At 34.5% G+C, this 137,445-nt stretch overlaps 1 protein-coding gene across 4 annotated transcripts; it reads left to right on the top strand.

Annotated features, from left to right (window-relative positions):
- The first annotated feature begins 15,903 nt into the window (after positions 1–15,903).
- On the top strand, positions 15,904–117,322 carry APLP2 (amyloid beta precursor like protein 2). 4 transcript variants are annotated; one of them, XM_074303795.1, is made up of 18 exons: positions 16,255–16,510; positions 79,442–79,615; positions 81,079–81,208; positions 93,208–93,320; positions 94,524–94,720; positions 95,054–95,295; positions 96,548–96,715; positions 100,732–100,862; positions 101,968–102,042; positions 103,042–103,200; positions 103,978–104,106; positions 107,874–107,973; positions 108,610–108,762; positions 109,643–109,678; positions 112,471–112,553; positions 113,338–113,412; positions 113,842–113,997; positions 115,795–117,322. In XM_074303795.1, the coding sequence occupies exons 1-18, from the start codon at positions 16,409–16,411 to the stop codon at positions 115,894–115,896; spliced, it is 2,325 nt and encodes a 774-aa protein (XP_074159896.1). In that variant the 5' UTR covers positions 16,255–16,408; the 3' UTR covers positions 115,897–117,322. The 4 variants fall into 4 exon arrangements, with proteins under 4 accessions (XP_074159897.1, XP_074159896.1, XP_074159898.1 ...); XM_074303796.1 differs by lacking the exon at positions 109,643–109,678 and having other exon boundaries at positions 15,904–16,510; XM_074303797.1 differs by lacking the exon at positions 113,338–113,412.
- Positions 117,323–137,445: the final 20,123 nt, after the last annotated feature.

The following is a 137,445-nucleotide window of genomic DNA, read 5'->3' as shown; positions in this document are numbered from 1 at the left end:
TAAAAACATCCACCTCTCCCCCAGCATACTTGAAAGCAAAAGGGAACCCTGGAAAAGCTCAGCTCTTCACATTCTCCATGGGATGAGACATATAAGATGAAGGGTGTTTGTTAACAATAGAGCTAACAGAATATTCCAAAAGGAACAATGGAATGAGAAGAAAAAAGATATATGATGAGTCTTCAGTGTTAGGTGTGGTTAGCAGAGGAATTAATCCCTGAGGCCGGCGGGGAGAAAACTCTGAAAGAAATCAGCTTAGTTCCATGGTCCACTTTCTGAGGAAAGCTTCCAGTCTGAAATCTAAGTAATGTCAAACTTCTGAGACCCACCCTCTGTAGAGGTCTTGAGCAGAATTACCTTGCCACGCCCCATCAGAAATCCCAGTCCGGTCACTGTGGCTAAATTTTCCCTGTAAAATCTACTTGTGGGCCATCTCACGGCTGCTGCCCTCCTGTGAGTCACTCTGCCTTATGGTGTCTCTCCCCTTCCCCTTCTCCCACGCCATGTGGTCTCTCCCCTAACCCCACTCTGCTTCCCAGCTCCACTTCTCCTCCTAACAGCTAACTCTTTTAGGAGGCTAAGTCCCTTTCAGGAGTTCAGGGCATGTCCCGGCCTCACGGAGTGCTGGGTAATTGTGAGTTCCACTGAGGACCTTGTCTTTCACATGCTCTCTCACTCTATTTCATATTTACCATGTCTGGTACCTGCTGTATCCCTTCATTTTGTCTATAACCTCCTCCTCTAAATTTGCCAAGGAGAATGGCCACTGTGAATCCTTCACATGACCAAACCCAAATTTGGGGGAATCTAAATCACCCACATCATTTTGGTCCTTGAACCACATCATTTGGTGCCTTTCCTACATTATGGCTCACATTGCTGTGGACCATGATGAGCCAAAGATGACATGAAAAGGGATGAGAGGTTGGGGAGAGATAACAAGGTTAAAGAAATTTGCCTCAACATATGGTGAAGTTGAATCACAGGAATCAGGGATCAGGAAGTTTCCAGTGTGATGAAAGAAACCTACCTCCAGGGTTCCCTAATGACTGAGCACAGCATGACACAAAGGAACTGGGGAAGGGGTGGGGAAATGTAACTAAAGGGAGAGGAATATGAGGGAGGGGATGATACTAGGATAGAAGTAACTGAGTTCTAGTCAGGTATCCAAGCTAGTAAAAACTGTTTCCCTGGGCTAGAATGAACTCACAGTCTGCCAGATGTGACAATTCCCTGAAGGTGTCCTTAAGACAGGCTTAAGAGAGACCCCCAAAATATAGTAAGCGTCTGACTATAGACCTGAGCCCTCCAGAGCAGAGACCCTTCAAAACCTTTGCCCCCCCCATTATAGTTCAGCTTTTGTAAGCGTAAAGAATCCTTTGGCTCAGTGCCCCTTCATTCTGTAGCTCCCTGAGGCTAGGATGTCTTATGATTTACTCATTATGATGATTAAGATGATTTATCATTGCTTTTGAGCAATTGTTCAAGGAACATTTCCTCTTTAGTTTTCTTCTACTCTCTTTCAAACTGTGCACCATTTGGATAGACAGGATATAATTAAAGCAGTCAATTTGCCAGATTTCAACAGTACAAAAAAAGAGTTGTCTCTATGGAACAATCTTCTGAAAGCAGCTATCATAGATCCCATCATCACCATTTTCTTAGACTTTCCAAGTTACCTCATGCATTTGCTTCAGTTGTGTCCAACTTTTCATGACCCCATTTAGGGTTTTCTAGTTTGCTGTTTCTTTCTCCAGCTTTCAGATGAGGAAACTGAGGCAAGTTTGGTTATGTGACTTGCTCATGGTCATATAACTAGTCTGAGGTGACATTGGAACTCAGATCTTCCTTCCTCCCACCCAGCACCTAGCTTTCACTGAGCCCATACATCTATCTCTTAAATTCACCTCTGGGCTTAGTCCCCTTTTCAGCAAAATAAACTGAATGATCTAGGAGTGGCAAATGCTGGAGGAAGACAGATAGTCTAGAAGTCTTTATCTTAAAATTCTCTTTCTAAATTCTCTCTACTCTCCTACAGACCTGTAGTGCTGATAAACCATTCAAACATGATCTGGCTTTCCTTTGCTTGCATCTTACACTGTGGCAATGTTGGATAGCAGAAGCAACTTTGAACTTGAAGTAAAAAAAAACAAACCCCACAAAACTTATGTCTGAGTTTCATGCCTCTGTCTAGTGGTGTAATTCTGGGCAACACCCTTAATCTCTTGGATGCTCGTTTTCCTTATCCATTAAATGAGAAAAAACAATACTGGCCATTAATTAATTACTTCTCAAGGTTATTATGAAAAAAAGTGGATTTACCAGGTTTTTATAAATTTAAGCTCTTATTATGAGTCTTCAGAGAAGAATCCTCCTAACTCCCCTTCTCTCCCAAACATAAATAGTAGAAGTGGATTCACAATTCTGAGGACTTACAATAGGTTGAGGAAAAACAGTATAATTTTGAAAGAAGAAAGAGTTTAGGGTTTGGAGAGACCTAATCCTTCAGTTTAACAGATAATCCACAATTTCATCCTTAAAAATATTTTTAATCAAAGAATCTACCTTACATCATCTCTTGAAAGACAGATTAATTGCTTGCTGGTATATGCAGAATTTAGAACAGTGGGCAATTGGCCAATAAGTGTTAAAAAGCTGGTGAGGTCTTCGAGGGCTCATAACTCAGAATAATTCTTCCCGTGATCCACAGAACATTCATTCTCCTCTGAAATACACAGCACAACAAGTGTATGGGAAAGCTTAGGTCAGCTAAAAATTTGACATCTACTAATGACTGAAGTAGGGGAGAAGTATTAGGAATTAATGAATAATGTTGAGAGAGAAACAAATGGATGAATATACAGACAGGCAAGAACCCATTTATTAAAAATCCCTTTCATAAAAACACTTTGTAAACTTCCTTCTGAACAAACCTTACCTATACATTTATAATAACCAATCTTGAACCCAGGAAAGAGATGAAGAACTGGACTTCCCTTTTTTTCCTGAAGAAGTGGTATATATTGGAATGGAATATGGTATATATTGTCAGATGTTGCTGTGTTCATTCATTTTGCTTAACTATTTCTCTGTTAAAGGTAACTGAGAATGGAGGTGTGTGTGTGTGTGTGTGTGTGTGTGTGTGTGTGTGTGTGTGATTTATAAATAATAAAAAGTCATTTATAAAACTTAAGAATTAAAAAATAAATGTGTGGGCATTAACTTATATAAAACATAAGGAGAAAATTAAATCCTGGGGAGGGGGAATGATCCCCAAATAAATTATTATTTCCAATAATCTTTTCTTCCATTATGGTGGACAAAGTTTAATTACTTTTATATGCTTAATCCTTGTGTTTGAGACTTCCTTCTAGAAGGACCCATGTGTACTTTAGGAATATCCATACTTTTCTGGTTCATTGTATTCTCCTAGGTATATATTCATTAATCTGGGTGGTTTCTCTACTTTCCCAAAGATAGATGAATGTGGAGAAGAGCCAGTTTGGTGGGGTAAAGGTATAGACCTTTTGAGTATTTGGGCCTGCATCAAGGAAGAAGCAAAGCAGATCCCTCTACATATATATATATATATATATTTCCTCTGAGGAGGGAGCTAGACATTGTATAGACATCATAGATTTTTCAAAGTTTTTGAATAAAGAGAATGGGAAACAAGACTAATTTTCAGATAGAATCTGTTTTTATAAAATTGGCAATAGTGAGAGGCTGCAGTAGTATAGGTTTAGAAGATCTCTATGATCTGACTTATTTTACTTTTTTCATTTTTCTTTGTCTTTAATCTCCCACTAAATATTTCAGCCTGGCTCTTATTGATATGACCATTATAAAATGACTCAGTCTACCATTCAATAATCTTTAATCACATATGTCATTAAAATACTTATAAAATATTTATTATTTCAATTTGTGAAATTATGCCCTTTGCAATAATTGCTTTGAGGTATGAGCATAAAGTTAAAAAATATTCAGTAAGTTATATGAAAACATAAAAGCCTTTAGCTCCAAGATAAATATGTGCTTTAAAAATTAAACAATTATTTCAATCATTTTTAAAAGCAATTTGGACAAAATATTCTTTCCTTAAGGGAAGGCTTGTTTAAATAGATGAAGCTCTTACAAAAATCTAAAAGACAGCAAGATGATGCTTTAAATAAACTATATTGGGCAAGGAGTAACATAAACAAAAGCCCTCCATCGTTGATCCCCCTGAAGCCTCCAGTTCCTAGTAGATGGAATTTGGGAATTGTAAGTGGGAGTGCCTAGACTGATCTTAATTGCAGCAACGGTGCACTGGGAAAAAGAAAGACAATCACCAAGGTAACCAAAGCTCAAACCACTTAAGTCTTCTTAGTCAACACTTAGAATTCTTGGAACCAAAAGGCCAGTTAACTCGGGTCCTCCAAGAACCAGTTCAGTTGCATACTTTCAAAGCACAGTGTTTCAGAGAAGACAGAAAAATAGTTTTAAGTTTTAGCTTGATTTTTCAGAACTCCTAAATTCTGTTTCTGTTCTGGACAAATATTTGCACATTGTGCTGCCACCGCTGACTTCATTGAACCCACTAGAGACTAATCATCATTTACTGCTCCTGATCTTTGCCATTTTGCTATAGAGATAATGAGCTTAGAAAGCTCTGAAAAACCTCTTTGGTTTTAATCAGCCACATTGAGTCATGCTTATAATAATTGTGCCTATTGTTCAAGATATAATTTAGGGGATAGAAAAAAATCCAACAACAAGTGCTTTAGAAGCAGGTAGAGGGGAAATGTAAGTTGTTAGATTTTTAACCAAAATTTTAAAAGATGTATCTGAGATCTGAGAAACAATTTTGAAAAGAAATCATAAACATAAAGGAATCTAAACTGACAGATCTCCTAAGGAAAGATTTAGATCAATTCCTAGGCCAAACTGTAGTCACACCACCCAAAATTGGTAGCTGAGTGGAATAGCAACTCCACTCCATTTCAGTCTTTAACAATGGTGTTGACCAAGAAATTTTTCTTTATGTTTAATTTAAAGTTCTCTAGCTAGGAAACATTGTGAATATCTTACTTTAATCAATTCTTTCTAATTCTCAAAAACAATGTCTAATTTAGTCTTTTTTATGTATTAGGTCCACTTCTGTACATACTGAGTGAGTTATGATAAAGCCCAGACAATCCACTCATCTTGATCAGCTTTTTGATAAAATCTGTTGACCACAACTGCATTGATTATAAGCTTTTTCATAAATTGAGGAAGTAGCAGACATGACTAGATTAGCTAAATTGCATTGATTCCTTTTACATTCATAAATAAAATTCAAATCACCCCAATTCCTTTAACTTTTATTTATAGGATAACTGGGGGGTTGGTGAACATTAGCATTATGTTAGGACAATGTAATCCTCGTATGGAAGAGACTAGGGAGCCTGCTTAAGATAAGATAGAGTTTGGAGAAAGAACAGACATTCGGTAACTTGGTTCTGGTAGGTTAGTTATATGTTGAAGAAAATATAGATTTTTGATTGCCAAATAGCCAGAACTAGGATGCATTCAAAGACACTAGAGGACGGTGATCATATCTTGTCTTATTGTGATCAAGAAAGGAAACAAAGATTAACCCCTTGGTGGGAAGAGAAGTTTTAGGCTTTCGTCTTTCCACTGGGTTCCTGGCTGCAATGTCAGCCTGTTGCTCCAATCTCTCATGTCTGTTATTCCTAATTCTAGCTGAAGAAGTATTAGAAATGGATAAAACCTTCTAAGTTTTGAAATGTCAAAATGGTGAGCCATCAGAGGTTTACCTAAGATTTGCTAGAAGACAAATTGTAAGAAGTAAAGTCTTGTGATTTGTTTAACCTGGCATAGGATGAGAGAGTGACAATAATTCTGATCCATTTGGAGATGATGAATTTGGAAGTATATGTAAAAACAGTGTTAAGTTTGAACTTCACTCTCCCTAGAGACCAAGATGATTTAGAATACAGTGTGCCCCAAGGATATGGGACTCTGCCATTGTCTATCTCTAGTTCCTATAAGGGATACATATATTGGTGGACTAATTCAATGAGTTGTCAATTGAACTGTATATTTTAGTCTGAAAAATAGCATCTCTTCATATATTTGTATATTTATGACTTAGAAGAATTTATAATATTTTAGAGTTTGATGCAATTAGTGCCTTGTCTCTTGCAAGCAGAATTAATCAATCAATAAGGACATTTAAAATTTTATATTACCTATAATTTTATTCTTTTCTCAATAGTATTTTATTTTTTCAAATACATATAAAGATAAGTTTTTTCCTTTTTTAAAAACATTTCAATAGTATTTTCTTTTGCAAATAAATATGTGTAAAGATAGTTTTCAGCATTCATTTTTGTAACTTTGTGTTCCAAATTTTTCTCCCTCCCTCCCTTACCTTCTCACTCCCTAAAACAGCAAGCAATCTGATATAGATTAAATATGTGCAGTCTTTTAAAACATATTTCTATGTTTGTCATATGCAAGAAAAAAATCAGACCAAAAGGGAAAAAAAAAACCAAAACAAAACATGAGAAAGAAAACAAACATAAAAAGGTAAAAATACTATACTTCAATCCACATTCAGTCTCCATACCTTGCTTTCTGGATGCAGATGATGTTTTCCAACCCAAGTTTATTGGAATTGTCTTGAATCTCTGTATTATTGAGAAGAGTATTATTAAATATCTTGTTAAATATTTACTATATTCCAGGTATGGTACTAAGTACTAGGGATAAAAATATGAATAATAAAACAATCCTTGTTCTCAAGAAGCTTTTACTTTAATGGAGAAGATGAATATATTGATATAGGAACATAAATATGAAAACAATACATATGGGTAAATTTAAAGAAGTTAAAATATAAGGTAGTTTGGGAACCATGGCATTGCCAGTTGGGCTTGGGGCGGGAATTGGGAAAGCAGGAACATTTGAAGAATTTTACCATTCTACATTATATGGGATCTTTCTTATATTTGAATCCTTCATAGAATATCCTCCACAACAATATTTTATAACTTTGATATTTTATCCTTCGGTGTATACTGATATTTAAAGAACCATTGAACAAAGATACTTCTTTGTGTGTATTTATTTAGTCTTGTATGACATTAACACATGCATGGGAGTTATCTGGAAGGATTGTAACCTTTAAAGTATTGTTCTATTTTACTGAGCCAATTGCTTTTTTTAAAATTGTTTTTTAATTAGTGAGAAATGACAAATATTTTCTATACTTTTTAGTTGTTTATATAATTATGAAGTTGTGGATTACTGTGGAAATTCATTCATTAAAGTCTGCCTGCTCCCTTCCCTTATTTTCTTCTCAGATCTTCCCTTGATAAGAGTTCTGATCATTGTCCTATTTTATAAAAGAGAAAAAAGGCATATAGATCATAGTTACTAAGATTCTTTAATTGCCTTTTGGGAGTGATGATATCATCTGTGTGTTTTTTTTCCCTCCAGGCATTTGATATCTTCCCTTTTTTTAGTTAGCCTGAAAATCACTCCCTCAAGAATTGCATAGTTGTATCACCCCCACCTGGCATAGATTTTTGTCTTTGGTCTAGTTCATACTTCATTTTAGGTGTCATTTTTACTTCTTGATATAACACACTGGCCTCTGTTAGAGTCCAAATATGATAATTTAGCTATAATGATTTTAAAAATTGCTACAGAAATGCTAGCAAATATATATATGCATATATATATTTGTCCTGTTGTCTTCCTTCCAATTTAATTTAAAAATGCTGTTGGAATTATCTGAATTAATTTGTCTTATGCCAGACTTTTTTTTTCTTTTCTTTTTAAAAAAAATTTTTATTGATGTATTTTGCTTTTGTACCACATTCATTTATGAATATATTTCTCCCTAGTTTTCTCTATATTGGACCATCTCTTATAATAAAGATTTTTTTTTACTAGTTCATCTAAACTAACTGGATATGAGAGTATATAATACATATAAAACCAAAGATCTCCATTTCTTTAATGAAAGATAAGAAGTATGTTTTTCTTTTCTTCTTCAGGGTCAAATTTAATCATTATAATTATATAACATTCATTACAATGTAATGCCATTATAGTATATTTCAGAGCAGGATGATTTCAGAAAAGACTGGAAAGATTTATGCAAAATAAAGTGAGCAGAAATAAGAGAACATTGTATATAGTAATAGCAATACTGTATGATGATCAACTGTGAATGATTTAACTATTCTCAGTTATACAATGATCCAAGATAACTTCAAATGACTCAATGAAAAATGTTATCCACCTCCAAAGAAAGATCTGATGGAATATAAATTCAGATTATAACATACTATTTTTCACTTTATTTTGAGAAATTTTTTGGGGGTGTAAGTTTTCTTTCAAATCTAATTAATTTGAAAATATGTTTCACATGACTGACCATATATAACCTGCATTAAATTGCTTACCTTCTCAGGGGCAGAGAAAGGGTGAGAATTTGCAATTCAAAATTTTTAAAGATGAATGTTAAAAGTTGTTTTTGTGTAATTGGAAAAAAATAAAATATACATTTTGCCTTTCAAAAATAATTACATAATGGACAATTTTGTTTTATTGTTCTTTTCATTTACATTGTTGTAATCATTGTGCATATTATTTTCCTAAGTCTGCCTATTTCACTTTGTATCAGTTTATATAAACTTTAACCCGCCTAATTCTCTGAATTTTTCATAGTCATTTTTTTTTGACACAATATTCTATGTATCATACTTTCTTTAGCCATTCTTCAATTGATAGATACCTACCTTGTTTCCAGTTCTTTGCTGTCATAAAAATTGCTGCTAGAATATTAAAATATGTATGGGGACTTTCTTTCTGCTTTTGGCCTTTCTTGGAATAAATGGTATCTCTGAAATAACAGTAATGGACATTTTAGTAATTTAAAAAATATAATTCTAATTATTTCCTAGAAAGATAGGATCAATTCACTCATATCTCAATTCATGCATTCATTTAATGATTTATTCAACAACTTGTTATTAAGTTCCCAGTATATTATTTGACAAACAGTATGCTAGATAAGGGAGATACCAAGGCAAAAATAAAACATTTTACTATCAAGGAACTTTCTTTGTTTTTTTGAAGCATACTCCTTTTCTTTTATTTTTGAGGTTGTTTTGGGGAGTTAGGGTGTTTTTTGTTCATAGCATAATTTTTATAAAATATTTTAAATAACTTTACATGTGCCTTCTTTTTTAATTAAAACTTTTTATTTTCAAAACAAATATATGTATAATTTTCAACATTCACCTTGCAAAATCTTGCATTACAAATTTTTTCCTTTTTTTCCTTCCACCCTTACCCTAGATAGCAAGTATGTTATATATGTTAAACATGTGCAATTCTTCTAGAAAAATCAGATCAAAAAGGAAAAAAATGATTAAAAAAACAAAATGCAAGGAAACAACAACAACAAAAAGTGAAAATAACTATCTTGTGATCCATACTTAGTTCCCACAGTCCACTCTCTGAGTGCAGATGGCTCTCTTCATTACAAGGCCAATGGAACTGTCCTGAATCATCTTGCTGTCTAAAAGAGCCATGTCTATCAGAATGGATCATCATATAATCTTGTTGCTGTGTACAGTGATCTCCTGGTTCTGTTAATTTCACTAGCATCAGTTCATGTATGTCTCTCCAGGCTTTTCTGTAATCATCCTGCTGATTGTTTCTTACAGAATAACAATATTCCATAACATTCATATACCACAGCTTATTCAGCCATTCCCCAACTGATGGGCATCCACTCAGTTTCCAATTGAACAGAATTTCTAAATCTTTCAAAGTTGTTTATCTTTATAATATTGTTATTATTGAATAAATTCTTCTCATTTTGCTCTCTTCATTTAGCATTAGATCATATAATTTTCTCAGGTCAAAAACAAAAGATTCATATATCATGTAATAAATATCATTAATGATATTGATTGATAATAATTATAATATCTCACTTTCTATGGTGCTTTATGGTTTATGAAGTGCTTGTGGGACAACATTCTGTCATAAAAGTTGATTCTTTTTATTTTGATAAAAAACTGTCTATATCCATATTACATAGTCTGACAAAAAATGACAATGAGAGAGAATAGTACAGTCACTAGACTGAAAGATCTATTTGGTTTTAAAATAGCAAATTGATATCTAGAAACAGAGAAAAGCAGAGCTGCTCAGGGTTTCAGGAAGCCACAAAGCTGACCATCTGGTCAAAGAAAAGCCATTTCTAGAAAAAGAGACTGGGTTGAAATCCTGGCTCTCTCTCAATCATGCTAAGAAATCATATGATATTCTTATACCTGTACATTTATTTACCTTACTGAATTCAAATTTATGAATCATAGTAAAAAAGGATTTTGGCTACTTTTTGACATATAAAGTCCTCATAACCTAACCCCTTTACTGTTCAGTCTAGTAACACTAGCTTCCTGAATGCTCTACAAAGCATACATTCCATCTCTTCTCTCAGGCGTTTTCTCTAACTGTCCCCATCCATGGAATGTTCTCCCTTTCTCAATTCCAACTACTGATTTTCCTATCTTCAAGTCATAATGAAAATCTCGCCTTATACAAAAACCTCTCTTAATTCTAGTGCCTTCCCTCTGTTAATTTATTTTTCATTTATCTTGTACATAGCTTGCTTTTTATATATTTGTTTATATGCTGTCTCCCTTACTAAATTGTAAATTCCTTGAGGATAGGAACTGTTTTTTTGACTTTTTTGTATCCTTGGTGCTTAAACAGCATCTGAAAAATAGATATTTATTAAAATGTTTGTTTTCTGATTGGATTCTACTTCAGGAAACTCAAGCCTATTTACTCACAGAGTGAATGGGAAAGTCATACCACATGAAGGCCTTTGGTTTCCTCATCTGTAAAATAGTTTCATAGATTATACAACCTCTTTGATCTTCAGCTTCCTTATTTTTAAAATAATCTTGTAGTATTACGTTACCTTAGAGATCAATACTAATTAATCCCCTCTTTTTACAATTTAGTGAACTGAAGTCCTAAAATTTCAAGTAACTTATCCAAGTAAGTAGTTATGGGAAGAGCCAAAGTATGGACCCAAGTCTTTAGCCACCAAATTCAGGACTCTTTCCATGACAACATCCTGTTTTCTGTGGTGTGGTAGAGCAAAAGGGGGTCATCCAATTATAGTGTCACATTTCAGCATTGTTACTCCTTTATAAAGACTTATGTGAATGAATCCATCAATTTGGCAAGACTCCATATTTGACCTTTGTAGTTTGTGTTTAGAAAAGTTCTTACTTTCTAATCAATGGGCACACTAAAATAAAGAAAATTAATTTTGCTTATTAGCCTAAATGAAATAATCAAGAAATATTCATTAAACCCTTAAATTCTGAGACCACAAATAATATTAATATAAAACCTTTGCCTATAATATAATGGGAAAGATAAGCCATATTATGTCCACGAAAGTGTAAACAATATATTAATTAAATAAGTCAGAAAGACAAACAAAACAAGGAAAATATAATGAGAAAAAAATTAAAATATTAAGTAATTAAATATTTTGGTTTTAAAAGGATTTGTAATGGTTTGGGTTGGGGGAGGGTTGCAGGGAGACATGAGGTAAGGCAGAGAGAATTGACTCACTATTTTTCTTTTTCCTTTACCTAAGTATCAGTTCTGAACAATAGTCTTGGACCTGCCTTGGCTCTCTATCAGGGTGACATAGAAGGAAATGGTGATGGAAGGATAGTATGGAAAGAAGTAGTTGCTTGATATATATATATATATGTGTGTGTGTGTGTGTGTGTGTGTGTGTGTATACATATGCATATATACTCATGTTTTACATACATATATATGCACATATATCATATGTATATAATATTTTTTATAAATCTGGTTAGCATAACCAGCTTAGACACTGGTGCTATATTGAAAGAAATGATATCATGCCTGTTGATATCTTTAAGCAGGCAAGGGAAACATGGTTCAGATTTCAGTTTCAGCTTTTTCTTAATACTAAAAATACTGAAGAAATGCTGTCTGGTCTTCCAGGATCAAGTAAGCTTTAAGAAAAGGAATAGCTCTTTTTTCTGAAAGATTCAAGGATTAGGTGTGGGGTCAAAGAGGCAAAGTCATAAACAATGATAGATTCTCAAAAAAAGAAAACAAAATATAAAATACTTTTGATGTAGTGCAGTTCCTCCCTGCTTGTTTTTCATCAAACAAGATACTCTATCTTTTTTAAAGGGGGGGGGATGTCACCATCTCTGGAATTCTGTCCTTCCTTATCTCTACCTTTTGACTTTAAATCTCAGCTAAAAATGCTACATTCTACAAGAAACCTTTCTCAGTTAACTTAATAATTAGTGCCTTCCCTCTCTCATTGTCTCCAATTTATCTTGTCAATAACTTGTTTGAACATAGTTATTCACAAGTTGCTCCATGATTAGACATTTTTGAGAGTAGGCACTGTTTTTGTTTCTCCCCTCCCATTCTTTTTCTTGTACTTCCAGGGCTCAGCAGAGTGGCCGGCACACATTAGGATGCTTCATAAATGCTTGTTGACATGACTAATGGAAAAATCATTGGACCTGTAGTCCAAAGACTTGAGCCAAACCCTGGACTTCATCCTTTATTAGGTATATGACTTTAGGCAAGTTTCTTCATATTCAAAAGGAAATATACACATAATATTGTACTGCAGTAAGCTCTCAGTGTTATCTTGAGGAATCACTCTATAAACCCTTAAGCATATAATATAGAGATAGGTGCTATTATTATTATTTTTTTTATCAGCATTAGCCTTTCCAGAAATTCTTGCATACACAGAACATAATCTTTTAAAACAAAATTTTCTACATACATATATGTATACATATATAAAAACATATATAGACACAAAATATCTGTGTATAGGAGTATAGATATAAATTTAAGCAGCTATATCTATATCTACGTATCAGATTTTCTCTCATGTCTAAATTTAGCTCCGGAAAAAAAAAATCATCTCAATTAGGTCGTGAAAATTTTTGCTTTGAAGTCCTTATCAGTATTGTCACCTGATCAATTTAATACATCTTTGATACAAAATAGGTTTTTGTTTACTTTTTTTTGGTCCAGCAGGAGTTGAAATAAAAGGCCTTTTAATTAAAAAATTATTTAATTATCTTCCCCATTTCAAGGAAGTGATAATCCACATGAGGTTAAATCCACTTCATTTGTGGGTTTACTTCAGTCAGAAAGGTGATGCTCTTGACTCAGCAACAGAATAGAACAGAGGAGAATCTGATCAAGGGAGAAAGGTGAAGAATATATATAACATTTCAGTTCTTCCTTAGTCAGCTCCATAGTCATAGCAAATTCTGTGATTGCTCAGAACAATAGGTAAAACCAGTTAAAATGTAAGCACAAACATTCCAATGTTAAATTTATTAGCCTTTGTCACACCCCTCATTAGGTCCTAATGAGATTATCTAATCCAAGCTCTATCACCACTCCATTCATGGGGATAATTTATGTGTTTACTGAGTAATCTTCCAGGACAGAAGGGAATCTTTTAAATATCTTTTTAGTAGGCTCTTAGAATGCCAGGAGACTCTTTTAAGTGTAAAGTGAAAACTCTTTAAAGGAGAAGAAAATAGCTGGTTCCATTTAGGGCATTTCACTTTTGACACATGCATTTATAAAACTAAAACATAATGCTCTAAATTCATCAGTCATTGTCGTGAACATATTTGGGGAAGAGAAATTGATGTTTGAGTTTCATAAGATGAGCTATGTTTTAACAGCCTCACTAAATAACAAAAAAGGTAACATGTTTAAGTCAAGAACGCTGATGAATAGAGTAATAATACCTACTGCAATGGTCCCTCAGTGAGCTCAGAGAGGGAATATGCCTTTCAGAACCTAGCTAAATGGTTCCCCAGATTTTTAGATGAAAAGCCCTTAAATTCATTTCTTGTGTTTTTCTAATCCCTTTCCTTGTTTTCCACAATATCAGAGGACAGTTCTGGATGTGCAGCTCCATTCAATTCTATTTGATTATTTTATTTTACTTCTCAGTATTAATGTTGTTAGTCTATTCACACTTGTCAGTCAATAAACATTTATAGAACATCTATATATGTTTGTTATAGAAAAAAAAAAGAAAAGCAAAAGGCAATCCCTGTTTTCAAGAAACTCACGGTCTAATGGGGAAGGAGGATGTCAGCAAACAAATGAACATGTACGAACAAGCTACTTTCAGAAAAAAATGGAGATATTAAATAGAGGGAAGGCAAATTAATGTATATACATACATCTATTTGCACTTACAACTCTGTGTTTTATGTGTATGTTCTTAAGTATGACTTCACATAATAATAATATTTTTAATTAAATGTAGTGCTTTATGTTCAAGAAATTCAACTCAAATTGTGAAGCACTTTGAAAACTTTACAATATAATTGCTATTATTATTATGGGTTGATATATTTTATTTCAATATCATACTCATTCCTGGATATGGAGGCAACTAGGTTGTATTTGGGTCTGAAAGTCCTAAAGGTAGCTAAATTGCATGCACAGTGTTTACACTGGATCTGGAGATGAGACCTGAATCCACATCTGATCTCAGACACTGCCTAGCCCTGTGATTTGAGCAAGTCATGTACCTGAGCCTGTTTCCATTTTTTTTTTTTCAATTATAAAATGGGGATAATGGTATCTCCTTCACAAGGTTGTTGTGAAGATGAAATAAGATAATATTTTTGAGTCATCGCAGTGCCTGGTACACAGTAGGTGCTATATAAATGTTTGCCTTTCCTCCCTTCCTAGTTATATTAGTTATGTAAACCTGCTCAAGTTACTTATCAGCCTCAGTTTCCTTGTTATTATAGGTGATAGTATCACCTACTTCATAGAGTCATGATGAGGATCAAGGGACAATTCTCTAAAGTGCTTTGCAAACCCTTAAGAGCCATAAAAATGCTAGTTGTTGCTGCAGCTGGTGGTGTATTACGTAACCCTGCCCCTTCCTCTGTCAGTGTGTACAAAAGGCTGTTCTTGAAGTCTTCTGTCTTTCTGCTGAGAAGAGGAAGCATGTTTTTCCTTATTTGTTTTCCAGTATCAGCACTGATTTGTCAGTTACTCAGAGCTGGACTTTGTACTAGTTATCTTTTCATTTTTAAAGAGTTACATTTCATGGGAGACGGCAACATCTACACAGGAAAATATACCCATAATTATTTCAAAGGAAGAGAATACTAGACAGTTATATCAGGAAAGCCATTGCTTGCACAGAGTGTGGAAGGAAACTTGCAATCCCCAAAGGGAAAGATGAGGAGGAAGTACATTGCAGAGAGGGACCACCTGCTGTGCAAAGGTATGGAATCGGAATATGGAATGTCCCATGTTTTTCCAACCAGCACAGTACAGTGTTGCACACATGCAAAGCTCTACTGGTAGAGCGAACACATAGGTACTAGATGCTAGGCACTGTGCTAGGCCCTAGGTTTTATGCTTTCCTTTGTACCTTTAGGAAAGTTTTGTGATGTCCTCTAGATAAATTTTTTTTTGGCAAAGTGTGTAGCACATAGTAGGCCCTTAACAAACTAATGGACTATTATATTACTGTATATATTCTGTAGTGCACAAATGTGCACCCAAATATTGCTGGCTAAAGAGACATCTTGAAAATAGCCGGGCCTGGCGAGGGAGCAGTGATCTTTGACCGGGATGGGGGAGGGGAGTGTGCATTGGTGAGGAGGTCCTGAAGTGGTGAAGGCACTCAGGAAAATTCCCCTCTGGGGATGGATCTTGATCTCAGAAAGGCCGTCACAGCGGGTGGGCAGCACATTACTCCAGGAAAAGCCTTAAGTCGCAAGAGAGGTAACGGCGTGCGGGTACAGGTTGGTCACCGTGGGAGGGAGCCGCTTGCCCTGCAGACTGCTGCGGTTTCTCTGCGGTTAGCGCGCCCACACCTTAAACCGCAGCTGGGACACAGACCTCGCGCCTCCCCCACCTCAGGAAGCTGCCCCACCACTACCTAGAAAGGGTTGGCAAGTTGCAGGGCCATCCCTACTTAAAAGAAGCCCGGGGCGGGAGCAGCTTGGAGTTGAGGAGGAGTCGGTTCGGGCCTCCCGGCCTTGCGGTTTTCTGATTGGCTTTTTAGGACAGGAGAGGGGCGGTCCTCGGGCTAAGTCTCTGCTCCGAGCATTGGGCGGCGGGCAGGAGGGCGGGCGTGGTTTTGTGAAGTCAGTTCCGGTTGGTGTAAAACCCCCGGGGCGGCGGCGGACAGGCTTCAGTCGCTTGTGAGTCGCTGAGGTATTAGTTCCTTCGCTGGCTGTCCTTGTGCTGTGGCTGGTCGGACCTGGGAGCGAGGCAACCTCTGCGAAGGATGGCGGCGGCGGTGAGGACGGCCGCCGCGGCGGGCAGGTTTCTGGCTCTGCTGCTGCTCGGTCTCATGGCGCCCTCGGCTGCGCTGGCCGGCTACATTGAGGTGAGTGCTCTCAGTCTGCGTTTACGGGCCTCCTTCCCTTCTCCCCTGCCTCCTTCTGGCCTCCGAGGGTGTGGGGAATGTGTATTCTGTGGGGGATGCCGCGCGCTCGCCCCCGTGGAGGCTGCCCTCCTTTCCACTCCTAAGGGAGGCCTGCGTGTGCGTGGGGGCGGGGACGAGCCCACGCCGATCTCCTCTCCAACCCCCATTCCCCTGGTGATAGATGGAGTCTCTGTGATGGAGAGGGTCGGGTGCTGCAGAGCGGGGCCGGTCCTCCCCCCGCTCGCCTCCCTCCTCCTCCTCCTCCTCCTTGGCGCAGTGCTCGGTGTTGGAGGTCGGTCGGCTACTCCGCTGCAGAGGCCAAATGAAAGGCATCTAGGCGGGGGAAGGGTGTAAAGGGGTGAGGGAGGGGGCGCGCGCAGGGGAAGGCCCCCCCTGTCGCAGGTGAGGAGGTAGGGAGAGGCGCGCGCGCTCCTTCCCTCCCCTGCACCCACCCTTTTTGCCCCCCCTCTTCTCCCCCGGGGATCCCCCGTGGCGCGCTCCCTCTCTTCCCTCCTTCCCGCAGGAGTATGCTGGCCTCTCCCCTGGCGAGTATTTTTGCGGCTTAGCCTTCTTGGCTAAAGAGATTGCTGTTCATCCGAGACTGCAGCTCCCAGATCTTTGTGTGCTGCTCCATCCCTGAGGGGGAGAGGTGCAGTGGGAGACCCTAAGTGAGGTGCCCTTGATGATCCGGCTCCTCCTCCACGTTACCAATAAAGCTTGCACTGGGATAACGCTGGAAGAGAGGACAAGTACCTCCTTTCCCAGGGTCCTCAAAATTCCTACAGTCTTCTGTGTGTCCAGGGTGAGGCAAGGGTATTCCCCACTGAGTGAGTGGAGAGAGCCTCCAGCTTGTCTAGGTGGGTTTCTGATCCGGATTTCCTGGCTTATTGTGTGGGTTTTTTTTTTTTTTTTTTTTTTTTTGTAAGTGTCCTTAATGCCTGGGCGTGAAAGAGACGGGGCTGGGTTGGAGGAAGGCTGGGGCTGCACTTCGGGTGTGCGTGTCAATTCCTTCTGCTTTCCTGCTTCCTATGGACTTCTGTTTAATGAGGGAATGCTTCCCTTCCTTTTTTTTTTTTTTTTTTTTTTTTTTAAATGAACGAAAAGGGAACGCTTCCACTGGCACACTTTGCGGAGATTTTTTCATATTGACCTTTTATCTAAATCTGATAAGCAAGAAAACATCCTTGCTAAAACCGAATGAATGTCTGTGGTCTTCCCCGTGTCCAAACATCTACACGCTGACTCTTGTCTACACAGGGACGTTTTGTTCACTTTAGAGAAATGAGGGACCTGTAATGTAAATGTGTCTACAATTCTCCGCGCAATTTCCCTCAAGTTTACGTACCAGAAGTGAATCTGAGGAGAGTTTAAAATCTCTGCACTTGAAGGTTTTCCCCGTAACTTAATTTCAGGTCACTGGAACATGCAGAGTTTTAGGTTCTTTAAAGACTGCAGTGTGGTCTTGAGTTTGCTAGTTTATGTAAACCTTAGGTTGCCCAGTGAGATGTGGGACTTTATAAATAATCGGGTTCTCGAAATAGTGTTTGAGCTGCTGCACTGGAATGTGTTTTCTTGTGTAGTTGTTGACTTCATGCTTCTGTTCACTGCTTTAAAAAATTTGAATTGACCTTTGTGTTCTTAGGTGAATGTAAGTTTGATTTTGAATGAGTTTAGCATTAGCTTACATTTTCCTTTGAAAAGTTAAAAGTTGTCTTATCCCCAGAAAGAACATTTAATTATTTCCACATTTTAGACAAAATATTTAATTCAGTTGTGTTCCATATTTAAAAAAAAATCATGTCCAGCAATTATTGTGTTAATAAATGTTTTGGGGGGCATCATATTTTCTAGAAACAAAAATACATGTTTGTAATTTTTCGGAATGGGTTATCTGGAAAACAAATTGGGGTGGGGGAATGAGACTGGGGAAAAGGAATCTTGAGTAAATTTGGATTTGGTTTTCTGTGGGGGTTGACGGGTAGAAGAGAAATTAAAAGGTATGAATAGCCAATGACTTTCAAAATCTAATTTATCCCCCCCACCTTTAAATTTGACTTTTTGAAAACATTTGAGGACTTAAAATTCCATTGCTTCTCTTCTGATTCTTAGCATACATTTTAATGCAAATTTTGAACTGTCATGAATTTTAAAAGAAATTTTTAGTCCTTTTAAAAGAGTAAAGAGAAGTTGTGAGAATTAGTTGTCCTCTTATTAAGTTCATCAGTAGCCTAATGATATAAAAGGAGTAATTACCGAAACAAAAACCTCTTTCTGGGCAGTTTAAAAGTTAATCTATTTAGAGAGAAAACCATTAGTATTTGGGACTATCATTTAAATTCTTTTTAGAAAACTATCAAGTTTTCTTTAAAAGAAGTTAGGTTTTTTCTTGTAAGGGTAATGGCATTAATTAAATCCTCATTTAAAGAATTTGATTCTTACATCTGCCTGCATATAAGAGAATTTCTGTACCTTAGAATTTAAAAGTGAAAGGAAATTTAATCGAGAAAGTCTTTGGAAGTTCTGAACATAGTAAGAGCCCTTATTAAGACTTACTGAAGGGATTCTGGCCAAAGCCCCGATCAGGTTGCTTGGCACTGGATTATTGGAAAACTTTTAGCTGTTGCTTGGTGATGCCTGAATTAATCTCTTACACCTGTTGAAAAACTTCTGACTGTAGGTCACTTCCTCTTTTACATCCGATACAAGGTAGTTTTCATCTTCCTATTTGGCAGTCTGGATAGTAGGTTGAAACTATTTGACCTCCCACAGGGCTCACTCTGGAATCATAAAGCAAGAGCTCGTTTGCTTTCTCACATTTGAAAGCAAAACAACTGCCAGGATATTAAAAGTCAAAAAATGAAAACAGTCCTATAGAGAGGTCAGCCTTGTTTTGCAATGTCTAAAAGACATTTTGACTTAGAGAAATCTACATACTACTTAGAAGGTCGTGTTATTCATAATATATAAATATATAATTATATATAAAGTATAATACATATATATGAAAATATACTACATACACAAATAATACATAATTATATATACATAATATAATAATATCTTTTATATACAAATATAATTCAGTGCGGTATCCTCAATTTACAAATACATTTCATTAAAGCGTTATTTTCCTCAAAAGCTTTAAATCAATGTTACACTTTTTTTGTGTGTGTGTGTGATGGTAATTTTCATGGTTTTATATCTTTTGCATTCTTACTTCTTCCCCCCAATCCAATAGATGACTAAAATAATGTTGAGCTAGATGTTTTTTTTTTTTTTATTCATTTTTCCAAATTATCCCCTCCCTCCCTCCACTCCCTCCCCCCATGACAGGTAACCCCATACATTTTATATGTGTTACAATATAACCTAGATACAATATGTGTGTGTAAAAACCATTTTCTTGTTGCACATTAATTATTATGAGCTAGATGTTTTAAAAATTTTAACTATCATTTACTGAACTTTTGGACTACTTGGTAAATGGTGAGTTTTTAAGTTTAAATTTCATTTACATAATATGGTAGTAAGTAATCAGCTGTAGCATTTTGAGTTCAATTAACTTTATAAGCTTTAAATTTTTATTTAAATTTCTTTTAAAATTCATGAGCATTTTAACATTTTTCATAAAATGTTATCAGCTAAAATTGAGTGTAAAAGTTTTACACTCTTGAATACTGATATGAGCAAAGAACAAATTCAAAAGTTTCTTTTGCTGGGGGAGAGGAAGGAAGAAGGTTAATGTATGAAAGACAATGGCTATCACATCCATCTATTTAATTTCTAATATATCACATAGTCATTAAGTTCTTTATCCTTTACCTATTTAGAAAGCTCTAAAAAGTTAGAGAATTGAGTGATAAAGTGAAGACCAGTGCCCCATGCAGAGTTCTTTACATATCATACTGTCTCCTTAGGCTTCTGGCCTTATGTTTTTTTCTGTAAGAACTTTGGAAATACATGAAATTTGGTATAATGAGCTTTCTTTTCAAAAACAACCATTGTTGAAAGCAATTCAGTTTATAAAGGTAGATTTTTAGTGAAATGAGTTATATCATCTTGAGGCTTAAATGTGTTAGTATTTTTTGATTTATGACTTAGATTCAAGGTAACATTCAGATATATTCAGGCTGAAATAGTTTTTATCTATCTTTTGAATCCTCCTAATTTGTACCAAGTACAACAAACATCTGTTCTCATGGAGAATGTTTTTTAATTTCATCAATAAACTAATTTATATTGAATACCTGTTAATAGTTGCTTTTGTTATGCAAGTGATAGAAAATATTTGCCCTGAATAGACTTGCAGTCTAGTAGGGGAGGAACCAGTCTGGTGATACTAGTTTGAACAGTAGGCCCATACTTTTGAAGGTTTTTCTACTTACTGTACTACCTTTCTGAGTAGGAACTACATTTTATCCATGTAAAAACTTTAGGAGGCCTTCTAAATATGGATGATTCTTTATTTAGATGCAATAAATAGAAACCTCAAATACTAGAACGTGATTCACTTTTTTCCAATATTTTATTTTACCAAATACAATTAAATATAGTTTTCAACATTCATTTTTGTAAGATTTTTATGTTCCAAATTTTTTACCTTACTTACCCCCTTCCTACGACAGCATGTTTTCCGTTACGTCATATAATCCTTTTAAACATATTTCCATATTTGTCATGTTGTGCTAGAAAAATCAGACCAAAAGGGGGAAAAACATGAGAAAGAAAAACCAAACAAATAACACCTAAAAAGATGAAAACACTATGCTTTGATCCATATTCAGGCTCCATAGTTTTTCTCTGGGTGAGGATGGCGTTTTCTTTTCTTTTCTTTTTTTTTTTAAATTTTAAAATTAATTTCATAATTATAATTTCTTTTGACAGTACATATGCATGGTTAATTTTTTACAACATTATCCTTGCACTCACTTCTGTTCCAAATTTTCCCCTCCTCCTCTCCACCCCTTCCCCTAGATGGCAGGCAGTCCCATATATGTTAAATGTATTATAGTAAGTATATCCTAGATACAATATATGTGTGCAAATTGCTGAGAAGAGCTATGTCCATAATAGTTGATTACCATATAATCTTGCTATGTACAGTTTTCTCTTGCTCTGCTCATTAATTTAGCATCAGTAAAGTTTTTCTGAAATCAGCATGCTGATCTACTTATGAACTATTTATTCAGCCCCTTTTTTACTTTTGTCAAGAAGAATATACATTAGAATGTGTTTGTGAAAAAGATAGTAGTAAATAGAGTGCTATAATTAGAAGCCAGCAATTTGGTGATTTCTGAGCTAAATAACCTTAGGCCTGTTTTCCATCTGAACATCTTCTTGGTTTAGTAATGATTTGTTTTTTGAATTTTAAGATCTTAAAACTTAAAAAAAAAGTATATATAAGGAAACTGAGGCTTAGAAGATTAATTGATTTGGTCGGGATCAGTCAATATCAAAATCAAAAACTGATTTCAAAGAAAATATATATACCACATATTTACTCAGTTGTATCTACCTATTTTGCATGACACTTTTGAACCATTTAAAAAGTTATATTTTTCTTAGATCCTAGATTCTTTTTTGCCGATACAAAAATGAGTTTGCCTTTTATCTTCTGACATAGAGCCAATGCTTCCTAAGTATTATAATAAGATATACTATATAGGCTTCTGAATAGTGACACCTGATATCACCATAGACTGCCAACTTTACCTTGTACTTGAATTTACTTAAAAATTGATAAATATATTCTCCCTGTAAAATTTCTTTTCTTATAGTGATGCTAGCAGTTAGTATTGTTACGGTGAGAAAGAAGTTTATCACTTAATATGATTGCTTTAGCCTTGAATTCAAAGGTCACATTAGCATTGGGGTAGAAAGAAGGTAATAACCTTTTAACTGTTAAATTCTGGCCAGATACATGGTTCTTCTCAAGGGAATATGGATGATTTAAGAGATTGGTGGATCATCATTAGCTGCTGTTGTTTAGTCATTTTGGTCATAATCCCATTTGGAGTTTTCTTGGCAAAGATACTGGAGTGCTTTGACATTTTCTTCTCCCTCTTATTTTATAAGTGAGGAAAATTGAGACAAAGAGGGTTAAGCATCCAAGTTCACACAAGTAGTAAGTGTCCAAGGTCAGATTTGAACTCAAGGAGATGAATCAATGCACTTGACTTCAGATTGGCACTCCACTGTGTCACTTAGCTGCCCCTGTCATTAGCATCGTTAGTCCCTATAATTGGTAAAATACTATAAAGATATGGTGAGGCTACACATATTAACTAGCTTTGCCGGGACTAAATTCACTATGTTCCCTGTAAAATGGATAATTTGGACTAAGATTAAGAAGTAATCAGAAAGTGAAGTTACATGTGGCAATTAATTGGGAGATAGTTGTATGCCTCTAAAGGTAGATGTTTATTAGACACTTACTGTGTACCAGGCATTGTGCTAATCCTTGAGAATACAAGGGGAAAAACCTTGCCTTCAAGCTCATAATCCAATGGGGAAAGTCAACATTCAAGCAAATACATATAAACAAGAATATAAAAGCAGTTGTGGAAATAATTCTGAGGGGAGTAAAGAGTGTAAGAAATCTGGAGGTTAGAGGAAAGGGACTAAATTTGAAGGAATTTTAAAAATTAGAGGTTTTGACAAGCTTTTGAAGATGTAATGAATGAACAGTAGCTAAAAAGTGAAGGCTATATATTACATGGATATGACTATGATAACTAGCCTTCATTAAGTGATTTGTCAGTTTAATGGATAAAATACCCTCTTTCATACACCTTCATTCTGGTTTGCCAGCCTGTTACTATTTGACTCTTTCACCCTTCTCCCCTCAAAAGCTTAGATATTATCTCCTCTTTTAGAATCCTTATGTTTCCATTATTCCTCCCCTCAAATTATTTAGTATTTAGTTATTTGAATTACACCCAGAGCTCCACATTTCTTGGCTTATTATAAATATCAGGTTATATTACTCTCAACTTTTGGGGGTGGAGTGGGGTAGGTGTTTTTCTTTGGGATCTTCAGAGTTAGGCTCCTCAGTTCTCACCCAGAGCTTTTTTGGGAGTGTTAGAACAAAAGGGTCTCAGTTCTTTGAAAGCATTTAGTGTACACTTGGTAACAATGCCAGTCAGTACTAGACAACTTTATTTCACCCTACAGAAACAAAGCCTAAAAACACAAAGGACTCATAAAAGCCTCTAACAATCTAGATGCTCACCTTTCCTTCTAGTATGCCTGTCTCCCTTCCCTAAAGATCATACAAGCCTTTAGCCTAATTCTTACCACCTAAGTGTTTGGCCTCCCCTAGAGGCATAAATTAGAATTAACCGCTCATATTCCAGAGCACTTTTTTTTTTTTTTTTTTTTTTTTTAAAGTTCCAGGCACTTATCTATAGACCTTCCTCTTCATCCTTTTAAATCTACCCTTAATACTGAAAGGGACTGCACTCTCCTGGGAAGGGAAATGGATTTAGGGATTGATAGACAGTGTCCTTCTGGTTGGATCTGCACCTGCATGATGGCTGGAAAGTGAAAGACAAAAGTCTGAGTTTTAATTATAGCTCTATGCTCTGCTGCTCTTGTTGATTTTGCAATATTGGGACCAATGTTTAATCCTCTGCACAAGAAATCTTATCAGGGCTGCTGTCTTTTGGGTTTCTGCAGAGCTGAACTCTTACTACTGATATTCCAGTAGCTGACATTTCTCAGTCTGAGTTCTATTCCTGCCCCCTGTGGGTGTCTTCTCTTGAGCTATGAAGAAAGGCATTAATTACTTACCTAGAAATCCAAATCTTTGTTCAAATTTCTTTCCCCCCCTCCTCAATTAGAAGTTGGCAGCTCTGTTGGTCATAACCTTTTATACATTCACTATAAAAGTGAATGGAATGTAAAAGTGTGGTTAAAATCCATATTGAAAATCCTCAGTCATTTCAGTGAATCCTATTTTGTCCATTAGTTTACACTTGTTTACCCTAGAAGTGTGCCTTATAGCTCCCAATTTGATATAAGCTCTGAGAACAAGGGTTTTTTCCTTTTTTGGATATATGGTGTTTTCTGTTAAGGTAAATTGAACACTTTATCATGATTGAGATGAAATGTTAGCTTTTTTGAGTTGATAAGAGAAAGCTGTACCTGCTTAAATAAATTAACCATTAGCATTAAATAAATGCTTCCTGCCATTCATTCAGAATTGTGGGAAAAAGTTTGTGTAAAAGTTCAATTTGTGGGTTCTCGTAGTATAAAAGAAAAGTTATAGAAATCAAGAGCAACTTTCTTATTAAAAATAGCTTTTTAAAAAATGGCTTTTTATTTTCAAAATATATGCAAAGATAGTTTTGAACATTTACTCTTTTTTAATGTTAAATTCAATATGCATACTGCACAAGAAAAAAAGAGAAGCAAAATAAAATGCTAGCAAACAACAACAAAAAGAATGAGAATGCTATATTGTGAACGACACTAAGTTCCCACAGTCCTCTTTCTGGGATGGCTCTCTTTATCACTGAACAATTGGAACTGGTTTGAATCATCTCATTGTTGAAGAGAGTCATATCCATCAAGATTGATCATCGTATAATCTTGTTATTGCCGAATATAATGATTTCCTGGTTCTGCTCATTTCACTTAGCATTAATTCATGTAAGTCTCTCCAGACCTTTCTGAAATCATCCTGCTGGTTGTTTCTTACAGAACAATAATATTCCATAGCATTCATATACCATAACTTATTCAGCCATTCTCCAACTGATGTGCATCCACTCAGTTTCCATTTTTTTTGACACTACAAAAAGGATTGCCATAAACATTTTTGCACATACAGGTCCCTTTCCCTCCTTTAAGATTTCTTTGACATATAAGCCCAGTAAAAACATTGCTGGATCAAAGGGTATGCACAGTTTGATAATATTTTTTAGCATAGTTCTAAATTGTTCTCCAGAATGGTTGGATCTGTTCACAATGTAGTAGTGTCCCAATTTTCCCACATCCCCTCCAACATTTATCATTATCTTTTCAATTTTTTCATCTGAAAATTGTCTTGAATATTTGCTCTTGCAAAATCTTATTCCAAATTTCCTTCCCTTCCCCCCACCTCCCCTAGACAGCTAGAAATCCAGTATATGTTAAAGATGTGCAATTCTTTCATACATATTTCTACATTTTTTATGTTGTTACAAGAAAAATCAGATCAAAAAGGAAAACAAGAAAACCGCCCCCAAGCAAACAACAACAAAAAAGGTGAAAATTCTATGTTGTGCTTCACATTCAGTTCCCGTAGTTCTCTCTCTGGGTGCAGATGGCTTTCTTCATCACAAAACCATTGGAACTGGTCTTAATCACCAGAATTGATTATCACATAATCTTGTTGCTGTGTATAGTGTTCTCTTGGTCCTACTCACTTCACTTAGCATCAGTTCATAGAAGGCTTTCCAGGCTTTTCTGAAATCATCCTGCAGATCATTTCTTATGGAGCAGTAATATTCCATAACATTCATTTGCTATAACTTATTCAGCCATTCCCCAGCTGATGGGTGTCTACTCAGTTTCCAGTTACTTGCCACCATAAAAAGGCTATTGTAAACATTTTTTTGCATATGTGGGTCCCTTTCCCTTTTTAAATGATCTCTTGGGGACATAGACCCAGTAAAAGCATTTCTGGATCAAACAATATGCACAGTCTGATAGCCTTTTGAGCATAGTTTCAAAATGAAGAGCAACTTTCAAGAAAATCTTTGAGCTTATCTTTTACCCTTAAATGCTTTTGCCCTTGCTGACATAATTTTTTAGTTTATTATTTTTACATTTGGTGAATACTATCTTTTTTTTTTTTTTTTTTTTTTTTTTTTTTTTTTTTTTTTGGAGGCTGGGGTTAAGTGACTTGCCCAGGGTCACACAGCTAGAAAGTGTTAAGTGTCTGAGACCAAATTTGAACTCGGTCCTCCTGAATTCAAGGGTGGTGCTCTATACACTTCACCACCTAGCTGCCCCCTGAATACTATCTTTTAAAAATTACTTGCCTCTAGAAGCTGAAGGAACTTTGTACCACATTTGTGTAGATTGATTCAGTAGTCATCTTTTCCGTATATCAGTTGAGATTTTTTTTTTCTTTTCTTATATTCATGTTCCGAAATTTACTCCAGGATCCAAATCTAGACTATTTATATTTGTATTTGGAAACAAACTTTTGAAACATAGTTACGTTATGGAATTGAAGAATTTTAATTCTCCTAAGGACTTATGAGAACATTTAGCCAGATTTTTTGGAAAGTTTTGAAGCAATTGATAATGATCATAGACATTTATTGAATAATTGCCTGGGACTCCAGTGCTCTTAGCTACAAAAATACCTGAATTGGTAAAAATACTTTAAAGTTTTTTGTATGATAGACAAAATTTAAAAGATTTTCTGTCTTATTTGCCCTTAGATTATTTCATTTTAACTAGTCTTAGTTACTTTTCTTCGTAGATTTTGATTGAATTTAAAAAGAACTCTGCTAATTTCAAGTTATGGTATTTATTTTAAAAACCCCAAAAACTGTAGACTAGGGCAAATGGTGTAATTCAAACAATTTACATCTTTAAGCTTTTTATGAGATTTAGTCTTTGTAAAATCTAATTGAAAACAAGATTTTTCATTGTACTGAAGCTACTTCACTGTTCTTAGTATATTTTCAGGTGTTTAATATTTTAGGCTATACAGTCCTTTCCATTTAAAGTTGATCAATCCTGCTAATTATGTTGCATCATCTAAAATGACAGTGATAAGAACTTTTAAAAGTACACATCTGTTGTAACAAATATTTTTCATCCAAAACCTCTTTTGGATTGGAAACTTTAATTTCATCCAGTAAGCATTTATTAAATACTAAGGGGCAAAATTATAATGGTTGATAGATAAGACCTATAAATCAATTTACATACTTTTCACCAAAAGCAATAAATAGTTAATATTCCTGTTACACTAGTGAGGAAGTAAAGATTTAATAGTGGTTAAGTGATTTGTCTAATGCCACTCTTCTGCCCATGGTGTCATGGTTAATCTCAAGCTTTGGTGGCTTTATATTTTGAAGGGAAGAATATTAAAATTGAAATGAGCAGACCCAGGTTAGAATGCTAGCTTTGTCTAGGGTATACCTCCATATTTCAACAAAAGACAGTACTCTAGAATGAGAAAGTGATAGCCCTATTTTGCTTAATGAGACCACTGCCTTTAATTAGCACTGCCTTTAATTCTAGATTTTTTTTATGCTTTTAAATCTATTTTCAACTTAAATATGATTTTTAAAAAATGGCAAATTTTTTTTTGCCTTGTACACAGCAGAACAAAAAGGATTCAATGTAAAGCAATAAATTTCTACTTCAAGAAAACCTATATAATAAATACTACACATTGTTTTCAAAGCTATCCCACTTTTCTTTACTTCTTGCTTTGTTGTTGTTGTTGTTGTTGTTGTTGTCTGCTGTGTGCTTTATTCTATCCCCCACTCCCCAATGTTACAATTAAACTTGGATTTGGATATCTATATCTATGTGTATAGATATAGATAGATAGATACGCATATGTAACAACAATGAGATGATTCAGGGCAATTCTAATAAACTTGTAACGAAGAGCCATCTGCATCCAGAGAGAAGACTACAGGGACTGAATTTGGATCACAGCATAGTATTTTCACCATTTTTGTTGTTATTGTTGTTTGCTTGCTTGTTTTTTTTTTTCTCATTTATTTTTCCTTTTTGATCTTGATATTTCTTGTGCAGCATTATAAATGTGGAAATATGTCAAGAAGAATTGCACGTGTTTAGCCTATATTAGGTTACTTGTTGTCTAGGGGAGGAGGGAAGGACAAAAATATAGAACATAAGGTTTTGCAGGGATGAATGTTGAAAACTCTTTTTTATGTATTTTGAAAAAAAAAAAAAAGCTATTATAAAAAACAAATTTATTTTCTTGCCATTGAGTTGCTATATTGTTCCTAAATAGAAGGTTAGTATTTTAGCAACTACAGGATTTAGGGGAATTTGAATAGTTTGTACTCCTTTTAGTATTCTGAGACTTTTCTTTGAATCCATAAGAACACTAGAGATGATGAAAGTGTTTCAGAAGTAAATGCATCTTTGGAATGAATAGCTTATTGTTTAATTGTTAGAAGCAAGTGTTTGCTTTTGCCATCTCTGTTTGTTAAAACAACAGACTTTCCCTCAGTGGGGATCTTATCTTCTTAGATTGCTCACTCTTCTATAACTACTGGAAACATTAGCACACATTAACAGGCAGCAAATCAGCCGATTAGATGCTTCTTCCAAGAGAATGACAATAATGAGACAACATACCAAAACTTTGTGTAATACAGCCAAAGCAGTTCTTAGGAGAAATTTTATATCACAACATACCAAAACTTTGTGGAATACAGCCAAAGCTGTTCTTAGGGGAAATTTTATATCCCTAAATGCTTACATGAATAAAAGAGAAAGACAAGATCAATGAACTGGATGTGCAATTAAAAAAGCTAGAAAAGGAGAAAATTAAATCTCCCCAATCAAATATCAAATTAGAAATTCTGAAAATCAAAGAAGAGATTAATAACATTGAAGTAAAACTATTGTTTTTATGAAAAAACCAACAAAACAGATAAACTATTGGTTAATTTGATTAGAAAAAGGAAAGAAGACCAAATGAACAGCACCAAAAATGAAAAGGGTGAACTTGTCACCAATGAAGAGGATCTATTTTGTATGCAATTGTATGCAAATACATCTGATAATCCAAGTGAAATGGATGAATACACACAAAAATAAATTACTTAAATATTAGTTCCACTTCATTCGTTCATCTATTTATTGAAGCCTTTTATTTTCAAAATATATGCAAGGATAATTTTTCACCATTGACCCTTGAATAACCTTATGTTCCAATCTCCCCTCTCCCTTTCCTTCCACTCTGTCTCCTAGATGGCAAGTAATCCAATATATGTTAAACATGGTAAAAAATATATGTAAAACTAATATAGGCATAAATATTTGTACAATTATCTTGCTTCACAAGAAGAATCAGATCAAAAAAGGAAAAAAAATGAGAAAGAAAATAGAATTCAAGCAAACTACAACAAAAGAAATAAAAATGCTAACATGTTGTGATCCCATAGTCCTCTTTCTGGGTCTAGATGGCTCTCATCATCACAAGATCATTGGAACTGGCCTCAATCGTCTCGTTGTTGAGATCAGAATTGATCATTGTATTATCTTGCCCTTACGGAGTAAAATGAAATCCTGGGTCTCTTCGTTTCACTTAGCACCAGTTTATGCAACTCTCTGAAATCATCCTGCTGATCATTTCTTATAGAACAGTAACATTGCATATCATTCATGTATTGTAACTTATTCAGCTATTCTCCAACTGTTGGGCATTCAATCAGTTTCTAGTTTCTTGCCAAATAGTTCCATTTTAGAAAAAGAAATTGAACCAGCCAATTAATGAACTCCCTAAGAAAAAATCTCCAGGGCCAGATGCATTTACAAGTGAATTCTATCAAAATCTACCAAACATTTAAAGAACAATTACTTCCAGTACTCTATAAACTTTGGGAAAATAGAGGAAGGAGTCTTACCAAATTCCTTCCATGTCATAGATACATGGTGCTGATACCAAAACTAGGAAGGGCCAAAATAAAGAAATTATAGACCAATTTCTCTAATTAATGTTGATGCAAAAATCTTAAATAAAATATTAGCAAAGCAACTTGACACCAGGGTAATATAAATGGGATTTATAACTAGGAATGCAGGGCTGGTTCAGTATCAGGAAAACTATCAGCATAATTGACCATGTCAAAAACAAAAGCTAACAAATCAAGGCATTATATTAATAGATGCAGAAAAAGCATTTGACAAAATACAACACTCATTCTTATTAAAAATACTAGAAAGTATTGGAATAGTTTTCCTTAAAATGATAAGTAGCATGTATCTAAAAGCATCAGCAAGCATTATATGTATTGGGGATAAAGTAGAAGTAGTATTCCCAAGTAAGATCAGGGATGAAACAAAGTTGGCCATTATCATGGAACTAGTCAATATTTTACTAGAAATGTTAGCTTTAGCAATAAGAGAAGAAAAAGAATGGAAGGAAGAGGAGTAGGTAATGAGGAAACAAAACTCATTCTTTACAGATGGTATGAGGGTCTTACTTTATCTTATAATCACAATTTTCCCCCCAAAATATATGCAAAGATATTTTTCAGTATTCACTCTTGCAAAACCTTGTGTTCCAAATTTTTTTCTCCTCCTCCTTCCCTTGTCCTTCTCTAGACAGCAAATAATCGAGTATAGTAACATGAAATTCTTCTAAACATATTTTCACATTTATCATGCTGCACAAGAAAAATAAAATCAAAAGGAGAAAAAAATAAGAGGAAAAAAACAAGCAAGCAAACAAACAACAAAAAAGGTGAAATTACTATGTAATATGTGATGTTCTATTTCTCTAGATTACAATCGTTCTCTGGGAGCAGATCCTTTGGGGTGCTTCTGGAGGCAACCTTAGTTTCAATTCTTTTCAATAATCCCAAATCCAGCCAGGAGTTAAAATCCGGATCCTTTATTGTGTCCTTTAAAGTCTTGAATCTTTTCGTGGGGTCCAGCTAGCTTTAATAGAGGCCTATGTCTTTCCTTGGTTCCCTGATGAGCTCTTGTCAGAATGTCTCCAGCCAGCTTCAGCCTCTAGCTCCCTCTGAATCCAAAGCCTCCAGCCAGCACGAAGGTAGACATGGGATTTGAAATCTTGACTCCTCCTCCCTGAATCCTGGCTCCTTATATCTACTCAGAGAATGGGCTTGTGGGTACTCCCTGGGCTTGTGGGGAGCTCCTTAAAAGTAATGCTCTCTTAAAGGTTTGAAAAGAGGGCAGCTAAATGGCTCAGTGGATAGAGCACAAGCCCTAGAATCAGGAGGACAAGTGTTCAAATCCAACCTCAGACCCTTAATACTTCCTAGCTGTGACCCTAGGCAAGTCGCTTAACCCCAATTGCCTAGCAATTTAAAAAAAAAAAAAGTTTGAAAAGTGAACTCTGAACTAGAGAATTGTTAAGTACCCTGCTAAATTAGATAATTATATCCATTCCAGTGACTTAGCACCTTGTAAGAATCCTAACAGTAATACACATTCAGTCTCCATAGTCTTCTCTCTGGATGCAGATGGCTCTCTCCTTCACAGAGATGTTGAATTACCCTGAATCAACTCATTGCTAAAAAGAGCCAAGTTTATAATGGTCAACTTTAGAGAATCCTAGAGGATCAAAATAGTATTTTTTTTTTTTGCAAATACATATACAAAGTTAGTTTTCTATCTTCTTTATTATAGCTTTTTATTTACAAGACATATGCATGGGTAATTTTTCACCATTGACAATTGCAAAACCTTTTGTTCCACTTTTTCCCCTCCTTTCCCCCACCCCCTCCCTCAGGTGGCAGGTTGACCAATACATATTAAATATGTTAAATACAATATATATATATATATACATGTCCATACAGTTATTTTGCTGTATAAAAAGAATCAGACTTTGAAATAGTGTACAATTAGCCTGTGAAGGAAATCAAACATGCAGGCGGACAAAAATAGAGGGATTGGGAATTCTATGTAGTGGTTCATAGTCATCTCCCAGAGTGCTTTTGCTGGGCTGTAGCTGGTTCAATTCATTACTGCTCTATTGGAACTGATTTGGTTCATCTCATTGTTGAAGAGGGCTACGGCCATCAGAATTGATCATCATATAGTATTGTTGTTGAAGTATATAATGATCTCCTGGTTCTGCTCATTTCATTTACCATCAGTTTATGTAAGTCTCTCCTTCAGACCTTTCTGAAATCATCCTGTTGGTCTTTTCTTACAGAACATTATTAAGAACATTATTCTTACAGAATATTATGTTCCATAATATTCATATGCCACAATTTATTCATCCATTCTCCAATTGATGGGCATCCACTCAGTTTCCAGTTTCTAGCCACTTCAGAGAGGCATGCCACCAATATTTTGGCACATACAGGTCACTTTACCTTCTTTAAGATCTCTTTGGAATATAAGCCCAGTAGTAACACTGTTGGGTCAAAGGGTATGCACAGTTTGATAACTTTTTGAGCATAGTTCCAAATTGCTCTCAAGAATGGCTGGATGTTATTCACAATTCCACCAACAATGTATCAGTATCCCTGTTTTCCCACATCCCCTCCAATATTCCCCATTATCATAAAGTTAGTTTTCATGGAACACTTTTTTTCCCCCTGAGGCAATTGGGGTTAAATGACTTGCCCAGGATCACAGAGTTAGGAAGTGTTAAGTGTCTGAGTTCAGATTTGAACTCAGGTCCTCCTGACTTAAGTCAGGCTGGTACTCTATCCACTGTGCCACCTAGCTGTCCCTCAACGTACACTTTTGCAAAAACCTTGTGTTCCAAATTTTTCTTCCTTCCCTCCCAGACAGCACGTAATCTGATGTAAGTTAAACTTGTGCAATTCTTCTTAAATCGTGTTCATCATGCTGTGCAAGAAAAATCAGGTCAAATTCTGATGAGCGTGGCTCTTTTCAGCAGTGAGATGATTCAGGCCAGTTCCAATGTTTTATGATGAAAAGAGCCCTCTCCACCCAGAGAGAGGACTGTGGAAACAGTGTAAATCACAACATAGCATTTTCACTTTTTTTGTTGTTGTTTGCTTGCATTTTGTTTTCTTTCTCATTTTTGTTTTCTTTTTCATCTGATTTTTCTTATGCAGCATAATTGTAGAAATAGGTATAGAGAATTGCACATGGTTAACATATTGGATTACTTGCCCTCTAGAGGAGGAGGTGAGGAGAAGGGAGGGAAAAAATTTGGAACATAAGGTTTTGCAAGGGTGAATGTTGAAAATTATCCATGCATATGTTTTGAAAATAAAAAAGCTTTACTAAAAAACCCACAAAAAACAAAAAAAAAAAGAAAGAAAAATCAGATCAAAAGGGGAAAAACACAAGAACGAAAAAACAAATGAGATGAAAAATACTATGCTTTGATCCACATTCAATCTCCATACTTCTCTTTCTGGGTAAAAATGGCTCTTTCCTTCACAAGTCTGTTGGAACTGCTTTGAATCACCTCATTGTTGAAAAGAGCCAAGATCATTACAGTTGAACATCGCATAATCTTTGTTATTATGTACAGTATTTTCTTGGTTCTGCTCATTTCACTTAGCATTAGTTCCTGTAAGTTTTTTTTTAGCATTTTCTGAAAAGATCCTGCTCATCATTTCTTATAGAACAATAATATTCCATAACAATCATACCATAGCTTACTGAGCCATTCTCCAACTGGTGGACATCCACTGAATTTCCAAGTTCTTGTCACTACCAAAAAGGCTGCTACTACAAAAATTTTTGCACATGTGGGCTCCTTTTCCCTTTTTGAGATCTCTTCAGGATAGAGACCCAGTAGTGATATTGCTGAATCAAAGTGTATGTAGTGTGAATACTCTTTACAATCTTCTCTGTCTTTTGCTTGGTCAGAAACTCTTCCTTTCTCTATAGATCTGACAGGTAAACTAATCCTTATTCTCTTAATATGCTTTCACCCTTTATGTCTAAATCATATACTCATTTCACCCATATCTTGGTACAGGATGTGAAAGGTTAATTTGTATTATGCTGTTTTCCAGTTTTTCTGGTAGTTTTTGTCAGTGAATTATTATTCCAGAAGCTGGAGATTGGGTTTAACATGTGACTGTTTCTAGTCTTCTCAATTCTCAACTGGGAGTGAGGAAAATGAAGCAAAAACAACCAAGCAGATGGAAGATTCTTGGAAGATGGCAAAATAGGTCAGTAAATTTAAATCTCTCCAGATTTCCCCATAAAAGAACAAATTTGCACCTCAGGGCAAACGTGGACTGATGAAAAATCTAGAAGACTTCCGGAGTCCTCCGGGCACTACCTAAGAATACTGAAGAAAAGACCCCAGGCTAGGGATTAACCAGTATGAAATGCAAACACCTTCTTGCTGGGACCTCAATGTGAATTACTGAAACTTTCACCTCTGGAAAAGATGGAGAAGGGGGGAAGCAGTCTGAATCTGTCTGTTAATTGGAAGGCCAAGTACACTAGGCCCAGCTGTACTGCAGAGAGCAACCCTGGGTGAGAAGGGGAACCAGCATACCACTTGGGTGCAGAAGCCAAAAGGCTGACACTTGCAGGAGGGTGGTTTGGGGTTCCAGGTCAGAGGGGGAGAGAGCTGAAGTGAAGCTCAAGGTACCATCACCTCACAATTAGAGGTTTTACACTAATACTTCTTATTAATGTTAAATGGCTCCCTGCCCTGAGAATTTATAACTTAAAAGCAAATAAAAGACTTTGAGGAGAAACTTTAAAAAAAAAAAAAATCCAAGAAAAATAAGATTATGAAAAACAAGTTAACTGGAAAAGGAGATAGAGTTTTAAAGGTGATAATAATTTTGAAAATTAGAATTGGGCAAAGGGAAGCCAGTGAAGCTAAAAGAGACCAAGAAATAACAAATAAGAATATAAAGAATGAAAAAGTAGAATAGTTTATAAAACATCTTATGAGAGAAACAACAGATCTAGAGAACAGATCAAGAAGAAAAGATACAAATATAATAGAATTACCTGAAAGTTGTGACTAACAAAGGAACTTTGACACAATAATACAAAAACTGCTTCAAGAAAATTGTCCTTGAGTGATAGAAAATGAGAACAAATAAATAGAAAAAATCCACCAATCGCCACCTCAAAGAGATCTTTTTTGAAAAATACACTGGAATATTATTGTCAAATTTTGAAATAACCCCGATCAAGAGAATAATTTTGCAGAAATAAGAAAAAAAAATCCAAATATGTTCAGGACTTATCAGCAGTCTCAATAAAAGACCACAGGTCCTAGAATCATATATACTGGCAATCAAAAGAACCAGATATGTGACCAAAAATATCAAATCAAAGAAATTAACATAGACAAATTGTTTATTTTTTACATGGAAATGTATACCATATGTTTAAAATTGATGTCAGCAATTGTTATTTCAAAAGAAAGATTAGAGTACAGTTGAGTATGATCTGAGTATAAAGCAAAATCACCCTGAAAAGATAAAAATAGTAATTATGTTACACAAATAAGGTGCAGAGAAAGAATGGGCACAGACATTAGAGGGAGAGAAGAGCTCATAATTCTGAAAACCTGCTCACATTGGGAATAGGTTAAAGGGTAAAGCATCTCTAAAATCTAAAATCTAGATGAAGGATAGGCAAAGTGGAAAGCAGAGGATGAGGGAAAGAAGAAAAGAGAGGGATCCATGAATGGGGAGAGTTAAATAATAGGCAATATAAGGAGCAGAATTAAAGCAGAAAAGTTAAAACAGGGTTAGGAAAGAAGAACATACTACAATAAGGATTAGGAATAGAATTTACTATTAAAAGAAAGTACAGCTAGTAATCATTGATCTTGGACAAAGTAAAATTTAGAAGAGTCAATCAAGAGAGGAATCTACATTATACATCAGCCAAACTAATATTGTTTTAGATGCATGTTTACATATAGGTAAATGTGAATATATGTAGGTATGCATGCATGTTGTGTATATATATATATATATATATATATATATATATATATATATATATATATATGAAAAGAGGGTCTCTAGTGGTGAGACTATATATGTGTGTGGGAATGTGCATGATTTTGTGTGTGTGTGTGTGTGTGTGTGTGTGTGTGTGTGTGTGTGTGTCTATGTCTATGTGTGTGTCTATCTGCTTATCTATAGCCTCCTTGGGAGAATTGGGGGGGATAAAAGGAGAAAAGAAAGAATAAAAATGTGTGTAGCAGAGAACCAAAAAAAACAATAAGGAAACAAAGGAAAGTTGGACACCATGAATATAATTTCTTCTATTATATGTCCTTTCTTAAATTGTTAATTTAATGTTATGTAGTTTGACTTCTTGATAATTCTTCCTGATATTCTGTTCACTTCATTCTTTGATCATACAAGTCTTGCCATGTTTCTTTGAAACACATCTTTCATCATTTTTAATGTTTTAATAATATCAAATCCATACTATAATTTATTCAGCCATTCAACTAGTTTTAATTTTTTGCTCCTACAGAAAGTTACTATAAAAGTCTTTTACACATATAAAAGTTCTTTTCCTCTTTTTTGGAGCCTTTTGGGATATATGCTTAATTGTAGTATTGCTGGATCAAAGGATGTTTTCTGTAGTTCATTGATTATGTGCAAAGTTGCAAATTTCTTTTTATTTTATCAGGTTTTGTTTTGAATTTCTAAGTAAAAATCTGTTTGTCCCCTCTGGTCCCATCCTCCCATCCTGTTCCTCCCCCTCTCCCCCCCCCCCCTCTTTCAGCAAATATGCATAGAGAAGAAAAACATTCCTATATTGGTTTTATCTCAGGTGTCTAATGATTACACAATATCAGTCCATCATTTTTTTTCAGGAGGGTAGGCAACATGCTTCATCAGACTTCTGAAATTTTGATCATTCATTGCATTAATCAGAATTTCTAGATATTTTTAAGTTATCTGTCACCACAGTTTTGTTTTTGTATAAATTGTTCTGGTTCTGTTTACTTATCTCTACATTTCATATAAATCTCACTAATTTTCTTTGCAGCAATCCCCTGTCATGTCATGTCATGATATTATTATAATATTCTATTACATTTATGTAGTGGAATTTGTATTAACCTTTTCCCAGTAGGTGAGGAATGCCCTTAATTTTAAAATTTTGAATTAATTTACTTAATTTTTCAGAACAAAAAGAGCTGTTATAAATAATGTCACCTTTTTTTTTCCCCTCCTGAGGCTGGGGTTATTAAGTGATTTGTCCAGGGTCACACAGTTAGGACGTGTTGTTAAGTGTCTGAGATCAGATTTGAACTTGGGTCCTCCTGAATTCAAGGCTGGTGCTCTATCCACTTCCCTGCGTAGCTGCCCTGAGCTGTTAAAAATAATTGCATAGATAGGTCCTTTTTTTCTAGGAACATGCCTAGAGGTAATCATTTTTATTGGGTTAAAATAATATGCAGTTTATTACTTTTTTGAATATAGTTAAAATTTTTTTTCAGAATGCCTTAGATCTTTGATTTTACTATGACTGTGTCTGTTTTTCCACATTTTAAATGTTTTTCAACATTTCTCATTTTTACCAATATAATGAATATGAGATGAAACCTTTGTTGTTTTAAGTTAAGTTTTTCTAATTAGTCATTTGGAACATTTTAAATATTTTTATTGATAGCTTTGATTCTTCCTTCAAAAACTGCCTTTTCATCTCCTTTGATCATTAATCAATTGGGGAATGGTTCTTATCTCTTTGAATCAGTTTCTTTTTTATCTTGGAAATGAAGCATCAGAGATACATGAATTTTTTTCCTACCTACCTTTCTGTTCTAATTAATAAAGAGATAGTCAAAACCTAAGAAGAAAAGTAAGAGCTCACCTGATCGACAAATTGGTTAAATCTTGTTTCAATTAATGTATGTAGATATACTATATGTACTATTTTATGTCAAACAAGATAACAGTTGTGTTGAAGTAAGATATTTGTAAAGTCCTTATTAGTAATACAGTGCCTGCCACATATTAGACAGTAAATGTCACCTTTAATTAAAATTTTTATTATTATGTTAGAAATACAAAATATAAATCATAATACAAATGTATAATTTATGGTCCTTTTCAAGGAGTTTCCAGTCTAGTTGGACTATATGTATGGGACATAAAAATTTTAAGGTTAAGGGCATTTTGGTGGTACAGTGGATTAGCGTACTGGACCTAGATTTAGGAAGACACATGAGTTCAAATCTGGGCTTAGACAATTAATTTTTTTGTGACTCTGGGCAGGTCAAAATCACTTAACCCTGTTTGCCTTATTTTTATTATCTGTAAAATGATCTGGAGGAGAAATAGCAAACCCTTTGCTTGGGAGGAGGGGTCTTGAAGAGTTGGGTACAACTGAAACAACCAAATGACAACCACAAATGGGTATAGAGTGCAGGCAAAATGAAAAAGCATGAGTGATTGAGAGCTATCACTTTCAAGGATCATGGAAAGGAAAGCAATGGATTGTAGAAGAGAAGGATTTCAAGGAGTGGAGATGTAGAGAAAATTGATTTCACTTTTCATTTTGTTTTTAAGCATATTTTGATATTTGTCATGTTGTGTAAGAAAAATCAGATCAAAAGAAAAAAAAACAAAAGAAAGATTCAAAGTTGATCATCACACCAGTTTACTGTTACTATGTATAATGTTCTTCTGGTTCTGCTTACTTTATTCAGCATCAGTTTATTTAAGTCTTTCCAGAAATCAATCTGCTCATCATTACTTAGAGAATAATAATATTCGAAGAAATTGATTTTAAATACTGGGAATGTATTTAACCTGTGAAGATACATAAAAGTAGCAGAAGGGATGATGAGATTAATGGATAAATAACCATTCTTTCAGTTTTTGTGCAAAATAAAAAGTTTGTAAGAAATAATCTCTAAGGTTTTCTAGAATTTATGCTTTTCTTGCATAGATTTTTAGACTTTAGAATCAGACCCTAAAACTTTATTGTAGTAGAGTGCTTCCTAATTGGATTTAACTGTAATTTGCTTCTCTGTAACATTTACTTATTAGAGCAAAGTTCTTATCTCTCTATAATTATATAGAAGTCTAATTTCTTTATAGGATATTCAAATCCTTGAAGATTACAATTGTGTCCCCCTAAATCTTTTTATTTTGAGACTAAACACAAGGAGTTTCTTTAGTAGTTCTTTGTAAATGTAGTTTTTCAGATCTCTTTGAACCCCCAGGAGTCTCCTCCTGGAGATACTCCAGTGTGTCAGCATTTTCCTTAAAACATATCCAAATTGAATATAATATACTAGACATGGCCTCATTAGTGCAGAGTATGATGGGAATACTGGACAATATGTGTCTATTAAGATGTAGTTTAAGATTACATTAGCTGTTTTGGAAGCTAAATTATACTGTTGGCTTTCTCATTTGAATTGTCTAGTCATACTGTACTTCTGCTATTGAATTTTTGAACTTAGTACAGGACTTCATATTTATCCCAATTTTATGTTTTTATAATATATATTTATATCTTTTATTTATATATATAATTTTTTTTTACATTCTGTCCCTATTAAGTTTCATCATATTAAAATTGGCATATTGCCTGCTAGGCTTTTAAACTTTCTGTCATTTTGCATATTATTTTTCATTCTTTACATCTAAGTAGTTATCAAGTTCTGGCTTGTCTTTGAAATTATTTGCTTTAGCTTTTTCAATTCCTACTATCTCCTGATTACTTGAATCATTAAAAATGACTTTTAGGTAGTCTCTGCACAGCTGTCACTTCCCAAAGTTATCATCACTCATTAGAGCTGAAAGGATCTTACAAGATCTGTTTTGTCATTTTATGGATTAGTTAATTTGATTACAGATGGGTATGAAATTTTGTGTCCAAAATTATATAATTGTAGGACTGTGAGTAGGTTAGTTGATTTGCAATTCAATCATTTTTTCCCTCTCTTATTATGCTGTCTAACTTTGTATGTTATTATTGCCAGATTGATCCTCTCACTTTGCTTGGGATCATCCCTTACATCCTAGACTTGATGATAGATCACAATATATATTCAGTCCTAGGGGTGTTTTTTCTGGGTTTAGATGGCTCTCTCCATCGCATGGCCTGAATCACCTCATTGAGCAACATTCATTTTTGTAAAACTTTGTTCCGAATTTTCTGCCCTCTCATTTCTTTCACTCCCTAGGTGGCAAGCGGGCTTATGTAGGTTAAATATGTGCAGTTTTTTAAACATATTTCTATTTTATTATGTCAATTTCCATTTTGTCAGTGGTGCAAGAAAAAATCAAATCAAAAGGGAAAAAACCATGAGTAAGAAATAAAATACCAAGCACACAAACGATGAAAATACTATCCTTTGATTCACATTCAGTCTCCATAGTTTTCTCTTTGTATGCAGATGGCATTTTCCATCCTGAATCTATTGAAATTTCCTTGGATCACTTGATTATCCAGAGTCAAGTCCATCACAGTTAATTATCTCATAATTGTCTTGTTGCTGTGTCCAATATTCTCTTGGTTCTGCTCACTTCACTCAGCATCAGTAAGTCTTTTTAGGCTTTTCTGAAATCATCCTGCTCATCATTTCTTATAGAACAATAATATTCCATTACATAAATATGCCATAATTTATCCAGCTATTCTCCAGCCTTCACTCAATTTCTAATTCCTTGCCATTACATAAAAGGCAACTGCTATAAACATTTTTGCACATATGGGACCTTTTTCTAAATGGTCTTATTTTTATATATTGCTAATTTTAGTCAGCGAATTTTTAGAATCCTCTAGGATATTTTGTCTTTGGGTGGTAACATTGAGAATGACTTTTTTTCTAGGAAAGTGCTTTTATTCTTCTTATTCCTCCCTTCCCCACTCCCATCTCCTTTTAATTGACAAATTTTTTACATTGATACAGCTCACACAAGAAATTTCCCTACCACAGTATAGTTCCTTAGCAAAGTAGTAGAAAAGTTGAGACTTCCACTGATGGTAGATATAACTGCACTTTTGTAATTTACTCTTTGTTAAAGGGAAGGAAAGCTATGTAAGTAAGTACATGAACTCTTGGCCCCCCTTTATTCAGTGAAGAAAGAAGGAAGGAAATAAGGTAGTTCATTTTATTAGTTTTCCTTTACTTTTGTTAACTGGATAAATTCTAGGACCTTAATTGTTTTGAGCAGACGTAGTTAGTTACCTGAAGCTATTGTGTCTCCAGGAAATTCATCATAAAACTACCTGCCTTATGTTTATCTTTAAACAAATCTAACTGTGTTTCCTTATCCTGAAAGGTTGTTTGGGGGCAATTGATTCAATTGTGTGTCATCCTGTGGTTTATGTTGGAGACTAAATCTTTAAATCTCTTTAGTGTGAAAGAGTGATGTCATCTTTAATGATAGTTTACAGACAGATTATTTCAAAAACCAACAGAATTATCAAAAACAAATTAGCAAACATCTTGATATTACTAGAGTAATCTTGGCTCAATTAATCCAGAGGTATGAATTCTTTCTTTGATTAGGCAGAGGAAGAATATGAGCTATCTGTGGAAGACATTCCAGATGTAAATTCATTCCTTCCACGTCTCATTTCTCATTTAAATAAGCAATACATTTTACTTTGCCTTGTTTAGGTGTAGATTTAGGCTTGGAGGAAGTGATGTTAAATTCAAGGTTTTTAAAATACATTTTTAATTTTGAGAAAAATTATGCAGCGAAATAATGTGGAGGAAATGGAAGGCACTTTAGAGTATTATTGATTTATTAAAATTTAGAAATAATAAAATGAGTTATTTTGAAATTGTCAATATTATTTGATGGTTGTCATGCCTGGTCTCTCTCTCTCTTTCTGTGTCTGAGTGGTGCATATTCATTTCTCCACATACAGACTCACCCAAAATCTCCCTTCCAGTTTTAGAACTATTATAAAATCAGAACTTTTCATTTTGGGAAAGGTTGGTAGATGTGTCTACTATGGTGCCACTTATTGATCTTGTAACTCTCATATAGTTATATCTCATATCTCCCTATGATGTTATTTCAATTCTTATTGTTGTGAATTACATTGCAAGGGTCAAATAATAAGTGAGTTTTTTTTCTGGTTTTTTTTTTTTTTAAATCCATGTTTATCTTCTGCTAGTCTCAATTTTTATTGTTATCTTGTCTGTAATTATTGCGCTCTCTCTCTCTCTCTCTCTCTCTCTCTTTTTTTTTTTGATTCAGGCAAAACATATTACATTTTCCCTGAGCTTTTCATTTTTGATCATAAGAATTTTTAAATGTGTTGTATGTAGCAATTTGTTGAATTTTTTTCTTTTTTTTTTTTTTATTAATTTTTAATTATATATTTTTTTGGATGTACATATGCATGAGCAATTTTTTTTTACAACATTATCCCTTGTATTCATTTTTCCAAATTTTCCTCTCCCTCCCTCTCTTCCCTCCCCTATATGACAGACAATCACATACATATTAAATGTGTTACAGTATAACCTAGATAAATCCAATTTTCTTGTTGCACGTTAAGTATTGGATTCCGAAGGTATAAGTAATCTGGGTAGAAAGACCCATAGTGCAAACAGTTTATACTCAATTCCCGGTGTTCCTTCTCTGGGTGTAGCTGTTTCTGTCCATCATTGATCAACTGGAAGTGAATTGGATCTTCTTTATGTGAAGATATTCACTTCAATCAGAATATATCTTCATACAGCATTGATGTTGAAGTGTATAGTGATCTCCTGGTTCTGCTCATTTCACTCAGCATCAGTTCATGCAAGCCTCTCCAAACCTCTCTGTATTCATCCTGTTGGTCATTTCTTACAGAGTAATATTTCATAACCTTCATATACCATAATTTACCCAACCATTCTCCAATTGATGGGCATCCATTCATTTTCCAGTTTCTAGCCACTACAAAAGAAGCTGCCACCAACATTTTGGCACATACAGGTCCCTTTCCCTTCTTTAGTATTTCTTTGGGATATAAGCCCAGTAGTAGCACTGCTGGATCAAAGGGTATGCACAGTTTGATAACTTTTTGGGTGTGGTTCCAAATTGCTATCCAGAATGGCTTGATTCAACTCCACCAACAATACATCAGTGTCCCAGTTTTCCCACAATCCCCTCCAACATTGAATTTTTTTTTTCTAATTCATTTTGTTGCTCTTTCCGTTTGTGAGATAGCCCAGACCATTAATTATAATTAAAGTTCTTTCTTCTGCCATAAAATCCTGCTTAAAAACAAAACTTCCCTGGTACTTGCAGCTTGTTTTACTTAAAAGTTTAATCCTGCTTTACATTTACTATCTTGATTGTAGCAATCTTGAAACTACAGTCATTATTCCCATTGTGTTTTTAAAGTCTATTGTTATCTTTTATTTTTACATTATGTTCGTGCCTGAATTTCTCCTCCACTCAGTGAGCCTTCCATATGTAATTGGAATTTTAAACAGGTAACAAAAAAAGTAGTTTAGCAAAACAAATCAATACATTAGGCATATTTGACAGTATATTCAATGTCTAGTGCCCACCTCTGTTCTCTGAAGTATGAATAAGTTAGGCAAATACACATTCTCAATTCTAAAAAGGTACTAAAAATGATCATAATTATGACATTCATTTTGGGTTATTGTATTGTTCCATTTTCTTTGTTATTTGTAGCCATTATATAGATTTTTTTTTTCTTTTTCAGTTTCATTGGGCATAATTTTCTCTCACACTTTTGAGTTCTTCATATTTGTCATTTCGTTAGTATAGTAATAGTAATTCAGCGTATTCATGTACTACCATTTCTTTAGGCATCTATTTTGTTTTTAGTTATTGGCTTTCACAAAAGTACTGCTATTTTATCTCCATTTTAAACACCTACTATATACAAAGAGAATTGTCCTTGGAATTGTAGATGTAGAGACAAGAGAAATCCTGTTCTTTGAGAAAATTAAAGATATATTTATATTTATGCTATATAAAATGTTTTTATTAATTAGAGAATTGCAAATTAAAACGACTTTGAGAATAACATTTGGCGCCTTTAAAATTGGCTAAAATAATAGAATGGAAAATTATATGTTGGAGGGGATGTGGGAAAATTTTGACACTAATACACTGTTGGTAAAACTGTGAAACTGATCCAAGTATTTTGGAAAGCAATTTGGAATTTTGAGTTTTAGACCTGTGTATATCCTTTGACCTATTCATTATTAGTTGTTTCTCAGGGTGATCAGGAGAAAAGGAAAAGAATGTCAATGTTTTAAAATATTTATAGCAGTTCTCTTTGTGATGGCAGAAAACTAGAAATTGAGGGGGGGATATCTATCAATTGGAATAGGTAAACAAGTTGTGGTATATAAGTATGAAGAAATATTACTGTAGTGTAAGAAATGATGAGCTGGTTGATTTTTGAAAGATAGGGTGAGATTTGCATACAATAATGAAAAAGTGAAATGACCAGAATCAAAAAAACATTGTATACAGTAACAGTAACATTGTTTGAAGAATAATTCTAAATTACCTAGTTATTCTGAGTATTATATTCAAATTTGCTACAAAGGATCCATATAAGAAAGTGCCTATTCATGTCCAGAGAAAATTTGATTTTAAAAATATGCATAGTATGGTTTACATATGTATGCATATGTGCTTGCACTGCATCTCTGTATTTGAGTCAAATGGTGACCTCTAGTATGGGATGAGAAGGGGAGGGAGAAGAGATAAACACTTTAAAATGTAACAATTAAAAAAAAAAAGTCCCCAGTTGAGGATATAGTAGTTGTTGTTTGTTTTTAATTAAAGCTTTTTATTTTCAAAAGCATGGATAGTTTTCAACATTCACCCTTGTAAAACCTTGTGTTCCAAATTTTTTCCCTCCTCTAGATGGCAAGTAACCCAATATATGTCAAACATGTGCAATTCTTCTATACATATATTCACAGTTATTATGCTGCACAAGAAAAAAAATCAGATCAAAAAGGAAAAAAAAATGAGAAAAAACAAAATACACACAAAGAAAAAGAGAAAATATTATGTTGTGATCCACAATCAGTTCTTACAGTCCTTTCTCTGGGTGCAGATGGCTCTCTTTATTACAGGTGCTTTGGAACTGGACTGAAATAAAAGAGTTTTTTTCAAAAAGCATTGGTGTTTTATATCACCTACCTGTCCTACTTTAACTCTCCCTTCTTTCTAATCCTTTCTCAAAGCAATCCATTATAACACAGAAGAAAAAAGAGCCTGAAAAGTAACCATATTTGTGAGATGAGATTTGTAGTATGTCCAACCGTAATCCCCCACTTCTACAAAGAAGCAGAGAGAAGTATCTTCTCATGTTTTTGTTGTGTTTTTTGTGGTCACAGAGACAAATGGGTTTCAGTGGGTTTTTTTCCCCATTTATCTTTTTGTATGAGTCTGTGTGTTTTTCCTGCTTCTCCTTATTTCATTTTGCAATCAGTTAATTTGAGCCTCCATTGTTTTTTTCAAGGAATGGCCATGTATTTATCCCCCCAAATGATGGGCATCTAATTTAATACAAAAGATGCTGTTAAAATGTTTTGTTGTTGTGTTCCCTTCTTTCCCCCCCTCCCCTTTCCCTAATTTTTTGAGCTCATTATGCCTACATTGGAATTTCTGGGTCATAGGGTACAGATATTTTAGTCACTTTCTCCACATAATTTCAAATTGCTTCCAGAATGGTTGGATTAATTTACAGTCCAGTTCACATGGTTGCTAATTCTGCAAATCCTGCAACATTGAATTTCTGTGAGGGGAATTCAGCAAGTAAACAAGGGATGACTACTTATTGAACCATTCTATTGAGTAATTTGGAACTATTTCCAATAAAGCCATGCATACCTTTTGACCTAACAATATTACTATTAAGTCTGTATCAAAAAAGACTAGATCTGTATACCAAAATAGATTTTTTAAAAAGGACCTACATGTTAGGATTACTAAGTGAGAACTGAGGTTGTCTGGACAGTGACAAGGTGAGAATTCAGGTTTTCTGGACAATTACAAGGTGAGAACTCAGGTTGACTTGATAGAGGGGGCAAGCTCATTGGCTGGGGTGGTTCTTCCCAGAAGCCCTTGCATTATCCCACACCCATTCTCTGGGAGAATAAAAGAGAGGACTCTCAGAGAAAGAAGAAGACTCTCTGCATTACATCAGGCCTGACGGGGCTCTCTGCAGGAAGGGAAGTCACTTCTAAGGACAAGAGTTAACAGCAACTGCCTGGAGACAACGGTTCTCTACAGGAAGAAGAATCTGTCGGAGAGATTTGAGTAAAAGACACAGCAGATCTCTTCCCAGAGAGCGATCCAGCAGCTTCTGGAGACGATAGCTCGCTACACTTGGCGCCCAACGTGGGGCAAGGACATTTGCTTATCCTGACAAGAAGAGCTAGACCAGACCTTCGCAATTTGGCGCCCGAACAGGGACAGACACGGTCCTGATTCCAGTGGAAAAGCTTCCGATCTAGATCTCAGTCTCTCTGACCCAGAACCGTGAGTAACGAGGAAACTTTGTTAAAGATTAAGTGAGCGTGCTAATAGATAAATAAGGAACTTAACTTGTTAAGGGCTAAACCAGGGCTAAAACTCTTATAGTGAAATGGGGCAAACACCTTCTGTTCAAGGAAAATGTTTAGAGAGCATCATCAAGGTTATGAAAAGCCAAGGATTGATTATAATTTTAGAGGAGATTACTGAACTTTTAAGAACTGTGAAGGTTATATGTCCTTCTTTTTCTCTGGAAGAAGAATTGGATCCAGATGAGTGGAAATTAGTAGGAGAGCAATTAGGTGAACAGTACAATTACCTTTGTGACATTTTACCCTTTGGTTCCAGACCAAACTCAGTTTCCAAAGATACAATTCATACCTACAATTTAATCCAAATGGCTTTAAAAAATGTTATTCTAAAGGAAGAGATGAAGGAGCAAAATGGGGAAGTGTCAACTAAACTAGGTGAAAAGGATGAATCAGATAACAATGAAGTTAAGTACAATTCTGAGCAACAGCAACAGGAGCACCTCCCATCTCCTCCCTCAATTAACCCTTCATGGGTGGAGCAAGAAGGAGGAGAGGAAGAGGCAGAAACACAAACAGAATTGCCTGTGAAGAAGCCTAAGCCTATGACAAGATTAGAAAAAGCATTGGTTAAAGCTAAGAGAGAAGGACAGGATATAAGTGATTTTATACATGCATATCCTGTGATTGAAAATACTGACTCTGTAGGTAAAAAAAGGAGAAGATATGCACCTTTAGATTTGAATAAAATTAAGGATTTGAAAAAAGGTTGTACCCTTTATGGGGCTACATCAGCTTATGTCAAAATGTTACTAGATGGTTTGTCTTATGAAGTCCTAACCCCGAATGATTGGAAATCCATAGCAAGGACATGTCTGGAACCTGGAGAAAATTTATTATGGCTTGCGGAATTTCATGAATTATGTAAAATTCAAGTCAGATGCAATTTGGAAATAGGAGTTAACACACAATTCACTTTTGAGCACTTAGCTGGTGAAGGTCAGTATGGAGAGAATTCGGAACAGATTAATTATACCATGACAATATATGAGCAAAGAAACATCTGACACTGAAAGAGCATGGATAATAAGAAGATTGTTAAAGAACTTTAAAACCAGCAGGAATCATTGGACTTCCTCACACAAGATGAGACTAATGGACAATGGACTTATGGACATTTATAAATTTTCAATTTATGATTATGTTATATACTTCTAGCATGTGTTATGTTACTATGTTACTATATGCTTATGTAATTTATGTAATTATCTGTAATACTTCCCATATTGATGGATTTATGTTTCAAGGTCATTTATGTAATTATCTGTAATACTTCCCATATTGATGGATTTATGTTTCAAGGTCATGACTGTCTTATGTTCTAAATCAAAAGAAAGGGGGAGATGTTAGGATTACTAAGTGAGAACTGAGGTTGTCTGGACAGTGACAAGGTGAGATTTCAGGTTTTCTGGACAATTACAAGGTGAGAACTCAGGTTGACTTGATAGAGGGGGCAAGCTCATTGGCTGGGGTGGTTCTTCCCAGAAGCCCTTGCATTATCCCACACCCATTCTCTGGGAGAATAAAAGAGAGGACTCTCAGAGAAAGAAGAAGACTCTCTGCATTACATCAGGCCTGACGGGGCTCTCTGCAGGAAGGGAAGTCACTTCTAAGGACAAGAGTTAACAGCAACTGCCTGGAGACAACGGTTCTCTACAGGAAGAAGAATCTGTCGGAGAGATTTGAGTAAAAGACACAGCAAATCTCTTCCCAGAGAGCGATCCAGCAGCTTCTGGAGACGATAGCTCGCTACACCTACATATAAAAAAAATATTTATAGCAGCTCCTTTCTGGGGACAAAAAATTTAAAATTGAGGGGATGCCCATGAATTGGGGAATGGCTGAAAATTGTGGTATGTAATTATGATGGAATTGGTCTCAGAAAAACCTGAAAAAGACTTCCATGAGCTGATACAAAGTGAAATGTATGGTGTACAAAGTAATAGCAGTGTTGTCAGATGATCCAGCTATATATGATAACTATTGTCAGCAATACAATGAACCAAGACGACTCTGAAGGATTTTGGTTGAAAAAATGGTATCCGTACCCAGAAAAAGAACTGATGGTATCTGAATGTAGATTTAAGCATACTTTTTTTTTAAACTTTATTTTTCTTGAGGGTTTTTTTTTTTTTTTCCTTTTGGTCCATGTTTTCTTTCACATCACCATTATGAAAATATTTTGCATGAATTACATATATATAACCTATATTGAATTGCCTGAATTCTCTGGGGAAGAGAGAGTGTGGAGGGAGGAAGGGGAAGAGCAGAATTTTAAAAATGAATGTTAAAATTTAATGTTAAATAACTGAGGTGAAATGATATACTAAAGAAAATTTAAAAATAAAATAAGTTTTAAAAGATGTAACAGTTTTACAAAGTAATTTTAGTAAGGAAAAAGCTTTGACAAATTGGAAGGGAATGAGAAGTTGGAAAGACCTTGTATGGGGGGGAGTACTTGGAAGCTAGGAATTCTAGAAAGTAAGTTCATTCCTAGGAACATAAATTTGCATTGGAAGGGACCTTATTTGACCATCTTAAGTTTTTTTGTAGCTGAGGAATTGAAGCCTAGGGAGGGTAGACGATTTGTCCAAGACTACACAGACAGAAGGCAGTGCAAGATTGTGATAAACTGGGATTTTATCATGCCAGAGAGGCTTTCCTGGTATGGAAAGTAATAGACTGAATATTATAAATAGAAATAGGGAAGATTTGACTGGAGCAGAGAGGGAATAGTAGTAACCTTATTTTATTAGACTTTTATGTGTCAGGTTGAATAGCTTATAATTATTTTAGAGGCAGTTGACATCCACTGAATATGATTTGTTAATGGTCAGTTTTTTTGTTTAAACTAGGCTGCGGTGGATTTGAAAGAAGAGCTTGATTCATTGCAGGGACCAATTTAGGAAACCATTGAAGCAATTTAGAAGAGAAGTGAGATGTCCTTAAACTAGGATAGGAATTGTGTGAATAGAGAAAAACACAGAGATGAAAAATTTTATTAAGGTAGGAGTGGTAAAAGACTAGACATGAAGGATGAGGGAGAATTAAGACTGACTTTCAGGTTGGGGGGAATTGAAGGATTATGGAATTGGGGATTTTGGGGGAAAGGATAGGAGTTGGAAGAAAATATGACTTGTTCTGCATTGTATTTAAATTTAAAATGCCTTTGAGATTACCAGGTAGAGATTGTCAACTGAAAATCTCTAATTAAAAAGAAAGGTTGGAATTAGATATGTTAAGATGTACCTTCAACTTCAACAATCCCTCCAGCATTTATTATTCCCATCTTTTGTTTGTCTATTTTTAAGGGTGTGAGATGAGACCTTATGGTTGTTTTATTTATAATTCTTTCATAATAGTTTGCTGTTTTTCTTTTGAAAATGTTTTGTTCATAATATCATCTTATCCTCACTGTTCTTTTTAAGTTTTCCTTTTTTTTTCTTCTTTTTCTAATGAAGAGAGGAGTGATTGAATGAGAGAAATTATGAAACTGACATGCGTCCCAAACATTTTCTATTATTTATCAAGATTCCATTATAGCATTTTAAGAATGCTTTCTAATCTTTTTGGCATTATTATCTGGGTCCAAATTAGTAGCAAGATGTGATTGGTCACCCCTTGGTTGGACAAATCTTGGGCAGCTTCTTTTTGCATCAGTTCTCTCTTTTTGTTACCTTCTACAAATAACTGTTCCCTTAGTAGGGAGTTGGCAACCACTACTATTAGCTCTTTTGTTTTCTGCCTTCACAATATACATTGTAGAATGGAGAAGAAACATTATTAAACCCTAGTTCCTTTTTTGTCTTAGAACTTATTCTTTGAGAATATGCTAAGTAACAAAGAACAAATAAAAGAAAAATGAATACTTTTATCCATCAGATCCTTGCCTTTTTCTTGGTATTACATCTTCTAGAGAAATGTTGCAAAATGCTTAAAGGGTGAGGGAATTTCCATTATGGAATTGTAACTTTGCTTCTCACACTGTTAGTAGTTCAACAGTCATTTTGCTTGTCTACCAACTTGTGTCTACCATTTTGATTCTTTTGCTTTTCTACCAACTTTTCCTTTGTACCTTTTCTTTTTATTTGAAAAATTTTCAATGGGCAGCTGAATTCAAGAGGACCCAAGTTCAAATCTGGTCTCAGACACTTAACACTTCCTAGCTGTGTGACCCTGTGCAAGTCACTTAACCCCAGCCTCAGGAAAAAAATTTTTTTTTTCCAGAAAAAATTTACATCTTTTAATTACCCTTATAACAAAATGTTACATAAGAGATGCATTGGCTTATGTAAACTTCATTATCTTGAAGGTCTTATGCTTTTCTGATAAGTTGGTAGCATGCTTGAACTTCAGTCCTTAATAATCACAATTGTGCATTGTATAATTATAGCATCCACCTATCCTGGGTCAGCATAAAAATTTTAATGTGGAGTTTTGGGAAAGTCACAGACGATACTCAGGAATGCATGAAATATATGTATAGTGTTAAGTGACATGAACATATCTTAGACTTTAATACTATAATTCAGACTTTTTTGTATGAAGAGAGTGCCAAAATTTTTTTTGTGTGGATTTTCCAGATCCAGGGGTGCTGTGCCTCTTAAGCCCTCTGATTTGTAAGCGATTACTGTATTAATCAGTGCTGTTAAAATCTTTTGTTTTACTCCTACTTTTCTTTTTCCTTTTAGGTGTTGAAAATGTTGTAATGAAACCTTTTTAGGATGCTACTTTATATTCTCTCTATATATATTCTATGTATATTCCTATTTTCTTAGCACTGAAAATGTCTTAAAAAGATACTTTAGCCTGCCTGACCTGCCCAGAAGCAAGAACCTTTTCTAAAAACTTCTTGATTAGGAGCCATCTAGATTCAATTTTGAAGCCTTCTGATGGTATTTTACTATATTCTGAGGCAAGCTTCTTTTACAGCTTTAAACAGCTTTAAAAAAATTAAGAATATTTTTATGTCCATCTTCGTTTTGCCATAACAATTTTCTATCCATTGCTTTAAATTCTGCTGTATGAAACTAAGAAAATTGATCCCCAACTTTGATGGACTTGGCTCTTTTCAGCAATGAGTGATTCAAGGCAATTCCAATGGACTCAGATAAGAAGAGCCATCTGCCTCCAGAGAGAGAATTATGGAGTTGTTGTATGTGGATAAAAGCATAGTATTTTCACTTTTGTTGTTGTTATTGTTGTTTGTGTGGTTGTTTTTTTCTCCTTTTGATAGAATTTTTCTTGTATAGCATGATAAATGCGGAAATATGTTAAGAGGAATTACACATGTTTAACCTAAATTGGATTGTTTGCTGTCTAGGGGAGGGGGAAGAGCCATCTGCCTCCAGAGAGAGAATTATGGAGTTGTTGTATGTGGATAAAAGCATAGTATTTTCACTTTTGTTGTTGTTATTGTTGTTTGTGTGGTTGTTTTTTTCTCCTTTTGATAGAATTTTTCTTGTATAGCATGATAAATGCGGAAATATGTTAAGAGGAATTACACATGTTTAACCTAAATTGGATTGTTTGCTGTCTAGGGGAGGGGGAAGAGAGGGAGAAAAATTTGGAATACAAGGTTTTGTAAGAATGAATATTGAAAATTATGTTTGCATATATTTTGAAAAATTAAAAAAAACACCCAGATCTCAACTTTTTTTTATGCTAAATAATGCATTTATTAATATAAGACCCATATACATTTGATTTCAGTATCACTAACTTTCTCATAGGATCACAAATAGTTAATGTAGAGGTCAAAAACTCAGTAAAATAAGATAAAGATTCAATTATTTAAAAAGAAGTAGAAATAATTAGAAATGATGGGTATAATATCATTTTGAGGAATAACATTAGTAAGTAGTAGCAGCAAAAGCAGCAGCAGCAGCAGTAATGGTAGGTGGTAGAGATTGTGGTAGTGTTGACAACTGTAACATTCACATTTATATAACAATCTAACTTTTTTTTTTCCCAGTGCAGTTTTATTTATTTATTTGTTTGTTTGTTTTTGTTTGTTTGTTTTTTTTATTTTATTTTATAATAACTTTTTTTTGACAGTACATATAATTTTTTACAACATTATCCCTTGCACTTACTTCTGTTCAGATTTTTTCCCTTCCTCCCCCAACCCCCTCCCCCAAATGGCAGGCAGTCTTATACATGTTAAATGTATTATAATATATTCTAGATACAATATATGTGTGTAGAACCGAATTTCTTGTTGCACAGGAAGAATTGGATTCAGAAGGTAAAAATAACAGTTTACACTCATTTCCCAGTGTTCCTTTTCTGGATGTAGCTGATTCTGTCCATCATTGATCATTTGGAATTGGATTAGCTCTTCTCTATGTTGAAGATATCCACTTCCATCAGAATACATCCTCATACAGTATCATTGTTGAAGTGTATAATGACCTCCTGGTTCTGCTCCTTTCACTCAGCATCAGTTGATGTAAGTCTCTCCAAGCCTCTCTGTATTCCTCCTGTTGGTCATTTCTTACAGAACAATAATATTCCATAACATTCATATACCATAATTTACCCAACCATTCTCCAATTGATGGACATCCATTCATTTTCCAGTTTCTAGCCACTATGAAAAGGGCTGCCACAAACATTTTGGCACATACAGGTAGGTCCCTTTCCCTTCTTTAGTATTTCCTTGGGATATAAGCCCAGTAGTAGTATGGCTGGGTCAAAGGGAGATCTCAACTCTTTTAACAGATATCCTTGAGATACATGGAGACTTGGGTTTCTGTTAAATTTCTTCTTTTTCCTCTTCCTCTTCCTCCTCTTCTTTTTTTGCTGAGGCAATTGGGGTTAAGTGACTTGCCCCAGGGTCACACAGCTAGGAAGTGTTAAGTGTCTGAGGTAAAATTTGAACCCAGGTCCTCCTGACTTCAGGGCTGGTGCTCTATCTACTGCACCACCTAGCTCTTTCCTTCCTCCCCACTCCCCACCCCCATTAAATTTCTTTAAGCTAAAGAGGTCCATTTCTTTAAAAAAAAAACCAAAAACAAAAACAAAACTTTTTTGGGGGGTATATCTCTTAAGTATTTAATTTTTCCAATTACATGTGAAGATAGTTTTTCAATATTCATTTTTTTAAATTCTAAATTCTCTCTGCCCTCTCCCCCCCCAAAAAAAAAAAAAAGTTTGTTTTTTTTCAACACAACTTGGTAAAGTATGAATTCTCCTGGTAATTCTAGACACTTAATTTGTCAAGAGTATTCTTTTTTCAAACAATTTTAAATAGTATTTTATTTTTCCATATACATGCAAAGATGTTTTTTAACATTCACTTTTGCACAACTTTGTGTTCCAAATTTTTCTTACTCTCCTCTCTCCCAAGTCAGCTAGGAATCAGCTATAGGTTAAACATGTGCAATTCTTCTAGACATATTATATTTCCATATTTGTCTTGCTGCACAGGAAAAAAATCAAAACTATAACTATGTAACTATATATAACTATAACTATAGAATATAGTTATAGATATTACTATATATAACTATTTTTCTTTGAACATTTTGAAAACAATTTAAAGTTTTTCTAAAATCAGTGATTTTCCATTAAAATAGATTTTATCTGTCTACTTTTATGTATTATGCAGTTTCATTATGTTACATATAATTTATTATAGTATCTTCTAAATATTTCTATACAATATCATTTATAAAATAATTTGTTATTTACAACTAAGTTTTGTTTTCCATGAACAGAAATCGACTTCCTCTACCACCTACCCCTCTTCTTTCCATAGGAGAGAAAAAACAAAGTCCTTATAATAAGCATGTTTTTGTGAAGCAAAACAAATTGCCAGATTGTCAATGTTAAAATAAGATCAGTCACATTTTATTTTCTAAGTCTATCTTTTTGTCAGAAAGTTGTTGATATGCTTTTTTATTTGTTCTCTGGAATTATGGTTAATTACTGCTTTGATTACTTGTTAACAATGGAGACTATATAAATTGTTTTCTAATTATTTTGCATCAGTTCATACATGTCTTTCTAGGTTCTAGGTTTCATCATTTCTCTTGGTATAATAATATTCCATTGGCAGTTGTATTAAACTTTCATTCAGCCATTCCTTAAATCATGGGTTTTTAAAACTGTTCTCAAATTGATGGGCATTGTTAATTTCTAGTTCTTTTCCTCTTACAAAAGGCCTGCTATAAATATTTTTGCACATATTTTTCTTTAATGTCTTTGGGGTATACACCTGTAGTAGTATTTCTAGGCCAAAAGATAAGCACTGTTTAGTAAATTTTGGAGCACAGTTCTATATTGCTTTCCAGAATGTTTGGACCAGTTTATAACTGCATCAAGTGAAAAAAATATGCCTGTTTTCTCACAGTACCTTCAACATTTATCATTTTCTTTTTTTTTTTGTCATCTGATGATCTGATTGGTAAACAGTTATTATTGTTTTTTTTTTTTTTCTCTCTCAAGTTACCTATTTCCCTTATAAATTTAGGTATCTTGGTTTTGTGTGAAAAAAATTATAGAAATTGTCACTTTTATTTTCTATGATTCTCTCTTTCTTTTTGTTTTGAACCTTTTTAGTATCCATAAATCTTTTCTCTACTAACTTGATAATCTGGATGTGGATGGCTCTCTATTTCCAATCTCTATTTTTCAATTCCAAGACTATTAGAATTGGCCTGAATCGCCTCATTGTTGAAAGGAGCCATGTCCATCAAACTTGATCATCACATAATCTTTTTATTTCTGTGTACAATGTTATCTTGGTTCTACTCACTTCACTTAGTATCAGTTCTTGTGAGTCTTTTCACGTGCATCCTTTCCCCTCCTTCTTTTATGAGCTCTTTGGAATTTAGCTACAGTAGCTACATTGCCTGATCAAAGTGGGGTCATGCACAGTTTGATAACCCTTGGAACATACTTCCAAATTGCTCTCCTGTATGGTTGGATCATTTCACAACTGAACAACAATGCATTAGTGTCCAAGTTTTCTCACATCAAGGGGGAAAAATTTGGAACTTAAAAATCTTATAAAAATAAATGTTTAAAAAAATACAAGTTAAAACAGTTCTGGTGTACCATATCACATCTCAGATTGGCTACAATGAAAGGAAAAGATCTTAGCCAATCTGAGATGCTTTGATTGGAATTTTTAAAATTCTCTTCTAATCTTGGTTGCATTGGTTTTTGTTTGTGTAAAACTTCTCAAATTTAATGTAATCAAAATTAACCATTTTGCATTTCATAATATTCTCTATTTCTTGTTTGGTCATAAATTCTTCCCTTTTCCAAAGATCTGAGGTAAATTCTCTCTTGCTCTCCTAATTTTATTATAGTATCCTTTATGTTTAGTCATGAACCCATTTCAACCTTTATCTGATTATTGGGTATCCACATTTACTTTTATAAAATTTTGATTCCCATTTTTTCCCTTTCTTCTTCCCTCCCTGTGGGGGCATTCACTTGTCCTGCAAGGCTATAAACAATCTGCTATAGATTTGATATATACAATCACATTAAACATATTTCCACATTAGTCATTTTGGGAAAGAAGAATCAAAACCAAAGGGAAAAACCATGAGAAAAAAAAATAAAAAGGTGAAAATAGTATGCTTTAATCTGACTCCTCCATAGTTCTTTCTCTGGGTGTGTAGGGCATTTTCCATCTTTAGTCTTCACTTTCCATCTTGAGCCTTTGGGAAAAATAGTGAATTCTAATACTTTGTGTTTATCTAAAACTAGATTGCTATATTAGCATATTATACAACTAATCTGCCCCACATATGTGGCTTCTTTATTTGTTAAGCAATACCAAATCATTGTGAATGATTTCTGCTTAATTTTATATATTGTTTGAGGTCTGATACTGGTATTCTCTTCTTTCCTACCTTATTTTTTTCATTATTTCCTTTGAGATTCTTTTTCCTCCTTATGATTTTCATTATTTTTCTAATTCTATCCTTTGCTAGTTTTGTATGGCACTGAATAAATTAATTTGATAATAGTAATTTTTATTACATTAGCTCAAAATGCACATAAACAATTACTATTTATTAATTTATTTTGAAACCTTAATTTCACAAAAAGTAACAATTTTTTAAATAGAAAAAAATTTAAGCAAAATGAATCAATAGATTGAAAAAGAAGACATATATAGTAATCCTTGTTAACAGACTCACCAGTTCAGAAAACAGAGGCACTCTGAAAAGAAATATGAGATAGAGATGTTTTTAGTTACCTCCTCTTTAGAAAGTCAAGCTTGTCATTTTGCAAGTTATTAAGTCATTGAGTTGGTTGTGTTTTTTTTTCCCTCGAGGCCATTGGGGTTAACTGACAGCTAGGGAGCGTTAAGTGTCTGAGACCACATTTGAACTCAGATCCTTCTGACTTCAGGGCTGGGACTCAATCCACTGCGTCACCTAGCTGCCCCGAGTTGGATTGTGTTTTTGAATGGCTGGTAAAACTATAGTTCCTAAACTAACTCTTTCTTGCTTGTGACCTAATAAAACAAACATTGCCACAAAATTAATAGGAAATCTTTTCTTTGTTTGATAACAACAATCAAGGTTCTAGTAAGTAATCATTAGAATTAGTAGTATTCTTACTAAATTTCAAAATATATAATAATTTTAAAATAAATATTCCAAGAAATTAGTATAGAGTTTTCTTGTAGTTTGACAAGAGTTGTAACATACTATTTGGAAAATTGTTTTTAAAGCATAAATGTTATATGTAAACAAAATTTGTTATAGTTTATAAAGGAACATAATTTTGCATTTGTGCTACATATTTCTTTTCTGCTGTTTGCATTTATTTAGTAGTATGGTGGCTTGAACTAATCAATGTCTGACACAGCAGACAGTAAATCTACAGCAGGGAACAGTTGAGCAGCTCATCTCTAGTTTTATTGCTTTATTTTTTGAAATTGCTGATAATTATGTTCTTGGGCAGAGGTCCAAGACAGGAAAAATTACTGCCTGCAAGTAGATCTGGTGTGAGCTGATAATATTCCCTTGTATTTGTATTTGGCTTTTTATGTTACATAAATCAGAGTAAAAGTTTCTACATACTTTGACCTTAGCAGGTTTAACTTTTTTACTATGGAATAACAAATAACAAAAAATGAGCATTTGACACCAAGAATTTGGCATTTGTATTAATGCTTCCTCTATTTTGGGGTGGGGAAAGTAGTAAACATCTTTTTTTCTTTGCCTCTCAAAAAAGTTAAAAATAAAAAGAGTTGTTGGTGTTTTTTTTTTTGTTTTTTTTTTTTTTTGTTTTTGTAAAATTGGGTATTTGAAAATTGCAATTTGTAGCCTTGAATACAGAAGTTTCAAGTATACTGTTTGAAACTTGACTTTATAAAAATAAAATGCATAATTTGATCACTTTTTACAGTTTAAAAAACCTAGTTAATTCTTGTTTTCCATTGTACATGTTATTTCCTTTAGTTTTAGACTTTTCAGCATGCTTGGATAACATAGTTCTAGACTAGCAGTTCTAGTGGAAATAAACTATTACATTTGAGAAAAGTTCATTTTTAGTTATTTTAAAATGGATAATTTGCTTTAGGTTTGCCATGGCACCCTGATCCAAAGGAAGGCAGCCATGGGATGCCTATAAGTATATTTTATAAGGAAAATTTAGCTTCAGACTGGAATTTCTGACACAGGGCATGGCAAGGTGTGAGACTGCTCAACACCTCTACAGAGGGTGGGTTTCAGGAGTTTGACACAACTTGGATTTCAGACTGGACAACTTTCCCAGAGAATGGGAACACGGAGCTAAACTGATCTCCCTGATTGCCTCCCAGATCCATTCTTTAGTTTCACTCTGACAGAAACACCATTCAAGAAGATCTCACCACTTGGACGAAGGAATTCTTGAAGCCATGTTTCCCATTATATTCTAAATTAGCTTGTACATATGGGGAGAGAGAGATCATCTTATAGTGTTAACTTCACAGAATTTGAGAGTAGGAAGGGAATCTTTATTTAATTCAGTCTATAAGGAAAGAAATATTAATTAAGACATCTCACAATTTTAGGTTTTCAATATATTCCAAGACTTCCAAGCAGGGAAAATTTGCCACTTTTGAGTGTAGCTTATTTCACTCTTTGGCAGCTCTTATTGTAAGGCAGTTTTTTTTTTTTTTTTTTGTTTTGTTTTGTTTTGTTTTTTTTTCTCCTGACAGCATGCAAAAAATTGCTTCCTTGAAACTTTTACTCTTTGTGCTTGATTCTAACTTGTGGGTTTCAGCCAGAAAAGTCTAGTCCCCTTTCACTTTAAATTCCTTCAGATAATAGAAGGTAGATGTCTGTGTCTTTGCCCTTCTCTTTCCTTCTCTCCCCCCTCCAAAAAAAAAAAAAAAAAAAAAAAGTCATCCTTGTCGTTTTAAGCATGACCTTGTGTCTTCAATTCAGTCTACCTTCATTTGACATGGACTTAAGTACCTTTATAGCATGCTGGTTGCCCTTTTCTGAACGTATCCGGGATTGTGAAGTCTTTCTTGAACCCTAAAGACTGAGAACAATACTCCATTCATTGTCTGAGGGCAAAGTAGATAGATAATGTGATTTTTCACCTCCTGAAAGTAAAATTCCCTCTTCCCCCCATACAGTTCAAGATCAAATTATAGTCCATTGGAGTAATAGTTACTTTCTGGCTTCAGGATTTCAGAAACCCTATCTCTCTTGCCCTTTCCCCATCTCTGCTTCAGATCCCTTTTGTATGTTTTGGTTTCTCTCAGTATAATGTATAGTCTCCTTGAGGCCAGGGAATGTGTTTTAACCTTACATATTTGTATCCCCATAGTGCCTGAAACTGAGTTAGAACTTAATAACTGCTTGTTTCTTTCTTTATTTTCTAAAACTTAACTCCCAGATAATTTTAAACTGCTGTCTATCTATGCTTCTTCCTCATTTTATACTTGAGGGTTTTTTTTGGTTTCGTTTTTTTTGGTATCCAAGTGAAAGATTTTTCCATTTATACCAATTAATCTAAACCTTTCAAGATCTTTTTGGATCCCAAGTGCTCCATTCACTTTATTATCCCTTCCTGCTTTGGACTTATCTCAGTCTCCTCTGAATCCATAATTAAATCATACAAGAAACAAGTGAACAAAATACAATAACCAGAAACTGCATCCATTACATGCTCTTCTCTCCCTCTTCTCCCCTCTCCAAAAGGAAATGAGCTTAATCTGGCATTCTTAATAAACCTACATTGACTATTTGCAATCCCCATTTCACTTCCCTAGATATTTGTATGCCTTTTCTTTAATGATTTGTTGTAGAGTTTTTCATTCCATCCAGTTCGCTTAGCTCGTAGTTTTCAGATTTAAAATTTTAAATTGGGGCATCTCTGGAATAAATCTCTTATTTTTCATGGTCTTAAAAATATTAACAATATTTTAAGAATTAAACCTGTTCTTTCATAGCAGCATGTAGTTCCTGTAGTTCATCTGGGTCAGGTGACTTGAATTCATCCAGTTCTTTATAAACCTATTTATTTTGAGCATTGAATCCTTGTTATCTTTCTTGTTTTATCACTTCTGAACTTCTATTATAGTTTTAAGTCTATTGTCTGGTCTTGCTTTCATCTTCTGCATATTTCCTTTAAAAATCAAAATTGATGAGAGCCCCTCTGAATCTGTTAATCTCTTAGACAAAAACCATTTTTTTCTGCTCATTGGAACTGTGTAGTACAGAAATGGTGAGGGGGTCACCATTTAATAAAAAAAAAAAAGCTGGAGAGATCTCTAGAAGCAATGTTTATTGTAGCTTTTTGGGAGAATCGGCATCCCACCCTGAAGCAGGCAATCAAAGGGAGGAAGCGCCTTCTGGGGCAGGGTTAACACTTTTAAATCCCTAAGGAAAATATCCCCTCCCACCGTTGACCCTCATCCTCATTGGCTGAAGATCTTACATTCTAAACTCAGAGATCTACCCAAGAGATTCAACTTGACCAATACGTACATAGTTGCCCATATTTAACTGAAATAGGGAGGAAAAGATGTCATGGGAGGATAGCAGGAAGGGGGACTGAAGTATTATATACCCTTTACTCAATTCTCAAAGTCCTTCAGGCTTACTCAAACTCTGTAGTAGGTGAAGCCTTACTTAATTTTCACAACTGTCTTAAAAGATCTCACCTAATCTAGTTCAGAACTAGAGGTTTGTGTGTGTGTTTTATTTTGAGTTTTTCTTGTCTCCTGGGCTAGCTTTTCTTGAAGCATATTAGTTCACCTCAAATTTTTTTTTTTTTTCCTAGTGAACTCTTTGATATCTGTTTTCCTAAAATCTAGAATTCATGTCGGGTTAAGTCAAAAAATTTCTTTAGTTCACTTAAACAAACCTTTTTGTGTGCCTTCAGTGTGGACTGCCAAAATTGTTGCCTAAAACATGAGCAGGTTGCTCAGCTCTCTCAAACATACTCCAGCAAACTCTGAAGTTCTCATTAGTCCAAATAATGATGAAAAACAAAATATGTGATATCTTCCATCCCAAAATTGCAGTCAGCCAGAAACTTAGAAACAATAGAAAATGGATCACTTCCAGCAAAAGTGAATGCCATTGTGGCAGGATATAACACATTTGTAATCTATTTCACAGACTACATGCCCTCATGAAGCAGAAACAGAGGGCTCTGAGGCAAACTCCATTATGCAAACATTGAAAGTCTAGGGGACCAGCAGAACATAGGTACTGTGTGCCAGCTATCCAGAGGGGAAAATTGAGGGAGTTGATCTTACATAGTTCTCCCTCACTTAAATCCAGTTTACTTACATATTATGGCAGCACTTCCCTGATGTCATGATTCTCTTTGAGAATGAAGACCAACTAAGAATCTATCCATACTCAGCTCTCTCAAACATACTCCAGCAAACTCTGAAGTTCTCATTAGTCCAAATAATGATGAAAAACAAAATATGTGATATCCTCCATCCCAAAATTGCAGTCAGCCAGAAACTTAGAAACAATAGAAAATGGATCACTGCCAGCAAAAGTGAATGCCATTGTGGCAGGATAACACATTTGTAATCTATTTCACAGACTACATGCCCTCATGAAGCAGAAACAGAGGGCTCTGAGGCAAACTCCATTATGCAAACATTGAAAGTCTAGGGGACCAGCAGAACATAGGTACTGTGTGCCAGCTATCCAGAGGGGAAAATTGAGGGAGTTGATCTTACATAGTTCTCCCTCACTTAAATCCAGTTTACTTGCATATTATGGCAGCACTTCCCTGATGTCATGATTCTCTTTGAGAATGAAGACCAAGTAAGAATCTATCCATACTCTCAAAACTCTGAGGTGTGCCTAACTGAAATTCTAAGGTCCAGACTTATAAATGACAGTAATTTATCCTATAAAGATTAGTATAATACTACAGGGAATAACTAGAATTTGACTGGAATAGAGGACTTTGTAATGTGTCTAGTGAAAAGGGTTTAGAGGGAGAGGGAAAAAGCATTTATTGAGTATTTATTATGTCCCAGATATTCCCATTAAGCAGTTTATGAATATTCTCACTTAATCTTCACGACAACCTTAGGTAGTAGGTACTATTATTGTCCCCATTTTATATTTGAGGAAACAGTTCAAATGATTCATCTATGGTCACAGAGGGTAGATTTGACTTTAGATCTGACTCCAGGCTTAATATTTTTATTCACTCTATTATCTTTTTCTGCTATAGAGGAATTAATTACAAAAGATGTGATTTTAGAGAATTCTGAAAATAACATTGATCAGAACCAAGAGGACCTTTATACAAGGTTTACTGACAATAGTATTGTAAATAAAAAACTTTGAAAGTCTTAAGCACTTTCTGCAGATTGAGATTGAAAAAAAAAAACATGGAAATTTATATTGCTTGACTATATAACAGTTTTGTTTTTCCTGCTTTCTTAATATGTGGAATAAGTGAGAGAGAAAAATTTGACCTGAAAACAAAATTAAAATGCGATTTAAAAAAAAAACAGACTTTTCTACCCACATCAGAGAAATGATCAACTATAGTTTATAATGAAACATATGTATCTCTTGATTGAGGTGTTGGACACACAAGATACAAAAAAAAGTTGTTTATTTTAACACAACCATTTGTATGTGTTCGTAACTTGTTACAAAGAACATTTTCTTACCTTTCTTCATGGTTAATTTGTTGCCAGTGTGGGGGAGGGTAGAGGAAAAAGCATTAGTAATAATGACCAAAATAAAAGGCCATTTAGACATTTTAAAAAATGAACATTAGAGAATAGAAGGAAATTGAGAAGGAAATCTAGACAATCAAGATAGTTTAAAAAGTAACACATGGAATTTATTGTACATTTAAAAAGCATTTTATGATATTGACAATTTTCTTACAAAATGCCTCTTTTGTTCTGCTATATGTATGTATGAATGTTTAACTTCAGAATAAAAGTAAGTTTTTTTATTTTTGCAATTTGTCAGGATTCTTTTTATTAATTTTTAATTTTATTTTCCAAATACATGTAAAAAAAGTTTTCAACATTTATTTTTGTAAGACTTTTGTGTTCCCAGATTTTCTCCCTCCTTCCTTTACAAGATAGCAGGCAGTATGATGTATTAAATATGTATAATTCTTTTAAACAGTTAAGAAAAATCAGACTAAAAGGGGGGGGGGAAAGAGAAGGGGAAAAAAAAACTATAAACAAAAAAAGGGTGAAAATACTAAACTTAGATCCACATTCAGTCTCCATAGTTCTCTCTTTGGATGTGGATGGCATTTTCCATCAAGTGTTTTTGAACTGCCTTGAATCAATCACTTCATTGTTGTTAAGAGCCTAGGCCATCATAGTTGATCATCACATAATCTTGCTGTTTCTTTGTATAGTGTTGTTTTGGTAATGCTTGCTTCACTTAGCATAAGGTCATGTAAGTCTTTCTAAACAGTTTATTTTTTATAGAAAAATAATTGCGCATAACACACACACATACACACATATATAATTGTTTTTATATTACAAAAATACTCTAAAGTGCTATCTAGGAGAAAGGATAAAAATTATTTGACATAAAGTTAGGCTATCATTGATCTGATCTATGTATGTATTATATATATTTACATTTTATATATATATATAAAAATTATATATATATATATATATATATATATATATATATATATATATATATATATAACAATTTTAAAAACCTCTCTTTAAGTAACTACTAAGCATTGAGCATACAAAAACAAAGACTTGCCACTGCTCTCATGAAATTGGGCATAGAAATTCATAGACAAATAAGAAAATGCTAAGCAATTTGAGGCTGGAAAAAGCAGGGAAGTCTTTTAGGGAATCTGAGCCTTGAAAGATTTGTGACAAGTTAAATATTGTCATCAGGTTGGCCATGGCTTCAACAGCTTGAATATTTTCAAATAAGTTACAGGGTTTTGGTACCTTCATCTTGGGTTTAAAAGTCTGTACAATAATAAAATTATGTATTCTTAAAAGTGTTAAAGGACTTCAATTATGGAGTAATTTGGAGTTTGAATTATTATATTGATCGGCCATAAAAGCTAGTTTGGGGAAATCCATCTATATAGATACTTCCAGCATTAAAAAAAGGGTGACTTAAGGATAATTAAGTCTATTTTTATATTATAAAAAATTAAGTCTATTTTTATATTATAAAAATACTCTAAAGTGCTATCTAGGAGAAAGGATAAAATTTATTTGCCATAAACTTAGGCTAACACTGGTCTGATCTAAAACATTAGGGAATAGAATGTCATAGAGGGCAGAATTTTTTTAGACTTTCTTCTAATAACTTGCTCTTGAAAGAATCCTCCTTTTAGACCAGACATTAAAAGGCAATATTCTTGAATGTTGGTTCTTGGATTCTTCCCAGTGTGATGCAGATGGACAAATTACCAAGTTCCTATAAAAAGCTTTGGCGACAGTCCTTACCATTTTCATTTTTGGAAATGATACTTCATTTATACTTAAATATTTAATGCTCTATTAAAAGCAGAGGTTAATTGTGTAAATTTTAGACTCATAAAAGTAGTTGCAGCTGTTAAGATTTTAGTGGCTGAGTCATTCAATCAGCCATTTACAATTTGAGGTTATTTCCAGACCAAATTTGGAAATATTTGTAATTAGAATTAGGTTAAAATGTAAGAAGGAATCGAATATTTTCAAGTTGATATGATGCAAATCTATCAGTTTTAGGAATATGATCTTTTGGCTAGTGTTTTAATGCAGGAAGCTATTTTTTATATTAAGAATACTGACTCTCTTTAGTGGGTCGAAATGTTTCAAGCTTGTCTTTTAGGCACTAAATTTTAATCTTCACTTATTCCACAATCGAGGTTTTGAGGAATTTAGGCCTTGTTTAAGGGTAGTCAGCATTTGAAACTATCCAAGAATGATATATGTCTTACTAGTTCTTATATCAGAAGTAATAGTCTTCAACTGCATAATGGGAAGTATGATTTTGTAGTATATTGCATATAGAATTTTATTTATTTATTGGCTGAGGCAATTGGAGTTGCTCCTTGCTCCAGGATCACACAGCTTGGAAATGTGTCTGAGGCTGATTTGAACTTGGGTCCTCCTGACTTCAGGGAGACCCCTGCTCTATCCACCTCACCACCTACCTGCTCTCTGCATATAGAATTTTAATGTAATTAGATTAACATCATGAAGATAAATATAAGATTTTTCAGGTCTCTGAGATTATGATAGTAAATTTATTAACTTTACCCACAGTGTATATTTGATTTTTTTTTTAGCCATAGCATTTCTTAGACTTTGACCACAAAGCACTTTGGGATTTGAATCCTATTAAGGGAAAGTAATAAATGCATGTTTGGGAGATCTGGGGATATGGAATTCTTTGTCCACAGGACACAGGAAGAAAATTAGAGAAAATTAAACCTATTCATGTTATAAAATTGATGTATGTAACATTTTTTTTTCCCTGAGGCATTTGGGGGTTAAATGACAAAAGTCATAGGTAACAAGTATGATCACAAGCCTCTACTGATTAGTGTGACTGCCAAGAGTGACTTAGTATGTCTCCTCCCAATATCTTTGCTCATATTTTCTAAGAGAAATAGTAATAACTTATTCACTAACGTAGAAATGATTCCATTTCAAATTTAACAAAATTATGTAGGCTGACTTGACTGAATAATTTAATATTTTTATATATAATATTATATAACATTTTTATAGTGTATATTTGGTGCAGTAGTTTCATTCTGTGAATGCTAAATTTGATTTGACTGAACTATTAAAATAGCCTCTTCAATTGGCTTTCATGCTTCCAGTTTCTTTCTTCAGTCTGTCCCCTACAAAGCTACAAAAAACTCTTCACAGACCAGATTTGACCATGCTACATGAACACATTTTCAACCACTTCAAAGAAGACTGATGTTTATTTTATGTCACTCCTATCACATGCTTTACTGACTTCAGTGATTTTATTCTCTTCTCACATCCCTCAATTATGTGAAGTTCCATTCCCATCTTCTTCCTTTTTACATATGGAAGTATATTCCTTTTACATTGTTATCTGTCCTTCCCTTCTTAAAACCCTTAGGAAAGAACCAGTCCAACTCCACATCTTCTGTTCCTCTGAAAACATTTATGTCCTGAAAAGATCTTTGTATTTTCTCTTCCTTTTAAAATGTTAACACTGCATCAGACAGCTCATATCAATTGTCAAATAAATTTACCTTTCCTAAATGTTTGTGGACTTTTGTGTTTATATTGAAAAGTTCTTGCTCATAAATTGGAGAATGATGAAACAAATTATGCTACATGAATAATGGTGTATTTTACTATATTGTAAAAAAAAAAAAAGATCTACATTAACTGATGCAAGCAGAGGCAAAAAAAAAATACACAGTGATCACACTAAATGGTGGAAAGATAAGTTGTTACACAGAAATCAGCAAAATTTAAAAGGTTATATATGTCTAGAATAAGGAGATATAATTGGACATCCCCAAGCCACTCCATGGAGTGGCAGATTCATAGCTTTAATAAATTGTACACATTGGCCTTTTCCCCTCCAATGCATTGTGATTAGTTTTGTACTCTTTTTTTTTTTTTTTTCTTTTGCTTCCTCTCTTCTTCCTGTTCCCTTTTCCATTCTTTCCCCTCTTTCTTGTCTCCTCAATAAACAAACACTTGTTGGGGGGGGAATGATTGGGAAAGATATGGGGAGAAATATATGGAAAAACTACAGTGATGCAAAAAAAAATTAAAAATTCATTTAAAAAAAAGATTCTACTAAGTTTTAATGTTTTCCTCAGAAAATTTTGAAGTTCTTTCTCAAGAAAGAGAAAAATGATGAGAAAAATGATAGAGAAAAAAGATGAGAAAACGCTCATCTCTTTCCACTTAATGATTATTTTTTTAAGCTTTTTAAAATTAAAGCTCTTAATTTTCAAAACATATGCATAGATAATTTTCAACATTCACCCTTGCAAACCCTTGTGTTTTTCTCTTCCTTCCTGTTAGGATTCTTATAAGGTACTTGCATACTTAGTTCACACCTTTAAAGGAGTTGGCTTATTGATTCACACACTAGACTTCATACCTTTAGAGAACATATAATAGGACTAGCCCACTCTCTGAGAGAAGATTCAGAGCTAGGATTCAGTGGGGAGATTCACAAGTCCAGGAGATTCACAGGTTTAAAGGAAAAGCCTGCTCCTGGACTTCCAGGAGATTCAGAACTAGGATTGACTTCCTGAAGATTCACGAGGCAGAAGCCCACAATCCCACACTTTTGGAGGCGGAATCTGATTCATTCCCATTTCCACATTTGTGCTGGTTGGAGATACTCAGACAAGAGCTCTCAGGAATCAAGGAGAGAGATAGGCCTCTAAGAAAGCTAACCTGGTCCCAAAAAATATTCAGGATTTTGAAGAACACAATAAAGGATTGGGACTTTAACTCCTGGCTGCATTTGGTGATTATTGGAACTGAACGGAAAGGAAGGCTGCCTCCAGAAGCTCCCCAAGAAAACTGCTCCCAGAGAACGATCACAATTTAGAGAAACAGGACATTACAACTTCCCCCCCAAGCCCTCCCCTAGATGGCAAGTAATCCAATATATATTAAACATGTACAAATCTTCTATACATGTTTCCACAGTTGTGATTATTTTTACATTGTGGGCTATCCTTCAAATCATTCTAAGTTTGTATGTTTTGCTTGTGCAATATTGTATTCTAACATCTCTTTTTAACAAAACTGCCAAGTTTTGTATGATCATGATTTCATAGTTCCTTGGTAATTGAATTGATTCTTTCTGATGCTTGCATTATTTTTTTCTTTGAGCTCTGGATTTTGGCTCTGATACTTCTAAGACTTTTTTTTGGAATTCCTTTCACAAGGTGGTTGTTTGATGGATTCTTTCTATTTTTATTTTACTTTTTTAATTCTTAGAGAGTGTCTATTTCCATTTATGATTTTTGAAAAACAATGTCCAAGCATCTCTTCTCCCTCCTTGTCATGTTTTCAAGGAGTCTGATGATTCTTAAATTCTTTCTTCATTTAATCATTTTCCCATTAGCCTTAAAATTGGGTATTTTGTGCTCCAAATCTTAATTTTGCATGATATTGTTTTTTTTTTTGGCCATATTATGCAGTCATTGATTTCTGTTTTGTTTAATTTTCAGGATTCTGTTTTTTGGATGAGGTTAACTGGTTTCTGTTTTAAATTATTTCTTCTAGTTTTCATTTTAAAATAGGTTTTTTTATTTCTTCCAGGTATTATTGTAATGCTTGTAGAAAATCCATTTTTCTCCTTTTGAGTCCGTGGAGTTGTTTCCTCCTAATTTGGATAAATCTTTGACACATCTTTAGATTTGCAACAACTTTGGATATAGACTGGTGTTCTTTGGTTTTATTCAGTTGTCTAGCTTTAGTTCCTGAATTCCTTAGGGCTTTGTGCTAAGGCCAGATATTTGTAACGTGCTGTTGTCTCCAGAAGCTGCCGATCGCTCTCTGGGGGGAGATCTGCTGTGTCAACTCAAATCTCTCGGACAGATTCTTCTTCCTGTAGAGAACTGTTGTCTCCAGACAGTTGCCCTTAACTCTCGTCCAGAGAAGTGATTTCCCTTCCTGCAGAAAGCTGCCTCAAGTCTGGTCTAGAGCAGAGACTCCCTTTTTCCTCCAGAGCTGCCCTCTTTATCCTCCCAGAGAATGGGCATGGGATAATGCAAGGGCTTCTGGGAAGAGTTACTTCAACCAATGAACTTGCTCCTCCTAAGCATGCAAGCTCTTCCCCAGGAATTCACAAGTCAAACTCCCAGGAAAGGCCGGAACTAGAAAATTGTTAAGTACTGATTTAGCACTTAGTAAAAACCTAATATCTCATTATCTCATTAGCACTTAGTAAGAACCTAACAGATATTGTCTCATGCTTCACTTTTGGGTGGGTTATTTGCTTGGTTTCTTTATAGATCATCTGGATTCACTAGGTTTCCATGAGTGTTCAAGATTTTCAGAGTCTTTTGTGGCATCTTAGAATGCTTGATACCTTTGATCCTTAGACCGGGACTTCTGCTCTTGGTGGCTTCCAAATTATTCACTTTAATGCCTTTTAATCTCCCTGGGTTTTAATCATGTTGGCCTTTTGCCCTTGCTGCCTCCACACCCAGAGCCTTGCAGGTTAAAAATGTATCCAATCCATTTTGAAAAACAGTATCCATGCATTGCTTTCGTGGAAGTTGCAGTTTTGTTTTCCAGTGTTTGTGCTGGTCTTTCTGTTAGCACTCTTTTCTAGTGCCAATAGAATTTTTCCTGACACTTTGTGCAGCTCTCAGATTGGAAGAAGTCACTTTAGTTTTTCATTGGGATTCTGGATCATTATTTGGTATTGCTTTAATTTCAGATTTTCCATGGAAGCAATATGTGGTAGCTGGGTACCATCATTTCTTTCTTCTCCCAACCACTTCCTAGGGAGTCCTATTCCATGTAACAAATTTTTAAAAGAAAAAGGGAAAAAAAGTAATTCAGCAAAACTTGAACCTGACCACATATGTAGTGTTCCATTTGTAAAACCCCCACTTTCCACTGAGAAGAGAAGGGGTGCTTTCTTCTACCTTATGCAGTATCAAACCTTAGTTGTTAAATTATACTGCAAATCTTACCTCAATCTTTTTTTAAGGTTCACCTCAGCTGCTTACCTTTTCCAAGCTGCTTTCCGCCTGAGTCTCTTCCCTTTTTTAGTGGTTTCTCCTTTACATTATCTTATAATCATTTATCATTGTACATATTATTCTAAACTTATTGTCTCATCTCTGAAATTCTTAGGTATTCCTCAGTCTTTGCAATTGTACCAGTACTAACATTTGTACTACCATTTGACTAAATACTTTTTCTCTGAGGTCAATAATGGTTTCCTAAATCTTTTGTCATTTTTCTTTTCTTTTTGACTCTGTCAGATAACTCCTTGAAAAGGAGGAGAAAGAAGTATGCAACTACTTTTTTTCTTTCAGTTACATTATTTTCTTGGTTTTCCACCTTTCTGTTTTTCTCTTTTCTGCTGGATCATCAACCCTTTCCTAGCCACTAAATAGGGTTCTGATCTCTTCTCCCTTTTTGGCTTCCTTGGTGATCTGATCAGTTCTCATGTGTTCATGAAGGCAGGAAGCAAGGAAGTAGATAGAGCACTGGGCCTGAAATCAGGAAGAGTGGAGTTCAAACCTAGCCCCTGTATACTCAGCCCTAATCTCTCTCCTCATTCTAGTTTCATACATCACCAGCTGCCTGCTAGACATTTTTACCTGCATGTTGGGTTGTAAGTCTGCAAAACAAGAGTGCCAAATCTTGTTAAGCCTATCTCCACAATATTTACCCTACTCACATTACTCTACCTTTGTCAGATCCTTAACTGCCACTGATGAAGTGCAAAATTGAAAGTGATGCCCTAATAGCAACGGGATCCCCTTGGCAGTGACAGGCTTTGTGAAAGAATCCACAAACCCTAATAAATATAAGCACAAGGTTTGTGGCAAAGGATGGCAAAAGAAGCCAGCTTGCTAGGAAGACAGATTTCTTAGTGGGCAAGGAATATAGCAAAGGTGGGTTACACTGAGAAGAAACTATCTTCAGCAGTGGGCAAGATACTGTTAGGATTTGATAGATAGGTTTGACCAACCTTTGGTTATATTGAGTACACCTTGGGCTGGGGAGTGGGGAGCAGTTTGAATCACACAAAAGAGGACTATTGACTATGAGATCTCCAATTGAATGAGATCACTTAACTAGGAGTTTGAACCTCTTAATGTTGACTATGCCCCAGGCCTAGATTTCCAATTGAATGAGATTACTTATCTGGTGTTTACCTTATGGATGGAAGGGTGTTCCCCTCCCTTGATCTTGAGACTCCAAATCACCCTTCTCTCACAGATTAAAGTGGATACAGTTTCAGGGCCCCCCCAAAGGTTAAAGGGGACACAATTTACATCACTACCACTACTACTAGTTGGTAAAATTATATTTTACTTTTAACATTTGTAGAGAACTTCAGTTATGTTATCTTTATCCTTATGATTAATTATCCTGGGAATGTAAGTACTTTTCTTAACCCCATTTTACATATGAGAAATCTGAAATGAAAGAGAGGTTGAATGAAGTATTGCACAGTGATTAACAGTTTGAGAAAATGGGTCCTTCCTGATCTGGGAGTGTCTGCTGTCTCTAGAGATCTAACTACTTTTTACTTAGTGTCTCTGTGTAGGACAATGAACTCAAATGAAAATCAGAGATTTCTCATAGTAAGAAAAGCAAAAAGGAATTTATTATGTTCTCTCCAGAAGGGGCAACTCCCAACAGATAAGGCAACTTCCAACAGATAAGGCCTCAGTAGAGGAGTGCAAAGCACAACTGCAAAACACAAGATTATATTGACCAGAAGCCCTCCACCTCACCCCCCTCTTGAGTTTTTCTCCCATTGTAAGTCATGGCTTACATTCTAAGTAGAAAGCTATCCCAGAAACAAAAGAATAAATTGCCTTTAAAAGAAGTACTTAAATGCTAATTAAGAGGTGGTGGGAAAGTTGAAGGGAATGTTCATCCAAGGCAATGGAGCATCAGCTGCTTTTCAGCTATAGTTCAACTTGTTATTACAAAGTCTCAAGTCACAATTAGGACATAAGTCCAAAGCCATATCGTTAGAAGACACCTTCACTCAGTTAATCCCTTGAAGGATATGAAGTGAAATCTTTCAAGACAGGTGTGAAAATTAAGTAAGGCTTCATCTACTTTAGAGTTTGAGTAGTCCTGAAAGACTTTGAAGATTGAGTCAAGGGCATACTTAAGTTCCCTTTCTGCTATTCTCCCATGACATCATTTTCTCCATATTTCAGTCAAATATGGGCAACTATGTACTTATGGTCAAGTTGAATTTCTAGGGTAAATCTCACGTTTAGAATCTAAGATCCTCAGCCAAGGAGGATGAGAGTCAATGGTGGGAGGGGGGTATTTGCATTAGGGATTAAAAGTGTTAACCTTGACTCATAAGGTGTTTCCTCCCTTCAATAACCTGCTCAATGCTCCATTCAAGGCCTTTCTCAGGAGAATGTATAATAAACTTTGCTTTGCTTCTAGAGATCTCTCCAGCTTTTTATTAAATGGATCATTTCTGAACCACACACCCTCTTCCTAGATTTCTCCCCTTTTAGCCCGTTCTTTCTTCATAATTGCCTAATTGAATATCCTGAAACTGATCTGACCATGTCACCTCTCCATTAAAAAACCTCCATAGTTGAAGTACTTTAGGATAAATAACAAACTCTTTGGTCCAGAATTTAAAACTTTTCAAAGTTTGGTCCTTTCTTAGTTTTCCAGTATTTACTTCATGTTTCTTTCCTCCTTAACTTCTTTTCCTTTTTCCATTTCTTGATTGTTTTCTTCATGCCGGGAAAGCTCTCCCTCTTCAATTCCACCTGTAGTCTTCCCTAATTTCCTTGTTAAGTTTCGATTGAAACCCCCCAACTCCAGGAAGCTTTTCTCTCCCTCTCTTTATTCCATTGCCTTTCCTTTGTTAATTATTTCCTATTCAATCTGTTTAGTTTGCTTTGTATTTGTTTTCCCCATTAGGTTGTAAAGCTGGATGAGGACTGGTGTTGTCCTTGTCTCTTTTTGTATCCCTAGCATAGCCTCACGTAGTAGGTGTTTAATACATTTTTATTAATTCTACAAAAGCTTTTTATCTCCTTTCCCCATGCTTCTGTACCTCTCCACTTGGAATGCATTTCATTTTCACTCAAAATCCTTAGCTTCCTTCAAAGCATGTGATTCCCCCCTACTTAAGGGTGAGGCAGAGGCCTTTTTCTGTCATTCCAGTTGTTCCTTCAGAGTTGAAACTTCGTGTTCATAAAATCACCATAGAATATAATATTTTGGGTGTGGGTGTGGGTTGGACTGTTTCTAGCACAGTGTCTGGGATTTATTTTTGTATTGGATTCAGTCAAGGTGTGAGAAATTCAGACCTGAATTTTTTTTTCTCCTAATTAAAGTTCTAAATTTTCAGAAGCTGCATGTTATTGTGTAGCTATGCCTTTTTATAAAATGAGATTTCAACTTTGAGACCAAATTATTAATTAAAAAATGGAAGTACTGGACCAGGAAAGCATTTGAATAATGTTTGGTTTTGGACTTTTTTTGGGGGGGGGGAGTTAAGACTCTTAAAAATGCTGCAATCTGCATGGATCACAGGAATACAAGATTAAGTGCCAAAAGAACTAACATTAATTTATTTCTTGGAGGTTTCCAGGTTCATAGGCCATCAAAAATGCTCACTTAACACAGAATTAGCATTTGTAACCTTTTAGATTAGATAACAGATTGATAACAGATGTCTTTGTCATTCCATATCAAGAAAATAGGACAGATTTAGTATTTATTTAGTAAGAGGCATAAGTTGGAAAAAAATGGAAAGATAGCCTTATTGGTTTAGCCTTAGCAAGAAGTGAAAATTTGATGTGTTGATTCCTAGATGTGTGTGGTCCACTGAGACTTTTTGTGTTTCAAATAACTCTTTGAGAGTCTCTCATGACCACAATGATTAATCTCTCTGAACTTAAAAGTGAATCACTGTAGCATATTAGCTGTCTGGAATCATTCCAGATTCTTTTTTTATTTTTTTATGCGTGGTAGTAACTGATATGTTGTTTGTCTGCTTCTTCCTGCTTTCTAACCTCTGGTATTTTAGAATCTCTTTAGGGGAGATAATAATTGACCATCTTGGCACAAATATCAAATGCACTTACCATTGGTGTATTGACCTTGGTGGTTGACCTATAAACTGAATGCTCATACACTTTAAATTCTTGTGGTCTTTTGGTCACCAATGATAAAGAGTAAGTAATATGTGAAATACAATCTTTTGACCCGATTTATAGCTGCTTCTGTTAAATTTGGCCACTTTTAAGAGTCATGACTCTGAGATACAAGTTAACTGAGGTGAATCTTCTATTCTGCTTTCACAATTAAGTTCATTTCTGGTTTGTGTCTTTAAAGGAGTAAATGTTTAAAACAAAAGAAAGGTAGCAATGGAAGCTTGTTTTTTTATTTCAGGTTTTTGATAAAATTTACAAGAACCCAGGTAAGAAAATTAAAGCTATCTTTTAGGTTTTATTAAAGTTTAGCTGTTGTAGCTTGTAGCTCATAGAGTCAGAATATTTAAAAAAAAAAAACCAAAAACCAAAAAAAATCTAATTTTTTTCTTTTGATTTCTTTATTAATTCACATGTTTGTTAAAACTTTGTAGATTTTTTTTTTTTCATATTTCTCTATGTAGGTTATACGAATAGAAAGCAATGAGTTGAAAAGCTCTTTGAATCTTAAGCTAAAAATAGGGAAATTTCAAGTGCATACTCTTTACTGCTTTTCAGAAATGTTTTCTTCTTTTCATCTCTGTTCTCATTCTCTTAGTTTCTGCTGAATCCTTTCTAACCACATTTAGATAAATCCATGTTTTTCTTGGTGTGCATACTTTTCTACTGGTACAGTGCCTCTTGGTGACTTCATAATTTTTTAAGTGTACTTTTTTACGTTTGAAATTGAGTACTGAGCTCTTAAAGTTCAGATGTGATCATTTCACTGACATTTGAGACTAGGTAGATGAATGTTGATACATCATTAGTGTGTGGGACAAGGAACAATGATTCAAATAAATGCAGGAGATTCTCAAGGTAGAAGCAGAAAGGAGTTTTATTAAGATCTCTCGAGAAAGGGCTTCTCCCTCCCAACAAGTAGTCAGACAAGAAGAGGCAAGTTATAGTAAACAATGACTATATAGAATCTGGAGTAATACTCCCTATAGGTTGAACCTTTGCTCTAATTAATCAGGCCAAATGACCTCATATTCTAAATCACAAACTGGGAAAAACTTCTAACCCAATCACATCTTTAGGATTATTAATTACCTCATATGGGAATTTTAATGCCAAGGTAGCACTAACTTAGTCTCACAAAGAAAAGGGCTATATGTCCCTTTATTTGTAAACCACATATGATCTCTGGAGAAAGAAACTTGGGCCTGGGGCACAGCTGACCTCCACTCAATTTTCAGAATTTGTGAGATAGCTTTCACTGTTCACTTCATTCACTAGATAGTTGCCATTGCTATTTATTGTTCTTCCACTTTGATCTAGGATCACTCTTGGGAAAGTCAGATCTAACACTAAGCTTTGTGCAAGGTCATTTTCATCTCAACTTCTATCTATTGAGGTGATATTGTTTAAAGTTCTTTTCCTAAATTCCCATGTTTCGGAAAAGAAAGTTAGCTTAGCCTGCCATGTTTCTCCACTTCTGTGGAATAGTTTAATCTCTTTTGACCCCTTTATAGGTCTTGCACTACTTAAAATTGCTTTGGTTTCATTTTTCATATTGAACAATATATATTTAACTCTGGCTGAAACTTCTTTAATAGCATAGTGCCTCTTTATCTTTTTTCTAATTTTGTACTCATTATGACCTTTTGTCTCTAAACAGTTTGATCTGACTCCTCATAGACAGCTCATTTTGAAGTGATTGCTGCTTTGAGAATAAGTATTTTGTGATATTATTGGTACTTACAACTTCAGTATCTTCATGCTTAAATTGTAAAGATTTGAGGTTTCTTAGTAATAGGCAAGCATTTCTTATTCCTAAACTAAATTTTCCTTTTCTACATTCATCATCAAATTAAAATAATAAAATAAACTATTATTGAGGAATGAGATACCGTAACAGCATTTGGGGGTTCACAGGCCAGTGTCCTAGGTTTTTCGAAAGAATTCGAAGTCCTCATCTCTAAGTTAAGGCTGACAAAAAGAGGATTTATTGACACTGAGAGTTCTCTTAGCAGGCTAAGATCCTGATTCGGAAAGTAGCAGGGAATTGAGGAACAGAGTTTAAAATTTTGTCTTCTGTAGCTGGGGGCTAGGGATCGATTTCTGGATGAATTAAAGGATGAAGGGTGGTGGCCTGAAGAGTAATCTCCAGGTGAATTAAGGATGGTGATTATTTTAGGAGTTTCCTAGGCTAGAAATTAAAGAGTGATCTCCAGGTGAATTAGGGGTATGTGTCGGGGGGTGGTGGGGGTGGGGTGGGGGTGGGGGGGGTGGTCCAAAACCAGAAGATTCAGGGTTTTCTGACCCAGAACCCCCACAAAGATCAGGGGACCAAAGAGTCCTATTACATCACTATATTAGTATAAACCTATTGACTTATTTCAGAGGATCCTGTCATCCTTTATAGAGTTTTTCTAATATTTCTTCCTTTATCACAAATTTGGTTATGGTGGTCTGATTCAATGATAGTGGTTTTATTTAAGCTCAACTGAAGTTGTCCTGTGAAATGTGTTGCTTTATTGAAATCTGTAAAATTCTTTGCCTTTCTTCAAGGTGAATCTTCAGGACTAATTATAAACCATATAAACAGGAAAGTATCCTATCACCTAGTAGTCAATTTTGTGGCAACAGTAAGCCTTAATATAATTTAGTTAAACTGTTCCCTTAATGGACAATCTTTTGTTAGGTCTATACTTTGAGTCTTTGAATCTTAATGGTAACTCTTGATCAGATCTCTTGCTTTGCTTGATTAGAATTCAAGGAACTCTCTTATTGAAGTGGAGTATTAGTATGGAACTTTGAAATTTTGTTTTTTAAAATATATTTTTGTAAATTTAAAAAAACCAACCCTGCTCAGATTTTGTGTTGTGTCTCTTCTTTGTTCTTCCAGTTAATTATTACTTGTAACAAATAATTTTTTTATGGAAGGAAAAAAAAATTAGCAAAATCAACCAACACAAAATTTATCAAGATTTTTCCTTAAAAATACTTAAGAGGCTAGATAAAGAAGGTGGATTCAGATTAGAGGGATATTTTATTTAGATTTGCATATGTAGATCATTTTTTAGCATTCCATTAATTTGGATCTAGTTTATTCTTTCAGTGTTCATTGTCGTCTTATTTGAAGTGAATCATCAGAGTCTATGTTTAGATGAATATGTAATGTGGGAGAAACTGAGCAAGATAGAGATTAGAGAGTATTTAATAATTTGTTAAATGGAGAGTTATAGTGGGATCAAATGGATCCTTATTCTGGTCCCAGGGTTGAATGAGACTATTGTCTCCAAGAATCCAGCCCACAACACAATGTGAGTTTTCAAGGACATACATACTTGTGGCTCAGATGCAGGGGGTAAACTGAGGCAGGGGTGGAGTCAGGGTGCTGAGAGTGGGAACTGGACTCTGACAGGGTAGGGTGAGTCACAGGAGATGAGATGACATAATTGGGGGAGGCATCCTGATATTCTAAAACATAAGATCTTTTATCCTTATCAAGTATTCTGATAAAGAGGGAGGAGGGGAGATTTTGCAGGACGGAGAAACAGGGAAACTGAGTCAGGACTGGGTCAGGATAATTATGGAAACCTGAGAACTGTGGCATAACAAATAGGAGTTTAGATTTCTGAAGTAGCTTTACTTTGCATGTCTTTATATCTCAGAAGCCTAATCTTGTCAGTTGTTTTATATATTTTCACAATGAAAGCATAAGTTGTTTCAGATTATGACATTCTTGATATGAAGGTTGCAAAAGTATTATTCTCCTTTAAAACTATAATTCTTTCCTGTGGATAGTGGCAAGTTTTTAATGTGTTCAACTTTTGTGACTTGTTTCTGAGATGCCTATTACTCCTGAAAATTGTTTCGTTAATTCATGGATATGAACTAATTTTAATTTCATTCAATACAAAAATAGGAAGACAAATATGTGACAAAAGGAAAAATACTAACTATGTATTTTAAAATTGGATATAAATACCCTTATCTTATCAAAGAGATCATTTGTAGCAGTGGTCTCTTTCCTTATTATAGAATAAGTTATAGCCTTTTTGCTTCTCAGATTTCAGACCAAATTTATTTTTCCTGACCATACAGAAGTTTTCTGTATGTGTTTTGTAAGAAAGTGCAGAAACAAAAATTGTATAAGATCCTGTCCAGTTTGACCTAACAATTTTTTTCTTGCTTTGAAAAAAGAATTAAATTTGGAATAAATTTGGACTATTGTTGACATAAAGTTTATAGCCTTCGTTATTTTGCTATTACTAACAATGTAAAGGGGTCAGAGTTGATTAGTTGCACTAGTTTACAAGAATCTTATTAAAATATCCACACTGTTTTCTTAGCTTTTTGTTCTGTCCACCTGTTAAGGTATTGCTATTTAAGAAAATATTTTCAGAATATTATGTTTATTTTTACATGAAACTTCTTGATAGTAAAGTGAATTTATAACAACTTGGATTTTAAGAGTTCTTTTTAAGTAGATTGTTTATAGGCTTCAAATGATCAAATTACTTTTGCAGACATTTTTATGTTATCCCTTGCTTCTTTCCTCCAAAGAAAGGATTTTGGGTTAAATGTTTCTGAAAAATTCACCTTGAAGCTTACAAACTACAAAGATTAGTCTGATTTTGGGTCAGTATGAAGGTTATATTAGCGGAATTCAATGTTGAATTGATGTAACTAGGTTTGATTTGCTTTACCTATAGATAATGCAACAGATTGTAATCCCTTTGTAGATATTCCTTCCACTGATCAGAACATTTCTTTTTTGGTAGGTAGGGGTTTTTTTTTGGGGGGGGGTTGTTTTTTTGATGAGGCAAGTGGAGTTAAGTGACTTGCCCAGAGTCATACAGCTAGGAAGGCTTTTTTGGTAGATTGTGCCCAACATAGCAGAGGCCTCTTCTCTAGATTGTTCAGTTTCAATCATAGTTTGATTCATTGATCATTGGGCAAAGACCTTATTTAGAGAGCCAGTAGAGAGTTTTTAAAATGGTGTATTTCTATTTCACTCTGCTCCTTTTTCTGCCATTAAATCATTATCATTGTGAAAACTGAAGAGATCCCACAGTGATTCAGTACTGTTTTTTCCTTTTTATGGGTTGCCATAGCCAAATTATTTATCCTTTGTTGCCAATCATAATGATGAAAAAATTCTTTCCTTAGCTAAGTTTACTGTTTGGCAGCATATTGCTGTTGCTAGAGTCATATCTGAAGCCTTTCCAACATGGTAAAACCTGCCAGAGCTATACTCTGGTGTTATAGTCTTCCAGAATCACGGGTCACCTTTGTGACACTAAGTGGTAGACATATTCAAAAAAGATGAAAATAAAAGTAAATTCAACTATTTTTCTTTACAGGCACTTGCAGCAAATGCAGGAACAGGATTTGCTGTAGCTGAGCCTCAGATTGCAATGTTTTGTGGAAAGTTGAACATGCACGTCAACATTCAAACTGGGAAATGGGAACCAGACCCATCAGGAACGAAGACCTGTTTTGGAACAAGAGAGGAAGTTCTTCAGTATTGTCAGGAGGTAAGATGTTAGAATTTTTTGTTCATTTATTTTCTTTACTACAATTTGGGTTGCATAGACATAGGTTTTAAGTAGCTCATTACTGCTCACTTAAATCTCACTATAGCTCTTTATTAATGGGCTCATTATTAAGATTTAATGGGAATTTTAGCTATGTACTTTAAAAATTTGATTTAAGGAGTGGTACTTTTGTAGTTTATCCCATGGTGAAGGTGGATAGGAACTCACTTTAGCTATTAGACTAATTTTCACTCCAAATGTTTTATAGTCTAAAGATGGCATGGTTTCCAGAAAGTCCACATTTTTGTGTGGAGTAACAAATAGTGGTGGTTAAAGACTTCCAATTTATTGTCTCAATGCCTAAAGTTGAGGGCAAAAGTAGCATCTAAGCCAAAAAATCTCATTTGTTGGCCTAGAAAATGATTCAAGGTGTGTGTGTTTTCATTGTACCTACCTTAGAAATGTTAATGGAACAATTTTATCTAATGAAACAATCATCTAAATCAGGGGTTCTCAAACTATGGCCTGCAGGCTAGATGCCCTCTGGCAAATGGGCTGAGGGCCGGAGACAGAGTGTGAGTTTTTGTTTTTACTATAGTCTGGCCCTCCAATAGTCTGAGAGACAGTGAACTGGCCCCCTATTTAAAAAGTTTGAGGACCACTGATCTAAATTCTACCATAAAGGCAAATAATTTGAGAGATGCTAATTTATATATGTGTATGCAACCCTGGGTGGTATAATATCTTACAAGGATTAACTTGTGGAGAAATATGAAATAAGGAGCTATACTAGTATGACCTAAATTTAAAGTTCTTTCAATTTAGGATATTACAGTTCCTCATATTTAAAAAAAATGTAATAGAATAAAAATTTAAGATTTTTTTGGATTATGTTTGGAAATGTGTGTGGGGAGTAGGAGGAGTGTGATTCTTTTTGGTGTTTTTTCACCTAATGCCAGATGTCTTTACAGAGGTTATTTGTCTTTGTGCCTGCCTAATGCAATTGAATGTTGTCTAGTGTTGCTTTGCCAAAAAGTAGTCCTTAGTTATTAATAAACTCTCTCCCAAATTAGTATCTTACTGCTCCTTTTTCAATACATATTTCAAGTACCACTTTCTATACTAACTTTTTCTTCATCTTTGAAATTGTGATTGCCATCTCCCCAATTATCTTGTATTTTTTATCTTCATACTTGTTCCACATATGCTTAACTTATGCAACTGTTGTTTATCCCATTGGGTATAAATTTTCCATGTAGAGCAGAGATTACTACATTCTTAGTTTTTGTATCTACATTACCTTCTACATGAGTAGGGATTTGTGGTACAAAACTTTAGAGCATATTGAAAAAAGGTAGAAAGGTTCTATTTCTATAGCAACTTGATCTAGATTTGCATGTTCTGAATATCAATCTTCAAGGATAGTTTGTTTGATGGTTTCTCTTCCTCCTGTCTCTTGATAGATGTATCCAGAACTTGAGATCACTAATGTGATGGAAGCAAACAAACACGTTGTTATTGACAACTGGTGCAAGAAAGGCAAGAAGCAGTGCAAGCCTCGGTCTCATATTGTTATTCCCTACAAATGTATAGGTGAGCATTTTTTGGAAGGGGGGGAGTGTTTGTCCTATTCTTTGAGTTTATCTTTTCTTGGCCCAAAGGGGAATGGGAGCAGTAGGGGAAAGGAGAGGTACAGCCTTTGTTGCTTGGCAGATCTTGGTGTCTGACTTCCTTTGCCCAGAGTAATTGTAAGTTTCCCTTTCCAGTTAAAACAAATATATTTTTCCTTTTTTGTGGAACTAATTAGCCATGTTGTCCTTAAAACAATCTGATTGTGCCTCAGACTTGTGACTGATCTCTTGAAGTGTCATGTATATAGATTTTCTTCTTTGGTCAGATCAACATTCTGATATGTGTTTTATGTATAGAAAAAAGAGATATATCTGCCTTAGAGGGCAGAAGTCACTAAAAAGTATTGTCTGCCCTATGTAAAATACTGTAGCTTTAAGATTTGTCAAGGTACTTGTGACTTTTTGAAATGGTTAAGTTTTTTTTTTTTTTTTTTAACCAAGCTTGTTTATAGAAGAATAGCATTATTGCTTCAATTGCTCAGTTGTATACCATTTTCTACTTTACCATGTTTATAATTTGTTTTGGAAGTTAACAATATTGAGGAGTAGTGAAAATCATTTTTCCATAACAGGAAAACAGAGATTCAACAAATATAAGTAGCATTTTGTTTTATTTAATGCTTATTGAATGGGGAAGGAAAGGGAAAACGTTTGTAAGTGTTTTGATAATTAGTTGAAATGCATCATTTTTATGGTTAACATTCATTTAAAGGCTTTAGGTTGTTTGCTCTCTGGATATACTCCCATCATACCCGTGATCAAAGAAGATATAGATCTAAGTTTTCATTAATTCCCAACAAGTTTCTCTGCATTTAATTAGAACAGCATCATCTTCAGAGTTTTAGAAGAGCCACACCTAAAAAGCCGATTTTGTATAAATATTTATATACTAGTTAATATACTAATAACATTTACAATTTTTGCACAAATTTCTAATTTGAACAATTGTCTCTGATGGGTGAAAACTAATATGATTTTTCAGAAAATTTGATACTACTACATAATATGTCTTGATATTCGCACTTGGTTATGTTTGTGATAATTACCTTGAAAGAGAGGTTTGCATGCAAACACATACCACAAAACATTTTGCTTTCTCAAACCATTTGCCAAATGCTGCTGTCACTTGTTTTTCAAATTGTTAAAAGTCCCACTCCTCTAGAATCATTATCCAACAGTTTGTCCATTGGAGATAACCCTGAGTTCTTAGTGATTATTTCAATAGACTGCAAACTAGAGAGTATTAAGATGGTAAGGTGTGGAGTAAGGACTCAGACAGTATCAACTAAAGAACAGCTAAGCTGATGCCAGGCTGCCTTATGAAATATTAGGCAATAGCAATATTTGAGACTACCCTATTAAGAGATAATTTATTGTCTATTTCAGATATGGCAGATTTTTTCTTTTTTCTTTTCTTTTCTTTTCTTTTCTTTTCTTTACTTTTCTTTTCTTTTCTTTTCTTTTCTTTTCTTTTCTTTTCTTTTCTTTTCTTTTCTTTTCTTTTCTTTTCTTTTCTTTTCTTTTCTTTTCTTTTCTTCTTTTTTTTTCTCTTCTTTCTTTTTTTCTATATTTTTTTGCTGAGGCAATTGGGGTTAAGTGACTTGACACACAGCAAGGAAGTGTTATATGTCTGAGTTCAGACTGGAATGCATGTCCTCCTGACTTCAGGGCTACTTGCTCTATCCACTAAACCAACTAGCTGCCCTGAAATGACGGAATTTTCAAGCAATACTTAGCCCAAATAGTGATGCTGCCAGTCAAAAAAATGCATAAAATGCATTTTTGTGTTTTAGAAATAGGCATCCCAAATGTTTGCTTTTTGATCATTAAACAAGATACTAGACATTTAACTTGTTTAGACCTTGAATATTGTCAGTGGTTAAAACTTTCTAAAGGGTAGTAATTTGAGCAATCATTCCAGACCCCCATGAACTTAGTTTGGGGAAAATGGTAGAGTCTGGTAGTGTGCTGACTGGTTGGTTGTTTCAGGCTTTTAATCAACAGATCTTTAGCAACTCTAGGAGAGACAATAAGAAAGAAGTGGGAGTACTAAGTGCTTTTATAGCTGGTCTATCCACTTCTAATTCAAGGCATGGAGGATATGGGTGTCAGCAAATCTGAATTGCTGGCAAAAATACCCTTTCCTGTTTTTTATCCTTTATATCTGCTCTGCTTGTTCCTTTTAGATTTTCATTCATCTCTTTAAGCCTTTCTTTTTTCATCTGAAAATGAGGAGGGGATAGGTTTATCAGTGATTTCTAAGGTCCCCTCTATTTCTAAATACTGTCATTCACCCACTGTTTCCTTCCTTGAGTTTTCCTCCTCAAAGCAACATTTGTTCCTTGTTTTTTGCATTAGAAATGTTAGTGAAGTTACCTAGGGAAACAATGACTACTCTTAAGATTTCAAATAACTAATAATTATGAGGGATTTCTTTAGTACATCTTCCGGGTGAAGTTTTTGAAATCTCAGGGTAAGAATAAGTTATCATTTGTCTATTCCCTTGAATGAGGGAGTAGATTACTTCTGACACTGGGAAAGGTTCCTCAACTAGTCTCAGTATAGTAGCTAGTACTACCTAGGTACTAAGTACAAGTCAGACTCCTTGTCTTTACATTAATGACTTCTAACCACAGGTTTTTTGTATTCCTCGAAAAAATAGTGTTACTTAATAGAAACTAACAGGGAATAGGGCCTACTTATTTTTCTAATGAGCCATCAAAGCTTATTAGTATCAGTTTTTCCTTTTTCCTTTTTTTTTTTTTAACCTTTGTATCTTTGGGTCATCTTTTTCTCATATGAACTTTATGACATTTTATTCACATTGTACTTTGTATTGTTTATTTTTCAGTTTGCAATTTATGTATCATATTTGTGAATTAAAAGTTCATTGAAGACAGTGATAAAATATTTTAATCATTTTTATATCCACTCCTTGGTACTTGGTATACATTATGTGTATTAATTAGTCCTTAGAAAAAGTTTTTGGTTTTTGTTTATTGTGTTTTTTTGCATAAAAATGAATTTATCCATGGTATTTAAACTACTTGTTGGACTAACCTGTCAGTGACTTAGCAATGACTGTGATTGTTCCTGAAAAACTCAAATATCTTGATAGAAAAAGAATAAAGGAAAAGTGGTCAAGAAAGATGAGGATGGACAAAAGCTTTACTTAATAGGCAGTACCTCTTACAATCAATTTGTGTGCCACAAATTGTTTACTTCAGCTTTTTATAGTATTGATTTTTGCTAGCATTAGACTTCTTGAAATATTGCCTTGATTATCAAGCTTGAAAATGATTTAAAGGTTATTGATAACTGATGTGGCTAAAATATAGTAATCTTAAGTATTGTGTAAGCTTTTTTTCCTCTTTTCTACTCATGATCCCTGAAAGAATTCTAAAATACACTTTGGTAAAAGTGTCCAGTAGACAGTTTAATAGTACTTAATAGTAATAACTGTTATTATTTCCCACATCACCAGTAATCATTTTCCGTTGAATTATCTTAGTAAAAAATAACAGAATAATGGAAGTTGGAGATACATTGATTTATTGGCTAGGAAAGTGGAATTGAATACATGTGTAATATAGACCTTTATGATTGTCTAATAAATAAATGCTTCTGAATTGGTTTATAGATCTCTTGAAAAAGTGTAGCTTCATCTGTCTTTTGGGATGATTAATTTTTAAAGTCTCTCAAAACTGATCCTTGAAGTAGTGAAGTACAATTTTTAACAACTATAATTTGGTGTCTTTAGGACAGCTAATCAATAAATTAAATATTTTATTCTTATTGGAGGAGGTGATTGAACCATTTGAAAATGTTCTGTGAAACTTAACTTTACTATACCATAGGAAATTTTATCCTTGAGGCCCAGTTCATTTTTATAGAATGTAAATATTTATTAGTGAGAATTACATCTCAAATGAAGGCCATTTCAAAACTGAAGCCCAGTGCATATTCCCAAGAAAGATAGAAATTTCTTCATTCCTTTGGGGAGCTAGACTGATTTTTTTAGTAAATTGGATACTTTGAAACTGTGATAGTCAGCAATAAGACTTCTTATTTCCACTTCCTTGGGATTTAGTATCAGATGAAAAATGGGAAATATTAGGCGAGTAGGAGACACTCTTTTGTCATGGAAAAGAATTTTAGCAACCATCAAAAGAGAAAATCTCCAGATTCCAGTTAACCATTACTATGCACCATGAAGATTGTTAATACAATCTTCATGATTGAAAAGTGAAAAGTCAATATAAATTGTAACTCTTATGTTTCTAGTATAAATTATAATCCTTTAGACATTTATGTCACTCTTTCATGTGGTTCACTTTGTTATACTGAAATGCAAAGCAAATGTTAGCTTTATATTGATCTATGAATAAAGCATTTTGCAGCTTTTATCCTGTGATTTTTTACTTTTAAACATAGCTATTATTTCTTTGCCAATTAGAACCAGGGTCCTAATTAAAAATATATAAATATAATATATATATATATATATATATATATATATATATATATATATATATATATATATATATATATATATACACACATTAAACTTTGTGGCTTACAAAATTATAAATTCATCCTATCATAAAACTTTCCACAAAGCTTAAAACAATTCTATCTGGTAAGTCTTACTTTTTCATAGACTATTCAGAGTAAGCATTCAACAAAAGTAAACAAAAATTTGGTAACTCACTCCTTTATATAATTAAGACTGATTATGGAAATGGATTTATTTTAGTTAAGTTTTCATTGTTTTTCTGATTCTGTCATTTAAATATCTCTTAAACTTCACAAATCAGCTCTAAATTGAATCAGTAAATTATTATAAGTTGATTGGTATGTAAGTAGAATTGAGTATTTAATTTTTACAATGATATTACTGAGAAACAGCACAGAATAATGAATTGAAAGCTAACTTTGGAGTAAAGACCACCTATGTTCAAATCCTGCCTTGCCTCAGACATAGCCTGGTCATGTGACCCTGAGGAATAAGCTACTTAGTTTTTTCAGCAGTTGCCAGATTTTTTTTGATTACATACTCCACTCAGTTTTTTAAAAATTCCACATTCACTAATATCTATTTATGAACACATGCACTTAGTTCAGTTGTACAGGTGTATAATTAATAAATAATAATTGTGTATGCTGTAGAACTCATGCAAAAACATAAAATAAAAAGATAAGGATGAAAAAATATTTAATCATAGAGTAAATAGAATTCTACTTGGAGTTTCTTGAGTGTAAAGAAATTATATCTTTGGACTTAAATTTTAGGAAAATCATTTTGGCAGCTCCTTGAAGGCTCAGTGGAGATAAAGAGTCCATAGAGAGGAAACCAAGAATGGAGAATTTTACAACTCTTCCTTAGTTAGGGGCAATGATTTGTAGACATTTATCAGCTAGGGAGAATGGATAAAGTTGTCTAGGATGAAGAATCAAAGAGAGAAAGAATATCCAGGAGGAAGACATATGATCAATGGTATAAAATGTAGCAGAAAGATTATTGAGTCAAACAGACCATCACATTTGGTGAACAAAGATCATAAGTAATGTTGAAGGATGCAGCTTGAATTTATATTTGTAGATTGAGAGATGAAGAGGGGAGGAAATTAAGAAGATAGGAGAATGGAAAGATTGTTGTACCTTCCAAGGAAATAGTAAAGTTTAGGGTAAAAGATATCATAAATGGAAAATCCATCTGTATCTATTCGTCGTGTACCATTCACTGAAAAAGGAATATTATAGATTTAAATTAGAGGAAGGAGAAGGAAAAAAAATTAACTAGAAAAAGTCATTGTGGCAGATTTGCTGATAATCATTTATGTAATGCCGACTATGTTCCAGGTACTGTCTGTTAAGCTTTAAAAAATAACATTTCATTTGATCCTCACAAATTCTCCCTATTGGGAAAGGGACCTGTATGTGCCAAAATGTTTGTGGCAGCTCTTTTCGTGGTGGCCAGAAACTGGAAGATAAATGGATGTCCATCAATTGGAGAATGGTTGGGTAAATTATGGTATATGAATGTTATGGAATATTATTCCTCTGTAAAAAATGACCAGCAGGACGAATACAGAGAGGCTTGGAGAGACTTACATCTATGCTGAGTGAAATGAATAGAACCAGAAGATCGCTGTACACTTCAATGTTGTATGAAGATGTATTCTGATGGAAGTGGATATCTTCAACATAAAGAAGATCCAACTCACTTCCAGTTGATCAATGATGGACAGAAATAACTACACCCAGAGAAGGAACACTGCGAAGTAAATGTAAACTGTTAGAACTACTGTCTATCTACCCAGGTTACTTATACCTTTGGAATCTAATACTTAATGTGCAACAAGAAAATGGTATTTATACACATATATTGTATCTAGGTTATATTGTAACACATGTAAAATATATGGGATTGCCTGTCATCAAGGGGAGGGAATAGAGGGAGGGAGGGAGGGGATAATTTGGAAAATGAATACAAGGGATAATATTCTTAAAAAAAAAAAATTACTCATGCATATATAATGTCAAAAAAATTATAAATAAAATTAAAAAAAAAACCACATTCTCCCTATTTTGTATAGTTGAAAAAACTGATAAAAGGGACTCTGGCAAGATTCAGCACTTTATCCATTGCATCCCCTACTTGCCTTGTAAAAATTTTAATTTTTAATATCATAACAAATGTTAGAAGGGCTATGGGAAAATAGGCATACCAGTATTCTTGTTGAAGAGATGAACTGATGGTCAGACAAGCATTTTTGCAAAGCAATGTGAAAAAAATTTATTAAAATGATCATACTCTTTGATCAATCAATACCATCAATAGATATTTAACCTAAAAGGATCCATATATACATAAGTTTTTTGTATTGACAAAAATAAAATTTCAAAATACAAGGAACTTGGGTAGTCGCTAAAGAAATTGTGGTTTATAATTATAATGGAATATCACTGGCATAAAACAGTTTAAGGGAAACTTTGGAGGGCTCACACGAACTTAGAATGAGGTGAACAGAATCAGAAGAACAAATTTTTAATTAATAACCATAGATTATTTAAAAATTAGCCTAAAATAACTTAGTACAAATATAGTGGTGAAAAAAAAATTACCCTATTAGCCATGTCCTCTTCCCAATGTTGCTTCAGTCTACACTTTGATCCATCAGCTCTTTATCTGCAGATGGATTGCATGTTTTTTCATATGAGTCCTTTAGAATTGTGGTTGATCATTGTATCATTCAGAGTTACTGGTTTTTAAAGTTATGCAGTAAATTGTCCTCCTGTTTCTGCTTAGTTCACTTTGAATCAGTTGCAGCATTCTAAATTTTTCTGAAGCTATTCCCCATCACATTTCTTATAGTACAATACTATTATGTCACCTTTATGTACTATAACTCATTTAGCCATTCTCAAATATTTAATTCTTTCCAAAAAGGACTACTGTAAATGTGTTTGTAAATTTTGAATTCTTTCTCCTTTTTTTTCATCTCTTTGTAGTAAAAACAAAAACAGTTACTACAGAATTAAAGGGTATGTAAAATTTCTTTTTGAGAGGCAGTTGAGGTTAAGTGACTTGTCCAAGGTCACACAGCTAATAATTAGGCCTAATAAGTGTTAAGTGTCCGAAGTTAAGATTTGAACTTGGGTCCTCCTGACACCTGGACGGATGCTCTATGCCATCTAGCCATCCTATATGTAGAATTTAATAGCTTTAGTGGCATAGTTCTAAATTGCTTTCCAGAATGGCTCTTCCTAGTTCATATCTTCACCAAGAGAGCATTAAAAACCCTGTTTCCAATTTAATCCACCAACTTTTTATAGAAAAACAATTTTGAAATGTAGAACTCTGGTTATTGCAGTGACAAGCCCAGATTCCAGAGCACCTCTGATGAAGCATGATAAGCATGACTTAGCCAAGATGAAAATTTATTTTGACTACTTTTTTTTACAAGGGCTATATTTTACTTTGAATATAGCATGTGTTGATTTATATTCAGTCTTCATAGTTCATTGGGATTGCCTTGGTTCACTGTACCTCTGAGAAGGTCCAAGTCTATCATAGTTGATTATTGCACAATCTTGCTGTTCTTGTGTACAATGTATTTCTGGTTTTGCTTGTTTCATTCAGCATCAGTTCATGTGAATCTTTCCAGGCCTTTCTAAAATCAATCTGTTCATCATTTTTTATGTAACAATAATATTCCATTATTTTCATATATCATAACTTATTCATTCTCCAATTGATGAGCATCTACTCATTTTCCAATTCTTTGCCACCATAAAAAGAGCTGCTACAAACATTTTTGCTCATGGAGACCATGTTTTATGGTCTCTTTGGGATTTAAGACTCAGTAGTGGTACTGTTGGACAAAGGATATGCACAGTTGTTTTGTTTTGTTTTTGTTTTTAAAATTTTATTAAGGCTTTTTATTTACAAAGCATGCAAAAGCATAATTTTCCCAACACTGACCCTTGTATAATCTTTCATTCCAAATTTTCTTCTGTTTCCCCCCACTCCCTCCCCTAGCTAGCAGGTAGTCTAATGCATGTTAAATATGTTGAAATACATGTTAAATCCAATATATGTATACATATTTATCCACTTATCTTGATGCACAAGAAAAATCAGATCAAGAAGGAAGAAAAAGAAAAACTGAGAAAGGAAACAAAATTTAAGCAAATAACAGAGAGAGAGAATGCCATGTTGTGTTCCATACTCTGTTCCCATGGTTCTCTCTCTGGGTATAGCTAGTTCTCTTCATTATTGAACAAACGGAACTGATTTGGTTCATCCCATTGTTGAAGAGAGCCACATCCATCAGAATTGATCATCATATAGTATTGTTGTTGAAGTATACAACAATCTCCTGGTCCTGCTCATTTCATTCAGCATCAGTTCATGTAAGTCTTTCCAGGCCTTTCTGAAATCAGCCTGTTGGTCGTTTTTTACAGAACAATAATATTCCATTACATTCATATACCACAATTTATTTAGCCATTCTCCAGTTGATTGGCGTCCACTCAGTTTCTAGTTCCTTGCCACTACAAAAAGGGCTGCTAGGCCACTGTCTACAGAGCTCAACCTTAAAAGTAACAAAATAGGGGGAAAGAAAGAAAGAAAATTAGCAAGAAAAGAATCTTAACCATAGAAAGCTACTATGGTGATAGAGAAGACCAGATCACCAACTTGATGAGTAAAAATGCCTACATGGGAAATCTCAAAGGATTATATGAATTGGACTCAACCTCAAAGAACTTGTAAGTGCTTTTGAAAGATTTTAAAAGGCAAATAAGAGAGGTAGAAGAAAAATGAAAAAAGAAATAAAAGGTATATGTAAGAGATAGTCAATAGCCTGGGAAAGGAAAACAGTCTCTTTAAAAATATAATTGGTCAAATGAAAAAAAATCTACTGAAGAAAAGTAGAATTAATCAAATGGAAAAAAAAAGATAGAAAAGCTAATTGAAGAAAATCATATGCTAAAAACTGGAACGAGGCAAATGGAAACTATTGAGACATCAAGACTCAGTCAAACTAAAAAGAATGAAAAAATGGAAGAAAATGCAAAATACCTCATTAGAAAAACAGCTGGCCTGGAAAATAGATCCAAGGAGAGACAATTTAAAAATTATTGGTCTTTGTGAAGGTAACAACCAAAAAAACATAAAACAAACAAACAAACAAAAAAACCTAGAACACATTCTTCAAGAGATCATCCAGGAACATTTTCCTATATACTTGGACCTCAGGGCAAAATAGTCATTGCAAGAATCCATTGATCACCTCCAGAAAGAGATCTTATGAGGGAAAGCCCTAAGGAACATCGTAGTTCAGAACTATCATCTTAAGAAAAAAGTATTACAAGCTGCCCTTCCCCCCAAAAAAAAAATAATTTTAAAATATCAATCATATTCTGGAAGACAAAGGACCTAGGTTTACACAACCAAGACCAACCACCCAGAGATACTCAGCATCATCTTTCAGGGAAGGAGATGGGTCTTCAGTGAAGTAAGGAGCTTTCAGTTATTTCTATTCAAAAAGCCAGAAATAAATAAAATTTTATTTTCAAACAACTGTATTGTAAAGAGAAACACAGAAAGGTAAAAGGCCAAAACCTAACATTATTTAAAGGTTAAACTGTTTACAGCCCTAGATGGGAAAATGATATTTGTAACTCTTTTCTTTATTTTTCAAGGGGTAGTTGGAAAGGAAAGAGAATATATTCTTGTTGAATGGAAGTGGCAGGATGAAGTAATAAATGTAAAAACAAAAAAGATTCTATTTTCCAGAAAACATGTTCATCTGCATCTTCCCAGCAGTTCTTTTTTTAATAAAGTTTGTGAACTTAAACTTTGAAAATAATTGACAGATTTGACCATAATTTTAGATCTAACTGGATTGGTTGGACTCTTTAATTTATTTTTATCCTATCTTTTTTGTAAGCCAGCTTCCCATCACTGTACCCTTTATTGTTGTCTTTACAAGAATTATGTTAGCACATAAGAATGTAGCAAAATTATTCTTGTTTCTTATTCTGAAGTTCATAAATAAGTATTCATTTTTTTCTTCATACAAAAAAAAGTAATATGTTTATGAAATTGTCTTACTACAGATTTTTTAAAGAGTATTACTAAATTTGGCGTATTAGTACCAGCTGTTTGTTTCCCTTGGAACCTTATTCTCTTACGTGCATTTAAAAAATACTTCACTGAATAAACAGTATTTCTTGCTTCTTTTGGCATCATCACTATTTCTGTTCTCAAGTTCTTAAGTATTTTAGATTGGTTTTATTTACAATATTGGTGCCAATTATATATGTTCTGATGTCTTACTTTGTATGACTTATACTAGTTTTCCCAGATTTCTCTGATCTATTCCTTGTCATTTTTATTCTACAATAAAATATTGTTATATTTATGTAACAAGATTTGTTCTGCCATTGCCTAGTTTTTAAGCAGAGCTTTAGTTTCATTTGTCTATTAGGGAAAAAAGGACTATCACAATGTATTAGTTACATATTGATTCTTTTCCTTTTTCCTTGATGTTTCTTGAACATGTGCCTAATGGTGATATCATTAGGTCAAAGGGCATTCCCAGATCAGTGAATTTTTTTGCATACAATTCTAAACATTTTTTTCTTTAATGGCTGTATTAATTCACAGCTCCACAAAGAGTGCCAAAAATGTAACATTTCTTTATTCACTCCAGCATTTGCCCTTTTCCTTTTTTGTCCTTTTGGCATTTGGCAGTCTGATGGATGTGAGATAGAATTTGTAATTTTCATTTTTTCTTATTCAGTAATTTGGAGTTTTTTTTTTTTTTTTTTATATATTGTTGTTGATGACTTGCCCTTTGAGAAATATCTGTTTATCCTTCAACCATTTATTTATTGTGGAATGGCTTAATTCTGTATTTGTTGAGTACCAATTCTTTATCAAAGTAAATTGCTACAAAGTTTTACCCCTCATTTCACCATTTTCTTTTTGGTTCTAGCTCTATTAATCTTGTTTGCGCAAAATGTATTAGTTTTTCTATAATCAAAATTGTTCATTTTGTTTCTTTTGATCTTCTCCTCCCACATGTTTGTCCAAGAAAATTCTTTATCTGGTAACAAAAAAGTGTCCCTTTTCTTGTTCCTCCAATTAACTTATGATGTGGCCTTTTATATTTGGTTTCTGTATCCATTTGGAGGTTATCAGGGTTATTTGGTGTGAGATGTTGTTTGAGACCTAAATTTTGCTAGACCAGCAAAGTCACTTGAAACCAGTTTATTTTTGGGGTGGCCATGGGAGTGTAAAGTAATTTTCAAATGAATTGCAAAAGTAGAGTTGTCATTATTTCTATAAATAGCCTTAAATATTTGTGCTTGCTTGGTAGATTATTTTATTCAACAAATCTGAAAACCAAATTTGCCTCTGATAAACTTTTTTTTTTTTTTTTTAAGTGGGTGAATTTGTAAGTGATGTTCTACTGGTCCCAGAGAGGTGTCAATTTTTCCATAAAGAGAAAACTGATGTGTGCGAGTATCACCAGCACTGGCATGCTGTGACAAAAGAGGTAAAAGAAAAAAAAGAAGGCTAAGTGCAAATAAGAATTATGAATATTTAGCTTGTACTTTATTTGACTCATTATTTTGTCTTTATGAATTTGTTTTTTGCATTTAACAATATTAAAAATTTTTCAATTATATGTAAAGATAGTTTTCAATATTCAGTCTTGTAAGATTGCACTATGATCCTATTAAACTTTCTATATTAGTCATGTTATATAAAAAGAATCAGAGCAATAGGGGAAAACCACAAGAAAGGGAAAAAAAACAAATAAAGTGAAATTAGTATGCTTTTTTTTTTTGTTTTCCTCTGAATGTGGATGGCATTTTCTGTCACATGTCTTTTGGAATTGTCTTAGATCATTGTGTTGCTAGAGAAGAGCTAATTTTATCACAGTTGAGATATGAGTGTTCTAATAAAAAAACTAGTGGAAAATTAGTAATCTTTGTGAACAGTTTGTCATTGATGATATAGCTGTGCATATACTAGATCTGTGATTGATAGGTTTTTCAAGTTTAAAGATGAGTTTTTAGTGCCTAAAAATATTAGGTCCTTAATAAATGCACATTGGCTTACTGACAAGTAATAGCCACTAACAACCAGTATGTTAGACTATTTGTATAAATAGCAATGGAAATCTTCGTATTTTTGTTTCTGTTTTGCTTAAGTAAATGAAAAAATCTGATTTTTCACAGTTGCCCCATAGCAAATTACAACAAAGTTTGTGAATCTCTCTAAATGATTGACATATAGGTTTCCTTTTTGGTGATAGGAATAGAACTTTTATTTTAATGTTAGATAAGTACTTCAGTGTTAACCTGTTCAGAGTAACATGAATTTTTATATGTTTCAGGAAATTCATAGAAGCTGGTATAAAGGAAAGAGTCTTGTATTTTTTTAGGCAATTTGAATTTAAATTTTTACTCTGCCCTTAAATTGTGTTGTGACCTTAAACAAGCTTCTCTTGCTTCTTCAGTTATCATTTTTCTTGTTTGCATAAAAAACAGAATCAAAGAACAAGGTTGGATTTAGATGATATATCTCCAGGATGCTCTGATTCTCTCCAATTTTAGATAGTGACTTTCTTTCCCCCTCCCCCCCCTCTTGAAAGGGTATTTCTGTAGGTAAGTGCTATGGTAGAAAAGGGAAATATTTGAACTAAATTCACAGTAAAGTCTATTCACTATACTGATCTCTGTTTCTCTTCTAGGCATGTATGTCTCAGGGAATGACCTTGTATAGTTATGGCATGTTACTACCATGTGGGCTCGACCAGTTTCATGGCACTGAGTATGTGTGCTGCCCTCAAACAAAAATAGTTGAATCCATTTCCTCAAAAGAGGAAGATGAAGATGAGGATGCGGATGAAGATGAAGAAGAAGATGAAGACTATGGCGTTTATAAAAGGTAATATTTTTCTGAGTTTAGAAAAAAATTATGTTTTGTTAGTAAACACAAGGGGCTCCATGTCACTTTTAGAAGGGGAAATCTTCTGGAAGGAGAATATGGAAGCACACTTCATTTCATCCTGAAGTAGCTAATTAAAATAATTTCTCAGAATCAGTCATGGAGAACCTTACTAATAATTAATGTTTAGACTATTCCAAGCCATATCACTATGTTTTGACAATTGAAACCTTTATAGGAAAACTTGTGTGTGAGTGCTAAGAATTATTTGGTAGCTTAGAATTTGTGTATGTAGGATTAAAATAATCCTCATTTCTAATTTTGATCTTCCAGTGAATTTCCTACTGAGGCAGATATAGAAGATTTCACAGAAGCAGCTGTGGAAGATGAGGAAGAGGAAGGGGATGAAGAAGAAGAGGAGGAGGAGGAAGAGGAGGAAGAAGAAGAAGTGGTAGAAGATCGTGATTATTACTATGATAACAACTACAAAGTAGATGGCTATGTTGAAGAGACTCCAACTGAACCTAGCAGTGATGGGACTCTCTCTGAGAAGGAAATAACTCATGATGTTAAAGGTAATTCCTGGCTTGTCTGTGGGGAAGACTATGACTTTTCAATTCACATATAATTGAATCCTATTATTGTTAGTACTTCAATTTTAATCACTCTGTAAGTCAGAAATTAAAGAATAGTGTTTGTATTGCACAAAAAGTGAAATGAATTGTCAAGGAGCATTGATAGTCCCATTTTGACAGTTGGTAGGCAGTTTTCTTGGCAAGGTGCCCTTAGCAGCAAATACAAGTTGTGAGAGAGATACTAGATTGAATCATAAGCAGTTTTCTTTTGATATAATTATAGAATGAGATATAGGCATATTTAAAGCCTTACCATCAGTTGGAATGTTTAGGGTTTTTTTTTTTTTTTGTTTGTTTGTTTGTTTGTTTGTTTTTTAAAGACTGCTCGCCTCCTTTTACTAGGAAATGAAAGGCATGGTAGTCTACATTAATCTATATGTTAAACATATGTTAAATATGCTAATGAGATCTTGACCCAAGTAGAAAGTCCCTTTCTCTGTCCTTCCTCTATGTATCTGTATACACACATATATACATAAATATAAATAATGTTTATATATACACACATACATATATTCAGACACATTTATTCATATCCATCTATATTATATTATATATATGTCGTAAAGTCCCTTTCACTTCTCTTTTCTCCAAAGTGTAGATTGCTGTTACTGTCCAGAACAGCATTTCATAGTTAGAAATATTGATTAAAAAATTATTTTATCTGTATGTAACTGAATCAGGGCAAAAAATTTTAATCTCTTAGGTAAAAATTATCTAACAGGTTTAATAATAGCATACTGAAGAGATAAAGGTAATTTCCTGAAATTAGAGAAAGTTGCATGTTAAGAATCCATTGTAGAGCTGAAAAATAAAGACAAGCATAGGCCATAGTCAAGTGTCTATATTTAGGAGGTAGAGCTTTGGAAGATTCCAGGCCTCTAGTTGCACATTTCAGATAGCTCCATTTGTCATCTATTCATGATATTGTCATTAGGCATCATACAGTGCAAATGACTTTTAACTTGCATTTTCTTGATAGTTGCTTACCTTTTTAAATTAAGATCCCTTGGAGGTTGTGAGCAGTCAGGTAGCTTGTACTTGGGACTGGTTTTCCAGTTTTGATGCTTCCTGGATGTTGCATAACCTCTACAACATTGACCTTACCTAAAGGCTGCTGGTCTATAGCATGTTAAAAGCATTTGAAGCTGCTGCCTCTTCCCTGCTGACACTCTAACCCATCTCCACACAGCTGTCTGCTCCCAGGAAGCGATGACAGGGCCCTGCCGGGCCGTGATGCCCCGCTGGTACTTCGACCTCTCCAAGGGAAAATGCGTGCGCTTTATATATGGCGGCTGCGGAGGCAACAGGAACAATTTTGAGTCTGAGGACTATTGTATGGCTGTGTGTAAAACGATGAGTAAGTCCTGCCTCAGGCTGGCTCTGGGCAGCAAGCCCCTGTCCTGTCCGGTGTTCTGTCCCTTTTCTGGCCAGTCCCTGTGACCACATCTGTGTAGTGTGCCTTGCTGCTGACTCTTGCTGATGTTTGCAGTTGTTTTCTATTTGTTTTTGCTTTTTCATTTCTGTGCTTCCTAGATTTTAGGTTTCACTTTTCCTTTTGACAGTTGCAAGAACTCATTCTTTTGTCTGCTGCTGGTGTTGGTGATATATGGCTATTTCCTGGTTTGGCTCTAGCCGTCTGGAGATTTGTTTTTAGCATTTTGGATCGCTGACCCAGGATTTGGTTGTTTTGGTTCCTTCATTGGTTGGAATGTGCCTGGAAACTAAGATACTAGCTTGGAAAACTGTGAAATCAGGACATGCCAGTGTTTGAGGTATCACTGCTCATGCTTATATTTTAGATGTCAGTATTACTAGGTTCCTGTGGTTCTTGGCATGTACAATAGGAAGAATCCCCTGTACAACTAAGATGTTAATATAATGACGTCTTCAGGGTATCCAGGATGATGAACCTGGGCCTTTTTTAGATAGGAGTAAGAAGATTGCCTTCCCTTTCCCTGGCTGTTTAAGTAACATGTTCTTTTGTTAAGATTTCTTCCTTATTTTGCCGTTCTTATTAATATTCTTGGAACACATTCAAGGCCGTTCTCTGCATTCTGCAGTTTATTAGAATGATTAGTTACTACTTGATCTTGGAATTTGTTCTTGAATTTATTTCATTCTCCTTTTTGATATGTTCTAACCAAAACACATTTTCCTACCTCACCCTCCACATAATTTCTTAATAGTATTTTTTTCCTAATTACATATAAAGATAGTTTTCAACATTTCACCTTTATAAGATAATGAGTTCCATATTATTTTTCCATCTCCCTCCCCTTCCCAATATGGCAGATAATCTGATATAGGTTATTCACATATAATGATATTAAGCATATTTTCACATTAGTCATGTTGTAAACAAGAATCAGAATAAAAATCTGCCAATAAGGTTTTAAAAATATCTTCTTAATTTAATACTTTCACTTTGCATTTGTGGGGGCTTTGAGTTTAGCTTATGCTTAAAATTTATTTTTTTCCCTTTTAGCTTCATACATTTGGGGTGTGTGTGTGTGTGTGTGTGTGTGTGTCTATTTTAAATAACTGACAGTTGGCAAGTAGGCATACACCTGATAGCTTTGGAGACTTTGATGTTAAGAAGTTATTTCCAGCTGGGACTTATATGAAAGTTAGACTACACTGTAAAATGTATGTATGTTCTTCCAGAAGCAGGTGCATGCTTAGATGTAGAGATCCATTATTTATGATCAGTAGTTACAATTCATTTATTCACTAATTTATTTACTTTATTCATTATTTTTTTCCCTTTGCTTTTAAAAATGGTCAGTAAAAACCTGATTATGCAAATAACCAGAAACTTGTCTTTAGTTTCTGCTTAGATTTAAAGAATCTGGAATTAGATAGTAAGAACTCATTAAATTATATATGTTGCCTAAAATAGTGGTAGTGATACCTGTCCAGGACTCTTGTGAAAATTATTTAATTCACAAAATTAATATCCCCTTTACAGGCAAATTATGCCTATTGTGTTGTGTCTTTGGGTTTGGGGGTGTGATTGTATGTGGGGGTGTCATTTATAGATGGAAAAGACCTATTTTCAGCAGGTTGAATTTAGATGGAAGAAAAGTAAATTTCACAGTAACCTAACTGTACCTTCTGATCACACCCTACTTTTATATATAGAAAGATGTATTCTAATATATGACACTGCACTTAGAGCTACTAGAAGAGTCCTCTTGGATTTAAATTGTATCGACTATTTGTGTAAATATGGCCAAGTTGCCTTTGAATCTTCCCTTATTTATATGCTATGGATAATAATTGTGTAAACTTCTTTCCACAATTGTGAGGAAAATGTTTTGTAAGCTCCAAAGCATTCTCTGAGTGTTAAAACCTTTTTTTTTTTTTTTTTTTTTTTTTTTTTTTTTAAACTTCTGATTTGGTTTTCCCTAACAATCGTATGAGGTATGTCTTAATATCGTCATTTGTAGCTTAGAAAAGTGAGTCTCAGAAGCATTATTTGGTGAATGTCAACTAAGTCAGATTTAAGAATCACATTTGGGTTTCCTTTCTCCAATAATATTAGTTGTAAAGCCTTTATAATCAAACCAGGGAATGGTTGGTAGAAGCAGCAGTTTACATTTTCTTTACTGTCACTTAACTAAATGAGTGGGACTTGGAGGAAGTCACTTAAATGCTCTAAGTTGTCTGTTTCCTCACCTGTAAAAGGAAGGGTTGGATTAGAATGCCTCTGTGAGGTACTTTCTATTTTGTTCACCTATTAGTACATAAAATTCTGCTTTATGTTAAGATTCCTAATTTAAACTTGACTAACAAGAGTTGGAAGATATTCTACATATCTCTAGTTAAATTGATATATATTATGTGATTGCCATATTCTATTTTTATCATACTCATCTTTAGAAGAATAATGGATTACTTATTCTCATCCAAAAGTTATGCGTGTTTTTTACTATTTGAGTCAAATAATCTTCAACAGTATTATAATGAATGAAAAAAGTATTTTAAAAGATTTGGCCTAGTAATGTACAAAAACCCTTTGGCAATAGCATGTCAAATTTGTGCATTTTGGAATAATTAGTGCATGTCACTTAACGGCTTTAATCTTATAATAGCTGAGGAAGGGAAATAGTCACAGGGGTTTTGTGAAGACATCATTTTATAGGTTTTTGACATTTGTCTTTCATTTAAAGTTGTATGCATTACACAGTTGTGGTAGTTTTTTGTTTTTGTTTTTTTTTTTTAAACTATGTTGGCATGTCAAGGGCTATTCTGACTAACCTATGAAATCACCAAGGAAATGGTTTGACAAGAACTTCCATAAATATTGTCTTAAAAGTTTGGACAAATGGATTTGTTTCATCAATCTTTTAATCTTTTTTCTTATCATGTTGGCAGAATCAGCTGTGCAAGATAACTACTTTCCTGGGTCTAGATGTTTATATAGTGAAGAATATTTTCATTTTTAAATAAATTTTTTCCTATTTAATGGCCAGGAAATGTTAACTAAATGTATGTTCATAAATTCAAATGTAACTTAGAGTCAGTGTTTCCTGTCTTAGTTCAGTATGACAGCTTAGTTTTCCATGCTCCTAGTAAATATTAGGTTTAACATATGCTTTTCAGAAATATATAACTTAATTTTAAAGTTAGTTCTTTTTAGGTCCTCATAGAACCTGTGAAACAAAAACACAACTTGGCCTTTATACATATCACCTTTCCTTTCTCTTTCCATCCTCTTTTTCTTCCCCCTTTCCTCCCCTTCTCTCCTCTTCTCTTTCCCTTTTCTTTTCCTTTTCCTTTCTTTTTTCTTTTTTTTTTTTTTAATGCCTTGCTGTCCTATAAAGGAGGTAAAGAATTGAGAAAAAGCATATATAAAGGTGGAGAATAGAAAGAGAAATGAAACTAGAACATTCAGCTTTGAATAATTTAAAATCAAATATATGTTCATAAATCAAAGTTGGTTTCTTTTAAATGTCAGGTTTATTCTTTAGATCCATCTTGGTTCAGATTGACTAGTTGTGAAGAATAGAAGAATTTGAAAAGTGGCTAATAGTTAAGATTACAAGAAATTCTGAAAAAGGATAGAGTAAGTCCTTTCCCTTGCACTCATGAACTGAAGATTTGCTATTGCTGAAGATAATCTAGGTGGTTGATATATCATTAAATTTGATCTGGTATAGTTGACTAACATTTCTGTGTAGAAAATTGCTTATTGCAATATAGCAAAGTGAAGTCCTGGCAGACAATAGAAATTCTGTACTCCTTAGCATAACATAAGACAACCTAAGTCAATTTGCAGGTTCCAAGCCTCCATTTCTTCCAATAGGAGAGGAGCACACCATTTTAGCTCTATGTCTTGATTCCAAAACCTTTCTTCTAATTTTCTTTCAGTTCCTCCAACTCCTCTGCCAACCAATGATGTTGATGTGTATTTCGAGACCTCGGCAGATGACAATGAACATGCTCGATTCCAAAAGGCTAAAGAGCAGCTAGAAATTCGTCATCGCAATCGCATGGACAGAGTAAGCAAAGACTCTGATATTAGTATCATCAATTTGTCAGTTTGATGCTTTGCTAACAAGAATTTCATTGTCAAAAGCCAAACTTGGTACCCTACCTTCAGAGGCCTTCTAAATCAACCCCCTCCATTTTTTAAAAGTGGAAACTGAGTCCCATAGGCCTCAGTACCATAAACAGAATTTTTTGTTTCCTTTGCTTTTCTCATATTCCAAATATCTTGGCGCATATGACTATTTAAAAAAAACAAAAAAACCCAAACTCTAAATAACTATGATTACACTTTTCTATAGTTAATCATAGTTAACCCATTTTGGTTTCTTTAGTGAAACATCAAACTATTTTGAGACAACAGTTCTACAAATAGAGTAAAACATCACTGATAGTCTTAACCATTGGTCACCTGGGGGTACAGTGGATAGAACACCAGTCCTGAAGTCAGGAGGACCTGAGTTCAAATGTGACCTCAGACACTTAATATTTCCTAGCTATGTGACCTTGGGCAAGTCATTTAACCCCAGTTGCCTCAGCAAAAAAACAAAAAACAAAAAAACCCCAAAAAACCACCACCACCAAAAAACTAATTGATCACCTGACACAAATTACTTGTGTGTAGTTTTTCACATTGAGAACATCAGTTAGAAAATAGAGGCTCAGAATTCTTAAGAAGGCCTTTAAAAGTAGAACTTTTAAAGTTATATACCAACCTATGTATAGTTTTTACACCAATATTTTTTGAATTCAGAAAACAGGTACCTCAATCTAAAATGGCCAACTGAGCAATTGAGGTTTTGAAGATTCCCTGTGGATAGGGAAAACAGGAGTATGGAGTCAGATTGTAGATATATAGAAATATTCTAAAAGTGAACACATTTGAAGTAGTGCTAACCTAATTATACCCATACAGTGTTAGTCTTGGAAGGCGTTTCAGTAATAATCTAGTCCAACAGCCTCATTTTACTATTTGGAAATAACCATTAGAAAAAACGATAGGAAACTTTGCCCATAGATGTTCCCATATCGAGCTCTCCATGTGCTAAGGAAAAAACTATTCCCTAGAAAAGGGGGAGAAAAAACATTAGGTATATTCCTTAATTTTTTACCTTGTAGGTCAAGAAGGAATGGGAAGAAGCAGAACATCAAGCAAAGAACCTTCCTAAGGCAGAAAGACAGACCTTGATTCAGGTAGGAGAGACTGTCTATCTTTGGAATTCTAATACCTCTTGGTGTGGGAGAGCTTATTAAAAAAAGAAAGTTAATGTGCTTTGCATAGCTTGTGTTTTTATCTATCTAGTTAGCTTACCTCTCGTAGGAAGAAAGACAACTCTCCATCAGATCATCTTCTAGCTGATAACAAGATATATCTATGTCTTTCGCCATTGCTTTGCTTTCTGGAAGATGTCTTTTGACATTTCCAGTCTTATAACAAAAGACTTTCTGTAACAAAACTGAATCTTCTTTTTTGTATATCAGTTGAAAAGACAGAAAATAACAATTCTTGATAAACTTGATTTCCAGGTTTATAAGAATGTAACTTTTAAAGTACCAGTAGCAAAGCATGCCGTCTCAAGATCAATAGTATATCTAGGCTATAGAGGAAGTTATTATTCTTTCTAAATAGTTATTTAGGATTTTACATGGATTGATTGAAATAACTTTTTTTGACTGTCATCTTAAAAGCAGAATTATTTTATTATTTCCAGACTTGTTATTTTAGATGTTTAGCAATTCAGCTATATATTCACTTATTCTAGTGTATGGATATGGGTCAGTGATTTTAGAGCATGACATTCATGAGTCCAAGATCAAAGAATTTAATTCCTATGTATATTAATGAGTTTTCATAGAAAATATTCAGCACATTCTATTTTATCCTAAACCTAGTCAGCCTAGACTTGCCTAGTAATCCTAGAAGTGAATGGAGATGATTGAACGTAATATAAGATTTATAGTGTTTATCTTAAGCAGGCAAAATATAGTATAAAAATTAAGCTTTTACTTTCCCTAAATGCTGTAGAATTAACATCAGCCTTCACAAATAGGTACTCAAGCAGAAGAATCTCATTTCTCTTATTTGTAGAGCTCACATATATATTTGCATATGCGTGTTTCTCTTTCCCTGAATTTAATGCAACCTTTTGGTTTCTAGTAAATGGCATAATTTTCCTATTTCTCTTGGTATAGCACTTCCAAGCAATGGTTAAATCTCTAGAAAAAGAAGCAGCCAGTGAGAAGCAGCAGCTGGTGGAGACTCATTTGGCTCGAGTGGAAGCTATGCTGAATGATCGTCGTCGCATGGCTCTGGAGAATTACCTGGCTGCCTTGCAGTCTGACCCACCACGGGTGAGCTGTGTTCTTAGTTTATTCTTGATGAACTACATTTTTGTAAAAGAAGTTGCCTCTTTTGGATACCAATTTGTGCTTGTGACTTTGGTCAATATGGAGAAGCAGGATCAAACTAAATTGTGATATAATGCATCATTAAGTGTCCCTATGATAGCTTTTGCTCAGATTGAAGTGTAAGGAGAATAACAATAAAAATAGCCCTTACAAATTGAATCAAACTTTAATGTCTTAACATCTTCTCCTACCATTTCATATGAGATAAATGGAGCATAAAATAGCAAGAACTTGTTCTTCAAGCTGACTGTGAAAGGTTAATGTCCTAAATGGAGAGAGATTCATTTCCATGGTCTCAAATTTTTTTTCCCCCATTATTCCACCTTCATTACCTTCTGGACATGTTTGTGCTCTTATAACATGAGAATTGTGACCAGAATCTTTTAACTTTAATTCTAAATTAATAGATCAAGAATTAAATACATTACTAACTGTCATGAGTGGGGAAGCAATGAAAAGGCCAAAAAAAAAAAAAAAAAAAAGAGAGAGACTAGAATTGATGGATTAAGAACAGAAGTTGGGCTAATAATAGAGAATTAGTTACGTTCCCAATAAAAAACTATACTGAACTTTTATCATCACTGTGAATAGAACTCCAAAATTATTTCAACCTCAGAATAAACATATTGGAAATTGAAACCACCTTTGTCTTTTAGTAGTTGTTTTCTATTTTGTTTCTTCTACTTTAGTCACTGGATTTTTGCATTCTTCCTCCCTCAGCCCCATCGAATCCTCCAGGCCTTGAGGCGTTATGTTCGTGCAGAGAACAAGGATCGCCTGCATACTATCCGCCATTACCAGCATGTTTTGGCAGTTGACCCAGAAAAGGCTGCCCAGATGAAATCCCAGGTATGATAGATGTCATGTGATATTAATATCACATGACAACTTTATTATACATTTATAAGGACAAACAAGTTGCATAAAATTTGCATTTTCATGTTTAGTCATCTTTTTTATTATACTTCATTGTGGAAATGCTTGTTTTAATTTCATAAATATCGAAAGAAAAAAAAAGAAATTAAGGGAAAAAGTTTGAACCGAGTGAATCTTAGAGAAAGTAATTTGAGATGGTTAGTTGGTTGATTATGCATAGTACTTTGACATGAAAATCATAATCCATGAATAATGAGATATGATATGATATATATATATATATATATATATATATGTTGCTTGTTGCAAAGGAACTAGTTTTAGTTTTTGGACACTAACAACACCTAACTGTAGATATGTGAAATTGTATTTGAAAGAAACTATTTCTGAAGTGAATTGAATTTTTCCACATGGTTAACTTGAGCTGATTATGATATTGTCTGAAGTAATTAATTGATAGTTTGTTCACTTCAATCTGGTGATTTAAGTACATTACGTCAATAAACTTCTAACCTTGGAAATTCAGTGACTTCTATACAACTTAATGATCCATATTAGTGCTCACTGAAGTATTTTAATGGAGGATAAGATTTGCAACTGAATCACTTTTCCTTGGTTAATTTGTGTTGTAGCTATTAATACAGAGATAGTGGATACTCAGTTTTCCTATACACAAAGTGCACTTAATAAAGTAAGTACTTTTCCATTTTCAAGAACTAGGTGTCTCCTTTAAAAAGGAGCAGACACAGTGGTCAATCCCCAGGGCTAAACATTCAACTGAGCACAAACCGGAATTAATTTTATGGAGTATAAAACTCTGAAATTATTATTCTTTATCTGACACTGATCATTTAAAAACTGTCAGTTATTAATTGAATATTGTTAGGTACCTAAAGAAGAAATAGTCCTGTGGGATTATGCAAAAAATACATACATTTCATAGACCAACTTATTTGATCAGATCTGTGTCTTTTTTCTTAAATTTACTCTTCAAAGGGGAAAGGGATATTGTTTAAATACTTAGATGATCTATGATATCCCTTTTGCAATTTTTACTACATAGCATAAATTACAATTTCCCCAAATTTTTCTATGTGTACTTTTTTTGTTCATATCTTTGTTTTGTAGTTGGTCTGCCCAGTGTGGGCAGACTAGCTTTTTACTCTTAACATTTTTGGAGGTATTGACAAACATATTTAGCAGTTAAATAGACATTTTTTGCTTCTACAAAAATTTTAAATGAAAAGAGCAAAATGAAAAGCTGACTCTTTAGCTGTGTTGCTAATTAGAATTATGAAGCCTGAGATAAGTAAACAAAGAGAATTGTATTGAATTTTTGCCCTGTCCTACCTAAGGGTAGGCAGTTGGGCCTTATTCTTTCTCTTTAGTATTCTTATTTTATGTTATTTTTTCTGGACCTGAGTTTTCAATCAGGATTATGCAGCTCAGTTTCTCAGGGCTGTTGAGAGGTCCTGTTCAAGGTTATAGGATCCCAGGGACTTCCTGACTCTTGAGGCCTACTTTTTGTCAGTGATGCCATGGTGCCTTCCTGTGTGTTAAATTTAATTTTTCTAATATAAGTCACAAGGCTGCAGTGTAGAAAGAATCATATCACCAAGTACACAGTAGGAGAGGAGGGAGTCTAACTCCTAGAGTTTAAATAGCTTTATTTTTATGGTCATGAATTTTTGATTATCACAATAAGTGCATTAAACATTCTGTTTTATTACTGCTTTATAACTTTTCTTTTGTCATTTTGTGATATTCCAGTTTGATCTCCATAAGATCCCAGAGGTGATAGATTTGACTTTTATGCCCTTGTAACCTGTCTCCAAGTTTATGTGCAAAGGAAACCCATTTGTTACCTTTCATTTCTTTTAGTGTTTTTGCTGGTTTGTTCAGTTATAACATCAACACACTTATGTTAAAATGGGATATTTAAGTTCCATTTCATTTTGCATTATTTCTCCCAATATTCTGCTTTTCCATCAATTTATTTGACTGACAGACTGGCAAAGATAAAATTAAATTGCTTTCATGCTTACTTTTAAAGGTCAGAAAGATTTTAATCTACAATAAAAGCAGTTCCATTTAATTTAATTTTCCAATTCAGACGTTTGGCATTCTTGACTTATAGCACCCTCTGTAGGTAAAAATTTGTCAATACATGTTCAGTTTTCTCATGCACATCCTAGGTAGGATTTGTGGCTTTTGAACTATAGTACTTGATTTTGTTTTGTTTTGTTTTGTTTTTAGAAAGGGGAGGTCACAGGTTTTTTGGCTGACTATTAAAATTGGGCAGCTCTCTCACATTATCAAGGTGGATGTTTTATTTTAAATAACAGAAGTGTTAAGTATCTGGGTCCAGATTTGACCTCAAGTCCTCCTGACTTCAGGGCCAATGCTCTATCCACTGCGTCATCTTAATGGTCCTAGGCTTTTTTTCTGTCTAGAATTAGTTGTTACAAAATATGTTGGTAAGAAGCTAGAGAGGATGGGAACAACTGAAGGTGAGGATAATTTAGGGTTATGCCAATACTTTATGTATTTGAAGATTGAAATTAAAGTTTTCTGTGTGGCATCTATATTCCAGGCTTAGGAAAATGACATAGGAGTTAGAATGACTGATCCACAAATGCCTTTTGTTTCACTGGCCATGTAATAAATTTGAATATAGGAAGAAAATATTTTAGACTTTTTGACTATTGGATTTTATACAATAAGGACAGATATTAACAAGTTAGTTACTTAAACTTATGTCAGTTGTTTGTAATAAGTGGCCTTATTATAGATTTTAATACTTAAATACTATGGTGTTTTTATCTAGAAAAGAGTTTTACTTTGGGCTGACATTTAGAAAAACTACTTTTAGCAATAGTTTCAGCCTTTCTCTTGTAACTTTTTTATCAGATTTAGTATTTTTTGTCAAATACTAAAATTGTTTTGAATTTACTTTGGTCTCTTTTATTAGACCCTGGAGATAATAAACATTAATTTCTAGGAAGATAGAAGTAGGAGAATTCCATGATTTGGATTTTGGCCTCATATAATTGAAATTACAGTTCAGTATAGATATAGTTCATTGTATTTGAATTCTAATAGTACTTTAAAGTTTCCAGCATTTATTTTTGTAAGATTTTGATTTCCAAAATTTTCTCTTTTCCTTTCTCCCTCCCCAAGACAGCAGCCTTCACCATATTTTAGGTGATGAGTGTTGATTTAGACCCCAGCTTCTTAAGCTAACTGTGGTTTGCAAACCCATATGGGTTCTTGTGACTAATGTGGGATTGTAAAATTATGATTTATTTTCAGTAAATGTTTTATTTGTGTGCCTATCTAAACCCAGGATCATGTAATAATTTCTTGGGGTAAAGAGGTGTCATGAGTGGAAAAAATTTAAGAAGTTTTGGACTAGACTAACCTCTTTTTCCAAGCTATGTGAATTAATCAAACTGTATCTTAAGTTTAAAATTAAATAATAGGCAGAATTATGAGTGAAGTCTATATTTACTAAATTCCTAATTTCTAAACCCTAACCTTAATTTCTTCTGGGCATGGATTTTTTATATTTTATTGTTAAAGTATTAATTTAGTCATTAGTGATGAGTGGGTTTTTATTAGTAAGTTGTGATAATTTGAGATTTTGAGTGGTCTGGAAATGGTCTTGTAGGGAGATATATTTTAGTGGTTGCTATTGAAAAAGGAAAGCTACCAGTTTAACTATGATTGTGTCTGTGTAGGTAATGACTCATCTCCATGTCATTGAAGAGAGAAGAAATCAGAGTCTGTCTCTGTTATACAAAGTACCTTACGTGGCGCAAGAAATCCAGGAAGAAATTGGTAAGTAGCAGAAGTGTTAAGTATCTGGGTCCAGATTTGAACTCAAGTCCTCCTGACTTCAGGGCCAATGCTCTATCCACTGCGTCATCTTAGTGGTCCTAGGCTTTTTTTCTGTCTAGAATTAGTTGTTACAAAATATGTTGGTAAGAAGCTAGAGAGGATGGGAACAACTGAAGGTGAGGTTAATTTAGGGTTATGCCAATACTTTATGTATTTGAAGATTGAAATTAAAGTTTTCTGTGTGGCATCTATATTCCAGGCTTAGGAAAATGACATAGGAGTTAGAATGACTGATCCACAAATGCCTTTTGTTTCACTGGCCATGTAATAAATTTGAATACAGGAAGAAAATATAGGGTGTAAAATAGCAAGTATACAGGAAAGTGTCCTATTGACATTTTTTTTCTTCACAACTGCTATTTCTCAGTCTTGTTTTTTCCTCCCTTCCTTTCTATTCAACCAAGCCAAGAACACTTATCTAACGTCATATGCATTTGTACCTTCAGACAGTTTTGTTCTTGAAATCCTTTGAAAACAAGGCATATGAAAAGTCTTTTTAATTTTATTTTATTCTCTTTTGTTCTTTGCCTGTTTTTTGTTTTTTTGTTTGTTTGTTTGTTTGTTTGTTTTTAAAAGATGAATTACTTCAAGAACAGCGTGCTGACATGGATCAGTTTACCTCCTCCATCTCAGAGTCTCCAGTAGATGTCCGCGTTAGCTCTGAAGAAAGTGATGAGGTTTCACCTTTCCACTCATTCCATCCTTTCCCATCCTTACCTGAGAATGAAGGTATGTATGGCTGAAAGTATGACTCCCTGTCAGGGAGCCAGGACATTGATATCACTTATTTTGAACACTGAGATGGATTTGATGGGAAGAAGAGAGAGTTTTATGTCTCTACAAAGAACTTGGAAAGCTTTGAATATGCACTGAAAATAAACAAGCTTCTGGGTCTAATGCCATTGAGAATTACTATCAATAGGCTGCGGATGGGCATGTGCCTCAGTCATTACATTAAATCCTTAGTTCTGTTACCAGAAGGGGAATGATGGGATATGTAGAAAGTGGTGGGATTGGGCTTTGCTTCCAGGTCAGAAGAGCAATAGAAATTTCCATTATCCTGATTTTCTTGGAGTACAAAGATATTTGATTAAGCATAATTTAATGATGCCCTGTTTCATTACTTCATTTTTAAAGCTATTTCTCCTACCATATTTCCTCACGTTCCCTTGAAAATGTATACCCTTTTAATTGGCCAAGGTTCTTTTTATATTTTAAGGGCACGTTGTTTTGGTTGTACATCTAACTGGATAGCTGGAAGTGACAATATTACTTTGCCAGCATATCATAGATAATTCTAATTTAGATTCTTCTTTTTTTTCTCTCCCCCTAAGGAACTTTTATCCTGCAGATTAAGCTTCATCTTTTAAGGGCATACTATCCTGCAACTACCACCAAAGGCCCAAGAATGCTAAACCAGAGTATTTTCTAGTAAATCTTTAGGTCTTAATAGTAGGAGGTTTCAGGAGTTTGTCTTGTTTTTAATACAAAGCCCCTTGTTCTTTACAGAAGTTGAAAAAGCTCTAAAACAAGAATCTTGAAGGAGAGCCATTTTCTTTTTCTTAATCTCCTCTTTTTTGCTATTTTGTGTTGTTTTCCCTTCTGCTAGACACCCAGCCGGATTTGTACCATCCAATGAAAAAAGGTTGGTTTGTAAAAGCTGCTCCTTATAAGCCTCACATCACTATTCCACTTCCTCAGTGTGTTGGTAGTTTCATTTTATGTTTCATACCATCACCTGATTTTTTTTTTTTTTTCCACCTCATTTTTCAATTGTGGCACTGAGGGTAGCCAAAGAGGGCCCTCTGTCATAGTTATGATTTAGCTTTCTTACAGAATATCTGATATATAGTAGCTAATGGAAATACCTATGTCTTTGAACTTAGTCTTGGATTGTTGAGGGATATTTTTGTCAGCAAGAAATATTAGTCTTAGCCACTGATCTTTCTTGTTTAAGCATTTCTTCATCACTTTTTATCTTCTTTTTTAGAAGTCTTTCATCTTCACAAGACTTTTTTTCTGGCTTGTAATGTTCCCTAAGTCATTAGACATTATGATGAAGAAAAGGCTTATTTGGAAAACAAACTGAATTTTTAATGACTTCCGTAGTTGGTAACTTTGAGAGACAGTTTGGTGTAAATGAGTAGAGGCTCTCTATGATTTGTCTTGTTATCAGGAAAGTTCCAATTCCTGCCTTTAACAAATAAATATTTAACAAATAACAAATCCTGATGTGACCAGGAGAAAGTCTTTTAAACTTTGTCACAGGTAACTCAGAAGATTATAAAATATGGTTTGGTTCCTACTTTGCACTTGGAGAAAGATTTGCCCACACAAGGGCAGTCATGTGTAATTGTTCCTCCAAAAACATTACACATTTTTATGTTGCTTCTTGGTTTATAGAGCACTTGAAGGTAGTAAACATGTGGTACCTATTATACTGTTGAGGAAACTAAGAACAAGAAATGGGAACTTGTTCAGTTATAGCGCTATATGTTTGGAACAGCATCCTAGGTTGCTTTTAACTTTTTTGGTAGCATTGAACTGTCTCCAGTTTACCGGATTCTCTTGTTTGACATCTTTATATAAATAGGATATGGCCAAGAGCACTACATAAACATTCTGTGGTTGTTAAAGTGGTCTATGGTTGAGTATATTTAGGGGGGTCTGGATAGTACATTTATATCAATGCATCCTCATCCACCTTAATGTGAATTTCCTATTAGAGAACAGTGTCCTTATTTAATTAAGTAGTATAAGTATAGAACCACTTTTAGCATGTTTTTGGAAATTTGTCTGCATCTCTGTGTCACTTGGACTGTTAATTAGTGAAGTTGAGTTGTCTTCCAGAATTTTTTTCAGATGTCATATAACTATAAAGTATATCCTTCCTTTGTGTTAAGACATTTAATTTGTCATTATCTATTTCTTTAGGGTACATTGTTGACTTATTTTAAGATGTTACTTACCACTTGCTCTCTAGAAATTACTTGTTTGACTTTTTGAGGCCCCAAAATCAAAATGAGTTGTCATTTTAAAGAAATACTGTAAGTTGAAGCACAAAAAGAATTAAGCTAGTTTCAGTTGCTACTTGGAATTTTTTATCTCATTTAACTTAATGCTGCCATTTATTTTTTTAAGGTTTTAGTTCCATAAAATGTGAGCTTTTAAAATTAAAGTGAGCAATACTGATCGAGGCAATAAATTTCCAGGTAACTTTGAGAGACAGCTTGGTGTAAATGAGTAGAGGCTCTCTATGATTTGTCTTGTTATCAGGAAGGTTCCAATTCTTGCCTTTAACAAATAATATTGATGTGACCAGGAGAAAGTCTTTTAAATTTTGTCACAGGTAACTCAGAAGATTATAAAATATGGTTTCTTAAATAGTTGGAGCATAGCTTTGCTGTTTCCTTGGCTTTTTTTAAAACAATAAAACCTGTCCTTATTTAACTTAACCAACAGCCAAGTCTGCAGTTCTTCCTTAAAAGGGAGGCTTGAGAAAAATTGTGCCTGTTTTGGCTTCAGTATAATGAGTTAATGCGTCATGCTTTAGCAAAGCTGAAAACTCAGCAACTCTGGTAGCTCTGTTATTAATTGCTGAATATTAAGTACAGTTTTAGTTTGTGAGCTGAAAAGTTTTGTTTCCCTGACTTAAAGTTTCATTGTCTTTTTTGCTAGGAAGGGTAGTACCTTTACATATGCTGATATTTGGGTAGAACTCTTTACTTTCCCTTCCTTTGTACCTTTATCTCTTCTTCCCTTCTCCTCTTTTCCTTTTTCTGTGCTTCTCTTCTTCCCTTCTCCCCCCAATAATTTTCTCACTTTCCCTTTCTTTGCTCCCCCCTTTCCTTCCCTCAATATGTAATCAGTCTATATTTTACATTTAAAATAATAAGGAATTTGCTTTCTTCTTGAGTTTTGTTTCTGGGTTTGTTCACACTATGATACTTGGTGTTATAGAACTATAAATGTGTGATGTTGGATTGTGATATCCTGTGCTGGTAGGAGGATATCTTTAGATTAGAAATATTCCCATCTCTGGGTCAAGGATTGATTTCATTCATTGTTCATTCTGAAGGGCACCAGCATGTCATTGCAGGAGCAGGTAGGGGATGATAGAAGTTGATCTATATTATCAAAGATGCATTATTTAAACTTTAATTCATTCCTGGGAACCTCTCAGGGCTTCAGCTTCCATTTTTCTAGGTCAGTTCTGTCTTCCTTTTCATCATAATCACATAATCTTCAAAAAAAGCACCAGTGTCACTTTTCATTATAGTTCATAGTACATCTCCTAAAATGTAAAGGGGAAAAAAACAATGTAATATCAGTTGTATGTGAAAGGTTCCCCTATTCCTTCAGTGGTCCTTGATATTAAGAGGTTTACATTTGGCCAGAAAATTCTTGAAATCTTATTAGCAATATTTTTGTGCATAGGATCTGGTGTGGCAGAGCTAGATGGATTGATTGGTGCTGAAGAGAAAGTGATTAACAGCAAGAATAAAGTGGATGAGAATGTGGTGAGCCTTCTTTTCTCTCCTCTCATTTTCATTTTAAAAGTATAATTAAAATGTAGCATCGTTTCACATGCTTTACAGATGAATAATCATGTGTGCATTATCCTTATGGTGCCAGAAGATTTAGTAGGTCTGGGTTGAAGCTGCTTACAGACTTACTATCCTGATTTACGTCTGGGTTTGAAGAGGGAGTAGAGAACCTCTATTATAGCAGTAGCAAGACTTGCTGAACTTTGGAGGTTGGGGGGAGGAAGATTTCTTAGCAGGAAAAACTAAATGAGGCCACTTTTAAATGAATGGAGGATTGGTAACTTGACTGAGGGCAAAAGTTAGGTTTGACTCTCTGATTGCCCGGGGATATATCTTGTTTTCACAGTCCTATTCCTTAAAGCTGTACTTTCTGGGCTTTAGTTATTGAAGTTTGATACTTTAAGCCAAGTCTACTGGCCTTGTGGATCCCAAAATATTGTGCCACATCGATGGGAGATTAGTTTTTAAAGTAACCTTAATGCAGTGTCACGATAATGGAAAGTTTTCATGATAGAATGAAGAACCAGCACTCCAAAACCACTTGGACGAGCTGCAGCATAGTCTTGCCCTACATAACTTACTTCCAATTTGAGGGATGGAGCATGGATGGGCAATGCTAGTGACTGGTGTCCAGAGGTATATATTTGACTTCCTCTGCCACATTCCTGTTGGTATGGAAGATGAACAATATCTCCCAAGTGTTCCATCCTACATCTCCCCTTCTGCACAGTCACTGACCCCTTCATGACTGTTTTAGGTCATTGACGAAACCCTGGATGTTAAAGAAATGATTTTCAATGCTGAGAGAGTTGGAGGACTTGTGGAAGAGCCGGTATGTATGTAGTCCCAGGGCATAGTGCCATTCTTTCTGAGGTTTCTCTATTCCCCCTTCCTTCATTTGAGCTGGAAAGGAGAACTATATTAAACCTGCTTTTAACATATCTTCAGCATCTTGTTAGTTCCTGATTTTTCAGACCTTTGGGAGATGACCTTAAAACCTTTGTCTAGGGGCTTATGCTTGGGCACAGATTTGGAGTTTTCTGCCAGTGTCTACATATGTTCATTTGATTGAGAGTCATGATATATATGTGTTTTGGTGTTGCATTGTATTTGAGGGATAGATGTCTAGTTTCTTATGGGTATCCATTACTTGAGTGCCCTCAGTGAGGCACTAGCTTCTAGGGAAGTTTTCATTGTGTACAGAAGATAACCTGAGGGTTCTTGGTGGTTTTTTTCCCTTCTTGGTGGGTTGTTATTTCAGGAGTCTGAAGGATCACTACGGGATGATTTCAGCCTAAGCAGTAGTGCTCTCATTGGCCTGCTCGTTATTGCTGTAGCTATTGCTACTGTTATCGTCATCAGCCTGGTGATGCTAAGGAAAAGGCAATATGGCACCATTAGCCATGGGATTGTGGAGGTAAGAAATAACTTTCTGTTATTTTGATTTGGGGTTGATTTTGAGTTTCCAGACCATTATGCCAAGTATTTCTTGAAAGTTTATCATCTTAACCTTTCAGGTGTTTGATACATTTAAGTTTTTTCAATTGTATTGTTCACTGAATTATTAGATCTTAATGAAAAAGGCTCCCAGAGCTGAATTGTATGTCCAAAATTGAGTTGTTTGTTTTCTCCACAGCCCTACTTTCCCTTTGCATGATTCTACTGCCTTGATTATCTTTATGAATAGGTCTAATTATACCCTTCTTATTCTTAACCTCTACTAGTTGAAGTTCAGGCTTAATTCCCTGTGATAGGATGCAGTTACACTTCTCCAATCTTATCTTTTTTTTTTTTTTTTTTTTTTTTTTAATATATATATATATATTTTTTTATTATAGCTTTTTATTTACAAGATACATGCATGGGTAATTTTACAGTATTGACAATCGCCAAGCCTTTTGTTCCAATTTTTCTCTTCCTCCCTCCACCTCCTCCCCCAGATGGCAGGTTGACCAATACGTGTTATATATGTTAAAGTATAAATTAAATACAATATATGTATACATGTCCAAACAATTATTTTCCAGTCTTATCTTTTTTGTTCCTTTTCTGTGGTCCATGGATTGCCAAGCTAGAAGGCCCCTTAGTGGTGACCAGATATAATTGATTAGTTTTATAGATGAGGGAACAAATCCAAAAGCTTTGAGTTACCCCAGAGTCGCATAGTGAGTAAGGAGACCCTCTATGATTCTGGATCAGGATTTGATCCAGTTCTTCCAGACTACAAGTTCACTGGCATCTTTATTACACTGGGATGTTATTACTATCTTGATCCCATCTTATGCTGCTCTCCGTGCTTTTGAGTATTCTCCCATCCTTTAAATCCCAAAAGAAAAGTTAAATCTCTAATTTTTCACTTCTCTGTGCCCATCAATCCACTTACATAAACTCTAGGTTCCAGAAGGGCAGGGACCCATGCCATCTTATTTTTGTTTCCCACCTAGCATCTAATGCAAGTCTTCCACTCTACAGAGTAGTGCTCCTTAAGTACTACTGCTTGAGTTACTGAATTCTTTCACAAGAATCAGAACTTCTAATATATAGTTGAGACTTTGATTTTGTCTCTTGGAATAACAATACATTATTTCATTAAGGGAAAACATTTATTTGGCTAAGAGATTAGTTTTCTCTTCTAAGGTTAGATGACAAACTTTTTTTTTTTGAGGGACAGGAAAGCAGGTTAAGAGGAATAGAGTATAAAATTGACAGTACTATTTTTTTTTTCTAGTAGAAGAAAGCTGATTTTTAGAATCATAATTCAATACATAGGAATAATCAACATATAGTAGGTTATCTTTTTATAATTCCTCCTAAGTCATAATTGGATTATCTTATCACCACTACTTAGACTAAAACAGCAAGTTACCATTTTCACTATGTAGATTATTGACTCAGACTTGGGATCCTGAATTCAATTGTTTGAAATACATCTTGAGTAAAGGAAATTCAGACTCATACTGTTTGGGTGGTGGGTTTGTACTGTTTGACCCTTGAAGGTCCAATTATTTTAGACTTAGGTTTCTTAAACTTTTTCCTCTTGTAACCTCTTTGTACACATTTATTGATGTACAAATCAAACATTTATTGATAATCATAATTTTGTGATCCTCCCTCCACATTAAGTGATGAGGTTCTATATGGGGCTGCAAAGTAATTTAAGAAGCTGTGTTTTAGATTATCTAGCCTTGACTTTTACTGTGCAACATTTTCCCAGGTTGATCCAATGCTCACTCCTGAGGAGCGCCACCTGAATAAGATGCAGAACCATGGTTACGAGAACCCAACTTACAAATACCTGGAGCAGATGCAGATTTAAATAATGTGAAAATGTAGCACTCCTGGTGGGAAGGGAGGTGGTAAAAGGCGGGCCAAAAGGGTCCAGTGTTTTGGATCAACTACTGACCAACTGTTGCTTCAAGAGGATTTCATCTTACATTCAGAACTCCTGGATCATTAAGACTATAAGTACTACTGTAGAGTTGCAATTTCCATTCTTTTAAATGGGTGAAAAATGATAATATAACTATATGATATATAAATCTTCTTAAATGAAATGAAAATTGATCTATTGCAGATATATGACTGTAGTTTTTTCTTTTTTTAAATTAATCTGAAAATCCAATTCTATTGTATTGTCTCACACAAGCTCTCTCTATAAATGGAAGATGTTGATTTTTATTTCTAATAGACTGTATATGAAGGTCGTTTGTACTGCATTGTATAAATGAACTTGTAGCTCATTTATTATTCTGGCTTTTATATATAAAAGCAGTATTCCTTTAAATGAACTTGTGGAAAGATGCAAAGTGATCAAATGAAAGGTAGAGATGTAGTGCTGGACCACTGCAGCACATTGTGTGGCATCTCTTAAACATTACTTTTTAAAGAACTAGTTTCTTAGAGATCTGGTGCTTCCACTGCTGGGTTACTTGGTGTTTGCATGCACCAAGGTGCATTTGAAGAACCCAAGGTTGTGTTTTGAGATCTTTCCGCCAGCATGATGTACTCAGATAGGGCAGTAACTGTAACCACTTTTTTTCTTAAGTCTGTTCTCCTTTAAGTCTGTGCAGTTGTGCTCAATGCTTGCCATCCCTCTCTGTTCTGTTATGTAACTTACTGTCCTTTCCTCCTCCCCCAAACAAAATCAAGTTTATTTGACTTTTCTCTTTCCTTGAACAAAGCTTTGAATTTTTGCTTCATTGACATTTGCCCTTTTAAACATGTTTTCATCTCACCACCTCTCCCTTGCCCTCTTCATCAAGTTATTTGGTGTCCACCTGTAGAATATTTATAATCATGGGAGGGACTGGGCTGCTTATAATATTCCTGGACCTGGACATTCCCCATCTCTGCCATGGGGAGAAGGAAGAAAAGGTGGGGAGAACTTGAATGTTTGCTTTCATTTGGAAAAAAGGATACTGCAACTTTTATAGAAAACTGGATCTATAGGCACCATGGAGAGCAGTGATGATTTTTGTTGCATTCACCATCATGTCTTTGTAATGCTTGTATAGTTGATGTTGATGCTCACGACTTTTTTTAAATTTGGAGGTTCTGGTAACCTGTGGTGTATTTTTTCTATTTTTCTGTGACTTTTTGGGTTTTCCCTTTTTTCCCCCCTTCCCACCCATGTCTCTCCCACTATGCACAGATTAAACTTAACCTGCAAACTCCTTAGTGTGGTCTGTGGGGAATGTACAAAGTTTAAACACATCAATAAACACTTTAACTTCCACAGAGAATCCTTGCATTATTCATTGGCATCATTTATTTCTATCTCTAAATAACTGTATCTTTCTAAGAAAAGTGGTTGTTTTATTGGCAGGTTTCAGGATTAGTCTAATTATACAAAGAAGCCCATAGGTTCTGAGCCCAGAACATTTTTCATGTAGGGATCTGGGTAACCTTGGTAGCTCCCTTCACTAATGTGTAAATTCCTATCCAGCCTTTGAATTATATTAGGTAAGTGCTTGAGGCAGAAAGGATTTCCCTGACTTGCTCAGGTTCACATCGCTATGAAGTATCAGGTAGGAATTTAATTCCTATTAAATCCTGCCCACTAATAGTGTCTCTTATTTTGAAAAATAAAATTGGGAAATCTGCTCCATGAATATTCATCTTGAAATACTTGGACTTCTGAAGCACGGTTCCTGAAAGAATAAACAAGGCCTATATTTGGATTTCTGCAGTGACTTGAAAGCATTCTCTTGTGATTTGTGAATTTTTTTCTGTAGCCTGCTGCCACTAGAGGGCCCCAGTCTCTTGTCATGAGGAAGGTGGCAAGTGTTTGCTTATTTGATCTTCCACAAGTGTTCTGTGTATTCAGAAACTTTCCAGATGATGGGGGGTGTGGAGGGAGGTCTTAAAAGTCATCTAATCTAAAGAAAACTGAGGTCCAGTTCTTCAGAGTTCACAAACACAGAGGAATCAAAACTCAAATCCCAAGACTTACAAATCCATCCTTTCCAGTAAGATATTTTTTCTTATAAGTGATTGTTTTTAATTAACATCTCTTTCTGGGTATACTTATAGGCATGAGATATAAAGGAAATTTTAGGCGCTGATCTAGCAGAGTCTACTCTTCTTTTTGCAGGGAGTGAATGAAATTTTATTATTTTCATTGAATCAAAATTTATCCCTCCTTCCTCCCATCCTTAATGGGGGGGGGTAGGAGAGTCCTTGTTACAATGCAAATTCCCATGTTGGCTAAATTAAAAAATACATTTCAATCTGTATCTTGGGGTCTATTGGTGTATCTATCAAGAGGTAAGTAGGATATTTATTATGAGTTTCTCGAATGGTTGATCATTGCTCAGAATTGTTATGTCTTTCAAAGTTGTTTGGTTGGGGTTTTTTTTTTTACAGTATTTTGTTTTTATTTGCTTATTGCTCACTGTCCTTTATCAGTTCACATAAGTCTCCTTGTATATTTCCTTTTGACAGTTGTACTCCATTACAATCATATGTCACAACTTGTTCAGTCATTCCCCAATTGATGAGCATCTCCTCACTTGCCAGTTTTTTATCACTACAAAAAGAGCTGCTAAAAAATTTCCCCTTTTTAATGATTTTTTTGGAGTATAGGGAATGAACTGTTTTTATAAATTTAATTTCTTAAATATTTGAAAGGTGAGGCCTATGTCAGAGACACTTGCTGTAGAATTTTTCATATTCAATATTTATAGTACATTTTAGCAAAATGTTTTCCTGATTATCCTTTTTAATTAGATCCATTTTTGCTTTTGCTTTGCTTGAGATTATGACTTGAAAAATATTTCCTTTTCAAGTTCTGCTGAATTTGCTGAATCATATAAGATTATGTCCATTATTTTAATTCTCTTTGTGTCTTTCTTTTTCAAGTGTATTTCTCTGTTGGATTCTGTTTCTAATGCATTCTGTTTTCTACTTCCATGTTAAAGGTAAACCCCTTCCATTTACCTTCATAATTTTGATTACTGTGTCCCCTTCCCCCCCATTTCTTTTGTTTCTTCACTTTATTCTGCCTTTTCTTGCTTCTTATTGTCTTTCCCTTTCTCTTATCCCTTTCCTTGTTTCCCTTATTAGATTTTTATACCCAACTGAGTTTTGTGTGCGTTTATATGTGTGTATTCTTTCTGTTTGAATCAGTTCCAGTGAAAAAATGAGATTCAAGCATTGCCCATCACTGCCACCCTCATTTTCTCCTTCACTTTTATTTGAGGAAAATTCCCCCATTTTGCCTTCTTCCTTCTTCCTTCTTCCAGTGCATCCCTCTTTCTTTTTCTTTCTTTTTTTTTTTTTTTTTTTGGTGGGGAGAATCATCCCAACATAATTGACTCACACTGTCTACATATATGTAACTCTTTTTAACTTCCCTAATGATAAAATTCTTGGGAGTTGCAAGTTATCATCTCTGCTTAGAACATAAATAGTTTAAATTTACTTAATCCCTTATGATTTCTAGCATCTCAGTATCATCTCAATATTACTTCAATGTGGTGCTCACATCTTTTCCACTGGACCAATTCTGGTTTTTTAAGATGTTTTCTTCAGTATTTTTTGTGCTTCTTTTACCAGATTCTTGGTTCTTTTTAATAATAATTTCTTTCATCACTCTCATTTCCTTTTCCAATTTTTCTTCTATCATTCTTATCTCTTTAACTCTCCCAGGAATTCCTGCTAGCCTTAAGTCCAGTTAATTTTTTTTTTTTTTTTTTGAGGCATTGGTTTTATATGTTTTCATCCCTACCCCTAGCTTTGTGTCTCAATCTTCTTTGGCATCACTGTAGCTTTTTATGATCAACCTTCCTCCCTGCAGCCTATTTCTTGACTTTGTACTTTATGTTAAAGTTGGAATCTGCTTCCCTGGGGGTAGGGAGCCTCTGACCCAAGCTCCATCCAAGCTTTTTCCACATTGTTGTTTTCAGAGTTAGTTCTGGGGATCTACAAGTTTTCAGTGTTTCCAAGGTAGTGGATTCAGTGAGAGTCATGGTCACTGTTCTGTTCTTTGTCTACGGTCATTGTCCAGGAAAGACTCCTGATGACTTGCCATCACAAATTCTGGTGCTCTTCTTGGCCCTGCAACTGGGTCCAGGTTCCCCGTTCTCCTGCAACCATTAGTGCTCTTGCTATCTCTGAAACTTTGACCACTTGTGCTCCTTTGTGATTGACCACAACACTCCTTTCCACTTACAACTATGTGATCCAGAACTGCTTGTGCCAATCAACACCAGTTGCCCTCCAGTTCCAGCAACGGTCATTCTAATTTCTTTCTTTTTCTTTTTTTTTTTCTTTTTCTTTTTTTTTTTTTTTCTTATTAATTTTATAATTATAAATTTTTTTTGGCAGTATATTGCATGAGTAATTTTTTTTATAACATTATCCCTTGTGTTCATTTTTCCAGATTTTCCCTCCCTCCCCTAGATGACAGGCAATCTCATACATTTTACATGTGTTACAGTATAACCTAGATATATGTGTGTAAATCCAATTTTCTTGTTGCACGTTAAGTATTGGATTCTGAAGGTATAAGTAACCTGGGTAAATAGACAGTAGTGCTAATATTTTACATTCAATTTCCAGTGTTCCTTCTGTGTTATTTCTTTTTGACCAGTTGTCCAATCACCTTACTATCTCTGGACTGACAGTCCCCAAAGTTCTTGCTGCTGCCAAAGCCATTTTCAAGGTCTTTATAGTGTTCTAGGCCCTTGCTTACTCTACTGTCACAGACTTCTGTTCACCTCCACAGTTGTCTTAGGCTGGGAAAATGTCTTATCCTGACCTTTTTGTTGGCTCTGCTGCCCCCAAGTTTGACTTGAGGTATAATTTAAAAATTGTTTGGGAGCAATTGTTGAGAGAGTTCAGTTATAGATTGTTACCTGTACCTGTAACATCTTGTTTAGGGTCTTATGTGACTTTTGATAATTTAAATTTCTTCTATTGAAAATTACATGTTCACATCCTTGGACTATTATCTGTTGAAAGTTCAGAGGAGCCCACCTCTTGTTTAGTACAACCCTTATGACAGATGCCCCATGCATTTAGATAATGAGGACTCAGAAGCCCTCCCTAAAATAGGGAGTGTGTAGTTTGAGACTTCAGCCAGGAAGAACGTTTAACTGTAAACCAGTCCAACAAGCTGTGTTAGTGTTTCCACATCAGTCCTTCCCTCCTACACTTGGTACTTCTAAGACCAACCATGAAGGTTCAAAAGGAAAAAAATAATTAAAACTTTCCCAACTTACAATACGAACATTCCTGGGAAGAGCTGACCACTTATCCAGAGGACTGTGAAGGATATGGTAACAGTTGACCCTGAGGGAATACTTAGGATTTGCTGTTTATTTGACATCAAAGGCATCTAGGAAATCAGTAGAGCCTATATCTTAATCTGGGATAAGTTTTTGGCATCTAATTAGGTATATAATTTCTATTCAACTGAGTCCTGGGGTTTCAGAGTTCAATTTTCAATTCCATGAATGATTGTGCCATATTGAGAATAAATGTTGACAAAATAGCATTGCTATTCTTGTGTATGTCTATTTGGATCTTTTTCCTTAATATGGAGTGGTGAGGTAGAGTAAAGAACAGCTCATAGGCTAGTATGCCGAAAGAGCATTAAATATGACCCCACAGATTTGAATCCTAAATTCTCATTAACCAGCATAATTGTCTTGAGTAAATAGTGGGAACTTTCTAGACCTTTTAAAATTGGGGGTGGGTATGATCTGTGTCAACTATGGTTTCTCATTTTTAGTAGCTCCCAAGTGTTATCCAGTCAGTAGTAAAACTATGGATTTTTTTCCCAACTAACATAATCTCTGAATGAGCCTTCCTTCCCCTATACATGGGACAATCCTGCTGAATAACTACCTTCATACTACATACTACATACTACATACATCATTATGTAAAAAACATATTATTACACATCCTTCAGCAAAATCTAATTGCTTTTCCTTATTAAGCCAGTTGCTATCCTGAAACCCCATAGCACAGCTGCCTTATCTCCTGTCCCCCAAATCTAGTATTGCAAAAAGTTTTTTCATTCACTGGGAGTTTCTGTTTCTATGACTCATTCCCTGACCTCAAAAGAATGTGGTCCTGCCGCCTTTTGCCAGTCTCGGGTGCCTACAGATTTTTCAGGTAAGTTTTCCTGTCTGTAATTGTTAACAAGCCAGAATTCTAACAGGTGTTCAAATCAGATCATGTGGATCAACAGAACTCTGGTATAGGCCAAATGCTTAGATTTAAGTTACCGTAACAGGAAACTTTAGTTTAGATTGAGATATGTTGAGTTACAACATAAATGTACATTTTTGATGGAACAAGCTCAAGGATTATCTTCCATGGAAATGGTCCCTATTTCAAGATATGCTAAAATAGTGGTTAATTGATAGGGAAAAGGAATAAGGGGATAAGAAATTCATACAATTTTAGACCCAAAAGGAATTTAGGATATCATTTATTTGCCTAGTTTTGAAAGTAGAATTTTTGGACCATGTTTTCTTTAAACTTGCCCTGATATGATTAGAATCATGCTGTAAAGCACCCTGAAAACAACAATTTCCCCTTTAATTCCAAGTTCTAGAACTGGAAAGGATCATCTTTCTTATCTCCCCAGCTTTCAGGGCTTGGAGTGAGCCAATGTGCTGATTTAGTTTAATGTCACCCCAAAATTTACCCATCGCTGCTTAATGTCCTAGACTGACTGGTTGAGAGAAGGCACACTTTCACTTTTATCTTTCAGGGTCTGATATATAAATGGTTGATTGGAGAAAGAAATAAAAGATGGTAGATATGTAGGGGAAACAAAAATAGTAGCAAGTCAGGAAAAATAGGGAAACTAGGTGGCCACTGGTGAGTATATTTAGATAATATATATCCTATGTGCAAATTGGGGAAAATGTAGTAGCAAACAACTGCTGGGCCAAGTAGTTTTGTTCATAAGAATCTCTGGAGGAAGTTTAGGAATTTGAAATGTTAGGTTTTATGGAAAAATGGTTTGAGTTCTATCATTGAAGGATCGCATAACACAAATAGGGAAATCACACTTGATTTCAATCAATTGATCAGTTTGTTTTAGGGCATAAATTGGCATGGGGATAAAGAAAAATTGCAAAGTCAGATTTATTTTTACTTTGAAAAATTGGATTATCATGTATTCAGAGAAGAAAAATTTAGTTAATGTACAACAAAAGTAGGAATAAAAGATTCTTTTCCCTGCACCTATAGGTCCCACCCTTCTCTTTCCTCCACCCACCCTTCCCTCTTCCTTTCAGTCCTTATGTTTATCACTAGATCTACTTTTGTTTTGAAATGTTTCAAATCCTATCTAAGCTGCCCTACCCTGTTTTAGATATAATTGGAATACAGCAATAATTCACTATTGTGTTTCCATTCCCTCTGTTCTGTACTGTTAGAGTAGCTTTTCTTTTTTTAAAAGTCCCTTTGGATTCCTCTTTATGAATGTGCTTCAAATTACCAAATGCTTTCCCCCTCAGCTATCAATATAGCTGAGAAGATTATAATAAAAAAAGGCTTATATAATATCCTCATGGGTAGGATGGTACAACCAGGTTGGGAGCATAGTTTGAGAGCTAGAAGGGGATATAGAGATTATGTAGTCAGACCCCTTTTATTTTACAGATGAGTTTTTTACAGTTTGGAGGCCCAAAGAATGTAAGTAACTGCTTAAGTCTCAGATATAGGGAGCATCAGAACCAGTCCCTGAACTCAAGGAACTTACACTTTTCTGGGGATAGAACAGGTACACAGATAGATAAATATGAGATACTTTGAAGAAAAAAATACTAACAAGTAGATCTCAAAGGCTTTGCATGGGAGACAGCACCTGAGTTGAGCCTTGGAGGAATCTAAAGATCATAGGAAAAGATTGCAATCCCAGGCATATGAGATAGTTGTGCAAAGTAAGAAACAGAAGGTAGAATTTCTCTTTTTTTAAGGCAGTCAGGGTTAAGTGACTTGCTCAGGGTCATATAGCTAGTAAGTGTCTGAACTCAGATCTTCTTCACTCCAGAGCCAGTGCTCCACCTTGCTGAGGCAGAGAGGGAATTGCCAACTTCAGAGAGAGTAGCATAGGCTAGTTTAGCTGTATCATCAAGTGTTGGAAAGAGGTTCAAATGAGATATCCAGAGAGAGCTGCTGACACCAAATTGTGAAGAACTTTACATGCAAACATCTAAGGAATTGTATCCTAGTGGTGATAATAAGCTACAGAATAACTTTAAAGAGGAGAATGACAAACAGGGTCAAATATAAAATATGGGTGAAGTGTAGTGAAAGGATCAGATCTATGTTTGGTAGGTGTGTAAAAGATGAAATAGAGACAGGAGAGATTTGGAAGAAAAGAACAATTAAAAAGCTGTTTAAAAAAAAATCCAAGTGAGAGTGATGGGGTAGCTATGTTAGTAGAAAATAGGGGATAGATGGAAGAGAGTTAAAGTGATAAAGACCTGCATTGAGGTTCAACAAAGCAACTTGCAAGTACCAGATGGGGAAATATGCCTAGATAATAGTTCCTATGAAAATGATCTGCAGGTCAGAGTGTACTTGCAAGCTCAACATCAGTCAGTACTATGGTGAGAGATGTTAGGAAAGTTCATGCAGTCTTTAGTTTTAGTTCTGTTTGTAGATGTATCTAAATTGAAAGTTGATTATTTGGTTGGCTTTTATACTAGCCCTTGCAGTATTGTGTTCAGTTCTGTGGCCACATTTTAGGAGTGACAAATTGGAATTGGTAATGTTACAGAATGAGTAAAAGACTGCACTCAGGTGTTAGGAAAAGCTTTGTTCCCATAGTGATCCTGAATAAGTCACAACTTCTCAATATTACAGTCAGCTTTTATAGTGTGTTTGCCAGATTGCATTAATAGGTAGCATATATATATATAACATTTCAAAGTTTGCAGAATGCTTTATGAATATTTTCTCATTTATCCTCACAATAAAACTGAGAAGCAGATAATACTATAATTTACCTCATTTTATAGATGAGGAAACTAAGCAGACAGATTAAGTCACACAACTCTGAGGCTCTAGGCTTCTTGACTTCAGTTCCAGGCGCTATTCATCTAGTTACCTAGTAAGTTTCCAAATCTACTCCAACAAATGGTTAAAATGCATTTGGAAAAAGTTTGCATGAAAGGAGAAGGAATATAATACAATGAGGATCCTAGAAAACTTGACACATTCAAAATTTTTTGGCTTTTTTTTGTCATAGCAAATACTTGAAAACAGAATTGGGTGCCCATCGATTGGAAAAAGGCTAACAAAAATTACATGAATGTGCAATATTGCTGCGCCATAAGAAATAACAATTATGTGGAATTCAGGAGACATGAAAAAACTATGAACTGATATGAAGCCAAAAAAAAAAAAAAAAAGAATCAGTAACAGGGTAAGACTAGGTAACATTTATATAGCACTATGTGTGCAGTACTCTGCCAAGCCTTTACAATTTTTTTTTTCCATTTGATCCTCAAAATAACCCTGGCATGTAGATGCTGTTATTTCCCTTATTTTGCCAAGGCAAAGGAGGGCTCCCACAGCTGGCGAGTGCCTGAAGCCAACTCAGTGTTCTAGGCAGTATGATGCCATCTAGCTGCAATAATAGAATAACTATAAACAAATGAGAAGATTAAAAGGCAGCTAGTTGTAGATTAATTGAATTGATCAAATCAAGATCTTGGAGGACAAGTGATATAATACCCTTCGGTCAGTAGAAAGTCAGGGATCTGTGGATATAAAAAAGAGTTTTGTTGTTAGTTGGTTTTACTTATTTGGTTTTTCTTTGTTATAAGAAAATTTTTTATGCAGTGGGGGTATATTGGGAAATGGAGTATAACTCTCTCTCCCACTTTGCCCCGCCCCAGGAAAAAAAAAAAAAGTTAAAACTCATCATGTCCAAAACAGGATTCCTTTTCTTTTTTTCTTAAATCAACCTCCCTACTGCCTTTTCCATTTACTATAAAAGGCTGCACTATCCTCCCAATCCCTCAGGTGCAATTTAGGAAGCGTCCTGGACTATATTTAGTCAGCCATACTCCATTGATGGGCATCCACTCAGTTTCCAGTTTTCTTATCACTACAAATAGGGCTGCCACAAAGATTTTGCACCTGTGGGTCCCTTTCCTTTAAGATCTCTGGGAAATAAGCCCAGTAGTAGCACTGCTGAATCAAAGAGTATGCACAGTTGGATAACTTTTTGAGCATAATTCCAGATTGCTCTCCAGAATGGTTGAATCCATTCACAATTCCGCTAACAATGCATCAGTGTCCCAGTTTTCCCACATCCCCTCCAAAATTCATCATTATCTTTTTCTGTCATCTTAGCCAATCTAAAAGGTGTGTCGTGGTACCTCAGAGTTCTCTTAATTTGCATTTCTTTGATCAACAGTGATTCAGAGCACCTTTTCATATGGCTTTATCTGAAAAGTGTCTGTTCATATCCTTTGATCATTTATCAATTGGAGAATGGCTTCAATTCTTATAAATTTGAGTCAATCATATATAATTTTGGAAATGAGGCCTTTATCAGAACCCAGGAATATAAAAATGTTTTCCCAGTTTATTACTTCCCTTTTAATCTTGTCTGCATTGGTTTTGTTTGAACAAAACTTTTAAAACTTAATATAATCAAAATTATCTATTTTGTAGTCAGTAATGTACATGAGTTCTTTGGCCACAAATTCATTCCTTCTCTGCAGATCTGAGAGGTAAACTATCCTTGGTTCTTCTGATTTGTTTATAAAGTCACTCTATGTCTAAATCATGAACCCATTTCGACCTTATCTTGGTATAATATACAGTGTTAGATGTGGGTCTATGTCTAGTTTCTGCCATACTAGTTTCCAATTTTCCCAGCAGTTTTTGTCAAATAGTGAGTTCTTATCCCAAAAGCTGGGATCTTTGGGTTTGTCAAACCCTAGGTTGCTATAATCATTGACTATTTTGTCCTGTGAACCTAACCTATTCCACCGATAGATTACTCTATTTCTTAGCCAGTACCAAACGGTTTTGATGACCGCTGCTTTAAAATACAATTTTAGTTCTGGCACAGCTGAGCCATTGGCATTTTTTTCCCCATTAATTCCCTTGAGATTCCAGATGAATTTTATTATATTTTCTAGATCTGTAAAATAATTTCTTGGGAGTTTGGTATGGCACTAAGTAGATTAATTTATTGTTATTTTTATTATATTCCTTCAGTCTACCCATGCGTACTTGATATTTTTCCAATTGATTAGATCACAGTGATATTCCTAAAGCACAATTCAACCATACTCAACCAATTCCAATGGCTACCTATTGCCTCCAAGAACAAATACCAAAATAGTGTTTGTAATCCAAAGACCTTCATGACCTAGTTACGTTTTCAGTTGTCTTAACTTATTTCCTTAACCTTACTTCTTAATACATACCCTTTGATTTAGTAATACTGGTCTCCTAACTGTTTAAAAGACAAGACACTTTATTTCTTAGCTCCTTGCACTAGTTAAGACTGTCCCCAATGCCTGGAATGCTCTCCCTCCTCTACTGACTTCCTTGGCATCTTTTTGTCCCAGTTAAAAGTCCCACATTTCACAAGAAGTCTTTCCTAACTCTTTTTTAATTACAGTGCCTTCCCTCTTTAACTTATTTCCCATTTATCATATACATATATATATATATGGCTTGCTTTGTGCATATGTGACATTATCTTTGTTTCTCCCATTAATTTGTGAGTTTCTTAAGTACAAGAACTGTCTTTTGCCTCTTTTTATATCTCTAGTGTTTAGCATAGTGCCAGACATATAAGTACTTAATAAATTAGTTTTGATTGATACCTTTATTAAATACCCTTATCTCCAAGAAGAAAGGTATATAAATGATTAAGATATAATATATATATAAATATAATATATATATATATGTATAAATGATTAAGATATAATCTTTCCTCTTAGAGCATGGCTTCTTAAACTTTTTTCCCACTCCTGACCCTTTTTTGCCCAAGAAATTTTTCTATGACTCTGGATAGATAGATAAATATATAAAATAGATATATAAATCAAACAATTACTGATAATAAATCATAAATTTGTTTTAAAACAATTCTAATTTTATAATTTATTTATTTATTTATTTTTATTTTATAATTATAACTTTTTTTGACAGTACATATGCATGGGTAATTTTTTACAACATTATCCCTTGCACTTACTTCTATTCAGATTTTTTCCCTTCCTCCCCCCACCCCCTCCCCCAGATGGCAAGCAGTCTTATATATGTTAAATATATTACAGTATATTCTAGATACAATATATGTGTGTAGAACCGAATTTTTTGTTGCACAGGAAGAATTGGATTCAGAAGGTAAAAATAACAGTTTACATTCATTTCCCAGTGTTCCTTTTCTGGATGTAGCTGGTTCTGTCCTTCATTAATCAATTGGAATTGGATTAGCTCTTCTCTATGTTGAAGAAATCCACTTCCATCAGCATACATCCTCATACAGTATTGTTGTTGAAGTGTATAATGATCTTCTGGTTCTGCTCGTTTCACTCAGCATCAGTTGGTGTAAGTCTCTCCAAGCCTCTCTGTATTTCTCCTGTTGGTCATTTCTTATAGAACAATAATATTCCATAACATTCATATACCATAATTTACCCAGCCATTCTCCAATTGATGGACATCCATTCATCTTCCAGCTTCTAGCCACTATGAAAAGGGCTGCCACAAACATTTTGGCACATACAGGACCCTTTCCCTTCTTTAGTATTTCCTTGGGATATAAGCCCAGTAGTAGTATGGCTGGGTCAAAGGGTATGCACATTTTGATAACTTTTTGGGCATAATTCCAGATTGCTCTCCAGAATGGTTGGATTCTTTCACAACTCCATCAACAATGAATGCATCAGTGTCCCAATTTTCCCACAGCCCCTCCAACATTCATCGTTATTTGTTCCTATCATCTTAGCCAATCTGACAGGTGTGTAATGATACCTCAGAGTTGTCTTAATTTGCATTTCTCTGATCAATAGTGATTTGGAACACTTTCATATGAGTGGAAATAGTTTTAATTTCATCATCTGAGAATTGTCTGTTCATATCCTTTGACCATTTATCAATTGGAGAATGGCTTGATTTCTTATAAATTAAAGTCAATTCTCTGTATATTTTGGAGATGAGGCCTTTATCAGAACCTTTAACTGTAAAAATTTTTTCCCAATTTGTTACTTCCCTTCTAATCTTGTTTGCATTAGTTTTGTTTGTGTAGAAACTTTTTAATTTGGTGTAATCAAAATGTTCTATTTTGTGATCAATAATGGTCTCTAGTTCTCCTTTGGACACAAACTCCTTCCTCCTCCACAAGTCTGAGAGGTAAACCATCCCATGTTCCTCCAATTTATTTATGATTTCGTTCTTTATGCCTAAATCTTGGACCCATTTTGATCTAATCTTAGTATGTGGTGTTAAATGTGGGTCCATGCCTAGTTTCTGCCATACTAATTTCCAGTTTTCCCAGCAGTTTTTGTCAAATAATGAATTCTTATCCCAAAATTTGGGATCTTTGGGTTTGTCAAAGATTAGATTGCTATTTTTATTCACTATCTTGCCCTGTGAACCTAACCTATGCCACTGATCAACTAGTCTATTTCTTAGCCAATACCAAATGGTTTTGGTGACTGTTGCTTTATAATATAGCTTTAAATCAGGTACACTTAGACCACCTTCCTCTGACTTTTTTTTTCATTAGTTCCCTTGCAATTTAATTTTATAATTTATTAAAAATTAAAGCAAATATGTATACTAATGAAATGGATATGCTTGTTTATATTTACATAAAGAATTAAATTTTGGTGAAATATTTGACAACTTTTACTGTTGCTAAGCTTTTCATGACACTCTATAGGGTTATACAAACCCTATTTGGGCTAAGACCCACAGTTTAAGAAACTATGTCCTAGAGAAAAGAGCTTACAAAAAAATACATAAAGACAGTAGTGAAACCAGCAGGAAGGAAGTCAGGAGTGATGAAGCTTAAGTACTAGAGGGCAAGGCCAAAAACAACAACAACAGAAACCAGGAAATCCAACTGGACAAGACAGGGAAACAGGTAAGGCAGTATAAGGTACTAATCCCATGGAGACCTTTGAAACTGAGGCAGCCTAAGGTTAAGGAGAGAGAGAGGGGGAGTGAGGGAAGGAGGGAGGGGAGGGGAAGGAAGAAGAGGGGAGGGAGAGTGTGTGTGTGTGTGTGTGTGTGTGTGTGTGTGTGTGTGTGTAGTGGGAGGGGTGGAGAATCACATTTATTCTCCTAAGCCCCAAGGGCAGAAACAGGAGCAAAGTGTGCAAGTTATAAGGAAGTACATTTCAGTTCGATGTAAAGAATTCCCTAATAATTACAGACAGCTGTTCAGTTGGCCCTGACTCCCACCAGTCCCTGAGTAATTTAGGTACTGGGACAAAATGAGACACTCCGATTGTCCAACAGTTAAGAAAGGGAGATTTACTTAGCCCTGGGAGAAGATGGATGCTTAATAAGGACAGATATCGAATACATTTCTGGTCAATTTGATTGAGAGTATCTCCCTTGCTTATGAATTACTTATTATTTTACAACAGTCAAGCATTAGCGAGCTTTAATATTCAAGTGACCAAGAAGCTATGTCAATAGCTGAAGGCCAATCAAGTTTCTAGGAGAGTCTCAATATATTTTTAAAAGAAAAACTAGCCTCATTTGCATGGACAAGAATTTGAATATTTTTAGTGGTATGCTAGTAAATATTTAGCAACAAGTTCTACTTTTTTAAAAGTGTTAAAGGACCTACATGTGCAAAAATGTTTGTAACAGTTTGTAGGGCAAGGAACTGGAAACTGAGTGGATGCCCATCAGTTGAAGAATGGCTGAATAAATTATGGTATATGAATGTAAGGGAATATTATTGTTCTGTAAGAAATGACCAGCAGGAGGATTTCAGAGAGTCCTGGAGAGACTTACATCAACTGATGCTGAGTGAAGTGAGAAAAACCAGGAGATCATCATACAGGCAACAAGATTACATGATAATCAATTCTGATGGACTAGGGATTTTTCAATAGTGAGGTGACTCAAGCCAGTTCCAATAGACTTGTGAATGGAGAGAGCTATCTATACTCAGAGAAAGGACTGTGGGAACTGAATGTGAATCACAGCATAGTATTTTCAGTTATTTTGTTGTTTACTTGCTTTTTTTCCTTTCATTTTTTTCCCTTTTTGATCTGATTTTTTCTTGTACAGCATGATAAATGTGGAAATATGCATAGAAGAATTACACATGTTTAACATATATTGGATTATTTCCTGTCTAGGGGAGGTAAATGGAGGAAGGGAGGGAGAAAATTTTGAAATACAAGGTTTTGCAAGGGTAAATGTTGAAAACTATTTTTTGCATGTATTTTGAAAGTAAAAAGCTATTTTAAGTATGTTGACACATTTTAAAGTTACATCTGCATTACTTGGATTTTCTCTATCACTTTCTTAAATCTAGCTGGTCAATAGCACAATAAATCAGGTTCCGAATTAAGATATTTACCAATTTAACAAAGGGTTTAAGTAGGACAAAGTTGCCATTAAGAACCTTTCCACCTATCTTCTGCAATGAAAAGATCCAACTCAGTTCCAGTTGCTCAATGATGGACAGAACCAGCTACACCCAGAGAAAGAACACTGGGAAATGAATGTGGACTACTTGGCATTTTTTTTTTCTTCCCAGGTTATTTTTACCTTCTGAATACGATTTTTCTTGTGCAACAAGAGAACAAATATGTACACATATATTGTATTTAATATATCCCTTAACATATTTAACATGTATGAGACTGCCTACCATTTAGGGGAAGGGATGGAGGGAAGGAGGGGAAAAGTTGGAACAGAAGTGATTGCAAGAGACAATGTTGAAAAATTACCCATGCATATGTTCTGTCAATAAAAAGCTATAATTTAAAAAAAGAACCTTTCCACCTCATATTCTACAATTCTGTGAAATATAATAGTAGTAACACAGGGCAGAGCCAAAACGTCTTAGCCTGTTGCTCAAGACTCTTCACAATCTATCCCCAACTTGTATTTTCAGTTTTATCTTCTACTAGTCCTTCATGTAATATCTCCCTTTGACCAAACTGCTTTGATTGCTGGGCCTCCCCTCTAATTTCACTCATGTCAATGCCTTTCCTATGATATTCTTCTTTCCAGCTCCTCAAAATCTTGCCCTTCATTTAAGACCCAACTCCTTGTGATTTCTCCTACCTCTGAACTCACAGCACTCTTTATCTGGAGTAGTTATTTGGGAATTAATCACATATAATTTTGTGGCAGCTCTTATATTATTTGTATTCTTAACAATTCTTTCCTTGTTTATGTATTTTATATTAGATATTAAGATTTTTTCAGGTCAGCAAAGTGACCTCCCCTCTCAGGGTCCCATGTTTCATCTTTTGATCTACATGCTCCCTTGCTACAATTGCCCTCCCATATTTTCTAGCGAATTGTCCCCATTTTCATCCCTATCCTGTATTCTAATAAAAAAAAAATTTTTAAAGTCTGATATTCTTTCTTCTTTTCTCTCTCCCTTCCTTTGTTCTTTTCTTTCTTTTTTTCTTAACAATATTTTATTTTTCTAATTATATGTAAAGATAGCTTTCAACATTCATTTTTTGTAAGATTGTGAATTCCCAAAGTTTTTTCTCCTCCTCTTAACCACCCTTTTCCTCCCAAGACTACAAGAGATCTGATGTTATACATGTAGTATCATTTTGAATACATTTTCATATTAATCATGTTATGAAAAAAATCAGAACAAAAGGGGGGAAACCACAAGAAAGAAAAAGCTTAAAAAAAAAAGGGAGGGGGAATTGTATGCTTCTATCAGTTGCTATAGTTTTCCTTCCAGATGTGGATGGTATTTTCCATCCCAAGAATATTGGAATTGGCTTGTATTGCTGAGAAGAGCTAAGGCTATTGTAGTTGATGATTATACAGTCTTGCTGTTGCTGTGTACAATGTTCTCCTGCTTCTGCTCATGCTCATTTCACTCAGCATCTGTTCATATAAGTCTTTCCAGGCTTTTCTGAAATCAGCCTATAGAACAATAATTACATTCATGTACCATAACTTATTCAGCCATTTCCCAACTGATGGGCAAACAGAACAAGACCAAAACTATATCTGTTCCTTTCCTAAACTTTCTGTCTCACCTTTGTGGGTATCACCATCTGTCCAGTCATCCTAGATTCTCAAGATAAAAGTTATCTTCACTTTGTTTTATATATACAGCCAGTCAATGGCTAGGTCACTTCACTTTTTTACTTCTACCCCATTTCCCTTTTCTACTCCACTCCAACCAGCTTCCCAATCCCAGCCTCAGACCTATCATCCTAGTTCAGGTTCTGATCACCTCTCATCTGGACTATAACAAGTTTCTAATTAATCTTCCTGCCTCAAGGTTCTCCTCCAATATTCGCCATGGAGCTGCAATGTTTTTTTTGTTTGTTTGATCATATCATATCGCAGACTTTCCTCCCAACTTAATAAATTCCAGAAGCTCAATATTAGCTCCAAGATAAAATATAATTTTATTTAACATTTTAAATTGAGGTTTTTTTTTAAAAGTGGCTCTTTCCTACCTTTCCAATCTTCTTAAACATTATTCTCCTTCCTCTATTTATAGTTCAGCTATTCCAGTTTGTCATACCTCATGCATGACCTTCCATCTCCTATTTCCATACCTTTGTCCTCCATGTTTGAATTGTTCTCTCGCCTACTTTTTAGAATCCCGGGTTTCCTTCAAGTCACTGTTTAAATGCAACATTCTGCAGGAAACTGTTCCAGATTTCCCTAGTATCCAAAGTGTTCTCTATGCTTACATTGTCTATTCTACTTATTCATACATATAACAACCCATTTGGGGCTATTCCCCCAATTTGTGAACTCTAGTTGAGTCTCTAGAGTCCAATTCACCAAACTATATGCCAATGAAACTGACTATAAATAATGGATGAATATTATTAAACTATTAATTGCCCAAGAAATAAAGAATCCTTAAACAGTTCTTACTGTAGAAAAAGAAATTGAACAAATCATAAATAAACTGCCAAAGGGAAAAAACTCAGACCTAGATGTTTTTCCAATTGAATTCCATCAAACATTTAAAGAAAAATTTATTCCCATACTTTGTAAACTGTTTGGGGGAAAAATAGGTAAAGAAAGGCTAAATTCCTTGTAAAAATTTTGATATTTAAACCAGAGAGAGAAGGAAAGCTGTGGACCAATTTCCCTAATATATATCATTCCATGAACAAGGAACTATAGCAATATATCACAAAAATCATACAAGATGACCAGACTGGATATATACCAGACCTGTTGAAGACCTTAGCCTAGAAAGACCAAGGTCTCCCATTGTGTCCAGGGCCATTTACAGCTGTTTGATCTCTATCTGGCTCCTGGACCCAGATGGCTGTGGATTGAAAAGTGAGATGGGCGATCTTGCAGAGCCTCCCTCACTGAAATCCAGTTCTTTTGCATATCATGGCCATCAGTTTCCTGATGAGATGGTCCTCTTTGAAAACAAGGACAAACAAACAAACAAAAAAAAAGCAAATGAGCACACTAACCTGTTTTTTGATAAATCTAAAGATCCCAGCTACTGGGACAAGAACTCACTATTCACAAACCTTGCCAGAAAACTGGACAAAGTAGTATGGCCAAAACAATGTCAAAATGAGTACATGATTTAAACATAAAGAGTGACATCATAAACAGATCTGTGGGGGAAGACTTCATGGCCAAATGAGAATGCAGGAAATGCAAGAAATGGTTTCAGAAAAATCTCTGAAGGTTGGTATGATTTGATGGAAAGTAAAGTGAGTAATAACAGGATAATAGCAAAATTGTAACAATAATCAATTTCAAAAGATTAGTAACTTTCATCAACATGATGACCAATTACAGTTCCAAAAAACTGATCTTGAAATATACCATCCACCTTAAAATTGAAAACTGATTGAATTAGAATGGAGATTGAAGCATATTCTTTCTTTTGGACATGGTTAATGTGAGAATTTGGGTTTTTTTTTTAATTTATTTTATATATATATATAAACATATATATATATATATATATATATATAAAATTTTTTTTTTACCTTCTCAATGAGTGATAAACAGTGAAGGAGAGAATTTCAAACTGCAAATAAAATTGATTTAGTATTTTGTTTTTCCCACAGTAAAAAAGAAATTTTAACATTTGTTTTTAAAGCTTTGCATTCCAAATTTTCTCCCTTCCTCCCTCTCCACCCCCTGTCATTGAGAAGGTAAGCAATTTGATACAGGTTATACATGTGTACTAATTGCAAAACATTTCCATAACAGTAATATTGTGAAAGAAACAGACACACACACACAAATTCAAGAAAAAATAAAAAAACTTTTAAAAAGTATGCTTCAGTCTATATTCAAACACCATCAGTTCTTTCTTTGGTTGTGGATAGCATTTTTCATCATGAGTCCTTCAGAGTTGTCTTAGATCATCACTATTTTGCTGAAAATAGATAGCTGAGTCATTCCTAGCTGATCATCTTACAATATGATGTTATTTTGTACATAATATATTTGACTTCACGTTAACTCATGGAAGTTTTAGCAATTTTTTTGGGAGCATCCTGCTCATCATTTCTTATATAGCACAATAATATTTCATCATAATCACATACCATAGTTTGTTCAGCCATTACCCAATTGATGGGCATCCTCTCAAATTTCCAATTCTTTGTCCCCAGAAAAGAGCTGCTATCAATATTTTTGTACATATAGATTCTTTTCTTTCTTGTTTTTTTACATCTTTTGGGATGCAGACTTAGTAGTGGTATTGCCAGATCAAAGAGTATGCGTGGTTTTATAGTCTCTTGGGTATAGTTCTAAATTATTCTATAGAATGGTTAAATTAATTCACAACTTAACCAACAATGCATTAATGTCTCATTTTTCCTGGATCCCTTCTACCATTTGTCATTTTCTTTTTCTGTCCTGTTAGCCAATCTAGGAAGTTTGAGGTAGTACCTCAGGATTGTTTTAATTTGTATATATTAGATAAAGATTATCAATAGTGAGATAGAGCATTTTTTCATATGGCTATAGCTAGCTTTGTTTCATATTTATATCTTTTGATCATTTATCAATTAGGAAATGGCTCTTATTTTTATAAGTTTGATTCAGTTTTCCGTATGTTTGAGAAATGAAGCCTTTATCAAACTTGCTTCAAAATTTTTCCCAGTTACTAACTGTATTTCCCACTATCCTATTCCTCCCACCTTATTTTATTCCCTCTTTTAGCCAGCTCCTCCTCAAAAATGTTTTGTTTCTGATTACCCCTTCCCTCAATCTGCTTTCCCTTCTTTCACCCCCTCCCTTTTCTCTTATTTCCTTCCCATCTTACTTATAGGGGAAGATAGATTTTTATTCCTAATTAAGTTTGTATGTTATTTCTTCTTTGAGCCAATTCTGATGAGAATAAGCTGCACTCAGTTCCCCCTGACTTCCCTCCTCTTCCTCTCCACTGGAAAAGCTTTTTCTTGTTTCTCTTATGTGAGGTAAATTACCCAATTGCATCTCTTCCTTTCCCTTTCCCACAGTCCATTTCCCTCTCATTTCTTAATTTTATTTTTTAAAATATAGCATTCCTTCATATTCATATCTGTGCCCTCTGTCTATACTCCTAACTATTTTAATAATAAGAAAGTTCTTATGAGTTACAAGTATAGCCTTCCTGGGTAGGAATGTAAATAGTTTAATCTTTTTAAATCTCTTATGATTTCCCTTTCCTTTCAACCTTTTTATGCTTGTCTTGAGTCTTATATTTGAAAGTCAGCTTTTCTTTCCAGCTCTAGTCTTTTTGTCAGGAATACTTGAAAGTGCTCTATTTCAGTGAATATCCATTTTTTCCCCTGAATGATTGCATTCAGTTTTGCCGACTAGGTAGTTTTGATTGTAATTCTTAACTCCTTGAAAGTCGTATTCCAAGCCGTCTGATTTTTTAATGTGGAAGCCACTTAATTTTATGTTATCCTGACGAGATTCTATGATACTTGAATAGTTTCTTTCTGGTTGCTTGCTATATTTTCTACTTGACCTGATAACTCTCAAATTTGGCTATAGAATTCCTGGGAGTTTTCATTTTGGGATCTTTTTCAAGATGTAATGATTGGTGGGTTCTTTCCCTTTATTTCTATTTTGCCTTCTAGTTCTAGAATATCAGGGCAGTTTTCTTTGACAATTTTTTTTTCCTTTTCTTTCTTTTTCTTTAATATTTTAAAGGGATTATTCTTTTTTTCTGATTTAATTTAAC

Source organism: Sminthopsis crassicaudata, chromosome 3 (assembly GCF_048593235.1).
Source record: "Sminthopsis crassicaudata isolate SCR6 chromosome 3, ASM4859323v1, whole genome shotgun sequence".
NCBI lineage: Eukaryota > Metazoa > Chordata > Mammalia > Dasyuromorphia > Dasyuridae > Sminthopsis > Sminthopsis crassicaudata.
This window is presented reverse-complemented; position numbering and strand designations above follow the sequence as displayed.

Coding starts and splice junctions, on each gene's coding strand:
- APLP2 (XM_074303795.1), top strand. CDS start 16,409: ATGGCGGCGGCGGTGAGGACGGCCGCCGCGGCGGGCAGGTTTCTGGCT. Junction 81,209..93,207: donor TATTCCCTACAAATGTATAG/GTGAGCATTTTT, acceptor TTTTTTTTTAAG/TGGGTGAATTTGTAAGTGAT. Junction 109,679..112,470: donor GTACCATCCAATGAAAAAAG/GTTGGTTTGTAA, acceptor TTTTGTGCATAG/GATCTGGTGTGGCAGAGCTA.